Source organism: Curcuma longa, chromosome 4 (genome assembly GCF_044706935.1).
Source record: "Curcuma longa cultivar G26 ecotype Majalengka, Jawa Barat chromosome 4, ITB_CL_G26_1.1, whole genome shotgun sequence".
Taxonomy (NCBI): Eukaryota; Viridiplantae; Streptophyta; class Magnoliopsida; order Zingiberales; family Zingiberaceae; genus Curcuma; species Curcuma longa.
In genome coordinates this window covers 18,418,690-18,559,312 of record NC_133864.1, presented here as the reverse complement: position 1 = coordinate 18,559,312, position 140,623 = coordinate 18,418,690, and the positions used below count along the sequence as shown (strand labels likewise).

Sequence of the window (140,623 nt, the reverse complement as noted above, 5' to 3'; positions counted from 1 at the left end):
TCAAAATTACAAACACCCAGGAGTAATCTAAAATAAATAAATGTATATTCTTGGAAGTGACATCGTTAAGATATGCGTCACTTGTTCACGTATGTTGCAATACTCTACTTCAATTTCTTTATCTACAACTAAGTCTCGAATGAAGCACAAACAAATATCAATATGTTTAGTCCTCGCCTAGAAGGCTGAATTTTTTGTCATTGCAATTATTGTCTTGTTATCACAAAAAATATTAGTTGCTTCTTTTTGTTGTTGATGAAGATCTGCAAGTACTCCTCTAACCCAAACTGCTTGACATGTCGCTAAAGTTGCTGCTACATATTTTGCTTCTAAAGAGGATAAGGTTGTAGTAGCTTGCTTCTTTGAACTCCATGAAATTGCTTCTGACCTAAGATTGAAAACACTAGCTAAGATGCTCTTTCGATCATCCACTGAACTTGCCCAATCACTATTAGTGAACCCGTAAATATCAAATTTTAAAACTTTAATATAATAAATCCCATAATTCACGGTTCTAGCAATATAATGCAAAGTCCTTTTAGCTGCTCCAAGATGATGCTTTATAGGATTTTGCATGAACATGAAAATTACATCAATAGAAAAATTAATATATGATCTAGTATGAGTTAAATAATAAAATAAATTAAACTTCCTACCAATCTTTTGAAATATTTGGCATTAGCTTTCTCTGAACCATCTTTTAGTTACAATTTCTCATTTATATTCATGAGTGTAGTAGCAGGATTACAATTAAGTAAGCTGAATCTTTTAAGAAGATCTGTTACATATTTTCTTTGTGAAATAAAAATTTTATCAACTCCTTATTTCACTTCAAGACCAAGAAAATAATGCAATAATCTCATATATGACATCTCAAATTTTTTGTATCATATTAGACTTAAATTCAATCATAAGTGAATCAGACAAACTCATATATATTATGTCATCAACATAAAAATAAACAATAATATAATCATCATAACTTGCTTCTTCACATAAAGGGTGGACTCATTTTCACTTCTTGTGAAATTATTTTATGAAAGTAGATCAATCTTGCTATACTATGCCCTTAGGGCCTATTTTAACCTATAGAGTGTCTTTCTCAACTTGTACACCTTCACCTTTTTGCTTTCAATTATAAAACCTTCAGGTTGAACTATATAGACTTCTTCTTACAAGTCTCCATTCAAAAATGTACAGATTTAACATCAAATTGATAAATAGGCCAATGCAATTGTGCAACTAATGCTAAGATAATTCTCACAGTTTCAAATTTAACAATTTTTTTCTTCAAAATCAATACGTTATTGTTGCAAATACCCTTTTACAACAAATCTAGCCTTGTATTTTTTTAATGGTTCCATCGGCATGATATTTTATTTTAAATACTCATTTGAGACCAATTGCATTCTTACCTTCAGGTAGATCCACCATCTCCCATGTTTCATTTTTATTAATTACCAGTAGCTCTTCTTTCATTACATTTCACCATTATTCCTTTGTTACTACTTCTTTAAAAGTTGTAGGATCTGCAACAAATACAGTAAATTGAATTGATTCATAAATTTCTCTTAAGGATCTTACCTTTGTTAGAGGTGTTTCATCAAAAGATTCTTGTAGAGATGACCTACTTTGAATTTGATGGTGAGGAAGTTAGTGATCCCAAAGGAGATGATTCAACACCTTCAGTTGTTGAGTTCTATTCTCTATTGGGATATGAACTCCAGTCTTTCACCTTGTGTATTCCAATTCCAGCTTGAATCTTCATCAAAATTTACATCTCTTCTCATAATTAATTTGTCACTAAGAGAATTATATAACTGATATGCTTTGGATTGGTTGCAATATCAAAAAAATATATTTTTCATATTTCTTCTCATGTTTATGAGGAAATTTAGGATTTATCAAAGTATATGCAATACACCTAAAAATTCTTAAGTGATTTACCGATGGTTTTCTACCTCGTATGCTTCATATGGTGTTTGATTCAAGACAACCCTTGTTGGAGAAATATTCAACAAATAGATTGATGGGGCCACCACTTCAGCTTAGAAAAGGTTTGAAAGTCTTTTGATATTCGACAAACTTCTAGTCATTTCTACAACTGTTCGATTTTGTCGTTCGACTACACTATTTTTTTCGATGTATAAGGTATTGTCAACTCCCTATGGATATCATGTTCTTCACAAAAATTATTAAATCCTTTAGATAAAAACTCACCTCCTCGATTTGTACGAAGAGTCTTTATTAAAGAATACTTTTGATTTTCCACAATGCCTTAAATTTTTAAAATTCTCAAAAGTCTCTGACTTGCTTGCTAGAAAATAAACTCAACTCATTCGACTAAAATCATTAGTAAACATCAAAAAATATTTACTCCCACCAAGTGATGTAGTTTTCATAGGCCCATATAAATTAGCATGAATTAACTCAAGGCATTCAGAACATGATTACCTAATTGGAAAAGACTTCCTTATTTATTTTCCATAAACATATCCTTCACATAAACCAAGAGCACTAATTTATGGTAATCCAAAGACTATACCTTTTTGACTTAAAGCTGCATTCCTTTGATGTTGAGAAACACATATCTCAAGTGTTACATCTTGGATTTATTATCTTCACTAGCAATAAGAGTTTGGTTTTCCCCATTAGAGATTTTAGAAACATTTTATTTTTTATCATTTGCACATTAACAATAGACTGTCCTGAATCTTTATCAAATAATAATGCAAGTACCATTATTAAATAAAATTACATAGCCATCCCATCATCAATTGTCTAACACTTAATAAACTATATACCAAATTAAAACAAAATAAATATTTTAGAGTAATTTTACTTTATCATTGTTAGTCTTCATGACAATAATATCTTTGCCTTCAACTTATATTTGCTTATTATCTCCAAATTTTTACTAGCATCTTCTGTGATTCATCAAGCTTTTTAAATAATGACTTATTGCTAGTCATGTGGTTCGAACATCCACTATCCAAAAATCAAATATCATTTTGAACTTCATAGAATTAGAATGAATCATAAATAACTTACTTTCTTCGTTTTCTTCTTGCACATAATTTACTTGTGAGTCATTTCTACAATTTGCCTTTATATGCCAAAATCTTTTGCAATTATAACATTGAACAGAGTTTCTGTTCCATTTTTTATCCCTGTTGAATTATCTCTCTTGTCTATCAAAATGATTTCTTTCTCTATCACATCCTCTGCCACGAAAACCTCCTCTTCCACGACCTTTGCCAGCAAAGTCTTCTTTTTTCTATCTCCTCCTTCACTTGAGAAGTTTGAAATGTCTTTTCTTCATTCTTCTCAACTAATTTATTTCATCTTGCCTTATAAGCTTGCAAAGAACTCATTAGTTCATTAAAAGAGAAAATCGAAAGATTTTTAGTCTCCTCGATCGCAGTTACTATATAATCATATTTAGGAGTCAAACTTCACAAAACTTTTAAAACAATAATTGCATTAGTGATGTTTTTTCCAAAAGATCTTATTTGACTGATAATCGAAATTACTTTAAATAAAAAATCTTATAAAATTTTATTATCCTTCATAAGCAAGACCTCAAACTCACTTTTAAAAGTCTGGAATTTGATTACTATCACTCTAGAGGAGCTTTAAAATTCTTTCTCATGTTTTTTTTTGAAAATGAGATAGTCTAATTCTAGAGAAAATCGTCTGATGTATTGCTTGTTAAAGGATGAATAATACTTTTGAATTTTTCTTTCTGTTCTCCCTTAATCGATTGACTTTCATCGACATCCTTGTTATTAAAATCTTTCTCTACTAAATCTCAAAGATCTTAAGATCTAAATAGAGTTTTCATTTTGATACTCTAAAATTCATAGTACTCTCCTTTGAAAAAAGATAGAGATTGAGAAACTCCATTAATTATCATTGCAAGCAAACCACTATTGAATAATTAAGAAGGAAGATAATAAGAGGTTAAAAAAATAAATAAGAAAATTACATAATAATTTTTTTAATATATTGATCAACACGTCACATATGTATAAATTATTTATATAATTCAAATAAATCATTAATTCGACTAATATAAATATATTAAACATAGATATTTTTCTTTTAATCATTAAATATTATTATTATTACTAATTATTTCATCATTAATCCATTAACTTTATTATTAATGTTGAATCAATTATCAACCAATTATATATTCAAACGGGGAGGAACGCTCAATGCTTTGAGTATGATTGAATAGTTATCGTGGAATAAATTTATTAAAGTGGTATCCTACCGTGGGCCCATTGAGATACAGTTGTATCTTGGTTGGTCGCTGTGTGCGCTTCTCAATCATTTTTAAGGATTGAGTCAGTGGCCCATTGAGATACAGTTGTATCTTGATTGGTCGCTGCGTGTGCTTCTCAATCATTTTTAATGATGGAGTCAGTACGAATAACTGGGATTATATATATTTTTTAATTGAGATACAGATTGATCTTTTCTCAAAGAAGAAGACCGTTGGGGGCGGAAACACTCTGAGGTACAACGGTAATATGCTCAGTGTAGCATAGAACTATGGCGACATTTTTTTCACTGCGTCGTCATTTCGATGGGAGGCTTCGGTCGGTGCTCCCGCTCGCCGCTCTGCTGATCCCTAACGGCTGCTGAATCCCGTGAGTTTTTCTTCCCATTCTACCAGTTTCTTCTGGGGTCGGTCGCTTCTTTGGACTGTTCATGGTCGGATCTTGTCTCCCGGTGCTTTTTTGGTGATCTGAGGCAGGGGGCCATGATTTTCTTTTACTGGATTCTCGATTTGGATGACACTCAGGTATTTTTCGCTTAGGTTTCTGGAGTTGGCGTTTTGAAGCTCAAAATTGATTGTTTAGGTTCTTGTGTGGTTTCTAGGGTTTCGCGAGTTATGATCGAGATCCTATTGGTTGCGTTTATTGTAGGGGCTTTCGTGTTTGAACCTTACTATGCACATCCATTCATATGATGATTGTTTCTTTATGACAAATCATGGTGTTCTATTGATAGTGTAGGCAACAATCAACCTAGCTTCTCCTTAACATTCATAAGGAGATCTGTGATTTTCCCTTTTTTTTCCTGTTCTAGTTTAGGTTCAACAAACTTGAGCTATGGCCTCTTTAGAACCCTAGATATTTTGGTGCTTTTCATTTATTTTGGTTGTTTGGTTTTCACTACACTATAGAAATTCCTAATTGGACCATGGAAGATGACTGGTTGTTTGATAAATCTTCTTCCCATGTCAAGTCAAAAGAAACCAATGGGGTCAGACTCTACTTTCTCAATTTCCTATCATAATTTTTAATTTCAAGTTTCTGTCCATGGATTTTCAATCCAATGTTCTTCCATTCTTGCAGACCAGTAAGGGAGCTTGTTGAGTTGCTCTGGAGAAATGGGCATGTTGTCATGCATAGCCAAACACACCAAAGCCATAGGAGGAAGGCATGGGAGGTGGAAGATTCTATGTGCCAAAGTGAGGTAACTTATTAATAATAGAAATATATGCAACTCTTTTGAAAGATTTTTAGAGTTAAATGGAGTTGGATGTTGTTGAAGATTGTAAAATGTACAGGACACTAAGTATGAATCAATTGAGGAAAAAAGCCAACTCAAAGATCGACGGCTAAATGCAGAAGTCGTGCTATAGAAGTCCACAATCTCTCATAGAGGGTAATATGTTTTACTTGAGCATGTTGATTCATATTTCTGTCCTTTTAAAGTCGTTGAATTGTGTAGAGAAGAAGAAATAGAATTAACGAAAAATTAAAGGCCTTGTAGGAGTTCATACCTCATTGCAATAAGGCATATATGTAGTTCTCTATTCACTTTAAAGTTTTGAAGACGTATGCATAGTATTAACTAGTCTGAATTTATCTTTTCAACTGAATACCTAAAGTCACTTCAAATGCAAGTTCAGGTTTGTAATTTGATAACTTTTTGCATGCTTTGTTCCACATTATTACTTTTAAATTGGTGCAAATTTACCATTAATCATGTATCAAATGGTGTGGACGGGTATTGCTGTTTTAATTACTTTGTTATAATATGTTCCACGCGTCTATGAACTTGATGACCAAATGATAAACTTGATGACCAATTGAAAGTAAACTTTTTGCTTTATCGACCTTATTATCTTTTAGAGAGTTTGAGGATACACTTGGAGGAATGATAATTTGACCTTATCGTCTAGTATGTTTTTAATCTTTTAGTGAAATATTATTAATTTTTTATAGTTATCATGTTATTAAAATTTTAAATAAATATGAAATGTAAGGTTGCTGCCATGTGACCTAGAGGTCACGGGTTCAAATCCTGGAAACAGCCTCTTGCCAAAGGCAAGGTAAGGCTGCGTACAATGGATCCTTTCCCCGGACTCCGCATGGCGGGAGCTTACCGTGCACCGGGGCTCCTGCCCTTTTTTTATGAAATGTATTTGCAGTTGACAATAATCGAAGACTACTATTAGGTACATAATTTACAATACCTTTCAATAGTATAGTTAAGGTAACATTTTAAAATGACCTTATAAATTATCAATATATCAATATAAATTAATTTATGTGACATTTAAATTTGTCCTTATTATGATGATAATAAGGCATGTATAAATGTCTTTAAAACATTATTCTTTTCTAATATTTTAGATTGTCATTATATCTCCAAAATTAAGATATTTTTGAAGTCAGCATTGATATTTTATAATGACAACATACAAATGTCAAGAATACTAGAGGGTCTAATACGACATCATTTTATAAGGCATTTTTAGGCATTGTCATCATAATTTAATATCACTAAAAGTACATTATAAGGGCATTTATCTGTATCCTTAAAGAATATTATTCTTGTATGCATTCATAGTTTAAATTCTAATTACGATGCACTGTAGGATATTTTCTTTCAATGAGATCAAAAATCTAAGACGTTGACTATTAGACGAGGAGTTGCACGTGTTTTCGAATTTACTTAGTGTCCATCTCCAAGGTTACTAGGATCACAAGGCATCCTTATTATTACAAAGAGTGCAGACACAATATTTGAGGGGAAAAACATGTAAGGTGAGAACAAAAAATATTCGGGGGAAAACATATAAGGTGCAAGAAAGTCAATTATTCAATATTAATTTCAAAACATAATTATCAATCACTATCCAATCTTTCCTAAGATACCACTTGAACATGCCATTCTCAAAAGGATTCAAATCTAAATTTTGATATTAAAAAATGAATGTTCCATTTTGCCTTTGAAAAGGCATAGCCCACTTGTATCTTGGTTTATTCAAAGATAGAGAGAGCTGAGCTGCCAAAAGAAAAAAGGGTTTTGTCTTTAACTTCATTAATCATAGTTTGTTTGAGACCATTACTGAATAGAAACATTATTTATAATATTTACGTCAAACATCAACCAAAACAGCATCTAAAATCCTTCGATAAGAATACTATTACGTGGCACTTGCTTGCATTGGTATGCAGAAGACTTTTCAAATCACAAACTATTATTTGGTGAAGTGATAGCAATATATTAATTAATTAAATAATTAATTTCGATAAAAAAGAAATCTTTTTCCCCTACCAAAACTATGAATTCTCCCCTAAAAAAGTACACACTTGTGCATCTTCCAGCCTATCCTCACAAATTAAAAACCCTCAAATTCCAACACTTTTCCTCCTTGACTAGTTTATCATAACTCCATCTTATCTCCTCAATATATTTAATATTTTGGACAAAAATTGAAAAAGACATCCTAACTTTAAGGAATTATCAAATAGACACTTCTATTATAAAAATTATCAAATTGACGTCTTACAGAATAAGAACTACTCAAAATACTCAAAATTATCCTTGATTTAACTAGATAATGACAAGTTTTTAACCTAAGAGAGTGATAAGGCAGTATATTAGTTACAAGTTCGATCGGTTCTTTTTGTTTACTAAATGTTAAAATCAGGTAAGTCGACTGTGGTTTTAGATCCTAAATTTTATAAATTTAATCCCGAAATAAAGAATTTGCATCGATCGGTTAGACCATTTTGGTTCAAGTTATGATATATAACCAGGTAATCACATAACCAAAGTTATGGGGCATAAAACATAACCTAATGTTGTTTGGTTTATTTTATTTATTTGGAGAGAATAAAACATATCCAGTTTTATATTTACTATATTACTCTTCATTCAATTATATTTTAATATAATTCATTAAATTAATAAGTATAATTTGTGAATTTTATTTTAATAAAATAATTCATTAAAAATAATTATTTTAATAAAAAAAATTTATTAAAATAATAAATATAATTTGTTAATTTTATTTTTTAAATTTTAAAATAAATTTATATATATAGTAATAAAATAATTTATTAAAATAATTATTTTAATAAAATAATTCATTAAATTAATAAATATAATTCCTTAATTTTATATTTTTAAATTTAAAATAAATCCAAATACCCCCTTAAGGATATTTTAAATAATATGCTTTTATAAAAGAAACGCCGAAGATGTTGACAATTCGCTCCATTTATTTTTGTCCATATATTTTTACATATAATTAAAAAGATAATTTAGCTTTATATGCTACCTCTCGCCGTCAATCCAACCGAAGAATCCATCCATTTGTCAACTTCTTTCCAATTCATACTTTGTCGGCATTTAGATATTTATCACACAAAATAGATAAATGACAACTGCACAAATGGCATGAAGAAGAAGAAGAAACAAGAATTAAACTCTATAAAAGCGCAGGAGATAGAGAAAACGGAACCGTCTCGTTGAATTCGATGGAAAACCACGGCGCCGGCAGCTCGAAGCTACACGATCAGATTAAATTCACGAAGCTCTTCATTAATGGACAGTTCGTCGACTCCGTTTCAGGTAATCGATATGCGAGTGGTTGGAGTTCATTTATGAAAGGGATTTCTTTTTTGAGCTGTTCTTGTTGATCACTTGATCGATCGATTTGTTTTCTATGATTTTTGATTGATGGTTTTGGTGATCGCAGGTAAGACATTCAAGACATATGATCCGCGAACGGGGGAAGCCATCGCCGATGTGGCGGAGGGAGACGTCGCCGACGTCGACTTGGCCGTCAAGGCCGCCAGGGAAGCCTTCGACCATGGCAGATGGCCCCGAATCACCGCCCACGTATGTCTATATCCTTTCGTCGCCGTCAATCAAATCTGGAAATTTTTGGTTTCTTGAATCGATCTGGATGGAACAGGAACGCGGCAGGCTGATGAACAAGTTCGCGGACCTTGTGGAGCAGCACGCCGACGAGCTGGCGGTGCTCGACAGCCTCGACGCCGGGAAGCTGCTGAGCAGCGGCAAGGCCATCGACCTGCCCCACTGCATCCACATCCTCCGCTACTACGCCGGCGCCGCCGACAAGATTCACGGCGAGACGCTCAAGCTCGGCGGCGAGTACCAGGGGTACACGCTCCAGGAGCCCATCGGCGTCGTCGGCCACATCGTCCCATGGAACTTCCCTTCCACCATGTTCTTCCTCAAGGTCAGCCCGGCCCTCGCCGCCGGCTGCACCATGGTCGTCAAGCCGGCGGAGCAGACCCCCCTCTCCGCCCTCTATTACGCCCACTTGGCCAAGCAGGTTCGTAATCAAATTAGGAAAATAAAAAATCATGGAGATGAAAAATCTGATCTTTGCATTTTGCCGCAGGCTGGAATTCCAGATGGAGTGATCAACGTCGTGAACGGATTCGGTGCCACCGCCGGCGCAGCACTCAGTTCTCACATGGACGTCGACAAGATTAGCTTCACGGGTTCGACGGAGACCGGCCGGAAAGTGATGGAAGCCGCGGCGAAGAGCAACCTGAAGACGGTGTCCCTGGAACTGGGAGGCAAGTCGCCGCTCATCATCTTCGACGACGCCGACGTCGACATGGCCGTCGCCCTCGCCCGCGTCGCCTCCTTCTTCAACAAGGCAAGTAAATTGCTCCGAGCTCGATCGATCCAGAAACATGACCACTCATCTGGCGGAATTCTCAGGGAGAAATCTGCGTCGCCGGCTCGCGAGTTTACGTTCAAGAAGGCATTTACGATGAGTTCGTGGAGAAGGCCGCAGAGGCTGCCAAGAGCTGGAAAACAGGAGACCCTTTTGATCCCACCGTGCAACAAGGCCCACAGGTCTGTCTCTCCTTCGACTCAGTTTCAAATATTTGTCGATCATGGAAAATTCTCACCTTTTCTCACTGTGTGCCTGCAGATCGACGAGAGACAGTTTGAGAAAGTTCTCAGGTACATTGAGCTGGGGAAGCAAGAGGGTGCAACACTTGTAGCTGGAGGAAAACCCTGTGGTGAAAAGGGTTTTTATATCGAACCCACAATCTTCACTGATGTGAAGGTAAAACTCATGTATATATGCTTTCTTTCTCCCTTCTACTCTTGCATCAGCTGCATTTCACTCGCAGGAAGACATGAAGATTTTCCAAGATGAAATTTTTGGGCCAGTCATGTCCCTCATGAAGTTCAAGTAAGAGATTTAATTTTCAGCTCTTAGTCTTCAAATTCAAATTGGACTCAAGCCACTTTCATATATTCTGGTTGCAGGACCATTGAGGAAGTGATAGACAAGGCTAACGCAACCAAGTATGGTTTGGCCGCAGGGATCGTGACCAGGGACTTGAACATAGCCAACCGCGTCTCGAGGTCAGTTCGCGCTGGGACGATTTGGATCAACTGCTACTTCGCGTTCGACCCGGGCTGCCCGTTCGGTGGGTTCAAGATGAGTGGGTTCGGGCGGGACTTGGGCATTCATGCCGTGGAGAAGTACATGCAGGTGAAGTCTGTGGTGACTCCTCTTTACTCCTCGCCTTGGTTGTGAACAGTTTGCATAGTCTAACCATGTTGGAGGTGAGCTCCAAATCAATACAGTACTGTCTGCTAATAAAACAATTAAGTTTGATTTTGATAATTTGTAAGTGTTGATTAATTGTTGCCACAGTTTGTTTTGAACACATAATTCTCTTCTGAATCATGAATGTCTGTTTGTTTGGTTGTTTAGTAGCAAAATGCTAGCTAACCCCTCAAAACAGACCTCACAGAACAACATTGTTCTAAATTTGTGGAATAACACTACTTATACTAGCTAAAGGGCTTTTTCAGCAGCCCTGAGTCAAGGCTACGATTTGACAGTAGGATGTTTTCATAATTAATGAGATATTCATGAATGAATCGATTTTCATAATTAATCAGATATTTATGAATCAATTTTTAATTGCTACGGATTAATTTTCTTAAATGAAATGAAATAGAAAGATAATTCTTGAAAATTTGCCATAAATTGTAATGAAAATTAATGATGAATATTTTTTATTATAAATTGACGACGACATTTATGATGAAATATATTTTCATCGCTAAATTTATAATAAATTTTGCTATGAAAATTTTTTTATTGCGGAAATTACGATGTAATAATTTTCATCGTAAAAATCATCACAAAACTAATATTTATCGTAAAAATCATCGCTATTTGGTAACGATGAATTCTTTATTTGACGACGAACTAAGGATTTATCGCTAAATTAGCGACGAATCCATAATATAAATAACATAAAACAACATCACTTACAATATTAATGGAAGAACATGTTAGAAATTTGAATGGAAATAAAAGGTGGTGAAAGGAGGAAGCTCCTTTGTGAATGAGAATATAGTCCCACATTGGAAGTTTCAAGGCATAGTTGTTGGTTTATATTGTGTTACAAGCATTGATGTTGTGAACAAATGCATGGGGAGAGGTTTTCTCTCGCGCGTGGGTGTGTAAGAGGATGCAAATCCAGGATCCGGATTGCACTACTTGCAAGGTGACTCATGTATGAGCGCGACTTGCGCGCGTCGAATGCCAGATCGATCAAGGCAAAATCAAAATTTGTCTAAGTGAATAAATCAATATTTTGCCACTTGATAATGTTTTCTTTTTGCTCAAATGATAAGTATGCAACTAATGCATGCATAAATGCAATTTAGTGATGCATGAACGTATTGATGGATAATGGCATGAATGCAACGTATAGATAAAAAACTTTATATGAGACTCCAAGTCTTGAGCAAAGGTAACAATTCGAAAAAGTGCAAATCCACCTGCAACTCCATCTTTCTTTCTCTCTGTCAAGTTTTCTATCGGTTTGACATATTCCTGTGATAACATTCGGGTACTATCTCAGTTCGCTGCGATTTGCCTATGCTTGGTAGTCAGCGCAGTTCTATTATTGTATCCTAGGAAATAGACATCCGTCGTGACCTCTAAGTACCGTCGAAGGGGACGAATCTGTTTTAAGGAAACTGCATTGAACGCAGACCTCAACATCATCCATTTGGCCACTCGGCGTCTCGCCCACTCAGCGTCTCGGCCGCTCGGCGTCTCGGCCACTCGGCACGCGACATCTCGGCCACTCGGCCCTCAGCGTCTCGGCCACTCGGTACTCAACGTCTCAGCCACTCGACGTCTCAACCCTCGACACTCGGCATCTCGGGGACTCGGTACTCAACGTTTCAGCCACTCGGCGTCTCGACCCTCGACACTCAGCGTCTCGGGAACTCAACATTTCGGCCACTCGGCATCCTCGACACTCAGCGTCTTGGGAACTCGGCACTCAACGTCTCAGCCACTTGACACTCAACATCTCAGTCACTCGCGTCTCGACCCTCGGCACTCGGCATCTCGACCACTCGACATCTTGGCCCTCGACACTCGGCCGTTCGGTTGACTTAGCACCGATGATCGGGAAAACACTAGCCCCTGCTGGCAACTTGAAATTATCAGTTCAAACCATCTCTACAAGATAAGTTGAATTGTCTTGTAATTTAATTCAGCAAAGAATTAATCTCTCCGGCAAAAATTGTCTAACAGAACAAGCTCGAAGTCTCTGGAATGATGTCTCTCGGACAACTGCGAAAAAAGAAGTTGCATATTGAAACAAGCACAATTACACTATGTTTTAAAAACCCCTAAACTTTACAATCGTATCCAACAAGCACAAATGACATTCTCAGGTCAGGCTGGACTACGATGAGCTCGATCAGGTCTGACCCAATGCCACCGAGCTCGACTAGGCTTGTACAAACGCCAGCAAGCTCGGCCAAGCTGAGCTTGACACCGACGATCTCGATCATGCCTGAACAGACGCCAACGAGCTCGACCAAGTTGAGCCTCGACCCTGGCGAGCTTAGCCAGACCACGCCAACGAGCTCAGCCAAGTCTTACCGGCCCTTAACCCTAAACCTAATTTAAATAGGGGAGAGAGACTTATCGATCAGGAAGCGGCGAGAATAGGGAACGCCAGAGAGTCGAAAATCTCAGAGTTGGGAACGCGGGGAGTTAGGAATGTTAGAGTCGGGAGTCGGGAGCGGGATCGGAATCAACGTGTGCGAGGGGAAAAGAATCGGGTCGAAATCTTAAAAATCACAATTTTAACAATGAAAATTATTTTTCATCAATTAGCGATGAAGAAAAAAACTTTCGTAGTTGAATTAGCGACGGTAATTATTTTTTATCACTAAATTAGTGATGGAAAATAACTTTTATCACCATGAAAAATAAATTTTCATTGCTAATTAAGAATGAAAATTATTTTCCATCACTTAATTATAAAATAACGATGAAAGTTAAAATTCATACGGATATTAATATCCATCGTTAATTTAATATGGTAAATAAGTTTTATTGTTAATTCTGTAGCTATTTTCGTGTTTTATTGTGGTGTCCCCTCCGCCCTTAACTTCACCGATCTGGCCGCCACTTTCCGACGCTAGAACAGGACGGAATGTCGGTGGTGCCGCACAATTCCCCAGCCTGCGACTGGCTAGCTGATCGCTAATTTGCTTGCTCACCGTGGGGCAAGGTGAATATCACGCTGTGTTTTTTATTAATTACATTAACCAGACAGCTACGACGCGCATCTATGCACACACACACAATATGTTAGAAATTGAGGGTGATTTTGAAAGATTGGACCTCGGTAAATAAAAAATAATGCTTGTATTTATTTATTAAAAAAACTGATGAAATAAATATTCGCAAAAGTAGAAACGACCACAGTGGGAGTCGAACCCACGACCTTTTGATCCGAAGTCAAACGCGCTAATCCACTGCGCTATGCGGTCATTTGTCTTTACAGAACAAATTAAACATATATTAAAAATAAAAATCATCTCTCTGTTTGAATTGCATCTCTCAGGAACCACTTTCTACGGTTGACATTCGAAAGATCTGGTCTTTTGCTTGTTTGACCTCCAGATTTCTGGACTTGGCGGGGTCGATCTTGGCCTCGATCATCTTCGGGACCGACGCTCTAGCGGTATTGACGTCATTAATTCGAGACAGCAGGTTTGCAGATCCTGCCGTTTCCGACGATTGTCGGCCTGATGATCCGCGTCCCACAACCCCGTCTCCGACGACAACGCGAAGATCGCCGATCCTGACGGCGGCATCATGGCACAATGGCAGGATCCCTTCGCCTATGCCCAGCCAATGCCCCCATCTTGGCCTCGAGGTTGCACTCCAAGTCACTGCTCCATTTCATTTCAGATTTGATTGGTAAAATTTTTGACACAAAAAACACACATCTTTTCAGAAAATAAGCTGTCTCGAACCTTTTCCAAAGAAAGATTCAGTCAGCTTACATTACTAAAGAATTAAGCTGTCACTGAAGCTTTGATCTTTTCCAAAGAAACAGAAGCATTTAGAATGTGAGGGATCATAGTTTTCTACTCAACTCAATTCTCAGTAGAACAGTAGACAGTCCAGAAATGAACGTGAGATACTGCAGAAAAACTTAAATTATCATTATTTATTTTTTTTGCCACCTTTCCACAAACTACTCTAATGAAAGAAAACACGAAAAATTCATGATCTCACTGAACATTTCTGTTGGTTACTACTCGCTCGACCTCAGCAGCATCGCGTACAAGAGCTCGTTCCACGCATCAGGCACCCCAGGGAGGCACCAGTGGCTGCAGTCCTGCGCCTCGCCGGGCTTCCTCGCTGCCTCCGGCGATCTGTACACCGACGGGTGCGCGTCCTTCCGGTAGTCCGTCATCCTCGTAATGTTAAGATAGAGCAAAGGCGCGTTCATCTCCGCAATCTCCGACTCGAGCACCTCCGTCAGCTTGAGGTACCTCGCGAGGTGCTTCTCGTCGACGATCGGCTCGGTCTCCCCGTCGCAGTTGCCGCCGGAGTTCCACTGGCCGCCGCTGCAAATCCTGGCCTGTTAACCACCCGCCCACAGTTTTAAGCTAAAGCAGAGACTTACTTGAAGTGAGACCACGAGTATCCCCGGAAGAAGACCCGAGTCCGGCTGGGATCGATACGTGTCCGGACCCAATTGGCCCACGTCTTCAACGCCCGGCGGTAAGCTTCCTCGGCGCTCAGCTTCGGGAAGACGTGGTCGCCTTCCTGGTAAAAGTTCTCCCTGCTCCCCAATTAATCATTAATCAAAATCGAATATTTTGATGGTTTAATTGTAAAAATGGCTACCCTTTCGACGTCTTCGTGTGCGTCCACCAGTGGCCGGAGTTGAAAACCAGTACGTCGGCGTCGGCGTAGGCCTCGGCCGCCGCCTCCATCAAGTCCAGGCGAAGCGTCTCCGTGCTGTTCCCGCCGGCGCCGGGGCTCGAGCTTTCTCGCACCAGGAACGGCGCGCGGAAGAACTCGATCGAGCAATTGTAATCCTACGTGTCACAGATACATCCATTATTGTTAGATTCGTGCGGAATCTAGCAATTTATTGTTAGATTCGTGCAGGGAATGCGTACGGCGAATCTGACGGCGTAGGCGGTGTCGGAACGGAACTCGCTCCGGCCGGAGACCTCGAACACTCGGCTGCGCCGCCGCTCGTCGAGAGAGTTCGTTAGGATGCAGAGCAGAGATTCCCACATGTTGCGGTTCAAGGAATCGCCCACGAACGCTAATCGTTTCCCCCTCAACAGCTTCAGCATCTTCTCGCCACGAAGCCTGAACTTTGCAAACGATTCCAATTGAAATCTAAACTAAAAAAGAAATTTCCAATGAAATAAGGAACAGTGCAAGATCTCGACGGAGGGGAAAAGACCTGCTGTCGAATGTTTATCAGTTACCATTTTGCTACGTGCGAAATTAATGGCCTTTATTATGCAGAATCCCATAATGAAAGGGGAAATTTGTTTCTTTAAAATGCTTCTTTTGTTCAAAGAAGAAGGAAAAAAGGGGTGAAAATGGTAATGGAAATTGATAAAATAGGAAGGAGAAACAGGGGAAGGGGCGACTGAACCTGGGCAAGGTGCAGCCGTTCGGCTTCCACCGCATCTTGGTGTAGTTGAGATCCTTCCGGCCGTTGCCGAAGCAGTCGAAGGCGACGTCGACGAAGCGGCAGGAGCCCGGCGGGTAGCTCGGGCTCCCTTCGTCGCGCACCCACCTTCCGTCGAAAAGATCGCAGTGCTTCTTGGTCGTCGTCGTCGTAGTATTTCCTTTCTTGAACGAATCTTCTGCGTGCTCCGGAGGAGGAGGAGGAGGAGGAGGAGGCGAGGAGAAAGGCGGCGGCGCTGGGTCGGCGGAGGGAGCGGCGACGGTGCAGGGGCGGTTGAGGAGGAGGATCGGCGGCGGTTGAGGGTGCCGGAGGAGTAAAAGGAGGAAGAGAAGGAAGCCGGAGAAGGAGAAGAGGGCGGTGTAGAAGGAGGGGAAAGGGAAGCAGAGGAATTGCACCGGGGACTTCAACTTCAAGAAAAGCGTCGCCGGAAACTTGGAGGTCGCCATCGGATTAAAGAAAGAGCGATGCTGTCTCTGTGTGCGTGCGTGCGTGGATGGGTTGGATTTCTTTTAATATATTAACAAATCGACTCGGCTCGGCTCGGCTCGCCATGTTGGGCATATTTGCACTTCATTTGGGAGCTCCGAATATACTACTTTCCTCTTTTGGTAAAAATTAAAAATGATCTTGCCTTATAAAGAAATCACCATAAATACCTTTTTTTTACACCCTGAAAATTTGAACAGTTTAGGTGTAGCCATTTTGATTAAGATTGTTATATAAAAGAATTGTACATTTAATTCGTCAAAATTTGAATTCGATCCTTAGATGTAAAAAATTGAGAAGGTGTCCTGTTACACCATAGCTCTGAAATTTTGATCCATTTATTATGCTAGCCTAAAACTCATGTATTAAGAAATGATTTTCTTAGACATAATTGAGTTGGTTATGATAGAGCAGAATTGTTGAAGTGGACAAGGATTTGAATTTCGATGAAGCCAAAACAATACCCACCTCCGTCGTGGGCAACTGTAATTTTTGATTTACCTCTTTATAGATAGTCATAGGATTGACCATGTGAGATCGTTGGGATGATAGATTTTATCTTTTTGCTAAAAAAAAGAAACGATCACACTATTCCGATCCCTATAATTGATTGTGATGTACCATGTATTTTAGTATCCAATTTTATACTATTGAGACTTTCATAGTAATTTTAATTTAAAACTGTTATATCAAACTATATTAGTCTAGAACCCATATAGTAGTTATTATTGTTTAATTTTCTATGAAGATTCTAGTTTTGGTTAAACTAGATCATGATATCACTCGATTTGACCTTAATGATTCATATGCGATGAAGAAGAAATGCCTTACAAACTAGTAGAGGCCAATGAGTATGATTTTGAGACCGAGGTTGAGGATTTACATAGCGTAGCTATGGACGAAGATGAAGAGATGGACTATGAGGATTTTAAAGGTAGTCACTTAAACATCATGGATTGTTATGAAGCTGAGACAAAGGAATATAATTGTTGAGGCATTGTAACTTGTTCCTATTAGCTTTTTTTTCTTTTTGAATTTTTTTAAGAAGTGGAGAAATCTCTTATAGTATATTCGTGTTTGTTCCGGCTAGATATTATGGATGGTCAAGCTACCAGTCAACGAATAATCTGACGCAGGCGACCTTTGAGTTGGGCAAAGGAGCGGAAGCTGATCTGACTCGGAACACACTTCAAAGACGACGTTTGACTTGTCTGGAGTCCACAAGCCACTCCGATACTCAAGTTAGGGTTCTGTAAGGGATGATGAAGAAAACAGTGCTAGTAGGATTTTTCGGAAGTGAACCTCGAATGTAGTGATGGGCTAGTCCTTTTGTAACCTGTTCCGGGTCCCTCGGCGCATGGTAGGGTGACGCCTCTATAGCCGCCTGCAAAAGCGAGAGATCCTCTCCGACAATCAGTTCCCTTTTGGCCTTATGCACAGAAAAAAGGGTATCAGAGGGGATCAAGTCTGACAACCTTGTACTCCTTTTAGCCTTTTGCGAAGAAAAGAGAGGTATCGAGAGGAGATCAAATCTGACAACCTTGTATTCATTTTGGCCTTATGCGCAGAAAAGAAAGGTATCAGAGGGGACTAAGTCTAACAATCTTGTATTTCTTTTTGGCCTTATGCACAGAAAAGAGAGGTATCGGGGGGGGGGGGGGGGGGGGGGAGTTTGTAACTGCCGCTGGTACGTTCTCAGGCGGCTGCCTGCTCTATAAGAATATTCACCTTCTCCTCTAGCGAACTACATATCCTCCTCTGGCTGACTACGTAATATGTTGGTACGTTGAAGGCACGAGAGAAGGGAACCCCCGGATGAGGCGGAGCGAGGTGGAGTGATTGGGATGAGACGTCTGAGGTGGCCGAGACGAAGGCTGGCTGAGACGAGCCGACTGAAGTGGCCGAGACAAGACTGACCGAGACGAAACAACTGAAGTGGCCAACACGAGATTAACCAAGACGAGTCTAGCAAGACGAGACAACTGAAGTAGCCGAGACGAAAGCGACCGAGACGGGGCTAACCAAGACGAGAATCTGAAGTGGCCAAGATGAAACCGGCCGAGACAAGACGTCTGAAGTGGTCGAGACAAGACCCTCCGAGACCAGGCTGGCCGAGACGAGATGACTGGGGTGGCCGAGACGACTGGAGTGGCCGAGACAAGATCAGTCGGAACAAGACGACTGAAGTGGCTGAGATGAGATTAAGCCGATTAGAATGGCCGAGACAAGACCGGCCGAGGTGAGACGTCTGAAAGGGATCGAGACGAGGTGGGTCGAGATAGTTTTGGGGGCCTTCGCGTGGCTTCTAACGTCTATCGTGTTGTCACATTGGCCCGGATCTTGACATCCGTATGACTACTGACGTCCGTCATGAAACCTGCATCAGTGTCAATCAGTAGTTTTCCAAAAAACCGATCAATTGAATCCAAAGTTGAGTTACAAATTGGAAGGAAGCAAGAACAGATCAACAGAAGCTGGAGATAATTAAGGACCAACCATTCTTCCTTCATTTCTCAAGAAGCGTTAGAACCGATCGATTGCGCATGTTCTTATGGGATCAGCTTCAACGGTCGGATCATCACATTATCTTCGTGGTCCAGAATCTGCCAAGCACCAAATTAGTTGACCATAATCACGCTATAATCCTTCTTAATTAAACAAATAAATTTAAATAAGATCCAGAGGTAGCTTAATTACGTACATGGCAGTGGTAGAAGTAGCCAGGCTCCGCCGTCGCGTCGAACGGGAACGCTTGATCCGTCTCCGCGATCCTAAACTTGGCCACGATCGTCGTCATCGTCGACGGCGGCATCTTTGCCACGTTCTTCCACGTCCTCTCGTACTCCGGCGGGTACGTCACGCTGCCCACCGCGTGCGCCGCAATGTCGCACGCCGCCGGATCCGATAGCCTCTGCATGCACGCCGTGAAGTTGCCGACGTCCACCAGCTCTGTCGTCCTCACGGCTTGGAACGTCGCTACGTGGATGTGCAACGGGTGGTCGTCGCCGGTCAGGTTGATGACGTGCCACACCTCCGTGCTTCCTGTTTTCGGCGTCTCCGTCACCGGATCCGTCACGTTCTTCCCGTTGATCAGCAGGTGCGTGATGTGCCCCGATCGGAAGTACTCGTAAAAGGCGATGTACCGCGTCGTCGTTGCCTCGTCTTCGATTGCGGTCGCGTAGTCGATCAGGCTCGTCGGTAATATTGGTGCTCTGTTCGCCGGGATACGGGTTGGAGTTTGCCGGATCACGAACTTCATGACCCGACCCAGGTCGGTGCCCTCCACCGCCGTCCCCGTCGGCCGGTACGGATATGGTGCGTGGTTCAGCAGTTCGATCTCCGTCGCATTCGTCGCCGAGAAGTCCACGATCACGTCGAAAATCTCGGCGACGGATAGCAGAATGGATCGCGTGGCCACGGGCCGCGCGAGGTAGGATCCGTCGGAGCCGATCACGAAAAAGGGGAGGCGACCTCCGGATAGCGTCAGGTTGTAGTAGCGCGCGTTACTGACGTTCATGATGCGGAAACGGTACCTGCGCCGCCGGACTGTGAGGTACGGCCACGCCTTCCCGTTCACGGTGATGACTTGGCCGAAATACTCCGCCCGCCACTGCGGGTGCACCTCCGGCACCCTGCCGGTGGCGTTCATGTAGATGGAGCCGTCGGTGGCGAAGATCCGATCGGCGATGAGGAGCTCCAGGTCGAAGCTGCCGTTGGGGAGGTTGTACCGGCCCTCCCGGACCGGGTCTCGGATGATGTAAGCGCCGACGAGGCCGGCGAGGATGTTGACGCGGGTGAGCCCGAAGGTATGGTCGTGGTACATCAGGTTGCCGGCGCCCTGGACGTTGGGGTACAAGTAGTTGGGCTTGGTCCAGTTGGGGCCCGTGTCGGCGAAGCCGGAGGTGAACCAGGCATCGGCGTAGCCGTCGTCAGCGGGGGCAACGACGCCGCCATGGAGGTGGACGACGGTCGGGACACCGGCACCGTGGCGGGGTCTGGCGACATGGATGGTGGGATCCCAGGGGAGGATGTGGGTGGAGGGGAGGTGGTTCTCCCACGTCACCCAGAGCGGCACCGCGCGGAGCGCCTCGATGGTCGGCCCCGGAAACGAGGCGGCCGCCGCCGTGGTCCCGAAGGCGAAGACGGTCGTGTTCGGCATGTCACGGTGAAATTTCTAACAGTCAAGAAAACAAAAACCACCAAATTCATCACAAAAGATTATGAGGAAGATCTGGAGAGCGATCTTTTCACATACCCATGTGGTCTGATACATGCCGATGGTTAGATTTACGGGCGTCGGCCGAGAATCGAAGAGGGAGTAGCCATAGATTTTGGGGATCGACGGGAGCTCGTCGACATACAAAGTCAACGGCGCTTGCAACCTCTCCACCACTTGCTCGATGAGCTCCGGCAATGCCGGCGTCGAATCCTCTGCGAAGGCGCCACCGATGACAAGCAAAAGCAGGATCGAAGGGAGCAGATCCATGGCCCGAACACTCTGGCAACATCGTAGCAGAAGAGATGAGAAGAGAAAAGAAAAGATGAAGAAAAAGTATCCATGATATGAAGAATCTGTTTCCAAGGACATGAAGACACGGGGAAGAATACATTTTACTGAAACTAAAGCAAAAGACAGAAGTAGAGATGGTAAAATGAACCTGAAAGGGGGATATGCTCGCCTAGCTTGCGAGGAAGGATGCCATTGTGCAGTCAACGTGAGCTGCGTTGGGAAGAGATGGAATGGGAAGAGATGGAATATATTTTAAGGGTAGAGGGAAGTCACAAGTGTGTCGCAAAGTGGGCCTTAGGGTTTTGGGTAACGGCGGAAGCGCGCGGCACTACGGGACAGAGGAGAGCAGAGCAGAGGACGAGCTGCTCTTGTCTTGTCTTGTTCTGTCAACGGGGATTGGCAATGTTAGAATGGCATTTAGGACAAGAGCAACCAGGAAAATTTTGACCACAGTCATAAAGCATCAACCAGAATCTCATTCTATGTCCTAAATACTCTTTTGATAATACTTTTGATGTGGTAGAGATAAAAGTTCCAAGGGGTATGGTTTGGTATGTATGAGTCAACGCAGCGTAGCTCTCTTTGTATCTTAGTCAACGTAACCCTAGGTCTATCAGATTCGAGATGCGACTTGGCTCAAGTTAGCTGACTCATACATGAACTTGAGTCCACTCAATTGGCTCTTGATCGAGTCTAACTTGAGTTAATTTGAGTCACATCTAGATCAGTCACCTTTCTGAAGGATACAGCTGTTACAATAGACTGTCAATCACCTTCCTAAAAGGATGCAACCGTTACGGTAAGCTATTAGCTATCTTCCTAAAAGGATGCAACCATTACCGCTTTCTTAAAAGGACATAACCATTACAATACGTTGTCAGTTTCTTTCCTAAAATGACTCAATTGTTATAATAGATTGTCAGTCGCATTCCTAAAAGGACGTAACCATTATAGTAGACTGCCAACCTCCTTCATAAAAGTATGTAGTCGTTATAGTAGGATGTCAACTGCCTTCCTAAAAACGTGCAATCGTTATAGCAGGTTGTCAGCCACCTTCCTAAAAGGACTCAATCCTTACAACAAGCTGTCAACTGTCTTCTTAAAAGGATGCATCCATTATAGCATACTTGTCAACTACTTTCCTAAAAGGACGCAGCCGTTACAACATGCTACCAGCCAACTTCTTACCATCTTCCTAAAAGGACGCAATAGGAAGTCAGCAAAGTCATCTTTTCACCTGTATAAGGTAATGGTGATACCACCGGTGAGGTATGTATGATGCGCGAGACACTCAACTTTGTTATTTTCTCACTTCGTTATTCTCTTTTCCACTTCGTTTTCTTTCAAGATTGACTTGAGCATCAGAGGAACTACACCAAGATGCACCTTGCTGCTTCCTATTGATTTTTTTCAATAAAATAGGCTATCTAAGATCTTATCCGATAGAAGTTGACTAGTTAGGATTTGACCCAACAGAAGCAACTCCAATAAAGGTTGACCTAGTAGATAAAGGTTGACCTAGTAGAAACCAACTCGGCAGAAGACGATTGGCTAGAGCTTCATTGGGTAGAAACTAACTCGGCAGAAGCAGATTCGATATAAGATGATTTGTCAAAGCCTGATCCGATAGAAGATGACCCTCTAAAATTCTACTTGGCAGAAGTAGATCCGACAAAGGTTGACCCAGTACAAATTGACTCAGCAAAAACCAACTTAGCAAAAGTCAACTTGATAGAAGACGATGAGCTAGAGTTCAATCTAGTAGAAGATGATTCAACATCACTCAATCCATTTTTTTTATCTTGGACCGGATTAACCTTTCTTTTTACCTAGTATTAGATTTGCATATATATATATATATATATATATATATATATATATATAGGTTTAAGGTTGAGTGATCCAATTACCAATTGAGTTGAATGATCATGATAGTCTAAGTGAAGTGGATTCATCAGATTACATAGGGACAAATAGATTAATGTGAATGTCCAAGTGGTCTGGTATCCGAATGACCAAGTGATCAAGTGATAGATTTTATAATGCCCGAGTTCTTGAGCGCCCAATTATCATGGATTCCAACAATCTCAAGCACCAACGATCCAAATGTTCATATCCGAGTGTCGAGTGTCCGAGCGCTTGAGCACCAAAGATTTCATGACCCAAGCCCAATTGCATCAACTACAAAAGGGACACATCCTTTGATATAAGTGGGTCTTTTTTTTACCACTCTTCTCTCCCTCTATATAAGTTAATGATGTCAATATTGAGAGGTATGGTATTCTCCACTAATTCTTTTATTTTATTACTATATTTTCTTTGGAGTTTGACTTAAGCATGGAAAGAGTCTTGCTAAAGCAACTCCCCACATATCCTCTGGCGTGTTATTCTTGCACAGTTGATTAGTCACGAGAAGAAAACTCTATTTTTTTTCTTTTGTAAAAAGGTGGAATCTGTCACCTTAGCGGCCTCACACGATCGTTCCCACGACCATTTATGAAGAGGTAAATCAAAAATTACAATTGATCACGACGCAGGAGGGTATAAGAAAACTCTATCCTTGCCATGTGGTGCGGTGGTAGATTTCCGCCGCATCATAGGACTAATATCTTTGAGGTAGATTATACAATTTTAAAATTAGTCGGGTGAAATCTGGTAACAAAAACAGTATGCACAAGCAGCACAAACAATAAACCTTCTTCCACCAATCCAATCAATTGAATTACACAACCAAAATCAACTCAAAGCAATTCAAAAGCCGACTTTCCAATCAAATTCTCATGGAGGAAGATATCTCATGGCTTCCTGCAACACCCTCCTGAACCTCCTCACGTCCAGCGTTATGCTCTGCTTGTCGAGGAGCACCGCCCAGAGCGTGTCCCATCCCTGCCGATGCACCGATTCCGGATCCCTGAACACCGGGTGCTCCCTCGGATACTGCTTCACCAGCGAGCTCTCCTCCTTCCTCGCCTCGTACTCCAAGTACTTGACCCCCATCGCCGCCGCCGACTCGCCGTACTCATGGTTGCAGTCGTGCCGGAGGGCGCCCCAGGGAATGATCTGTACCAGCGTCGCGTTCGCCGGAAGGAAGATCATGTTTGTCAGCTCCGCCCCGTGGACCCCCACCATCACGTCGCAGGAGTTCACGACGCCGGCGAAGCGCGACAGGTTCTTGGTCTGCTCCGGCCCCATCGCCACCACCTTGAACCCCAGCCTCCGAGTCAACGCGACGACCTCCCTTTTGTTGGTCAGCTCTCGCGACCCCTTTCTGAGCATGAGCAGCAACCTCGGTTTAGAGTAATTCTTCCGCTCCCCGATCGATCTCCTCTTCAGCGACAAGCTCAATCGCAGGAGCTCCCTGAAGTCCGCCATGGAGTAGTTGCCCGGCGTCTTGGTCGGGTCGATGACCAGCTCGCCGTGGCTCATCAGCCCGACGTGGGCCTCGCCGGAGCAATGCACCCGCTCGTCGCCGTCCAAGTTGACGACCTCGTAGCGCGACATGTGGTTCAAGATCACGGCGTACTTGTTGACCCAGCGCTCGTTGAAGTTGGTAATCAGGAACCGGACGCGACCGCGGTAGTGGAACGAGGTGATGAAGAGGGGGATGAGGACGTCGGAGAAGTCGTGGAAGAAGTTCCTGCCGGCGAAGCCGCCTGTAGAAAAGACGACGACGGGGACGGCGTGGCGGACGCCGCATTCCCGGGCGGCGTGCGCAGCAGAGACGGAGATAGACAGTGGCCGGATTAGTTCCATGACCGGCGTTTCCCACTTGCGAGCGTAGGGGCGGAGGGAGTACGTGGTGTTTTCCGGCAGGCCGTCGCGAGGGGACATGGCGAGGACGACGGAGGAGGAGGAAGGCTGGATTCTGACGTCGCCCTGCAACACGCAGGTGTCCGTCCGGCGTTGAGAGAAATCGCAGGAAATTACAGCCTTAGAAATCGCATTTTCTGCATCATTCCGACAAAAAAGAAACGCATGATCTGATCTGCTCACAGATTCTCGCTCATCAAACGAGTAAAATCAGAACGATCACAATCTGACCTGCTACAGAATCGATGATCAGTTCAGTATCGTTGCTGCTCTGTTGCTGAATCAAAGGATTTAGTGTGTGCTCTTCGTCTGCATTATTTCCTACTGCCTTCTCCTCCCTCTCTGAGCTCAAAGCGATTGGTTTCACCATCATTTCGTCATCTGAGAGTTAAATGCATTTTTTGTGGGTTAAGATTCAGAATGAATAAACACAAACAGAAATCACACCCAAAGTTCATAATATTGACTACAATGAAACAAAGTGATCGAAATTGTTGCCTTATAACAAAGTTTGCAAAGAATTGGATGATCACATCTTAATAAAAAGTAAGTTTACAAAGAATCATGAAGACGCACCTTGTTCATCAGTGGTTCTTGTGTTCTCTTCAAGCACTTTGAACTTTATATTGACTAACGTAGATAGCTGCAAATTCACTGTACATATGGATAAATTTACTTAGACATGAAGCACACAGAGTGTCTAATCCAAAAGCAAATAGTTGACTCACAGAGGGAGCTGAGAGGATCCATCTGTGTCCTTAACCGAGTCAGGAAGAGGAAAGGAGGAACAATCAAGAAGGCCAGCAGCAGAAAGTGGATAACCTTCGCAGACGGAATCCGGCCGGCCATCGCCGTGAATAGTCAGTTGCGGCTGCAGCCACCACCAGCAGCTGGCTTATCTCCTCTAAACTGTCTCTCTCGTCTAGTAGGTGTGGCATGAAAGCAAGCAAGCAAGGAAGGAAGAATATCTTCCAGCCATGCCTCCAAAGGGGGATGTTGACATCCCAATTACCACCTATTCCTTCCACTCACACATTTCAAAACATATATACACAAATCTTTTTCTTTTTCTTTTTAAATTTTTTATTTCAATTGGTTGTTCCCTTTTGTAGGTTTAAATTGGAGTTAATCTGTCTTTGAGAATTCCATTGCTTTCAGCAACAATGCATATTTGTTTTTGGGGGTTGCTACCAAATGCATGGTGATCGAAGGGAATAGGACAATAGAAGACAGTTGCCAATATACCAAGTGGTTACATGTTTGTTTGCTAGCGTATTTCATGCTTTGGCCACTGCTTGAATGATTGGCATTGGTGTTATCCATATGTAAGTAGCTAGTGTTGGAAAATTAATTTTGAACTAATAAATTTTGAAAAATATAATTTAAGTGAGTTTTGTCCTATAAATTAAAAAATGATAAAAAAAATTAAAATCTATATTTTTGAGTAGATAAGTTTAAAATATTTAATTTTTCAAAATTAATTTTATTTTAGATGAATGAGAAGTTAATTATTAAAATAAACTTAAATAATAACCTATTATAGAAAGGAATATAAAATTGTCTTGCGTAAACTTTCCTTATATTATGGTTTGTGTTGTTAGAATTTAGTTGGTTCAACTCAACCCATGTCTGGATTCGATGGGGGAGGTGTGTACTATCGAACGAGCACATGCACGCGCATTGGGTGCTTTAGGGCTTAAGGAGCCTTTCTTTATGTATAATTGTGACTTGTGGCTCCGTGTAATTCGGTGATATGATAATCTCCAATCAATGTGCATTTGGCTATGCGTACGATGTAGATGGATTGGATTCACTCAAATGAAGGGTTAGTGTGATCCTTTAGGTGATACTGGATCTAAGCCGTTGAGTTCAAAATGAATGACTCATAATACATCTAGGTGAAGGGTCAAAGTACTCATTCAGATGAGACTCGTCTTAATAGTGCACTAGGAGCACTTAAAATCGTTAGAAGGAGATAACATGAATAGTGTACTTGCAATAAAAATCACTTTCTTTCTCTTGCTAATTACTTAGTAAAATCAAACACACTTATTAGGATAATTATAAAGACATACACAAGTAAAAATATAATATTTTACTTGGTTCACAATCCCCTAGGATTTGCTACTCCAAAGCCTATGCACGACGTCATACATTAGCTTTCTCCTCTTTGTTAAAAAGCCGAAGACGGAGAAACCTCTTATACAATATTGGAGCAATACGATAATAAAACGAGACTTTTGACAATGAAGTAAACAGTAGTTAGCACATGTATTTGAAGTGTGATTCTTTGTCTTCGAGCCTCAAACCTTCTTTTATAGCCTTTGGTCTCCAATAGTCAACATGTTGACGTGGCACTACTCCGATAGTCCAAGCCTTTCCGGTCGCCCACACCTTGTTGAGCCAACACCTCAACCTCATCCATGAATAGATCGCCCTTTATTTGATCTAGATGATGTGACGTCCTTTCAGTTGTCCAAATACTTAGTCAATCCAGAACCATCTGACTCGATCTTGTGCTTTGCATGTGCATGCTCCGCATGTGCATCTAGTCATCCAGGTCCTTCCACTGGCCCGAACCACCCGAATCACTTAGATCTCAAACTTGTTCAACGAGTAATCATTACAACACATAGGGTTGCCCGATCCCTTTTTGATCGGCTAACTCTGACTTGGCCCACTACGACTAAGTCTATCTAAGTTGAGTTTCTACTCTTATCCCAAGTACAATTCACTCAACTCAGCTCACAATTTACTTGAGCATTTTTCCTCTTGACTTCTCATTCCTTAGATGTACCAAGCCATCCCTCACTCCCCATGCGTCTTTCTCGTTTCACGAAAGTACTCTTTCACCAAACCTCTCGTCCCTTGGATGCAACGAGTATGCCGACTCATTTTCCACGTCATCTTTCTCGCATGCTTGCATCTTCTGTTCCAAGTTCAGCTGTCTCTGATACTACTTGTCCTTCTAATCCCTCGGGTGTTCCATACCATCCTTCTCTGTAGTCCATCGTGTTAGAACCAATGATGTTGCTAGAGAGCGGGGTTGAATAGTGATTCGCTTCATTTCTCGATCGTCGATCGTGTGTTCATCTACAAGATATCAATGTGCAATGGAAAATACAAATAACACATAAAATGAAACAAGCACAAAAAATACCTCAATTTTACATGGTTCGGAACTCCTAATTCCTACTCCATAATCTAGCATCTTAGTGGTAGCACCACTATACTTTCTCCTTTTAGAGACCTTCTAGAAACTATAATCCAAGTGAATCTTGCTTTATTAGCTTTTTTATTGCTTTGGATTGCTTCTTGAAAGTCTGGAATGCAATAACACTCACCCACAAACCCTCTAAGAATCGTCTAAGAATAGATACACGAAACCCTCTATGAAACCTTCGTTTATAGGCTTCAAGTCGAGGTTGAAAACTGTCTAATAGTCGATCGCTTTCTTCTATCAATTGATTGATCTAGTCAAGATCTGAACGTTGCTCTACTTTGTCGACCCAATGGTTCTATCCAGCTCAACAACAAGACTACTCCTCTCAATCAATCGATTGATGGTGATTAGTCGAGTTGCACATAGTACTGTAAATCCTAAAATCCTAAATAATGTTATTAGTTGAGTACACTACTTGATTGATGCACCATAAACCCCCTCAATAGTGACATTAGTCAAGTGTGCCACTTGATTGATGAAACATATTAGTCAATTGATCATACCACAAACCCCCTCAAACCTTGAATTCATAATTTAGGATTATCAATCGATTGCTATTCTCATAGCAGACGATTGATACATCTATTTCAACCTTATCGAGGCTAAAATCTCACTTTACATAGTATCCGATTGACCTTAATCTACTAGGACTTTACTTACATGTCTAACATTTGATCTTTCATGACCTGTTAGGACTTCCTTTATTGTCAAGTGTCTGGTCAATCGCGATCCACTTGGACTTCTCCCGTATCAACTCCCTATTGGACTTCCAACTGTTAAGTATTTAATCAATCGCAACCCACTTGAATTTTACCCTTGCGAACTCCTAAATGTCTGATCAAACATAACTCACTTAAACTTCTCCACAGTCAAGTATCTGATTAATCTTGACCTACTTGATCAACCATCAAAAATCAAATCAATCTTGGTCAACTTTGACTTGAGGTTGATTGCATCAATAATCTCCCCTTTTTACTTGACATTTCGCTCTCAACCATCAAACATATTGATTATCTGTCAAATATCTAGTCAATCTTAACTTATTTGACATCTCGCTCAACCATCAAATATATTGATCAAATATCAAAATTTAACTCAAGCCAACTCAAACTTGGTCAACCTTGACTAGAGGTTAATTGCATTAACATACTAAACCTTGAGTCATCAGGTAGTTCTGTGTGTTCTTTTAAGTCCTTATACACTTAGACACATATATCAAGCACAAAACAAGACCTAACTTAAACTCATTTGATCAAACATCAAAACCGTAGTCAACACCACTTAGATTCCAATGATCTCCCCCTCAATTGCTTAGGGTACTAACATACTTAAGTCATAGAATTCAAATGGATGAATTAGATACACCCAAGTGAAGGGACAATGTGTTCCTTTACATAGGATGTGATTTAGATCATTGAATTCAAAGTGGATAGATCATATCTAATTAAACCAAGAGGGCCCTCCAACTTTTCATAAAGTATAAATAGGGCTTCTCTCTTTGCAAATTCATTCATTCAATTCAAAGTACAAACATTCCATACTTGTAGTTTAGAGAATTCAAAAAATATCTTCATTCGAATCTCTTGTCATTTGTAATGCGGCTATCACAAGATAGAAGTCGTTGTATCTTGGAAGATGATTGTCATATTTTGTGAATACCGTGTATGGGGTATATTTGTCTTAAAGAGATAAAGTCTAACTCTAATCTCAATTTTGCCTAAATGGTGATATACTGTCATTCTGCTTGTGCTTAGATTGCACCACCATTATCAACTCCAACAATGTATGAAAAATGCTTGAATTCATTCATTCTATTGCAAATGGTATAAAGTAAATTTTCAATCTATTTCAATTTCAATGTGCTTAGCTCCTGCATGAAAACATCATTATGGGCTAATGATATTAGCAAGATTGTTAGAATTTCACTTAGTTAATGATATTGCTCCAACAAATTTAGGTGTAGTCGGTTAGCTCGTTTACAATTCAACAACTTAAACTAGTGGAGTGTCGGTATCACAACGTGGATTATGTCCTCTTTAAATTCTTAACACACTTCTTAGCTATCGTTACACTCCTTCTGGTGGTAGACATACCTTCTTCAACAATGTTGTCACTGACTTAATATTGTCAAATAATGACTTAATAATGTTGGTTGTTGAAGCATCTTTATGTATGTTGACACACTCTTTTGGGATGACTTATTCTTTCAAATAGTGTCATCTTTGATTACATCCAAAGCACACAATGGGCTCCTAGATCTTTACTTGAGTAGAGTTATTTGATCTTCCCTCCAAGTTCACATCTTCAATTTCTCTAGACTTATCTTCATCCCATTCCTTGAAAATTCAAGATGGATGGTTCCTTGCTTGACTCATCCAACAAAGAGGATCTAATATCCTCATTGACTTATTTAATAAGTGGACTTTGATATTTTTTTCTTGTCTTTCTCAACATGTGGAGTTTTCAAATTTTCTTCAATTCCCTCCACTTCTTAAAAATAATTTTACAGCAAATATGAATTCTAACTAGTCTTGCTAGTTTAGCAAAGTCATACAAAACATCAATTACTAGCACTAGATGTTTACATAGTTTGGAACCCTCAATTTTAGTCCATAGCCTATGACTCATCAATGGATCACTTTGAAAAACCACTATCTTTCACCTTAATAGTGAACTACCAGAGGTTGAGAAACCTACTGCACCATGTAATTACAAAAGAATTACAAGATGCAAGCTAAGAGAGTAAGGGATCCAATAGAATTCAACAACTCTATTTTCATTGACTCCACTTTGCTCCATATTTATAGCCTTCATCACCTCTTCATTCTTTACTTATTGTTACATGATCTATTGTCAATCAACTACCTTCTCTAATCACTTCAGTCTGAATTTGAACAACTATCATTAGATTCCAAAATCAATTAACTAGGGCACTATAACCCCTAGGTCATTCGATTGTTGTAACACAACTTTGTTAGATCAATGGTTCTTTCTCGCTTGTTGTAACATTAGTCTATTGGACCTTAGCATCAATTGACTAATTCCATCTCAATTGATTAACTAGTCCCTTAACTTTGAATAGAAATATTATGGTCATTGGTTGATTACTTGAGTTGATTGAAAGTGAGATTCATCTTAATGATTGAGCCTTGTCTAAGTTGAGATTCTATCCTCCCCCATGCATATAAGTTTTTCAACTCTCATAATTTGTTAGATCTTACCTTCACAACTTGACTTCATTGTAACTATGATCTTTCATCAAGTTATTGGTCCCTTGAATGCATTGAGCCCTCGATTTGCTCCCTTAAATTCATTGTAACTATGATCTTTCATCAAATTATTGGTCCCTTGAATGCATTGAGTCCTCGATTTGCTCCACGTGTGTGTTATTCTTCACTCTTCACTTACGTAATGCGCCTCCATCGACTATCTTTAATATTGCTCTCAATGCTCTTCGACTTATAATTTTTTAGATGTCTCATTCCATCCTTCTCTAATTTCTATGAATTGCGAATCATCCAGTCGCCAACATGATTGTGCCAAGTCAAACTTCAAAGCTGCTCCAATATTGTTTTAATAACTTTTTTTTTTCAAAATGTCCCTAAGTTTCATTAACGTTAAAACACCCTTAAATTAATTTTTTTTTCAACTTTCAAATGCCATAATTTTAATTATAAAATGAACACATTGGGAGATTTAACTTTATTAAAATATTAAGGGTATTTTTAAAAATCTATTAAATTTAAGGGCATTTTGACAATTCCCTTTTAAATTTCATCTTGGTTAGGTCTTATTATTATTATAAAAATTGAACCGGAAATCAAATTTTGGCCTTCGCTTTCGTCTTCGATGCGCCATGGCTCGGCGGCCCGAGCCACCTTCTCCATCCAAACCGCATCGCCGCCGGCCTCCGACCTCGCCCACCTCCTTCTGGCCGCCGCCCTCTCCAATTCCTTTGCACAGTCGCCCACTGCCACCCCTAGGATCGACGGTCCCCTCCCCGAAGCAGCCGCTCTCCACGTCCTCCGCCGCCCCTCCCTCCCTGCCGCAGCCAAGCTTTCCTTCTTTCGCTGGGCCATCTCCTCCGCCGGCTACACCCCGTCCCCTTCCGCATTCTCCGTTCTCCTCCGCTCTCTCTCCCACTCCCGACCGCCTCTCCTCGACTCGCTCCGTCCCCTCCTCCGGCAGGCCCTCTCTTGCTCCCCCATCGCCGTCGATCCCCCCACTTTCCGCTCCGTTCTCGACGCCTTCCTCCGCTCCGGCCGCTTCGACTCGGCTATTTCCGCCCTCGCCGATGCCGAGGAGCTCGTTGGCCCCAGTGCAGCCGTCGTGCTTCTCACTCCCAGCACATACACCTCCATCGTTCTCGCATTGCTTCAGAAGTCGCAGCTCTCGCTCGCCCTTGCCCTGCTCCGCAAGATCCTCCGCGCATCCATCCTCCCTGACGCCCTGCCCTGCAATCAGTTACTCGTCGCGCTGAGGAAGGCCGATAGGAGGGACGAGTTCCGCTCATTGTTCGACGAATTGTGCCAAAAGGGGTTTCTTTTTGATATTTGGACCTATAATATTTGCATCCATGCCTTTGGATCCTGGGGCGATTTGAATCTTGCTCTTGGCCTCTTCAAGGAGTTGAAGACGAAGGAACCCCGAGTGCTTCCCGATCTCTGTACCTACAATTCAATCTTAGGATCCCTCTGTTATGTGGGGAAGATTACTGATGCATTGCTCGTCTACCAGGAGATGAAGGAAGCTGGTCTTGGACCTGATAAGTTCACTTACCTGACACTGATTAATGGTTGCTGCAAAACCTACCGTCTTGATGAAGCTTGTCGAGTGTTCCATGAAATGGAGTACAATAATGTGCGTGCTGACACTGTCCTCTACAACACCCTTCTAGATGGTCTTCTGAAGGTCCGAAAGCTAAATGAGGCATGCCAATTGTTTGAAAAAATGGTCTCTGAGGGGATCCGGGCCTCATGCTATTCCTACAACATTTTGATTGATGGATTGTTTAAAAACGGGAGACAAGCTGCTGGCTTCACTTTGTTCATTGAATTGAAGAAAAAAGGTCAATTTGTGGATGCCATCACATACAGCATTGTTGTGCAACACCTGTGTAAGGAAGGCAAGGTGGAAGAAGCACTTGAATTGGTGAAGGAGATGGAAGAAAGAGGGTTGATGGTCGATCTGGTTACAATTACATCTCTACTTATTGCTTTGCACAAAAATGGGACATGGGACTCGCCAGAACAACTTATGAAGTATGTGAGGGACAGTGCCGTGTTGCCAAGTGTTCTCAGGTGGAAGGCTAGCATGGACTCCCTGATGAAAGGCCCACAGGACAAGAGCAAGGACTACACCTCAATGTTTCCTGTTGTTGCCAACCTTAGTGATATTATGAATTGGATCAACTCAGCACCTAGCATGAACACCGATGCTGCCACTTGCAATACCGAGTCAAAAGATGAGTGGTCTTTGACACACTACCTGGATAAACTTGCCGACAGATCTCATTCTTTTGAGAATAATTCTCAGAAATTAACTGACTTTAGAGGGTTGAGAGTAGAAGAGAAGCGAATTGATTCTTTTGATATTGATATGGTTAATACATACATGCCAATATTTTTAGCAAAAGGTAAGCTAAGCTTTGCTTGTAAGTTGTTTGAAATCTTTGCCTGGCTGGGAACGCAACCTGTGAGCTATACCTACAATTCTTTGTTAACTTCATTCATCAAGAAGGGATATTTGACTGAAGCATGGAAAATTCTTCAGGAGATGAAAGACAAATTGTGTCCTGCTGACATTGCAACCTATAATCTAATAATTCAAGGATTGGGGAAAATAGGAAAAGCAGAGCTTGCAAGTGCAGTTCTTGATCAGCTGTTGAAGAAGGGCGGGTATCTTGACATTGTGATGTACAATACTTTCATTCATGCATTGGGAAAGGCCAAAAGACTAGATGAAGCCAACCAACTTTTCAAGCAAATGGTTACTAGTGGTATCAATCCAGATGTTGTGACCTTTAATACCTTAATAGAGGTGCATGCTAAGGCTGGCAAAGTGAAGGAAGCCTATAACTTTTTGAGGAAAATGTTAGCTGCAGGATGCTCCCCAAACCACGTGACTGATACAATCTTGGATTTTCTTGAGAAGGAGATTGACAGGTTGAGATATCAAAAGGCTTCATTCAAGCGTGAAAAGGAAGAGGCTGATGGTGATTGAAAAAAGCAAAAGAAAAATCTGCATTTGCTTCTTAACACGAGAATTTGGAAATCACTGTGAGAGATATGATCCCTTGATAATGATAAATATAAGTAGAAATCACCAGATAGCCACAGGGGTAAACTAGAACTTTTCGGGAGACATGCCTCTGAAAAAGTTTCCTGATAAAACTATTTAACACTTCCTTACTCCTAAAAATCCTGTATGCCAATATATTGCAACAAAAACTGAACACCTAAGAAGATATGTGGATGTTGTCTCTGAATTTCATGTAGCAGATATCTTGAAATACAAGAAATTGCATGCACATGCAGCAGTTGCATGATGCACTTTGGAAAGTTTTGAGCCTAAGTTTCAGAATCAATGGGATATTGGCAACTACTCAACGATGTACCAGGAAGATGGCTCTTTAGTGTGGTGACAGAGATGGTTTTCAGAGATTGGAAGGGATGAAATTGCCCAGACTCCTTTGTGTACTGTAGAAATAGGAACCTTAGTGACTGCAGTATCCAAATGCATCAATAATTGTTCCCGTACAACTTATGCTTATGCTGAAGTGACTCAGGAGAACAATATCATTAGACATTGCTTCGTTTGGATGGGGGAGTTGATGGATGCTGAGGCGAGCTGGAGGACAAGACCTCTATTTGCGACTCATGAACTCAAATTTGGGTAAACTGTGAGAGTAATGTGCACTATTGTTGTAGATGATGTGGAGCATGAAACCAACTTTAGGAAATTGAACTTTCAAATGAAACAAATGGTTGGTTTCACCTAGCAAATTACTGTGAGAAATATATTTTTATACACATTTGACCTGCAAAAATGATGACAAGTTAGTTCCTTTTAATATAAAGATCATCAGGACCACCTTTTAGAACAAAAACTTCTTAGAAATTTATATTTGCGGTCCTTTTGGCAATCAGGCACATCAGGCAATAAGGAAAAGAATGATCATATTAATCTTTTGTTTGGTCTTTACATGATATTGTGGAAATCCTCTGAGCAAATAAAAGGTATATATGCATTCCAAATTGAGCATACATGTTTTGAAGATAGATCTGCTATGAAAAGTGATTTAAATAACTCAGCTTCCTACCAGACATATGTTCGGGTATAAATTCCAATTTCATTGCCTCTGATGAAAGTTTTGAAGGGGGGCCTGATGAAGGCCCAAAACTTCAACTTATTAATTTTGTTGCCATACTTTTGCCACACAATTCCTCTGATTCAAACAAGCTGGGGTAAGGAGGTTTTTGGCATAGTTTACACTTGCTACCCGTCTATTCCTCAACAAATGATTCTGTTTTATGCCCTAGCTCCACCATGTGACTTGGAGGAGAAGGTGACCTTGGGAAGGCAAAGCTGATCGCTTGATCTTGCAAGCAGGAGTATATCTGAAATTGTTCCGGCACTCCCCCAATTGCAAGGAACACCTCCATATCGCTGAGAGAAGGTGACTAGCGCCTTAACTGCTGTTTTGCAGTCCTGCATTCCCTCCAAACAGCAGCTTGCTGCACTATCTGCAGGTTTGCATCTTGGTTTCCACTGTATGTGTGTTTGAAATTTTGCACAAGATCTACTATTTGGAGCCTGTCTTTGAATTCAGATTTGAGGTTGAGGCATAGTATTTCACCATTTCATTTGAGTTTGGAGGGTGTCACAATCTTTATAGGTACCATATGCAATCTCTGGTCTCCCTTCATCAACCCTTCACAAGACATTGTTGTTATCCTAGTAGCTGCAACATTTTGTAAACATAATGGTTAATGTAGTTACTATATTTTTAGATATCTAACATCACCTATTGAAAATGTGGTTTCTAGATTTGTGCTAATAAACGGTTGAAATTTAAACTGTTTTAAGTTATAAAGCTCACTGTAACATTTTGATATTATGATCTGTGAGTTCCTATAAATACTGCGTTACGTGATGTAGAAATGTCATAGCATGAGGTTTGTTATTGTGGACAAGCATAAATGACCATGTATATTGCACATGCTATTGGTCAACTAGATCAAACCATTCACTTAGTAATGTGATCACCTTTTTCAGTGTGAAAGGAACCACTGGGTAGTAGTTGGTACATGCTAGTCATTGGGTATATGCCAATCTTTGCCCAACTGCTACATAATTATCTTTCCACTAGGACTGAGTTGAGCAGGATGAGTTTTAAACATGATTTTGACCTCTAAGTATATTTAAAATTAACTAGTTTGTTTCTTTGCTATAATATGGTTCTGTATAGAGTGATATAGTAGTTTTCATCAACTTGATCCTATTTGCAGCAAATTATATATTCTTTAACTATAATTACATTTTGATAATTACTCCTTTTTAGTCAGCTTCATTTAGATGCACTGATCAAAAGTCGTATGAGAATAACCTGCATAGAGAGAAAGGTGCATTTTATTCTGATAATAGTATATTTTTTCTCTGTCTTCTTAGATTGCTGATGCGTACATGTGTATGTAACTGATCAGGACTACCAGCACAGACTTTCCATAGGTATTTCAGATCAAATAACCAGTTTCTGGCCAAGTGGCTAACTTGTCTTGCTACCTCTGAAGGCCCATCATCCTCTACTGAGCTTGAGGTTAACAATATAGAGCTTGAGAAGTTTGACTTGGATAATCAAGTATGCTCCTCAAAAGCAGTTTGCCTGCTTTTTCTGGGAGGTATGATGGAAAACCTGGGTTTATATCATTCCATGGCTACCATTACTAAATAAATGAGGTTGAATCTATTTCAATGAAGGAAAGATGTATTATTTGGTTTGCTGCACCAACTGTATTGGTAGCCTTCTTGGTTTTCCCCTTTGTTTTACTTGTGAAAGATACTTGATATGTTTTTTAAGGACTCTCTGTTAACAGGTATACTATCTTGTATAATTGTGATATTAAATCATAGATTTTATGATATTTTATATTTATCTTCTAGAATTTAGATTAATTACTTTTTTCTCTGCACTATCTTCTGTTGGAAGATAGTGGGCTCTCAAAAACTTATTAGGAAGAGGAGGAATAATAGTGTAATGACTTGTATTGAAAAAGACTTATCTTACAAAAAATGATTTGTTATCAACTTCACATTACATGAGTATTTATACTACTCAATGGACATTTCTAAATCACATATTATTAATTAGATATATGAACTTATTCTATCTAGATACATGAGTTACAAGATTCATGTTTCACTTGGTTCATGTATTTCAAACATTTATTATGGATGTATTCAAGTTTAATTCAACTTCTAACACTTCTCCTTAAACTTGAATCTTCCTTACTCCAAGTATGAACCTCAATCTTTGAAAATCATCAAATTTGAGTGACTTTGTAAGAATATCAACAACTTGATCCATAGTCATCACATACTCAAGTTCAACTTCTTTCTTTGTAATGTATTCTCGAATAAAATGATATTTTGTGTCAATATGCTTGCTGTGTTCATGAAATACTAGATTCTTTGCTAAATTTTGAACTGACTTATTATCAATTATGATCTTCGTAGTATCTTCTTATTCGACATGAAGTTCCTTTAATAATCTTTTCAACCATATAGCATGACAAATACAAGAAGTAGTTGCAATATACTCAGTTTCATAATTGGACAATGTCATAATAACTTATTTTTTTTAAACTCCATGAAATTGTATTATTTCCCATAAAGAATATACAACCAGTTGTGCTTTTTCTATTATTAATATCTCTAACAAAATCACTATCACAATAACCCATTAACTTGTAGTTGTTAGAAGATGAATAAAGAATACCATAATCAAGAGTACCTTTAACATAACAAAGTATCCTCTTTGCTACTAACATGTGAGATTAAGTTGGATTATCCATAAATCAACTCACAACTCTAACTGCAAATAAGATATCAGGTCTTGTACAAGTCAAGTATCTTAAGAAGTTGGACTAATCTTTTCTTCTCCTTGCTTCACTTTGGATAGTTGTGCACCAAATTGCATAGGGATATTAATTGATTTGCAATTAAGCATGTTGAATTTCTTAAGAACCTCATTCACATATCTTTCTTGAGAAATAAAAGTTCCATCCTTGATTTGCTTAATTTGAATTCTCAAGAAATAAGTCATGAGTCCCATGTCAGACATCTCAAGTTCATGACTCATCGTTATTCTGAATTTTTCAATCATTTTTTGATTATTTCCTGTAAAAATAAGGTCATCCACATAAATGCAAATAAGTAAGAAATTCTGACCTTCTTCTTTCATATAGAGTGCATACTCATGGAGGTATTTTAAGAAAACATTTTCTTGTAAATAATTATTAAGTCGGTTTCAAACTCTTGGTGCCTGTTTAAACACATGAAGTGCTTTTTTTAGTTTCAAGACCTTGTCTTCATGCCCCTTAATCACATATCCAATAGGTTATTCAATGTAAACATCCTTATTAAGATAAATATTAAGAAAAGTAGATTTAACATCTAATTGATAAATTTTCCAATGATTTTGAATAGCAAGAGATATCAATAAGTGAATTGTTTCCAATTAAGCTACTGGAGCAAATGCTTCATTATAATCAATACCTTATTTTTGCTTATAGCTTTTAGCAACAAGTCTTGCTTTATACCTTTCTACTTCTCCATTGGCATTCCTCTTTGTTTTGTATATCCATTTGACTCCAATAGTCTTATGGTCTTTCGGAAGAAATACTAACTCCCAAGTATCAGTCTTCACAATGGCTTCAATTTTTTCATTCATGGCTTCTCTCCATTTCTCATCCTCTTTTGCTTTTTTAAAGCTCAAAGGTTCAACATCTGCAAGTAAACAAAATAAATTCATTTCATCAATAGCATGAGTCTCATTGTGGATATCATTAAGGCTTTGATATTTTGGAGTCTTTTCTCTTGAAGATGATCCTGATGTGATTGATAACTTAGGTGTATGTGGAGTTGTTAGTGGAGTAGATTCCTCTTGAGCTTCTTGTTCTACATCAAAGTAAGGAAAGAAATCATAAGACCCTTCTTCCTTGGCACTCCAATCAAATTCTACATCTCTGCTAATCACAAATTTACTTCTGTGTAGATTGTACTATCTGTATCCCTTGGAATTTTCATCATATTTGATGAAAATGAGTTTTTGACTCCAATCATCTAACTTAGATCTTTCTTGTTCATGGATGTGCAAATGCAATGGATCCAAATACTCGTAAATGTGATACAGTTGGCTTCCATCCACTCCATGCTTCTTGAGGTGTCACATTCTTCAAGCTCTTAGTTAGAGATCGATTTGAAAGATACATAGCACAAGCCACAGCTTCAATCCAAAACTCCTTAGGCATGTCTTTAGACTTTAGCATACTCCTCGCTATATTAAGTATTGTTCTGTTCTTCCTTTTAACAACTCCATTTTGCTGGGGTGATTTAGGAACTATTAAAAGACAATGAATTCTATGCAACTCACAAAAATTATTAAATTCATCAGATATAAATTCACCACCTCTATCAGTTCTTAATGCTTGAATTTGATATCTACTTTCTTTTTCAATCAGAGCTTTAAATCTTTTGAATGCATCAAATGCCTTAGATTTTTTTGCTTCAAAAAATAAACTCATATCTTCCTACTGAAATCATCAATAAAGAGAATAAAGTAATAATTTTTACCAAGAGATTCAAGTTTGATAAGATCACAAACATCAGCATGAACAAGTTAAAGTGGTTTGATTGCTTTGGAAATGGATTGCTTTGGAAAACTCTTTCCTGGATGCTTGCCAAGTAAACATGCTTCACATAATTGATCGGGGTGATCGATCTTTGGAATTCGTTTTATCATCTTATGATCTCTCAAAGTTTTGAGTCCTCCAAAATTCAAATGACCAAATCTCATATGCCAAATCAATGATGGATTTTGTATACAGGTCATATAGGTCTACAATTCTTCAAGTCCAATAAGAACTTTCTATTCTTAGATATAAACATTTTAATAATAGAGTTAGAATCTTGATCTCGTAACCAAAGCATATAATCTTCCATATGAATTTTGTAATTTTTTTTCTAAAAGTTGACCAATACTTAAGATATTGTTAGTCAATTTTGGAACATAATAAACATCATAGAATTTTATGGCCACCATTTGTTGTTTCAAGGAGAATTGTACCTTTGCTTTCAATTTTGACTTTTGTATTATCTTCAAAGCTTATAAAACCTTTTATGTTTGCATCAAGCTCCACAAATTTACTTTTATCACCCATCATATGGTTGTTGGCTCCATTATCAAAATACCATGTGCTTGTTTTTTCAGTAGAGTTCTCCTTGAGTGTAAGAAACAAAGATTGCTTAACATCATTTTCTTTATTTTCTATTGGATTTGCCTCTTCATCTTTCATGTTTGAATGACACTCCCAAGCATAATGTCCAAATTTATGATAAATCTGAAATTTATTTTTTCTATCATCATACCTCACATAATTACCTCTTCTTCTTGCTCTTCTATGACCTCTTGCAAATGTTTGATTTCTTTTATCAAACTGAGAAGGTTGTTCATCTCTCCCTTGACCATGATGGTCATATACTGAATCTTGGCCTCTACCTCATCCTTGGCCTCTACCTCATCCTTGGCCTCTACCTCATCCTTAGCCTTGACCTCTATTAAAAACCTCTTCTTTGATCTTCAAGTTAGTCTTTGCTTGTAACACATGTTCTGATTGTTCTTGCTTTCCACGGTTCATCATTTCTTGATGAGCCTGTAATGATCCGTTTAATTCATCAATGGTCATGGTCTCTAAATCTTTAGATTCTTCAATTGCAACAACAACGTGATTAAACTTTGTACTAAGAGAGTGTAGTATCTTTTTAATCACCCGAACGTCAGACATGGTTTCTCTAAGTCTCTTCATTTGATTGACAATAGCAAAAACTCTTGTAAAATAGTCGGAGATATGTTCACTCTCCTTCATAAATAGTTGCACCTTCACCTTGTCCACTCTCATAATAGAGTTGCGAAGCATCTCCCACACTTTCTTTGATGTTGTCTCATTGACTATCTTCTCGAACATGATCCAAACTTTGATGGATGATAGTGAGAGCATGTTGATCCTTCTTTCTTTCTTTCTCTAAAACATCCTTTTGGTTTTGAGGTAGAGTTGCCACATCTAAGGGCTTTTCAAAACCATGCTCAATAATATCTTATACTCCTTGGAATCCGAGTATAGCCTTCATTCTAAGTGATCAATTCCCATAATTGAGTTTGGTAAGTTGGGGGGTATTGGAAAGAAAAGGATTTTGATGTCATTGGCTTTGATACCACTTTGTTGGAAGATGTGAGCTCTCAAAAACTTACTAGGAAGAGAAGAGAAATAATAGTGTAATAACTTATATTGCAAAAGACTTATCTTATAAAAATTACTTGTTATCAACTTCACATTACATGAGTATTTATACTACTCAGTAGACATTTCTAGACCATATATCATTAATTAGATACATGAATTTATTCTTCTAGATACATGAATTACAAGATTCATGTTTCACTTGGTTCATGTATTTCAAACATTTTTTATGGATGTATTCAAATTTAATTCAACTTCTAATATTTTTAAGGACTCTTTGTTAACAGGTATACTATCTTGTATAATTGTGATATTAAATCATAGATTTTATGATATTTTATATTTATCTTCTGGAATTTAGATTAGTTACTTTTTTTCTCCGTAAAACAATCATTTTTCAGTTAATATTTTTTAAAAACTGCTTTCCTGTCATTTTTTTTTCTATTTATTCCATCTTTTACCCTTCTCCCTCCCCCTTCCCCTTTCTTCATCCCCTCATGCTTGTCATCATGAAGTTATGAAGGTACAGAACAACTTGAGAGAGTAAGCAGGAGAGAGAGAGAGAGAGAGAGGTATAAAATTAGAGAAACACACAAAAGGAAAGAAGGGAAAACGATTAGTTAATGTTGCCTCCAATATTTTATAAAGTTGACACCTATTTCAATCTGGATCAGTTGAGCCAACTTGGGATCAGATTAGTTGGTCTGAGATACACTGAGAAATCAGTTACTCCTCTTAAGGTATGTCAATGGATCTTCAGAAAAGGAAGCATAAGGTGGAGATTGGCAGAACTTGAGATGGGTTTTTGTTTGGCATAGGTAAGATATGTTGGGAGGTTTTGCAAGAATTTTTGTCGAGATGGGGACAATGGTTGGGTGGAGTTGAATGAAGGTTGAACTAAAGAGTCAGACATGCAACTCAATGGCTATACAAGTTTGCATGTCTCAGATCTCTTGAGAGGCTTGTCAAAGTTTATAGGCTGACTTCAATTACTGTAAACACAGTTATATATATACTGGATTTTATATTATATCTTACTAATTAGGCATTATATGTTATAATATTAGCTTAATAGTCAAATCCTTGACTATGTGAATCAAGAAGTTTAATTTAAGTATTAGTAGGGATAGCAATGGGTTGGATAATTGTGAAATTTCCACTAACAATATCTGTACCCATTAAGAACACCTGCACCCACCCTATACCCCTGTTGTTCTACCCATACTCATCACATATCATGAACATAAGTACTCATATGTATTGGCTACTCACAGGCACCCTTCAAAAACTCAACCTGATTTTTATATTCAACAAGGAAAAGAGAGAAATTAAGGATTTTTAATAATGTGTATTATATATCATTAGGAAATCAATGGAATTCCTTTGGTACTTGTTGCTTGAGCTTTTAAACTCTAATATATTGGGTCTTTGTTACTTTGCTCAACCCATTTATAGGAACCTAAAAGTGATTAAAAGGGTAGGTAGTCATGGGTACTCGAAGATACAATTCCCATTGTCATTCCTAGTTCCATAGTCATTAATCATTACTTTATTTGAAACCCAAAAAAACTTAATCTGTAATGATTAATAATCTAATATTAGTGATTCATATTTAATTGTCTTCTAATAATATAGTGTTTCTTTTTATTCTAAATTTGATATTAACATTGATCATATAACTAATTTATTAGTAATAGTGTTGATGATTGTATAATTTGATAATTTTTATAATCTAATAATATTTGTATTATATTATTAATGAAAGATATTTAAATTGAATATCATATTGTCAATGTAATGTTATTTATCAATAGGTGTGTAGTCATTATAAACTATTTATTAATTATAATAGACAATAGCATTAATACTTAATTGTTTGATACAATTTTTTTTCTTCTTTCTTTTTTGTGGTTTCTGGTTTTATTAAGCCAATAGGATTGACTCTGAGGTTTTTTGGTTTAGTGGATTCCAATACTTATTCATGAACTATGTTGTTCCCTACACATCAACAAAGTAACATTGCCATTTACTAGTGACAATCAAAGGCAATCAGAAGGAGAGACAGAAGACAGAAAGTGGAGACAGGAACAGGGATTAAGGGAGAAAAGAACTATCTGAAAAAAAAAATAAATTCAATTTTATTCCAATTGTGTGTTTCATTCAGTTTATTCATATGTCACATTTAATTGATGGATTTACTTTGATTTGTGCACTTAGGTAAGTTTATACAGGGATAAACTGAGAAAAGTTTTTTTGTGTACTTAAAATGGGATCTTAGTTTATGTATCTTTTATGGTCAGATTCTGTTCCTGATAATAATTGGTTCCATTTTCGACCTATATCATTTTTGCATACGTGGATAAAAGCCAGTGTTTAGGACCTCATTCAACCCTCTCATTTGGTCAAGCTGGCACTATAAGTGTCAGATACATTTCTCTTTTATGACCATATATGCATGTGAAACAAAAAATATTAACATATCCTGGATACTTCTACCTAGCTTATAGTAAGCATACTGAATGCATTTCTGCTGGAACAGATTCATGTTATTTTGGCCTCTTGATATTGGAACTTCATTTTGTATTTATTTATACATACTAAATACTCTGTGTCAGCACGTGATAAAACATTATTTTGAAATTCTTATGCAACCTAACTGCAAAAAATCTAATTTTTTTTTGCCTTTTCTTTACTCAGTTGCTCCTGAACATGAACATATGAGAGCAAAAACTGGAAGAGTTTCTGATTCTAGTCCTTGCTAATTACTGGAACATTATATTCCATTATATATCATTGCAACTACTCAGAATGGATTGGAAAGTTTAATACTAATGATTTTTTTAATGACTGATACTAAACCAAAATATTGTTTTTTATCATATCGGTAAAACTGACCGTTTGTAGTGAATCCTAGAGCTTGGAATTGTGGTGTACCAGTTTCTGTAAACATTCTTTCCCAAAGTGTATTTGTGGATTTGCTATTTATGTAAAGAAACAAGATTGCGCACTCTGCATTTTCAGTAAAGAAAATTTGTATTAAGTAGAGAGATCAATTATTTTATGTTTCACAACTTAATATTTAATAGTCATGACACCAAGAATTATGTGAGATACTGCTTTTTTTTTTTTACATTATGTAACCTCGATCTTTTCAATGCATTTCTGGCTCTCAGCATCTGGGTTTGATGCATGGTAAAATTTTGTATAATGGTTGCCAAATTTTGCTTTTATATTGGAGTAAAGTTGATATTTTGAAGTTTCATCATGGTAATAATTCTTTTTTCTGTATACAGATTTTCTCATACTATTCTTTACAGAAGCTCTTTCCTATAGTGGAGTTGCAACCTTTGTTCTGGTAGTTGATGTTCTACGGAGGTCTGTCCGAGCGAAAGAACCTAAGAAATCATACAGGTTGAAATTCAATGCGTCTTCGTTTAACTTCTGTAGTAACATCTGCTTTGGCACTAATAATACTTTCTTCTGACAATGGACTTTGGTTTGGCCATGGACTGGGCCATCAGCCTTTGCTATTCTTCTTCAACAAAAAGTGGAATCTACCACCCCAGTGGCCTTTCACGATCGGTCATATAACCATCTGTGAGGAAGTAAATCGGGAAACTGCAGTTGGCGACGCACGATGGAGAAGGACATTGTTTCAGCTTCGTCGAGATTCAGCCTTTGCTACTCTTGCACCATACTTGGTTGGCATCGTAGTACGGTTTTCTTTCGAGCAGCATGCTTCTCGTAAAAAATCACCTGTGTGGCCAGTCATTCCTATTATCTTCCAAGTGAGTATATAACCACAGGTGTTTTTTTTTCTGTTGCAATTTCCTTATCTGCTAATGGCATTGTCTGATTTGGTTGTAACATTGTAAGCTTTTTTCATGATTTCAGATATACAGACTGCATCAGTTGAATAGGGCAGCTCAGCTAGTGCCGGCACTATCTTTTTCAGCTAACATCTCCTAAGGGACTAATTGTTCTACAAATCCTTGGCATAATTTGCATTCGTCACTTTTTCAGCTCTGATGAGATTCCTTCCTCCTTCAGAACTAGCCAGCTTCCTGTAACAACTCGTCGATTTGTTACCATGGTTGACATTGAAAACTCCATGTCTAGCAGACTTGGTGTTCTACTCTTCCCTGATAAGTCTTTCATGGGGTCGATCACACACGTTAGGCACAGCATCTATCTTTCCTGAACTGTTGCTTGGTAGCTGTCCAAGGGATGCAGAATCATCGACCAAAAATCAACTGTTGATTCTAAAAGCTAAGCTTTTGTTTTTTTATAGACCGCAAATATTGTAATCAAGGTTTAAAATATTAAACCGTGTCAGAGTTTCGGTCTCAGATCAGAATGATACAGTTTTGATACCGTATTATATCATACCGATATAATTTTGATATTTTTAAAATATAAAATATATTAATTAAAATAAAAAATTTAAATTAAATATTTAAAAATTAAAATTTTTTATAATTTTATAGATTTTAATAATTCCTATTTAAATTATTTCGAATTATAGTTTGAATTATAATTAGTAATTGATTATTAAAATATAATTAAACTTTAAGTTTTAAAAATCTAAAAAAAGAAAAATTGTGGACCGTGCGTGATCGGTATGTGCGGTTTGCGTGCGGAGTGTCGCTAGGCTTCGATGGTGTCGTCGGTCTCGAGCAGGGCCTTCAGTGGCGTCATTGGACTTGGGCGGTGTCTCTAGCGGCGTCGTCAAGGCCTCGTGATGTCTCTGGAGACGTCGTTAAGGATGCGTGACGCTTTTGGAGGCGCAGTCGAGCTCGGGCGACTCCTTCAGAGGTGTTTCTCGATCGAAATTTCTATGTCGGTGCTATGTCAGTGCTTCGGCGGAATGAATTTTTTCGCTCGTATTGTCCGATACGATTTGAAATTTTAATCTTTGGTTGTAATTGTGTGAATATTGGACTTAGTTTAAGTGAATATGATTTGATTAATTTGAAGGTGATCGAGAAACATAGATGAATAATGATGCACTCGTTGGCCAAGAAGCTCATCCTATTTTTTACAGTCGGATCAGAATTTGGGGGCCATTTTGTATTACTGTTGCATTAAGTGTTTTTTTGTTTGATGATGTAGTATTGAATAACACGAGTCGATTCATTTTTAAATTAAAATGATATTATAAATTATGATCTCCCTTGCCACAATTATTATGAGTTTTAATTTAGTTTCAGAATATGGTTGAGTTGATTAATATCAATGATATGATTGTGTGTTTTAATCCATTGTAATTTTTTGATTTAATTTGGGATAAATCATGTGAAGTCGCGGACGATAGATTTTACCTTGTTCTAATCGACGACACTATTTGATTTTTCTGATTTCTGTTGCAGTGGATCGGGTGGAATCTGTACGGTTCTTGGCCCAGAAAGGCCCGGATTTAACGTGTTCGAGACGATTTAGCGTTGTCTACTTTGCATAAACGAGAAGGGGGCGCGGCGAAGAAGAGGCAGCCATGGCGACTCAAGATCCCGACAAGCTAATGGCCAAAGCAGACAATTTGTAATTACTTTTCCTCTTCTTCGTCACCCCTTCTCTTCCTTCGGATCTCTCCGCTTCATTCTATCTCGCTTTCTCCACTTGCCTTTTTTTTCCATAATTGCAGCGATTTCATTTTGATTAGCTCCTTGATATAGATTCTTCTTTTCCTGTAAGCGTTGTTCCGTGGTAGAAAAAAAAATTGTATTCTTGGATCCATTTATCACGTACCAGGATAGTCTCTTTGTAAATGTTCGTAGACTTTTATTTAGTCGACTTTGCGTGGATTTGATTGATGGATACTACTGATGATCATTGACATGGATGCATCTCAGATGAACAATGAACTTTATTTTAGCAAGCCCAGAATTTGGATGAGCTAGAATAATACTGTCATCTTCCAGAGCTCCAGCTGTTCGTCAATCTTGGAAAAGACAATATTTCGTTATTAACTGATTGTTAAAAAGAACTTGTTCTCTTATCTTCTGTAAGAACCCAATATCAAGTGCATTTAGATCAAAAGATAGTGAGAATTTTGGTTACGTTAGACACTATTTTTTTGTGTTCCCCTAGTAACTGTTGGACTATTAGTTCAGTAGAATAAAAGATGTAGCCGGTGAAGTGAAGGATTTCAATGTGTTAGTTCATGCTTTTGGAGTAGATCAGATGAAAGAACCCATTTGATTAAATCAGAGTTGTAAATTCCTAATCTTTTTATGTAGAATACCTCAGGAATGTGCCCACTAGGAATGTAAGAGGTTGAATATAACTGTGATGCTCTTACATTGGAGGTTCTACTGGAGGAGAGAATTTTACTGTTACCTCCGTGAGTCCTACTTGAAGTTGCTCTTACGTCAGAGAGTTTCCGACCCTCTTGAAGGTATTACTTAAAGAGTCTTACCTCAGAAGGACTTAGTAGACAGATAGAAAGAATGTGTCTTATTGTGGGATGTCTCACCTTGAGGAGCCTTACCTAAAACAGTCTTGCCTCATTTAGGTCTTATCTCGGAAGGTTTTATCAAAAGACTTTTACCTTAGAGAATTTTATCTAAAACTTTTTCCTCAAGGAGAACTAAACTTGAAGCTCTTACCTTGGGGAAATATTTTGTTGGAAAAGTGAATGAAAAATAGACTCCAATGTGATTGGTAAATTAGTCTCACATTGGAAGAAAACAATAGAGAAAATTGGCTCCAATATGAATGAGAGTTTAGTCTTACATTGGGAGTTTTAGGGCAACATAATTGGTTAATATACAACTGTAGATGTTGTGAATCTATATGGACGAAAGACTCTCTCTTACGCATGTGCCCATAGGATGTATGTGCAAATTCAAAGCTCAGACTGCACTAAATCTAGTTAATTCATGTGCGAGCACGACCTGCGCGCGTCGAATGTCAGACCGGTGAAAACAAAAATTGCCCTAGTAGCCTAACTAATGTTTTGCCACTCGGATTATTTTTCCTATCTGTCTCAAGTATGAAACAGATACTTTAATGGCCGACCTAGAATGGTCGGACGAACACATTAATGGCCAACTTGGAATAGCCGGACGAACACATTAGTCCTAGAATGGCCAGATGACCACATTAATGATCGACCTATTACGACCTAACCATTAATTGCCAGCTGTTGGTGTTTTGAGCTAGCTGACAGAGGCAGTAAATGGCTATTAAACACAAGATTAATGGCTGCCAAGATACCAAGCCTATAAAAGGAGACTCCTTCGTTAGACAAAAAAGAAGAGAAAGCAACTTCTCCTCCCATGTTCTCCACCTTTGCTCTTCCTTTGTCTTCTCGATTATAGCGTTCGGGTATTGTTCAGTTTGCCACAAGAAGTTGGTGTTTGATTGCTAACATGGTTGAGTCATTGTATCATAGGGAACAGATGTCTATTTGCACCTCTAAGCACCGCCCAAGAGGGGATGAATATGTTTTAAGGTTGCTCAAGCGCCCTGCCCAACAATATCCTGTCCAACATCTCCTTGCTCAGCAGCACCTTGTTCGGCAACTCCTTGCTTGGTAGTCCTGCCTCCCTATTCAATAGCCTTTTGCCTCCTTGCTCGGTAGTCTTTCCTCCCTGCTCGACAGCCTTGCTTTCCTATCCAATAGCCCTGCCTCCCTGCTAGGCATTCCTTGCACAACCTCTTGTCTCGATAACTACACATCCCTGCCCCAGTTTCCTATCTCGGCAGCTTAGCCTCCCTACCCGACCTCCTAACTTGGCTTCCTTGCCCTATCTCCCGGCTCGATAGCTCGACCTCCCTATTTCCCTGCCAACTCGACCTTCACTACTAGCTCGACAGCTTAACCTCCTGACTTGGCCTTCTCGAGCAGTTCGACCTTCCTAAGCAACTTGGTCTTCCTAGGCAGTTCGGCCTCCTTGCCATACTGCTTGGCCGTCCCTGCTCTACCTCCCAACTCGGCAACTCGGCCTCCCTACGTCCCTACCTCCCTGCTTGGTAGCTCGGCTTCCAACTTGACCTTCCCAGCTTGGCCTTCCTAACTCGACATTCCCGACTCAGCATCTCAAACCCTTCTTGGCAGACTAGATAAGTTTGAATTTTTAATTCAATAATTTTCATTTATCTCCAATAACAATCTTATAGTAGAGATAGTCCAACATCTTAAAATAGAGCCCAGAGCTCAAATCCTAGAGGAGGAACCCCGGATCTTCCAAAGGGGCAATCATGAGATTGTTGTTTGTATATTTTCCACCAGTTTCTTAGTTAGAACTCTTATCTTAAGAGCATAGTTATAAACAATTGAACATGAATTGAAATCCAATTTGGTTGGGTCACTTGTTCAATGGTCTAGACGATGGGTCAATTAGTCAAATTGCATGTGGATCTATATATAGCTAAAAAATGCAAAAAAAGTACTAGTACATATGGAACAATTATTTGATATAAAAATTAGAATAATCAATATATAGTTATAGTTTACATGGAGGATTTTTTTTAATATATTATAATTAGGATAATCAATAATATTAAAAAGATATTTTCTTATACTAAATTTAATTATTTGAAATTGTAGATGAATATTTTTGACATTTTGTGCCATATAATAAGTTGACTTTGATTGCATGAAGTTGGCAGGTTCAACCAACTTTTAACTTTTTCTTGCACCAACAAGCCACGAGCTAACCCAACCTAGAGAAGTATCAGGTTCTTTCTGGTTAAACTGGTGGTCTGGTCTTAATAACTATGAAGAAGAGAATTTTTCTTAGGGCTTTTACCTTGGAAGGTCTTAATGAGATGTTTGTACCTAGATAAGAGCTCTTACGTCGAAGGAGGGAGTCTTTGCCAGATCTCTTACCTTGGAAGTACTTTAGGGAGAGAGCTTTAATTGGGGTCTTACATTAGAAGCAAAGTCTGAATGCTTCAAAAGGTCTTATCAGGACTTTCTTACCTCTGAGAGTGTCTTACCCAGAACTCTTCAGAAGGGGAGAATCTCACCTAAAGCTCTTACCTTGCATGTAGAAAGTCTCACCTGGAGCTTTTACCATACAAAGTCATACTTTAGAGGGAGATGTTCTAATTAGCTGTTACCACCAAATGAGTGAGTCTTTCTTGAATTGAAGCTCTTACACTGAAAGGACTTACCTTTGAAAGAGTTTTATCTAGAACATTAATACTGGAAGGTCTTCCTGGGAGGTTCTTACATTAAAGAAAGAGTCTTAACCTAGAGTTATTATCGCAAAAGGAGAGTCTTATTTGAATCTATTACTGAGAAGCTCTAAACTTAGTTAGACCTTCTCCACACCATTGCTCCTTCCTCCCCCTTCAAATTATTCTTTCATATTTTAATATAGATGATGATATAGTAGGGGATTGAGTCTAATGGCGTAGGAGGATCTATATAGTTGATCCCACTAAGTAGGATAAAGGCTTGGTTATTATTGTTGGACAAGGTTCATTCCATTGTTGAACTAACATTTTGTCCTAGTCTATCTAGTGTTTATTAAATTATGAAAGCACTCCAATATATCATATACTCATCTCATAATAGAAATGGTTTTTGTTAAATCCATAGCAGTCTTTGTCAACCTTCCAATAAAAATGCCTAGCAGTCCTTTTGTGTCTTTGTACAATCTTCTTATTGAAGAAGACCAAAGAATTGTTTGGGCAGAATTGTATAAACATTCTTCAATGGGTTTCGTTTACTGCAGAACAAAACTCAGTTTTACAAGATGGAATGCAGACTGGAGGAATGCTACTGTGTTGTATGAGCAAGCTGGTTGGTTAATGTTACTTGGGCTTCTTATTGTTGTAATAATCTTTGGCTTGCTTATTAGTTCTTCAATGTTTTGAAGCTGTTGGCTACAGATTCAGGAAAGAAAATGAGAAAGCAAAAGAAGCTTTTGAGAAGGCTTCCAAGGGACAAGAAATGATTTCCTCGTATAGTTTTTTGCTTTCTCATTTGCTAAAATCGATATTTTTAAATTGTATTTTTCAATAGAGATGGAGAACTGTAATCTTGACAAGCTTTACAGACCTTGGGATGCTGCCAAACATATGGAGTCTGCTGCTGCTCTAGCAAAAGAGCTTGGTCACTGGAACGAAGTCTCAGACTTTTATAGAAAAGCATCTGAATTATACAGAGAATGTGGAAGATCACAACCAGCATCAGATGCTCTAGGAAAGGGTGCTAGGTGAGTGTACTTGGTGTGAACAATTTCATTTGTTGAATAGCACTTTTTACATTTTGGCTTTCCTGCAGTGCTTTGGAAGATACAAACCCTGATGAAGCTGTTCGGTTGTATATTGATGCTTGTGAAATTCTAGAGGAAGATGGGAAAGAGCAAATGACTTTCGATTTATATCGTGCCGTGACAAGCACTTACATTAAACTTGAGAGGTGAGAAGCTTCACATCATTCATCCCTTGAGTTATATTACAATATGCATCAATTTATATTTATGTTTACAATTAGATCCTTCCTATTTTCATGCGTTAAGCTACTCATGCATTGTCCTATGAAGTAACACTTATTAATTATTTACTTTTTTAGGAAAAAAACCCTACCTCTAATAGGGAAGCTACGAAGTTTTGCAGACTGTATATATTTTAGCTGAGGCTTAACTGATGAGTGAGACAACAATCAAACTTAAATGTTGTTGTTGATATCCATTTACTTACTGAGTTATCCTCTCCATGGAGTTTCAAAGTCCAATCGCATGCATGGTTACCAAATTATGGATATTATAACCTTGTAACTCCATGGAGTTTCTTATCCCATGAAGTATCACTTATTAATTACTCACTTATTTTAAAAAACGTCCTACCTCTAATAGGAAACTTATGAAGTTTTGCTGACTGTACATATTTAGCAAATGCTTTTGTTGGTTTTATGGAGGCTTAACTGATGAGTGAAACAACCATCAAACTCGCATGTTCTTGTTGATATCCATTTACCTACTGAGTTATCCTCCCCATGGAATTTCAGAGCCTAAACGCATGCATGGTTACCAAATTATGGATATTATAACCTTCTAATTCCATGGGTTGCTGAAAGTTATTGCTCTCAAGTCATCAAAAATGTCTAGTTCCATGTCCCTTATGAAACAGTTCAATTCTAAGCACATATTTTATTAATTCTGTTGTATATTATTCTGAGATGGTCTTGAATGTTTGGTAGGAATCATATTGGGTCAAATTTTCGCTGGTACTGAACCTACCCAACCCACTTTAACTGGTTTTGAGATCCCATCAATTCATCAAAGCCTGTCAGGCAGTGAAGTTAATAAGTTAATATTTGAGTTGGTTTTGGGTGGAGGGCCTGTGGCATAAGTGAAGTTTGCAGGTCCTGATCATTATCTTTCCTACTCTGGCTACTGATGATTCTTTATCTAAGTTTTTGGCAAAAAATAGCACATGAATCAAATCTGAGTTGGCTTCCATGTTTGGGTACACGGTGGGGTCCAGATAGAAATATGGGGCCGCGAACTTGTTGACTTTCCTTGTTAGTGGGTCAGTAATTTTACACGAGGAACATTATCTTTTGATTCTTTGCTTTTGTATATTATTAAGCTTATTGATTTTAAACTGAGTTGTTGCTTGTTTTGTTCCCTAAGCATGACACAAGTTGATGACCAGCTCCTTTCATCAAGTGAATTGCAATATATTTCTCAATATTCTCATGTCAGTGATAACATTTGGATCATAAACCCAATATCCCCAGAACTCAAGTTGTTAACTGTCAGTTTTAAATTTATAGTTTAACATCCTCCAATGTCAAGTCGAAAAAGGTTAGACCACAGATCCGATTTCATACAAATGAAAAGATAAAGAGCCAAGGTATTTGTGCTGCCACGATGGGCAGTTAAGCACACATTAAAGAACAATGACACGGGCGCAAGCTTAGATTTGAACTCATAAGCTGAGTACTGATAAATTGATAAGTTTCTAAAACCAAGAATTATCTAAGTGTGAACTTACATTTCTTATATGTCTGCTATATTTATGGTTTAACAGTCTGTTATCTTGTTTCAATTAAGAACTTTTGTTGAGGATTCTATTATCTAAATGGATGCATAATCCACCACAAATACCATCTGAAGCATGCACTGTAGTTTTGTTGAGTTTTTTTAAATTGTTCTGCTTGAGCAAAATTTGCATACAATTTGTGTAGGAATTCCCAAAATTAGATACCATAACTTCTTTGATTCATAACCTTCTTTGGTAGATATACTGATGCCACAACGTTTCTTTTACGATGGGGTGTAGCAGCTGATAAATGCAACGCTGTTAACAGTCAATGCAAGGTTTCATTCTCAGCTTTTATTTGGTTGCAAATCCTTTATATTCAGTTTCTGTATACCAAATGATTTGGTCAATTAATTTTCACCAGTTTGTAACTTCCTAATTTATTGTACAACTACATACGACATATAGTTGTATTCATAAAGTATGAAGGTTCCTGATCAGCTCAGGCAAATGTTTGTGATATTAAAATTTTCTAGGGTAAAAACTTTGAAATGATACCAAGTTTAGTCATTTTGAAGTTTTTATGTCAAGCTTGAACTAGTTAATTACTTTTGCTTTCTGATTTCAGTTTAATGATTAATTCTACATATGAGTGCATCAGTTTTTGGCTTTATTTTTCATCACTTGGAATTTGCAACCTGCTATAGCAAAATGTCAATAGGAAGTGAATCTTTAGGAACATGATACCATGATGACCTTAATTTGTGGTGTTAGTCTCAACTATTTGAGGCAGGCTACATGGAACATATTCCTAAATTTAATTCTCTAATGAACTTTTTACTCTAATTATGAAGGCCTAGCAACTCTTGACTTATTTTTTTATTTGGGTTTTGGACTCATATACTCTTATTTAACATCAAAATAATTGACTAGAAATGTAATATCAAATGAAAAGTTAATATGGAAAATTGAATTTGAATACTACTAAGAAATAAAATAAAAGGAACTAAATAAGTGAACGCCCAAATTTACTGATAATTGGAAGGAACTAGGAAAATGAATACCTCTAATAGCACATGAACTTCCTAACGGTTGCAATTTTCAGTCTACAAGACTTGGATTTTGAAATTAGTGTTCTAGTGGCAACTTTAGGCAATTCAACACAAAAGCTATCAGACACTGGGATTTAGGGGAAGATGAAGAGGAAATGCTTCTAATTTAAGGTTTAAGATACCAATTTGGTGCCAATTCTGGTGGCTAGCTAGAAGTTGTAATGTTTGGAGCTGACCGCCGTACTGTGTTGGTACAAGTTAGCATCATCCAGAACTGGTTGAAGGAGCAGAAGAGGAAAAGGAAGAAGAGGACGCCAACAAGAAAAAGGGCTCCCTATCATCTGCTACTGCTTTGACCTAGGTTTTCCACTATTTATCTGTGAATTATCCGTGCACAACTTTCTCAGCCATTGAGCTAACAAGTCATAAGCTTCCTCGATGCTCTTTAGCCATGATCCCTGCCCATGGACACTCTCAAACCTACTGTTGACAATGTATTGAGATGAAGCTGGCATTTTATCACTTTTCCGTCTCACCCACATGAAATAGAACTATGTTCAATCCATGCTTCTAAGGTAGCTTAAGAGAAATGGCAAAGTGGTCAAATTGACTTTCTAAAGCAATGGGGTTATCTTATTAGACTACAATCAACCTAGAATCGACAAGTGTGTTCAGCTAGAATCTGCTATGGACTTCTTTTTAATCCCTCAGAGCTCTATATGGAACTCAACTCATTGTTCATTCACATCTCTTTTTATTGTGTTTCCTTGGTCCAAATCTATACAGCATCATTTTTTTCTTATTTGTAGTTTCCTTTCGTTATTATATTTATATGACCCAAGTGTTTTCTTTTGTTCAGGCTTATCTGAGTGCAATCATCGTTTACCTCTATATGCATGATTTCCAGCAAGCTCAGAAATGCTACAATGATTGCTCTCAGTGAGTTCCCTGATTATGGTTCTTATGTTCTCATCCAAGACTTCACACATTTCACCTGCATCTATTCTCCTGATATTGATTAACTAATTCTGTTCTGATATTTTTTTTCAGAGTTGGTGCATTTTTAAGTAGTGACCAAGGTCGTTGTGCAAGAAAGTTGTTGTCTGCATATGAAGAAGGTGACATTGAAGTGATTAAGCACCTTGCTCAATCAAGTCCAATTACACATCTTGATCATGTGGTAATTCGTAATACTTGTGGTTTTAGATCACTACATTTTATCTAATTGTCAACATGCAAGATCATCAAGTGAATGCTTTTGAAACTTCATATGGAGGATTTTGTAATCTGCAATTCTGAAACGCCTTTGGATCTTTGCTATGTCTCTTTGCGTAATACGCAGAGACGGTCTGTTTTCAATTTTCTACGGAGAGTCGATTGATTCTATTGAACTGGTGTGCAGATCATCAGGATCGCGAGGAAATTGCCTACTGGGGATCTGAAAGAGCTCAAGAAAGAAGAGGATAAGGCAGACGAGGAAACTTTGGATGAAAATGATCTCACATGAACAAGTTTCAACTGGGCCACTGGGAATTCATTCTGAAGTGCATGATGTCGTATCAACAGTGATGTCATAAGGCTTATACACAAACTCAAACCACATTTGATGTGTTCTTGTTTCTCTGATTCATCTTTGGTGGCTGTATATTTTCTTTAGATTGCGTGTTCATCATAGTTATTGATGTACAAATAATATCGGTTTATTGCTGTTGATCTAAGTTAATCAGAGTATACAAGAAATATTAGATTTACATTTCTGATCTATTTAAATATATATTTCTATTTTTGAATTACATTGGATAAATTTGAGTTCACCTACAGGTTCTATTAAGATAGATAGACCAAAATAATTTAAAAATAAAAATTAATATCATATTAATTTGAAATAATTTGAGTTCACCTACTGTTTTGTTGTTGTGACATAATGATGCATAGAAGAAAACATGCTACAGCAGTTAAACCTGCAAATTCTTGATTGAAACTGTTCGTTAAGACAAGTAATCAAGGCAAAATAAAAAAACATAGTTCCAAGAATAAATTTAATTAGGTTACATCCCTCTAACATTAAATCAATTAATTAGAGTTGAAGATTTCATGCTCCCAAAGCATAGTTAAGTTAGTTACAATAGGATAAATTTGTTAAAGTGAACAAGAATCGAATCTTGACGAAGTCAAGATAATGTCTTTCCTCGTCATAGTCAACTGCAGTTTCTCGATTTACCTTCTCACATATAGTCGTGGGACCGATCGTGTGGGACCGCTGGAATGACGGATTCCACAATAGTTGAAGATTTCAAGAATGAGAAGAGGTGAAAGAATACAAACAGCACAGAATTCATGTAGCCGGCTTCAAATAGCTGCGGAGGGTTATAGTTTAGATGTTTGTTTGTTCTTGTTGTTTCCTGCACAACAGTTGATGGATTGATAAGTTTTGAATTTTGTCCTCCAGCATTGGTTAAAGGCATATGAAATTGGAATTGGTTGCTTACAGTTTAGAAAATCGAGATCGACCGGATTGAAGTCAAAACCTGATCATGGACAAGGATTCTGATATCTTCGATGAACTTCATTAATTTCTGCAGTTATTTCGGCAGAAAGACGAATCTTGGAAGCGTTATGGACTTCCCTAAGCTGCCACAATTTTGTTGCCCCAAAGACGGCACTCGCAACAAGTGGGTGATTCAGCACAAATGCTGCAAAGACAAGGGCACGTCGATTATGAAGAAAGAATATAATGTACTAATCAACAGACTAGGAGCACACTTATAATTTAGTGATATAGAAAAGAAAGTAGGACAAATGTCTCATTATCCACAAAACAGTACACAAAAAATCCAAGAAAGCACAAAAGGTGCAACATGTTTAAAACTAAAATATCACAAATTCTGGAAAATACTTGTTAATCACCAAAGGCTAGCTTCTCAAGTAGGCAGACGCTGTGATAGTATATGGAATAAACAAACTACAGCTAAACAGCATTTATAACCCATACCAATTGCAAGACATGCAGGAGAGACACCATTTTTTCTGGCAATACTTGTGTATTCCTGCATATTTATACCAGTAAATGTTAAAGGAAGATCAAGTTAAATAGAGTAAAAATTGCAGAATAATCTTATATTCTACAACTAGATGTATACGAGCTGTTTCAAGCAAGGAACAAAATATAAGGATGATAGGGAACACAATCTCTTTGATTGCAACAATAGTGCTACTTCACCATAGCTTTGCTTTTATGTTATTTTACTATTTTAGCTTCTTATTCCTCACTAAAATGAATCACTCATTCATTCAACCTTTTAGTTGTATAAAGTACTTGGAAACCAATCTATGTGCAAACACATTTTGGTTCATGAATCAAACTCTGTTTTTCCTTCTATCACTATTGTTTTTGTAATCTTTTTTTATCACTAATAAAGGAGGTTCTTTAGTGGATTAATAAGTTGCAACCTACCTAAAAAGCATCCTAACAAACATGTTTTAGTTAACATATTTATACATTTCATCTATACTGTATTCAGCATGAATAAGGATGAACAGAAACCTGCGTACCGCAACAGCTGCTCTCAAGGTGGCATTTGAAAGATTGTATCTGGATTCACCTTCACTATATCTTCCTAGGAAGAATAATAGAAGAAAAAAAATCAAGGAGGGAAAAAGTAGATGCAGACTAAGAATGTCTTTAGGATGTAACCTCGAAAAAGATTCATTCTTGCATCTGAAGGTCCTCCATCAGGAGAAAAATATTTCCCAGAAAGGATGCCCATTGCCATTGGACTGTAGGCTAACAAGCTTATACTAAAGAAAGGTTTCCATCAATATATATATAATCCCGATGCTTGATTTAATGTTGACAAAGTAATCACCTCTCATGGTGGCAGCACTCAGCTAATCCACAATCAAAGTTTCGACAGAGTAAGTTGCATGAGTTCTGACAAAAAAAAGTTGGTTATTATGATACATCACCAAGGAAAACATGTTTAATAACTTGGACTCAAAATTCTTACCTGCACAGAAACTATTTTTGGACTGGAGAACATATGATCAGAAGTTTGGAGGAACTTCATCACACCATATGGTGTTTCATTACTAAGCCCAATGTACCGAATCTACAAGCAGGAGACTTAGTCAAGGTGCCAACTGTTACAAAAGTATATAAAACATTGCTGGAGAATGATGTAAAAAGACTACCTTGCCTGAAGTAACAGCATTTCCAAGAGCATCAAGCTGTTCCTCGATAGCCACAGACCCATACTGTCGGCCTGGATCATACTCAGTTTCTCCAAACATTGGAACATAACTGAAAAATGGCTTGAAAAAAGAATAGATAGACAAAAGAAGCTTGGTTAATTATGAAAGAACAAGAATTCATTTAGGGGCTAGCTATTATATTGAGAAATATACCGATCAGGCCAATGTATTTGGTAAAGGTCAATATAATCTGTGCCCAACCGAGTTAAGCTGTAAAAAGAAAAAAAAAATCAATAACAATTAGCTGCTATGCCTTGAAAAAAATATTTAGTATAACCGATTGCTAGAAGAAAAATTAAAATAAGTGCATGCTACTTTCTCATGGTACAGATCATTAAACATCGTGAACTACTGATGATTATTTTCACCAAAATAATGTTTTTATATGCAACAAGACTATTAACAAGCTTGCTCTGTAAAGGCATCAGCATAAGCAAAATGGACTGATTGGAGATATCAGCTAAATTTTCATTTTCTCTTACACTGCTGCTTACCAGGCCAACATCGTAAAATAAAAAGGGAAACTGACCCATTCATTCAAACAGTTAGTTGAATTCTGAAATCACCAAGGAAAGACCCACTTAATCCTATATTTGTACTATTTGTTTACAGTGAAAAGCAATTAGTTAATGTATCAGTTTCTAAGTGATTATTAGTTGCTTTCATGTGCTCTCTACAAACCTTTAATCATGAAAGCTCTATTATTTGATAAGAGTTCATTTTACAAAAAAAAAAAAAAAAAGAGAATCTCAAGTGATAATGATCCAACTAAGTTTCGAAATTCAGCAATAGTTTTAAGTGAAAGAAGTGATATAGGGAACCTGTTATCAATAGCCTCTGAAATATTTTTAGCATCTAAGGATTTAGGGCCCCCGCGTATCCAAGTCATCTGACCAGAAGGCCCAGCTACCTGCAAGTTGAAGAGTTGGAATTGGCTAAACAATCCAAAGAGGAAAACGCACAGGCAGAAAGATGTCAGTTAACTAAGAATCAACTTTTTGACTTCAATGTATCAGCTGGTTCGTTGAGAAAAAAATGTAGTTTGAAAACCGCAGGTTTAGTAAACAATATGAAAAAACACTGCGATGATAACCAAGACAAAGCAGGAGATCAACCTTGGTGGCAAGAACAATGCGATCGCGTGGCACATTGCGTACCCTCATCCAGCGCCCGATGAACTCCTCGCTCCGGCCCTGAGTCTCTTTGCGCTGTGGCACAGGATACCTACTCTCCAAAAAATATCAGAATACCTTTTTGTTCTTAAGCAGATGGAGGGACAGAGGGAGGAGATTGCTTACATCTCGGCGGAGTCGAAAAAGTTGATACCAGCATCAACGGCGGCGTCAAGAAGGCGAAAAGACTGTGGCAGAGTGTTCTGCTCCCCAAATGTCATCGTTCCTGATGAACAAAGAATGAAGCAATTCGTATGGATTCATTCCGAACGAAGGGGAGGAGCAAGCGGTGAAAGACAGGAGGGGACCGAAACAGAGCCTGGAAACAATGAGATCAGGCGCAAGCTGGAACATGGAAACGCCCATTTCTCTATCCTCGTCTTCCTTCCTTTCTTGCCTTCGGAGCGCAGAAGAAACGTCAGCTGTGCTACAAAAGGCCTGGCTTTTAACCTAAAATTTTGGAAACTTTTCAACATGCCCCAAGTTTTATATGAATTTTTAGAATAATACCTTTTAAGTTTCAAAATCGTCGAAATGCCCTCTGAGTTTTGCAAATTGTCCATGTCCAAAATTATAAGACCGAAATGGATGGCTAAAAGTCTATTTTTTTTTAAATAAATTTTATAACTAAATTATATCGTGAGAGCATCCATTTCTTCAAAAAAAATAAAAAAAAGAATCCGTCATTCCAACAACTCTACACGATCGATTTATAATTATCTGTGAAAAGATAAATCGAAAAACTATAGTTGACTACGACAAAGAAAGACATTATTTCAACTATAATAAAAGCATCCATGAATTATGAATAACTTATCAAATAGAACGAGCTCCCACAATGGGAGGAAGCTCCGTTTATTAACGTTGGGAGTGGCTCTCCATTTCTTTTTATTTTTATTTTTTTAAAAAAATTAAAATTATTTTATAATTTGATAATAACTTTTTTTAAAAAAATAAAATCAATAAATATAAAAAAAAAATTTTATTCCTTTCATTATATTTATATTTTTGTTCGAGACGTGTGAAAATGTTAATATTTTTTATAAATCTTATGAAAAAGAAAACACATCTTCCCAAAATACTTGCATTCATCTAAATGTCCAATATTTTTAATTTTTCTCTCACACACAATATCCTCTAAATTTTTAAAATATTTCATATGTTCTACAATATCCTTTAAATTTTCAAAAAAAAAAAAATAACGAATCCAAATAACGCCACCCCAGCTCTGTTTTATATGTATCAACTCCAAGATAGGTCAGCCATGGGTAGTCAATTTGGGATGTCAGCTCTGTCGTACGTATTTTCTCCTCCTCAACCATAAGTCATGCTTTCAAACGAATCAAGAAGGGTTAGTGTCAATGCATCTGTTAGTGACAAAGAATCCGTAATGTCATCATCTATTTCAAGAATTTAGTGGTCACCACACTCATCACACATAGAGCATGAATATGAACCGAAGACAAATGACTCGAAATGAATAGTTTGGTCTCTAAATGAAGATGTAGTCCTTGTGAAGTCATGGATCACCATCAGCACCACCACAGTCATTAGTAATGACCAAAAAGATAAAACTTTTTGGAAGCATGGACCCATTGGAACTATTTTGAGAATTTGGAAGCGGCTAAAATCACATTACTATACGTTCACGTTGATGGTGAATGAATTTTCTATAAACTATAATAATTTTATACTCATCATTAAAGCAGTTGGAGTGATGAGAATGTGTTAGAGAATACTCTGAATATGTGGAAAGTCAATAATAATATTGACTTTAAGTATATGTATGTGTAGAGGGTTCTCAAAGAATATGAGAACAATTGATTAGTCATCACTCTAACAAGAAGATAAGGACATCTAAATCAAGGACACACTTCCATATCAAATCCAGATATGAGTGTTAATGTAGATGAAATCTGTATTTGTCCAACAAGGCAAAAGGAGGAGAAGAGGAAGGGCAAATCCAAAAATCGAGAGAGTGACAAAATGAAACAAAGCATCATACGGATTAATAAAATATTAAAGAATATCAAATGTAAAAAATAATTTTGCGGGAAGCCGAGGTCCTTCATAAGAATTATGAAATTCTTATGAAGGATACTAATGAGATGACACTGGGATAACTTCATATACATGAAGAAATAGTTGAAAGAATTAAATAGAGATATGATCTAATATAGATGTGTTTAAGTTGATCTTTATGAAGGATAAAAAGCAGTTGTTACAAAATAACCATTACAAACTAGCTTATATATACAAGGAAACTAGAATCTTCTATTCTATAAGCATTGTTTTCTCAACCACACAAATATCTTCATTTATTCTAAATGTCTGAAAATCTAGACCGATCTAAAAGATCCATGATCCGTAAGTTTTGGAGAAATGAATTGGTAAAAGATACAGAGGATATAGATGAACAAATAATGCTCCGGTTATCTGAGCAGCGATAAATGCTACGTCAAAGAGCTCAAAGTTCTTCTAACAGGACACAGAAGAGAAGGTATTTGAACTGGGATCGTGAAGTCGGACACTCTCGTCTTTTTAATAATTACTTCTCTGATAAGTCAGTATATTCTAACGTCGATTTCGAATGCAAAGAGGGTTATTCCTTCGTATAGTCGATGTTTTAGAAAATCATTCTAAATATTTTCAATGGAGGGTCGATGCCAAGGGAAAAAAAGTTTGTTGCCACTTCAAAAATGCACGATGGTTATCCATCAATTGGCGTACAGAGTCCCTGCCAACTATTACAATAAGCACCTACAGGTTGTTGAAACAACTGTCATTGAATATTTGTTCAACTTTTGCTAATATGTGATTTAAGTGTTTAGGCACAATTTTTGAGAAAACCCAACGTTGCCAACATCCAACACTTGCTTGAAATGCATGGATAGAGACAAGACTTTTTTGGCATGTTGGGTAGTCTTAATTATATGCATTGATAATAGAAAAATTGTCACGTTGCTTGGAAAGACCAATTTAGTTGGGGCAATAATTATGCTTGAAGGCCCATCAGTGGACTTATGGATCTAGCACGATTTTTTTGGTATTGCAGGGTAGTGTAATAAATTAATGTGCTTAACAAATCACATTTATTCAACATCTTACAATAAAATGCATCAAAGATTAATTTTACCATTAACAATACACAATATGCAAAAGGATATTATCTAACTGATGAGATTTATCCAAAATGAGCTACTTTCATTAAGAGCTTTTCATGCTCTCAGGATCCCAAGAGAATGATGTTTAAGGAACAATAGGAGGTTGCAAGAAAAGATGTTGAGCGAGTATTTGAGGTGCTCCAATTTCGATAGACAATGATTAGAGGTCCAGGACGATTTTGTTATAATGATAACTTGAAGGACATCATATATATATATATTATTTTGAACAATATCATTATTCATATTAAGGATGAGGGAATGCAATAGTCAATAATGAAAGAAATCCTTCATCACAAATATTTTAGGGTTCCATCTAAAAATTTCAAGAGTACCTCTTGAGAAATTATAAGCTATATGAAAGTCAATTGCATCATCATCTTCTAGCCAACTTAGTTTAGCATATCGAGACACACTACAATCGCGATGAGTGAAAAAATAATTTATTAATTAAATATATTTAATTATCTTATAGTCTATTTCATGAATTATTTTTTAAAAATTCATTGTTTAATATTATACATTCTTTTTAAATTTTATAAAATTTTGATTATATTTTATCAATTATTATTTATAAAAAAATTATATATAAATCTAAAAAATAATATATTAAATACATATTCTACATAAAATATAAATAAAATATAAAATACATTATCTATATATAATGTAAGATATAAATAAAGAATGAGACCCATAAACAAGGTTGAGAGATTTTTTTTTTTTTGATAGTGGAGTGATGAATAAGATTTTTTATTTTTAATATGGTATTGTAGGGCCAAAAAAACCTTACAACAATTTCTACCACCAAAGATATTCTTAGTAATAAAAGTTTTTTTTATTTTTAATGTGGTATTGTAGGGCTAAAAAAACCCTACAATAATTTCTACCACTGAAGATGCTTGCTAAAGCATATGTGTGTAACAAAATAAAATTGTATGATACTCTGAAGTATTTTTTTTTTGTAAAACTGAAAGGAGAAAAATAATACAATGATATTTGAAGACTTAACCTACCCCATGACTTTTGTAGCTTTTGTGTGAATATCTAAAAATAAAAATATATTATAAGGTAAATTCAATCACGGTTCAAAATTAACGATTCACAAAATCTCAACCCTTAACTTTAATTTTCAAAGGCGGTTATAATTTACCGTTTGAAATCGTCGATTACGATTAGTTCATAGCGTGATAGTTCAAAATTATTATTTATATTTTATTTTTTAAAAAAATATTTAAAAATTTATAAATATACAAAATAAAAATTTTAAAAAATAGTATATTTATTTAAGTTATATATCTATTCACTTAGAATATAAGAGTGAAAACTATATTTCTTTTAATATTTTTCTAACTTTCATCCGATCATAGGAAAACACATTTTTTTAATTATTTTTATAACTTTCATTCTAAGCTTAAAAAAAATCAAAATCAAAATAGATCAAGAATAATATTATGCTAAGTTCTAAAGTATTTTTTTTAAGTCAATGATATTTTAATATGATTAATTATATATCATATAAATTATATCATTTGATTAATTTTATATATTGGGTGATAATTTTCATTATATAGATAATTTTACTATTGAATAAATCATCACTTAATAAATTTATTATTAGATATATTATGTAAGTCAAATAATATATGATAAAATAATAAAATAAGATTAAAAAGTAACCTATTAAGAGAGTTACATCAATAAATTTAATGGGTTAAAGATATAATAGTTTGAATTAGAAGATTCAAAATAAATAAGTTTAAAAATTAACTCAACATTGAAAAATTTTAAGCAAACAAATTAAGTGATATTGAACTAATAATATCATGAATCATACAAATAGGAACATCTGTCATCAATTCCCAATGAAGGCATTTATCTAGCATAATTGATTCTCAAAAAATTCAACTATAAATATCAAATCATTTTATATATTTTTTAATTTATTCTGATAATCAATGAAAAACTTCTATAAAATCAGACCGATTCCTTCCAAAATTAATCGGTTCAAAAAATTCACCCTTAAATTACTAAAAAAAACAATATTAATATCACTAAAATATTGTTAAATAATTTATAAATATAAAATAAATTTAAAAAAATAATAAACAAAAAAGTGATTACGAGTTCGTACCCATTGATCCGATTCCGATTCTAAGTCAGGTCCAATTCTGATCTGACCTATGGACAAATCTACTACAAAGAGTACAACTAAGGTGCTCTTACAAAAGTTTTAGCAAATTTAGAATCCTAAATACGTTAAGCACAGGATTATCCCTAGAAACTTTAGAGATTTATGCTTTTCTTTGAAAAGAAATTAAACATACAAGGAAAGCAATGCAAACTCCATCTCAAAGACAACCAAGAGAAGTTTTTGATTGAGAAAGTCTTTAGATTGCAAGAGAATATTGTAGAAAAGTGTAATGAATGACGAATCGCACTACAATCGATGAGCAAAATCCTCTAAAACTACCAGTAATACAATTGTTCCACATGTAATTTTTTTTTCCAAAAGTGGAAATGCATGTTGAACAACTTATAAATTTGGCCGACACTTCAAAAAAATAATTGTTGCGAAGCTTAACATTCAAAATTTGATAGCTCTAGAAATGTCAAAATTTTACCTTAGCCTACACAATAGCTTCTATTTAAATGTGTGTCGGCCGACATGCCCCGGAATATGATTGAATTGATTACTTTAGAACAGACTTGTTAAAGTGGACAAGAGTCGAATCTCGACAAAGCCGAAGCAATATCCTCTTTCGTAATGTCCACTCTTTTATAGTGGTCAACTGCAATTTCCCGATTTACCTTCTCATAGATAGTCATAAAACCGATCATATGGAGACCGCTAGAGTGACAGATTTCATTTTTTGCTAAAATGTGTTGGCCGACATAACACTTCGATCCACAATATGAAGCCAATATTCCGTCGTGAGTCGACCAACATATATCATAATCAACACACTTGTTGGAGACATGAAAATCAAGTTTGTTTTAACATTTTCAAGGATCAACTATGCTAATGCATTTTTGAAGCTTCAAAAACTATAACAATGTCACTTAACTATAACATCTACTATCATTAGACTAGAGGTGAGATGAATATAAAGACACACCTAAATTCAATTCCTTGCACAAAACACAAACAAAATAAAGAATTAATAGTGCAAATGCTCATGTTATTAATTCAATTGATCATGTCTAGAGTATATGACAATGAAAATAAAATAAACACAAGAAGTGCACAATGCTAGTTCGAGATACAACATAGTTCCAAGGCCCTACTCTATTCTATAGCTCAAAGTATCTAGAACATTAGTCCCGAATAGTTTCCATTAAATCACTCATTCACAAGATGTAATAGGATAAATCTCTACAAAAAAAAAAAAAAAAGATAACACTTTGGCCCAAACTTTGGAATTTAATAAGTTATCATAAGGTTGACCCGTGGTTTCGCTCAAACAAAGTATTACCTTCTCCAGAAGATGAAAAATGAAAAACTAAGGAGTTAATTTATCAAGAACTTGATGATTCAAGTTTAATCCACAGACCCAGCCTAATCCAATTATAACACAACTAATTCTTGCATAAGTATTGCAATCTTTGCCAGAATCAGGTGAGTAAACCTACACAGTATCAGAATCATCATAGACATCAGATTCTTAATCTAGTTATATATACAGGTTCCAGATATTACAGGAAGACTTAGCGATGGTGAAGGTTTGTCGCCATCATTTAGGACAAATGATAAAATAACAGGAAAAGAAAGGAAATCCGATGTCAATCTAATACTTGGTCAAAATTTCTGCACCCGTCTTAGTGATCAGTATGGAATGCTCAAATTGAGCAGCCATGCTGCCATCAGGTGTGAGTGTAGTCCAACCATCGTCCCATGTAACGCATTCAATGCTTCCCGTTGTAAGAATGGGCTCTGTGGAGATGATGATCAAGAATAAACAATCGAGGTCAAGGAGCAAATATTTAGCTAATTATTTGTGAGGTTTCTCCGAACATTATATCTTTTGAGAGCATCCACAAGGCTCTCTCGTTAATAACCCTGAATATTTCATGTGAGTTTCAGTCAAAAGACACGTTCAACATTATATCTTTTGACAGAAGAAATGTTTTAGGTAAGGTTAGGAACCAGGCTTGATCCAGAAAAAATAAGCTAAATGTTATAGGTAAAATTCTTGGCATGCTACAATAGGCACGAAATTAATAACTAGTATAATGGGTTTAGTATGATGCACCAACATGATTTTGTCATGAGCATCAAGCATGGTTTAGTTGAAAAAAAACCTGCCTATTATTGGAAGAAACCATATAACAATGCAAGATCCAAAAGCAGGATTAGTCTTTAGGTTTATATCAGAGAGGAGGAATAAGAAACATACCGATGGTGAATGTTTCACCTTCGACCATACAACCAGGATAATTATTACCTGTCAAAGTTTGGAGATCAGAACTTTGAGGAGCATATCTTAAGTAGTTAATAAGTTATTAAAGAGATCCAATATATGAATGGCCTAGCCACACAAGTATGTGCAAGCATGTAATACCTGCGCATAACCTTATCGCAATTACATGTATGCATACGCAAGAGTTGTAATTTCAACCTCTCAGACAATAGTATAGTATTACTAAATGCTCTTATTTAATTAGATGGCACTCCCCTACGAAGTGAAAGAACAAAGTGGAAAGCTCTTGGTGCAAGCAGTGGATGTGCTCTTTTTAGTGAACATCTGATCTGCTATCCATAAAGGAACCATGGTTTTACAAATATATGTATTGACTTAGACCTTCAAAATCAGAATAACTGTCCCTTATAAACTAATAACATATCAATAGCATAGACCAATCTAACAGTTGATTAAATGAAGATAATGATCAGATGTTGAAAAGTAAAACTATCTTGGATTAAGTAAAAACTATGATTAAAGTGTATCTTTGATGAACAAAAAAATGACTCAAGATTCTTCCAGAAGCTCAAGCTCTCAATCAAAGATAATTAGACATATATTGAGATAAGGTACTCACGATGATGCAAAATTATTGGCTCAGAGTGAAATACTTGACCCACACCATGTCCAACAAATCTTTCCACCACGCTGAATCCATATCTTTCTGCAAGCTCACTAAAATTATGAAATATGTGAGAGTCAATGCAGCTCAATAAGCAAGTACTAATAACAGAGAATTCAACAACTTATCTAAGATATTATATGCCAACAATAACAATCAAGTATTTATCCCACTAAGTGGGGTCGGCTATATAGATCCTCCTATGTTATTGGACTCGATACCCTACTATATCATCATCTATATTTAAATGAGTTTTATCATATTTTATTGTTCCTAAATAGTTTTATTTGGTCTTCATCTTCCTTTATTAATGTGCATATTAAGTAGGTCTACAACTTATCTAATATGTTATATGCCAACTTATACAAAATATATTAGTTTCACTATCTCTGCTATATGCGAGTGACAAATAAAACCTTGATTGATTATACAATGCCATTTTTTTTCAAAAGTTATCCTCTAAGTAAATGCACACTCTGGCTGAAGGTATATGCTCCTCCAAGTAAATGCACACTAAGTGGGATAGACTATATGGATTCTCTTATGTCATTGAACTCGATCCCCTACTATATCATTATCTATATTTAAATAAATTTTATCCTATTTTATCGTTCCTAAATAGTTTTATTTGATCTTCCTCTTCCTTTATTAATGTGCATATTAAGTGGGTCTACAACTTATCTAACATGTTATATGCCAACTTATACAAAATATATTGGTTTTAGTATCCTGCTACATGCGAGTGACAAAAAAATCTTGATTGATTATACAATGTCCTTTTTTTCAAAAGTTATCCTCCAAGTAAATGCACACTCTGGCTGGAGGTATACAGACTATGTGTGAGAATCAAGAAGCCTATTCACTGGAGTAATTCTTATGCATAATATCTACTTAAAGGATGCTTCATTAAACAATCAAATGATTTAACTAGCATATTAAAGTTTTTTCATAATCAATTAGTGTTGAAAGTGAAAATGGTAGGAAACATAAAAAATCTAATTAATATAGTTAAGTGATTTAAGAAATATGTGGATTACTAATAATATAACCTCCAATATCAAAGTTTTGATCAACCAACTATATAGTGCATATGCTGGTTGGCATAAGTTGTCATTATTGAAAATTATGTATGTTGATAAAAATATCTAACAATTTAGAATAACTTGTATATATGTGTGAGCATATTCTCAATATATAGTGTTAACACTTGCAAATAAGTGCTTAAGCTAAAAGTTACAAAATACTAGATCGAAGACTTTGTTTATTTAAGTAAGCCCCTTTTGATGCATCACACACACTCTCTTCACTCTCCATTTGAGTTAATTTCTACTTGTCAAGTCTCCAATTGTTAAGAGCCCCTCCTTGCTTGAGAGTGCTCATTAACTCTCAAGGGACTTAAACTTGAGTTTTTCAAACACCATATTTCCATCCAAAAGTGTTTTGATTCTCAAAAGCTCTTTAAGAAAGTATTCCCAGAACCTTCCACATAAGAAAGACCACATATGCTATATCAATGTTGTAGGATCAGTGCGCGCTAGAGGGGGAGGAGGGGGGAGGGTGAATAGTGAGCGTTCGTTCGTTCTTTCTATCAAAAATACTAGCAGCGGATATTAAATACCAACACATAGACTCGCGGATTTTATTTAGTTCCTAACCTCCCAGAGTTAGCACGTCCAAGGCATATGTATGGAAAAACGTCCATCCACTAATGATCTCCTTTCCGAAACTCTTTCCGAAGAGGAAAAACTCGTCTTACAGTCCAAATAATAATATAAAGGAAAGACAATAAGACTTAATTAAAATAAAGAGAATGCCCGTGTAGCCGATCTAGAAGTCCTTGAGCGCGGCGCACCCTTCCTAGAGCTTCCTCAGTTGCACGAGCTAGGCTTCATTAGTGTTCAACAGCACCACAGAATGAAGAAATAGTAGTGTAGTTGTTGTACTTTAGTGCTGGGTGTAGAGGTCATATAAAGACGCTTTTGGGCGCTCGGATCTCTTTTCGGGCTCCCTGGACCGATCTGATCCGATTCCATCAGTCTTTATCGAGGCCAATTCCACCATCCCTAGGCGCTTGGACGCTCCGAGCGCCCGGATCCACTGAACTTAGGTTTGACTTAAGTTGATTCCGGACTTAGTTAAGCTGCTTCTGTTTGCTCTTCTTATGCTTCCTCAGTCTTGCTTCCAGCTCCTGATTCTTGCAAGTTCAACATACAACAAACAAGTAACATAAACCTACCTGTAGTCTGTTTGGCCTACTAGACTTAAGTTTTATCTTATAGGACTAACCTACTTGGTTTACCCGTGCCAAACTTCCAGTTAGGACTAGTCACTAGGTAGACTTCCCACCTACCAAACATTTAATCACCCTCGACTTGCTTAAACTTTCCCTTGCCTAATCTCCAGTTAGGTCTAGTCACTTAGTAGACTTTACACCTAGCAAACATCCGATCACCCTTGACCTGTTTGAATTTTTTCTTGCCTAACCTCCAGTTAGGACTTCGTTGCCCAGCTTCACTCATTAGGACTTTCTACCCAACTTCACTCATCAAGACTTCCTCTGCCTAGTCTTCAACTAGGACTTCTCTTGCTTAGCCTCCAATTATGACTTCTCCTTCCTAACCTCTAACTAGGAGTTTTTATCCGGTCCAACTGACTAGAACTTCTTGCTAGTCATCTGGTCAACTCTGACTTGACTACTTCATTCACATCCAAACATTAGATCCTATTTAGATCAACCCTTGGTCAAACTGATAGACCTAGATATATTGTCAAACATCGAAACCCTGGAGGCAAACTAGTACTCCCTGCACTAACAAATACAACCCAAATGCCACATATAGTTGGGACTAACGACATATTTTTGTTATTGTATTTCCATAATTATTTATATATGTTGGAATCATGAGTTTATCAGTCTATTTGTAAGGAGGTTAAGCCACACTTTGTATCGAGTAAAAGGACAACACAAGGAAATACATTTAACTGTATAGAATAGCAACCATACAGAAAGAACAAACCAAAAATCTAGTTCCAAAAAATAATAAGAATTTCAAGAACATTTATACCTAATTTTTTTGCCGATCTTTTTAAAGCTAACACCATCTTTGCAGATTGAAATGGCTCTATATAAGCATTCTTCAGTCACCTAATACGGAACATATTTACTGATATCACGATCAATAATCAGTTGAAAAAGGGAATTGCAGGCTATATAACAACCACATGCATAAAGGAGAATGATTTTAACGTGCCATTCAAGATGTTGTCTAAATAAAATCATAAACATAAGGATTCCAATCTTTTAGTAGCAAATGATATAGCAGGCCTTAAATTACCTTAGGCAATAATAGGAGATATAATAATATTCTCACTTTAGGCCCTCACCAGCCTGGTCGTAAGAGCAATGGCTGTCACATCATCAAAGTTTGCAATCCACTTAACACAAATTCAGATGAAAAATATGTCTAATGGCACCAATAATTTTCTAAAAAATTATTGTTCTCACTTCAGAATTTTCTAAAAATTAGTTTGGATTAAACACGGGAAATTGGCATGTTAATAACATTTAAAGCATAGAATTACTACACAAACATTGATAATATAACTTATTTATGCAATAGACCAAAACAAAACCTTGACTAGTCTTTTTGTGCGTTCGTCAACATTTCCACATAAAAATGTTTTTGAAGTGTCTCCATGGTAGCCCTGAAACGCAAACAAAACAGATGTTACATATAAAACTCACAAGGAAAAAATTAATGTGCTAATTCCAATTTTCTGCCAATATACATATATATAGTTAAAATATGTTTTCTTGACTCAATTACAATACAAACCTAAGAAGACATCATTGCATCCGAAATATAACATTTTATTTTGCAAAAAACTCTGTGCTTCCCATGTCCATTCAATTCTAAGAACACCCATAAACATTTGTCAAGTACAATCACATGACCTTAAAATCCTATATTTACTTGGATGTATCATGTCAAACTCAATGAACAAAGGGCAGCCTAGTGCATAAAGCTCCCGCCAATACGAGGTCCCGAGGAAGGGTACATTGTAAGCAACTTTACCTTGTATTGCAAGAGGTTGTATCACATACAATTTTTCTTTGCATTTTGTTCTCTATTATCCTAAGTATGGCTGTAAGACTTGATTTAAACAAACAAATATAAATAAATTGGCATCTGAACCATGTATTTTCCTGATACATCTCAGCCCCTAAACATTATACCATTAACTACTTATAACCATTTAGGTTATTTCAGGGTAACTATTGAACATGAAACACTAAACTCAAGGTTTACACGCAGTCACATTGCAAAAATTGGTGATCTGACTTCTGATGGTGTTTTGGCCATGGCTGGTCAGAAGGGTACATGGCACATCGGAACAATATTTAATCTTGAGTAAACTTCATATTATCTTCACTTTCCTAGTTTTCAAATATTTTTAACTCCCATTCTGTTCATCTACTCTTTCACTTGTTAAGTGAGCAGTCTTGTGTTTGACAAATTAAATTGAGCACGGAGGATGACACATCTCAAGCTTGGATGGATTTATTGGATCAGATGTGAAACCGTGGAAATCTTCAACCTCAAAAAGATGTCATCAAGGTTAAAGATGAACTTGAATAACAGAAGACATAAGACACATTATGTATTTTAGGCAGATTGTATTAAATGTTTTTCTTGTATGTGGGTAGGTTGTAGTTACCTAGAGACAGCATTTTATGAAGTCATGTCACACCTGACATTGGCTTTGAATCAGAGCCTCGAATTTTAGACTAAACTATCAAGGACTACTTACGGTCGATGTAGGGAGTTCTAGAGTAATGCTTGGACTTGATCAAAAGCAATGCCAACTTCATAAGTGAAATTGAAATATCTTAGGAACTTAAAGAATGCCCAAGAATTCATTGCAAAGCCTAGCATTGATTCTCGGCTTTTGGAGGATAGACAAAAAAGTTGAGATGAACTTCGAATTTCACCCTTATGTCAACATCTTTTGCATTTTGTTAGCAAGTGTGTCAATTAAGCTTCAAGTCAGTTGGCAGATGCCTAAACAAAAGGCAAAGTGTGTTAACCAACCTTGAAAGTTGGTTGACACACATTCTTCAAGAGACCTATTTTTTAACATTGGGCTTTTCAATTGCTATTTTTACACAGCGCATCAACTAAGTTTGTAAGCTGGTTGACACAAGTGTTGTGGACCACTTAGATAAGTATTTGTTGGAGCTCTTATTTAAAAGGGCCTTTAGAGGGGTTTTACTCATTATGTTTTAAGCTTTCACTATTCATTCACATTGATTGAGCTAACAACTCTCTCTAAGAGCTTCTTGTGTATTAAAGGCTTCAATTGCACTTCAAGCACTCTCATAGGGTAGCTACTTCACAACTAGTACAATCTTTGCAGTCTCTATGGTGGGATAAAGGCTTTAAATTTTCTATTTTGTGCTTAATATATATCTTTTAAAGAGAGTGTGAGTTTTAAAGAGAGTACGAGTCTCCAAGGATTCTACAAACATTTCTGTATGATCAAATCTAAGGTTCTAGATATGTCAAAACCATTGTGAGAGCACCTTATCTCTTTGTCAATTTCTTTGGAACATTGCATCGGATGCAACCAGGGATGTGGAGTAGGAGGGTGTTTTAAACCATGTTAAATTTCTTGTTGGCATTTTTTTTTTACATTTCTATTTATATATCATTGCATATTTCACACATTTATATAGCACACACAAATTTGGCATCGTCTATTCACCCCACACCCCCTCAAACCTCCTCTAGCTAGGTCGTTCGATCCTACAATATCATGCTTGTTTCATTTGGTATGAGTGTGGATTCTAGTTTTTATTTTCCTGTTGTATCCTCCTTATTTACTAGTTAACCTTTATTTGTCTTTGAGCATATCAGAGACATCCTCTTGTACTAAAAATCTCAGAGGTATGCTCATAATTATCTAATAATATACGTATCTAGTTCTATATCATTCAACTTAAGAGTTTTTCCTTTTTCTTTTTATTCTCTTGTTAATCAACTAGAAAAAGATTAACTAAGTCCATCATAAATGTCAATAATGTAGAAGATAAATATTTAGGAAAATATTGGATGAAATTATAGCAATTGAAGGATGATAAGATATCAAGAAAACATAGAACAGGTGTTAAGTGTAAAGAAAACGAGTTCAAGTGGAAGTATGTTAGAATTCCTCATTATGACCTCAACATTTTGAAAATAGAGATGTAAATATCCTTGATTGCAGAAATTTAAACATTTAGCATTATCAGACATTACATATTCAGGAAGCAAGCTAATATTTTATTTCTTTATTAAGAATTAGCACAGACAAATATTTATATAATACAAAATTCTTAAAATACTATTAGTAAGTAGTAACACTCTCTGGTCACCCCCTCAATAAGCCCCCTAGATTGAGCTCATACAAGAACATCATGTGAAACATCCCATCAAAACTCCAAATATTGAAGAGATAAGAGGATAAGGATTTCCATAATTTCCTTCTATATCTGAACCGCTGTCCCACCAGGCCATTCACAATAACTACCCCCCCCCCCCCCCCCCCCCCCCCCCCCCCCCACCAGCCCTACCCACCCACCCGAAGCATTGGAAAACTGCAACAACACCTAGGAGATCAAATTGGGCAATAAATGTTCCAAAGCAATTGGTTGATAATCAAATGGCTTGGATGCTCCCTCCATCTTCTGTGTTTAGCCATTTAGTTAAAAATGGGTCATCAAGGAGTTGTTACTTGTTAGTTGTCACTCCTTGATAGTTCAACTTAAAAATGGTTTTTTTTCAGCCCATAAAATTTGAACACTCCATTTTAGACTCCAAGAAAGCTTTGTGGCATGATTTTCCAACCAAAATGACTTGAATTGAGCCAATAACTTGCACCATTTCAACTCATAAAATAGCTTTTTTCAACTAAAAAATAATTGCACACACTAAATTAGACTCCAAAAAAGCATTTGGTGTGTGTAAACCAAAAGGATTTTTTTTGCCATCAAGATGATGAATCATTTTCAATTCAAAAAGAATTTTTTTCAACTTATCTTTTGACCTGAGATTCTTAAGAATCCTTTGGCATGTTTCCATAGTCAAAATATCATGTTTTGGAACATAAAGAGGGTTTCCACAAAAACTCCTTGATGAAGCATTTCATCTCAAATGCTTGAACACTCGACCTAGGGCTCCTATGAAGAATCCAATATGTTATTTTAACCAAAATGATATGTTATGAACCATTAAAGAATTTTTCAGCTTAAAAATACATAAAGACTCTACTTAGACTCTGAGAAAGCTTCTAGTATTATTAAGATAATTTGGATCATTAATGAGTTTTTGATGAGAAGTGGTTGACAATCCACTTTCAACTTCAAAAAGAAATTGAATAATTCTCACTCAAAATTTCACTAGTATAATGTTTTCTTGAAAATGAGAATGCTTGAATTATTAAAATAATTGAAACATAAAAAAAGAATTTAGTTCATCAAACTAAGGTGATCTGGATATGTAGAAAGAGAATGTGCATTTTGTGAAAACTCAAAAGTCAAAAGTAGGTTCGTCATCTTGGATATAAGCCAAAGTGATTTCACTTTTGATCTTGGTTTTTTTTTTAATAGAAATTCAACCATTAAGGACTAGATATCCTTTTGATTGCAATGGACATGATAAATGTCCTTTTAATGGCAATGCATGTCATAAAGAGTCAATTGATTGCAAAACAACTGGAAATTATCAATGGCAGACCCAATAATGTTGATTCGATGCACAAGCTAATATTTTGCTTCTATTACCAATTAGGGTGGTAAATATTAATGTGATATACAACTTCTAAGGTGATCCTATGCACCCATACAGGTAAACCTAAGCTACTTTACCTATAGATACATATAAGAGGAAAATAATCTCTTTTGATTCTTTTAGCTCAACCTTTCAGGCCTGAAAGTTAATCCAATGCAACCAAGGAATTGCCTAATGTTAATGAACTAATAATCCAAAAACAAAAAAAAAAACTTAGAAACAAAAAATTTGCATAAAATGAGAAGACAAACAAGGACAATATTTACTAAGAAATTGAATTGAATGGTCGGCTGCAGCTTCAAGATGAAACATTTATATCTTTAAAACAAAATGGTTCTATAAAATGAGAACCGAGTAAAGAACATACGCTCAGGTAAACTGTCACATCTATGTTTATTATGTCGCCATCCTACAAAAGAGGGATAATCTCAGAATATATGAATAAGAAAATCTTATTTAGAGAATGGAAATACTAAGAAAATCTCTTTTGTAACCTCTAACTGTCGAGAATCAGGTATTCCATGACACATACATTCATTAACTGATGTACAAACACTTTTTGGGAATCCCCCATATCCAAGAGGAGAAGGATAAGCACCAGCTTCAATTATCATCTTATGCACTGCTTTATCAATCTCATCTGTAGTTACTGATGGCTGGCAGGAAGCAAAATATTACATTAAAAGGATATAATAATAGGGGAAAACAATTTGGAAAAGACAACATATTATAATGGATTGCCTGAACCAGATTATCTCAATCAGTAAAAGATAGTTGATGAGGCTACGACAATAACATCCAAAGCAGTTGTAGACAGACAGATTGCATCTTGAATCACCTTGTAAGTTGGATGAGATTTCTAAAGTCTAGAAACAGAAAGAAGTGAGGTATAAGTCGGGCATTGTTGCAATGAATATATGGCTTTTGTTGGAGTGACTATGAGGGTGCCATAAAAAGTATAAAACATTAAGAGTTTAAGTGGCCAATTTTGGTCCGCCTTTGTGGAGTGGTGAAACAAATGCTGATGACCTTTGTATTAATTAGTGAGCTTGTAAACCCACGAAGCATGGATGCTAGGGTTCATGTGGATATGCAAATTATAAAGTAGTGGACTATGTCCGTTCCTCTTGTATTGGAGGTACTGCCATTCCCTGAATAAAATTAGAAACTTGGTAGGATATGTATATCCATCCTACTATACTTGTAGTTGAAGATATGTCAATTGCATAATGATTATAGTGCCAAAGCCAGTCAACTCTAATTTCACATAGACAAGTACACACATGAACTGTTGATGAGCTTCAGGGCTAGAACAGTGAAGACACAACAAAATTCATTAAAAAATTCAGAGTAATTGAAAACAGTTAAAAATTAGCTTCTCAAAAGATGGTGTACTGGAAATTCATAGAATAAATGAAAATGATTAGGCCCTTTGCTTAAATAATGGCTAATATCTAAATTTGTGAAGCAACTAAGAGACATGATAATAACAAATTAGAATGACAAAACAATATTAACAAATTAGGATTTTTGGAGATATGCAAATATATTTTTTTTTGTAATGCAATCAGAAATAGACATTATATTCCTTTGGTTGCAACCTTAAATGAGCCCATAAATTGCAAACTTCAAACTTACTCTTACTAATGTCCCTGCAAAGTCTAATACACGTGCAGCAAGCTCACCAGCAGCCTTCATGCAAGCAATGCCCTCCTCATCATGTATTTGGTGTTCTTTAGAAATTTCAGGTAGTAGTCTTGTGGTTACATATGGCGGCCTAAGAATGTGCTCTGGTACAGGAAGTGTTCCTGACAGTTTACCACGTCTAAGTGGAGGCCTTTTTCTTGCTTTATTTAAACTCTCAGCCTCTCTAGCCCTGGGGGAAGCAGAATATTTAACAATAATCAAATTCACGCTTAACCTGTCAATATGCATACATGAGGTAGGGAAAGGCAAAGACAGAAAAAAGTATATGCCAATATGTAAATATTGGAGTTCATATATTATTAGTAAACTTTTGTACATTCCAAATTCTTCAAAACCTCTAGGGTGTCGAAGTGTGTGTGGATATGGAACTCCATTTGTAACAAACTTAGGTTAGAACTATATCACACTAAGAAACTTCATTGAAAATGAAATATCTAACAACAAAGTAACTTCGCAGACTTACCTCCTAATTCGCATGGCTTCTTCAAGTCCTGATAACCTTCTTGATAAAATTGAAAATTTCTTTTGAATAAGTATAGTTTCTGAAGAATAAAGAAGTCACAAAATCAATAAGTGAGGAAATTACTCGGTATACAAACAACAATAACAATCTAACCGATGGAAAATATCAGTTATTATCATCTAATACAATTGAACAATTGAATAATAAATACGATAGACTATTTTTCTCATCCGGGGGCAAGTTATGATCACCTACTTGCGCAAAATAGAAAACGAGAAAGCACAGTAGAAAATTAATCAAGTAAAGCAACCACAGTGGCATCATCACTGACATTGTTCAACCCAAACATTGAGTTTCATTCCTTAAAAAAACCATCGATCTGATTCCAGAACAACTGAGCGATCCTATCAAGATCCACGACGAAGACAAACCCTAAGTAAAGTTAAAGCAGCCAGCCCAGAGAGGCAAGCGCATCGAAGTCCACACCTCTTCCTCCGACAGCGGAAAACGAGGACCGAAGGAGGGGTCGGCCTGTAAGGAAAAAGGAAGAAGACGACGCGAGGCTCGATCCTGCAACGGAGGAGGAGCCCAACTGCGCCATCCCTCTTCGACAGCCTCGCGCGGCGCCGTGCAAAGTATTGTGGCTCTCGCGGAGACAAGGTGGACTATAAACGGATAGGAGCTTCAGAAGAAATAAAAAAAAACCTTAAATAATTATAATACCATTTTACGCTTCAAAAGCAACACCTCATTTCTAAAAAAAATATTTAATTAATAATAAATACTTAAATAGCATACGAATTTACAAAATATCGAAGATTTTTGGCTCAAAAATATAAAAATGGAAACATTTTCATAAAAAAAATATATATAATCCACGGAGCAAGACCACCCAACTGTGGGCGACCTACCGAAGCTCGTCTTGGCCGGCTCGTAGAGGGAGGCATGGGATCTGGTCGTGCGGCGCCGCGGGTGAGGCGGTGGACGGCGATGCTAGCGCTGGTCCTGACGTCGTTTTGGAGGTCGATTCCCTCGGCGCTCGGGGAAGCGGCGGATGGGGAAGGAGGAGACCTTGGCGCCTCCGCCGGAGGTGCGGGGGGAGGCCGGTTGCTGCTCAGCTTCCAAGAAGTAAAGGGGAACGCCTCCTTCCGATGCTCTCCTTCTGGGCCTTGTCTCCCCTGTCAGTATTCCGAGAAGGTAACCCTCACTCTTTTCCTACTTTTGTGTTACCTTGTCCTTTCCCTTGTTCTAAGTTGATTATTATTTGAAAGGGACGAAATAAGATACTCTATAACTATTTCTAGCCAAATTCTCGTCAAGGTTTAACAGCAGAATTCTCCTTGTGTCATGCAATACGCTTACTAAGCTGATGCTTTAAAAAACTCTATTATAAATATATATTAAAATTGAATTTAAGTAGAAACTGATTATTTTCCCAATATGAAGATTGAAGAAAAAGAACTAAAACTATTGCTCATAATTATTTCATACTCAAAGTCTTACTGCAAGATCACATAGTGGATCCCTTCCTTTTTGATCTTGGGACTGCCAGATTGCCATTTCATATATGCATTTTTTTTTTCTCTTTAGATGGTTCGTTTCTTTTCTTTTTTCAAAAGAATCAATTTCTTTGTTTATTTTTAATATTTAACTTATCATTTTTATACTGAGTCCAAATTGGTTTAGTGTAGAATGATGATAAATATCGATGCAGTGAAACTGGCTTTCGGGTGCCATTGAAATGCATACAAGTAAACGATAGCACTGACGAGGCAAAAAAGATCAAAGCCCGAAGAAAGCTCCTCTCCCTTGAAAACCAAGCATATCTTGCGCAAAAACAGCTGTTCACTACATTAACAAACTATAAATGGAGAAAATTATTGGCTGCTTCATCAAAATCAGAGAACAAAGAAGAAACTTATATTACATATAGGAGCTGTGAGCCAGTTGATCGGGAGGAGAAGATATCTCTCCTTGGGTTTGAGGTATGAAAGTTGTAATGCTGCTTTAGAATCATTCTTGCATTCTTTTTGACTTCCTTAGGATCCCTATTCTTGATCTTGAATAACATTGTCTGCTACCTTACTGTTTGCTTTTTGAGTTGAGAATCATGTTTTGAAAAAAGTAACATTGAGTCAATTTCATAATTAGAGTCTAATAGTAGTATTAAAGTAAAGAGATAACCAGGTAGTTGGTGCTTTTATGGTCATTTGGTGAAGCTAGTACAAGTGATGATAATTTGATAGAAGATGATAGGCGCATCAATGATTATACATTTCTTAAGTCAGATCGATATGTTGTAGGACTTATATTTATGATCACCGTGGTTTTTATGATCAAGAACTTTTGTTGTTAATTCTGTACCCACTTCAGAACTCTTCAAAATTTATCTTCTTTGGAATTTCTTTGGTAAATTTAAAGCAACTGCTCATCTACTCATTTGAATTTCAACCATTTTGATACTTTGTTAACTTAGGTAGCTGCGCTCTGAACTTGGAATGGAAACACTTCTTTGTTCTACTCTCAAATTAGAAGTCTCACAGGTGAGTCTCAGGATTGTGAAAGAGTAGAAGCCCAATGATGCTTCCACGCATGATCAAGCCCATGGCTCCCTCCTGTAGTACACGGCTATAGCTGCCCTTTCCATACAAGGAAGGAACTCCTGCACCATTCCAGTTCAAGATTCCCTCATCCAAATTTACTTCTTCACCATGGATTGGATCCTAGTTCTAACTTTGTTCTTGGTCAAAGATAGTTGAGCAATTATTCTAGTTGATGATGTCCATCATGTTAGATTTGGTCCGGTGCATTACGCGTGTTTACATGTTTCACAAACGTACACAGTGGAAGAAATATAAATAATTACAACTAAATATTACAACACTCGCAACACACATATGCAAGATACAACAGATACATAGCATAATTGAAAATTAAAATTTTACAGAATAACAATTATTCTAGGTATACCTGACAGATGACGTTAAGCGGGAATGGGATTGGCATCAGTCGAGCGGCTCTATTAAAGCTCTGCCTCTATCGGTGATCCACGTCAAGTTCTCGTCTGGAATATTTCCAAAGTCACGAGTCGTATCATCGTCTTCGGTACTAACCGATGATCGGCAACGATCGATATAAGAGAAAACCCTAATATTGGAAACACGCAACAACACTTGTCACGATTGTTTTCCGGAGCTTTCTAACTATCGTCGGCAATCGTTTTTCTAGCGTAGTTTTCGGTGGTCAACCTTTGACCGCCAGTTTGGGGCAAACAGCTGGAATCCTTTCCGGCAAAGATGGAAAAAACTCAGATCGCTACATAAGCTCCCGCCAACCGCACACATACGAAAGACAAGCTCCGGCAGTGGCTGATGGTTTCCCCGGCAGCAACTTCACAAGTCGCCCGAGTTGTGAAGCCGCTAGTCGTGGCAAGCAAGCTCCGGCAGCAGCAAACAAGTTGCCGACCGTGAACAACAAACTCCGGTGACTTCACAAGCCTCTAGTAGCGGTTCAAGCTCGACCACGCACAAGAGAAGCCAATCTACCAGCGTCCAACGCCGATCGGTGTTTGGGAAGGATGCGGCTTCAAATGTCACTCGGGATCTTTCTGTTTGGGAGAAACAGAAGGAGGCCGAGATTGGGAAGGAAGAAGGTAGGAGGCCCTCGCGTTTCTCTTTTTCAGCGATCGGCTGCCTTCGCTTCCGCAAAACGAAGACGATCATGAAGAGGGGCAACACGCGATTCTGCTTGGGAGAAATCACGATCTCTCGTCTTCCCTCACGCGGTCAGTGACGCCAAGCTATCGCGCAATCAAAAAGGCGGTCGCATTCGGGAGGGAAGGGCAGCACTCGAGAATGGTTGCCAGGCTTGGGAGAAAACCGAACCAACCGGGTTCACTGTGCGAACCGAACCAACACTGTAGCAAACCGGACCGGATACTATAGCAAATCGGATTTAAGAGAGGTAAGGTTTAAATGGTTGTGATTTATACTAACCTTTAGGATTTAATACCAACCGTTCATTCCTATTCGATATTATATCTCATACAACATTTTATTTGGTTTTGGATCCAATCCAAAACCCTATCTCTTAACTCAATATCCGAAACTCATATGCCGATTAACTTAAGTTTAGTTCAAAACTAAACCAAGTTGGTCCAATTTGGTTTATAACCAAATCGTTCGGTTCAATAACCAAAACATCTCCAATCTGAACCAAATCAGTTTTGTTCATTTCGTCTTCATAAGACGAAGTATATCATCGCTTCCGATCTGCCAAAATATCTTCCATCAAAATCAAACCAATTTGGTTCATTTCGTCTTCATAAGATGAAGTCCATCATTTTTGTCTTTTGTCCAGTCCAACCAGATTTTATTTCTCTCAATCTGAGAATTCAATTCTCAAACTCATTTTAAGTTCTTCGGAGAAACTTATAGTGCGTGTGATCCAATAGGTTTCTGGCTATGTTGGTTGTCCATAATTAAACATTAATTACGGAACAATCATGAGTGACACCTAGTAGTACATCATGACCCCTAATTTATCGAAAAATCAATGATTGATTCCAGAACTATTTCTGAACCCTTCAGCAATTACAATAAAATATGGCTCGTTCCTTGCACCATCTTATATCCACTTAGTTCAAGACATGGTTATATGTGTCAGTCCCCACTGAGCTAACTATATCACACCTAACCCAAGCTTATTTTTTTTCCTGTGGATTCAAGTTACTTATACATGTGTCCAAGAATACCATACTTTTGACATGTCAATACTTTAGCCAAAGACTTCAATTAACAATCCTGACAAACGGTCGCAGGGTATACATCTCCTTTTTTAAGGAGCGGTGAATCCTCTGTGGGTTATTCAAATACCTTCAGACACTTTGACTTACACTCAATCATTCCGGGTCCACATCTCCTTGGAGATGTTTGCTTAAGATGTCAAAGTATAAGCCTCCATGATCAAGATGACTTGAATACCACAAGTCAAAGGAAACTCGCACTTAAGTTGTATTGAGATTTTCATTGACATATCTCTATATGCATAGAACCATATGAAGTCTCATGGTAAGTCATTCCAATGAACTAGTTACTTTTAATTAGTATCCACATTTAACTCTCAACATCCAATGTCTACAGTCAGTGGGAACAGCTTGGCAACCAAGTTGGTAAACCAAGGAGTTTAAAATGTGCTAATCTCAACAGAAATCGATGACATCTATATTCATCAATTTATCGACTAAGGATAATTTCAATGCATTCATAATTACATATGTAGAAATGCTCACTAGTTGTGATCCAATCACAAATTCTCTCATGCTATGAATCGTATTGCGGACATTCAATAAATGAGTTTAAGATTCAATCAAACACATCAAGGATGTGCACTCAATTAGTGAATCGCTATTTATCCAATAAATAATAGTACCATAAGGCGATTGCCTTAGGACACTTCTTAAATATAACACATCAGATCATTTACAATTAGAGTTGACTCAAAAGAAATTATTCCCTTGAATAACCTTATAACAAATACACAAATGACATATTTTAACCAATTATGGTCCCAAAGGTCATTCCATATAGAAATACCTTACCGGCAACAACAAAACAACTAGTCTCATAGAGCTCAATGAATAGAAGATCAATAACAGCAAAATCATTACTTAGAATTGCTAGCACTCTCTCCATTATTAGTATAATTTTTGTAAGGTACAATCTAATAAATTTCACTATCATATACAAACTTACAAACGGATATAGAAAATTTGCAATAGTAACCAAAGTACCATACCCATATGTCTGCTATTGGGATCAACTTACTCTAATCGAACTAGAATGGACATTGATGTTGAAATATAGCATTGGAAAGGGTCTTATCTTGTCCAATTTTTTATGACACTGGAAAACAAGTTTGTGTTAGTTTGTGCCTCTATTTGTAGGATGCAACTTTACAAACCGCTAACATTGTTCTTGATGAAATGAAAGTTGTATAAATAAGAAAATTCTTCCTTTGCTTTGATTCAAGACACTTATATTTTGGCTATTACCTTCATACCATGTGATTATTCATAGATCTAGTGTAAAAAAAAAAAAAAAAATCTAGACATCTGACCAAGCTCCACAAGTTTCATATGCACTATCCAAGTCTCTAGACACTTGATGCACATATCAAAACACTATAAACACTTAATTTAAATTGTTAGTTGTGGCCCAACCACACAGTAGGAGTCATCTGACACAAAATTGCTTTGTTGAATCTTACACGTATCATCATCATTGATCTGTATTTGTCCCAACTATTTGAGGTTGGCTATATAATCTTATCTCACTATTGAACTTGTGCAAGGCAATATCACATCCATAAATAAAATAATGCAATTAGTTGAGTTAGCTTACGTGTTAGGCTTGGGCCCGATGTATTCTAGCCAATTTGCTGTCATATCTTTCCTAATAACTCACCTCTTAGGTTAAGTGGTTACCTAGTTATTTCTTTATGTTTCTTCATTTATGCATAAGGTAGAGTCAGTTGCACAAGTGCATGTTAAAGTGAATCTACCCGTGGGATTATCATTTGTAGTTTAGTTATATGCATAATTTTGAGGAGCAAGCAAAATAAAATGACAGTTGACAGAGTCCAGTTTATTACCATAAGCTATTATTCAGTTTGAAATTTGGCCAGACAGGATTTACTGTTGAATACTGAGTCAATTAGTCTCTTGATTTTAATGTATATCCACTTTGAGCAATGATACACTACATGAAAAATGTAGCATGAAATTCAACATGACACACTCCATGCAGTGGATCTCACATCCATGTAGTGAGGCCCACATCCATACAGTTGAGTGTGTTATGTTGAGTTTCATGTTACATTTTTCATGTAGCCACATCCACTTTAGATGAATCAAAGATCTATAAACACTTAAGGAATGCAAATTTGTTGAATGGAATTAACAAATGAAAAGAAGTATTTCTTTTTGAAGGATAACAATTGCCAAACTTATCTCAGTATGATAATCCATTCATCTCCATTCTCATAGAACATTAGCCAATCTGGTCTGTCCCATATTCTTGCATAATTCTGAATATTACCATAGTGATTCTTTTTGTTTGTTTGATGGAATCACATATGCATGTCATAGCTGACATGACCAGCTAGTAATTGATTCTTTTACTCAATTTAATGGATCAAGTTTCTATTCTTTCATGGCTCGATAAAGAAGCATGATCATTTTGCCTGAATCTTGCCCCAAAATATACATTCAATGGAGAAACACTGCTGAAACCTTCAAGTACTACCCAGGGATCATTTGCACAAGGGGTACTAATCTTGTTGCTGATAGATTTTCTAAGTTTCTTAAGATTAAACTAAGTGTAATTGGAACCTGAAATTGATTTCAATTGGTATCAAAATAAATTTTAACTTTTTTCTCCTATCATAGATGCACTTGTACCTCAAACGTTGTAGACAAGCAATGAGTATATCTAGGATTAGTAGCAATCTAGATCATTTATATGTTGGATAGCACTAGGCTATTGTTCATTTAACTATAGTTCATTACTCGAAACAATTTAAACTCTTTTCCACACCATAATTCCTCCAGCACACGACAAGCTTTGATTGATTCTGGGTATTGCTGAACATAGATTTCTTTGATTGATTCTGGAGGTCCAAGATTCCGTGATACAATTTGTCGACTAACCATCCCACTGGCTGTCTCCAGAAACTGATGTGCACTGTATCATCGTCTTTTGCCTTCCACTTGTTGAATCATCTGATCTCCTTCATTTCATGCTCAATAGGTGATCATGGCGGGCTTGCTACTGATAAGTGGATCGGTTGTTTACTTGCGGCAAAAGCGTACTGCATTAATGCCAGGGGTCGTTGCACCAGTGAGGATCCCCTCAAACTCTCCTAGGTTTTCGTATTGAGGACAGCTAGGATGTCTGGAATCTCCCTCTTACATATATGCTGTGATTTAAGAAATCTCAATTTGACACACTATCAGGTAAAACAATTTCCACTATGTGTGTCTCAAGGATGTGTTTGGAATAGTGATAGCTTTTATGGGGGATTAATCTTGCATTCGAGCGGTGTTATTATCCACTCATTCTAGGTTTGTCCCCTGGTTTCTGCATATTTTGCTAAGCTATTTCGACTTTGGGTTTCTGTTGTGGCTCTTGTTGAGCCTAGTGTATGATGGCGATGACTTCTTTAATAAAATCGCTGTGTTTTTGTTTTTTGTTTATCAATCTGACTGAGATATGAGCTCCCAGTAGAAAACAAATCTTGGATGAAGCCCTATGGAAAAGGAAAAGAAGAAGTGAATGAATGAATGATGAAGGTGATAATGGTGATTGAAAGTAGGTCAAACACCTTGACACATCTTTAACTTTAGATCTTCACAATCCAACAAACAAGGCAAAACAAGAAACAAGAGAACAGAGGGGCACTGCAGCAGCAGATTGCAAGTTAGGAATACTGAACCTACTTCTAAATTTACTCCCACTCGTACTGATCAAACTGCCAACTTCGGTGTTCTTTGTTATTGGAATCCAAAGGAGAAAGGAAGGAAACAAAGTCTAGTTTGTTGCTTTGTGTTCCCTTAACCTCATTACAGATTATTGGTATTCTCATTGTTAGTGGAAAAGCATTCCACTCTCCCCTGCAAAGGAAAGTATAGAATCTATTCGACATCGTTCTTCAAGGAAAACAAAGAAAGGAAGGAATTCTACGTAAATAAAGCCATTGTCTTTCAACCGTCCATATTGGTTTTGAGAATAAAATAAAGTTCCGGGGGCATGATTGAGTTCGTTAATACGGAGCAAATTTGATGAAGTTACAGTCAAATCTCGAGGAAGTCGAGATAATATCCTTCTCTATAATGGTCAACTGTAATTTTTCAATTTACCTTTTAGGGTCATAGAGTCGACCTTGTGAGACCGTTAGAATGACGAATTTTATTTTTTATTGAAGAGAATAAAATAAAACTTTAATGTTCCTTATATTTCTCTTGATATAAAAAAAAATATATAAATAAATAAAAAAAGAGAGTCATAAGGCTAGATTAAATGGACAGTAGTGTAAATTGAATAATTTCACTTCATTTCGAAAGGGTAAAAATAGCTTTAAAAAAACCCTCCACTCTATTTTTTTTAAAAAATATATATTATTATGAAATTAATTTTAATCAAAATTATTATACATGACATTAAAAACAATAAAATAAAATGTCATTTTAATATAGGATTTTTTTATTAATAACTAAAATTAAAAAAACTTTGTTTTGGGATCACTATAAAATAAGTTGCTCGTCTCGTCGTCTTTGCAACGACGGAATTTTTTAATAATAAAAAAAAAAATTGAACAAATTTGAAAAATGATCCTTCGCATTCGCAGCCGCGACGGCCTAGAACGGGTCACCGTCGCCGACCCCTCCGCGGCCACCGTCGCCACCCTCCGCTCCCTCGTCGACGTTCACCTCGGCGTCCCAGCCGCCTCACAGACCCTCTCACTCGACCCCAACATCCTCCTTCCCTCTTCCTCCGCTTCCGCCGCCCCCCTCCCCGCCTCCGCTCGCCTGTCTTCCCTCCCCCTCTCCCACGGTTCCCTCGTCTACCTCTCCTACCCTCCATCCCTCCGCCGCCGCGCACTCCCGCCGCCGCCCTACCGCCACCGCACGCCGATGACCATCGCCGACCTCCTCTCCCGCCAGGTCTGCGTCGCGCGCCAGGAGGCCCCCCATTGCGCCGCCTCATCCTTCGATCGGGACGCCGCCCACGCCTTCCAGATATACGCGGCCGACGCGCTCGCCTTCTCCGTCAAGCGCGCCGGCTTCCTCTACGGCCGCGTCCACCCTGCCAACCGCTCCGTGACCGTAGACTTCATCTACGAACCGCCCCAGCAGAGCTCCGAGGACGCTGCGGCCCTCTTCCGCGACGCCGACGAGGAGGCCCTAGTCGAGGCCATCGCGGCCGGTCTCGACATGCGCCGCGTCGGATTCATCTTCACGCAGGCCGTCGGCCGCAAGGCCGGCACCGCCAGGTACACGATGTCCGGCCGCGAGGTCCTGCAAGCCGCCGAGATGCAGGCCGAGGGTGGGATCCAAGAATGGGTCGCCGCCATAGTTAAGCTCGGAGGCGGAGACCACGGGGCGGCGGCCGTGCACTTCGAGGCGTTCCAGATGAGCGACACCTGCGTGCGCCTCTTCAAGGAGGGTTGGTTCACGCCACCCCAGTTGCGCAACGAGGGCGACCCCGGAGTGTCGAGGATGAAGAAGGACGTTCTGGTTGGCCGGAAGGAGACGAGGGAGGTCGACAACGACCTCTTCTTGGTGCCCGTCAAAGATCTCCGACCATCAGGTTAGGTTTAGTCGATCATTCAATTTCTGAGATGCAATTTTCATCCTACTCTTCTTCTGATTGAACTGCTTCTTACTCCAACACTACTCCAGTTGATTTCTTCTGAAGCAAGAGTGGATCGAGCAGTAAGAATCAGTAACAGATTGGTATCATAAGTTCAAAAACTTGATTTTGTTATTAGTTTGCATCAGTTTTGCTATCCTGCGGTCCTTATCCTGCGGTCCTACCTCGTACGCTCCTGTGCGCTCCCATCCGACCCAGCCCTACTCCAGCTAATGCCGCATCGCCGTCCGGCCACCACCAGCGGCCGCATCATGCCCGATGGACGCGCAACTCGCCGGCGCACAGTCCGGCGCCAGATTCCGACCGGAAAGAGGCAGGAATCCGACGAATTCGGTCGGAATCTGCCGCTCGGCACTGGCAGCCGATTCCGGCCAAATCGCAGTTGGAATTTGGCCGGAAATCGGCCGCGATTCGGCCGGAATCGGCCGCCAGTGCCGAGTGGCCGATTCCAGCCAAATCACGGCCGGAATCCGACCAAATCCCGGCCGGAGACCGGTCGAGGAAGGACCGCCGACCGCATTGGCGGCCGATTCCGGCCGAATCGCGGCCAGTTTCCGGCCAAATTCCAGTCGGAGACCGGCCGAGGAAGGACCGCCGACGATTCCTCGGCCGGTCTCCAGCCGGAATTTGGTCGGATTCCGACCACAATTTGGCCAGAATCGGCCGCTCGGCACTGGCAGCCGATTTCCGATTGAATTCGCCGGATTCTAGCTACTATCCGACCGGAATCTGGTGCGGGAATGTGCGCCGGCGAATTGCGCGTTCATCGGGTGTGACTCGGCGGCCGGCTGTGGCCGAACGGCGAAGCGACAGCGGCGAGGGGTAGGGTTGTCGCAAACGAGGAGCACGGGGTAAGGAGCACAACATAGAAAAATTACAGTTTGCATATTATAAGATTAGATCTACATGAAAATGGTTGGATTCAGCACAGCTTTTGAGTTTCAAAGATTGGGATCCTGATAAAAATTTTTTTAAAAAAAATTGACTAATGAACTCTATCTGAGGATCAAGTTGCATAGATATGGAACAAGCTGGAGTCTTGGGGATGAACAAAGAATTTCATCATAGAGAACCTTTTAGTTTTTAGATAATCCTCAAACGAAGATTGGTAGCAGTAGTAGCATGCACACCTGCTATTTGCAAGTGTATGATAGACCTTGATAAGTAACATTGTTATTCTCTTGAAATAATGCTCATCTCTTTCTTTCTTTCTTTCTTTGGGAAGATGATGCTATGAGCTACCATTTGTAAAGGTGTTTATTTATCAACAGAATGTCCTTCAGTAGAAAACTCCGTCGTAGTCAATTATAACTTTCCGATTTACTACTCATAGATGGTCGTGGAACCGATCGCGTCTCGATTCACTAGGATGGCATTTTACTGAAGTTTATTTACCATCAGATATTTTTTGAGTGAAGTGAAATACAAGAAGGCTATGTGGAAGGTTTTTCTTTTTTTTTTTTTCCTTTGATTCACTCATTTGGTTCCTTGCTGCTCACCCTTTATCACTAGATTAATTCAACCAAAGTGCAATTATTGAAATGTTGATTCATCTTCATCATCAGCTGAATCCCTTGAGTATTTTGTGTGTTGTTATGACATGCAGGGGCTGTTATCTTCAAAATTTCCTATAGAAAACCGGATCAAGGCTACAACACTGAAGGATCTAAAGACCCATTTGGATCGAACAAAGTCTCTTCCGTTCATAAAACGCATATCTGATTTCCATCTGCTTCTCTTCTTGGCAAGGTATTTGGATGCAGACATCGATGTGCCTATTCTCACTGACTGCATAAAGAGGCAAGCCTCAGTTCCAGAAGGTTATCAACTTCTGATAGAATACCTGGCTACTGCTGCTGCCTCTTGAGCTATTTAATCATCTTCTGCTACGAATCAGATAGATCTACAGGCGACGGGCAGAATTGTTCTACTGGGGCAGTATGATAAAAATGGATGGAGCATAATATCCTTAAAAAAATGTTCTTGTTTTATATATCTTGTGTCGATATTTCTGTCCTGATATATCTCAGTCTAATAATGGAAGTAATGTCATTGAAATGATTGGATACAATCAGAATTTCACTTGGATCACCTGTATTTGTGTTGTCGGCTTAGATGGTGTGTTTGTTTACATATTAAGTGTGATAGGATGGCTATTTTTTTATTAATTGATGATAATAATAATTACTTAAATTGGTTAAGCCGATAAAAATATTATGGAATCCATTGAAATAAAATTTGAATGTTGTTGTTTGTCATTGAAGAGTTACATTTGAGCATTGTATCCAATATTAGTGACCAGTATAGCCGTCAATTTGGAGTCGTCGGGTTGGCCCGCCCAGCCAAATAATTCAGACAGATTGGGTTGAAATTTTATCAACCCATTTTAAAATAAATTTAGATAGATTGGCCCACCTAGACTCGCGACCCATATGGATTGTCCCACGACGGATTTGGGTTGACCTACGGGTTGAGAAAGTATATTTACTTATTTTCAATTTTAAAATTAAAGTAGAAAACTTAATAAATTAGTGGGTTTGATCTGTCTAAATTATAATTCAAATTTAAAAATTTCAACTTGATCAATTTAAATCGTAATCCAAACTTAAAATTTTTAATATTTTTTTATTTTTTTGATAGACCCGTGAGTTGATCCGCCTAATCCACAATCCGTCTTGAGTTGAATTGGATTAAAGATTTCTCAACCCGCATCAAGTTGATGGGTCGGCCCACCCTGCCCCGTCATCGTCATATAACGTTTTTAGTAAGTTGGCCCGTTCCCCATAGGATTGACCCATTTGACAGCTCTAATCACCAACTAATTTTTGTTGATTGCACCAATCTAATATTAGTGACCAGCTAATTTTTGTTGATTGCACCAATCTAGTTAGGCTTTGGCAAAGTTACACTATTTTTATCAACCTACCAAGATTGAAGATCAATGAAGGGAGCGTGGGAGTGATACTAACGTGACAAAGGTCAGGTAGACGATGAGAGGATGAAATTGTAGGAGAGAAGATGAAGAGGGAAGCAAAGGGACTGAAAGGAGGGGGAAGGACAGTAACAACACAATGAAATTCGGAGGGAGAGCAAGAATCATCAGTCAAAAGGAGGCTAGGAATGTTAGGGAGCCGAAGTCACAATGTGGTGAGGCCAACGAAAGAAGGGGAATATGATTGATTCAAACAAAGAACACACTAGATGTCATCTATGTAGTAATTTGACTAAAAAGAACTAATTATTTATGCTTTTAAGTTGCAAGCAACCAAACAAAGGGGTCATGAATTTAAATCTTACAGAGACTACTCTACTACCTTACAAAAGTAGATCAGAGACATACAATACCTCAAATGTCGATCAGTAACCAAGACCAAAGATCAATGATCGTAACTCTGAATTCATAGAATTGAACACCATAGATGAGGGGAAAAAACGATAGATAGGTTATGAAAACAGTACCTTGCTCAGGATAGAATGATCTGTCTCATCCTTCAGATTAACCAAGGGCGATAGGATATGTTAAAAGTAGCTTGGGACTAAAACCATTTACTGAGGCCTACAGCCAACATTAAATATATGCAGTCAAACTACAGTGCGAGTTTTGAGGATCACCAAGTACAGACAAAAAGGAAGGCAAATTCAACTTGCAATACTGGCAGCTGGTATCATCAGAAGACCAAAACTACTGAAAAACATGTGGCTTTGCTTTTACACATGAAAGCCGTTGTGAATATAGACTTGATGCATGCTCAAGTGGATGGGGATCCTCATGCTGCCATTTTCAAAGAAATCTGTGAAGGTACCGGTATCAGATAAAGGTCAAAATAACCAGGTCCCAACAATGCCTGCATTGGAAGACTCTAAGCGAACTAGGAAGAGTTATGTCAACATCTCTAGTATTCTGCACTTTTTGGTATCAAAAGAATTTCGGGTACAGATGCAGTATCCAGCTCCCAACAACCTTGAAGTTTCCCTCCTCTCTCATTTGTCAGTCTGAATGAAGGTATCCTATGAGAGAATCTAACATATTCACAAGCAGGTATGTCCATGGTCCCAGCCGTTGTTTCCGCATCTTGTTTGAAAACAGCTCTGTAACCATCTACCTTGGCTAAAGTTCTGGCTTTAATGGCCGCATCACTACATTGACAAATCTCTACCACATCATATTCACAGTTCTCCCAATCTGATTGTCTCCATCCAGCATCCCAATTCTTATATACAGCCCAAATCTCACCATGGCTAGGAAGAATATCATACCTGCCCTTTTTAGCATTTGGTTTGGCCTGTACAAGATGAGAAAAAGCACTCATGTTATCAAATTCCACAATATGACGATGCTCCACTTTAAAGGTTCCACAGGAGATTGGCATTGCCTCACTCATCAAACTTTTCTGCTGTGCTGACATAGGACAAGGTTCGAGCCATGCAACATGCACTTTATGATTTAACTCAACTTTCTTTACCAAGCCATAGTAGTTGGGATGCCCATCAATCTCACTAAATAATGCCCAAATCTGACCACATTGAACATTTCCAAGTGTCCTTACATCATCAAAATTATGGAATTCAGCTTCAGGATGTTCAAAGGTTGAGGGGTTTGAAGATGAAATAGGAGCCAAATTTTCATTTTCAGAAGAGACGTGCTCAGTATCCAACTCATCTTTCTCAGTTGTATCTATTTTAGGTGGTTTTGCATCATTTTTGGCATGCCTCCAATCTGCCTCACCCTTTACATTGTTCTGGGACAAGTTTTGACTTGTGCTGTTCTTAGGTCCCTGGAGTCCACTAGTTCCAGGCTTCTCCACATAAGATTTGATGCCTGAACCACTAGGCTCATTCAAATTCTCAGTTCTGCTTGTAACACTGCAGAGATTTATAGAAGGAAATGACTCAGAAAAGTTGATAGGAAGAGATGCAGGATCAAGTTCCAGACACCCTTGAGGAATACCTTCTCTTTCGGTCCCAGTCAACCTGTAAGAAGGAACATTATGAGAAAATCTCAGTATCTCATCTGGTGGGATCACATGTGAAGCCATAACCTTTTCTTCCGATCGCATGAACAGGCTTACAAAACCAGTTATTTTTACTAAAGGTGTCACTTGAACTCCAGTTCCTTCAGCAAAGTCTGAGAGAACTTCTACAACTTCATATTCATAGAGCCTATGATTGTCGGCATCCAAGCTCCATTGAATATTCCAATTCTTGAAGAGAGTCCAGACCTCACCCTTTCTTGGATATATATTATATGAGTTCCTCTTTTTCCCTTTCCCTTTTTCCCAAGACATGACATGAGAAAACATCAACTGGTCTTCAGAGGACTCTGGGGAACCAAGTATGTAATTCCCGCAAGCAATTGGCAATTCCGCATCACACCAAGTATCCACAACATCATTCATGACATTACACTCAAGCCAAGTGAACTGTATCTTGAAAGGTGTGCTACAAACTTGACGAATTCGTGCATAAAATCGAGGCATCCCATCAACATCATCATAAAGAGCCCATATCTGATCAACCGCAAACTCACTTATGTGCCTAAGCTTATCGAAGTCAAAAAATTCTGGATCAGGATACGAGAATGTATCCTGCTCAGGAGCAGCCATAGTGCTAGGAGCATTAGAAGTCACTCTTTCACACACTGACTTCCCTCTAATGTCTATATTGGCCTGTTTACTTCCATTTGCCTGTTCCTTGAAGGATTCATCTTTGAGGTTATTCTTGAAATTTCCCTCAGTGGAACCACTGATGTTGCTTCCAAGAACAACTTCATCAGAAGTTCCTGACGATAGATGTCTTGGCTTCTTACAACTTGGAGAATCAGAAAAGTCTTCAGCATCAGCATCAGCATTACTTCCAACTTCACTATAGTTGACATTCTGCTTGTGCCTGGTCGACCTTCGAGTTGGTGCAGATGACGAAGAAACATACTGTGTTTGAGGGTCATTTACCTGAGTAGCCTCATCTTCACTATCACCAGTGGTGTCTGAATCACTAGACTCTATAACATGCTTTCTGCTTCTCTTCTGATTAACTTTAGCAGTTGGAGGTTTGGCACCCCTCTTTGCGCCACCAGTATGATCCACCTTATTTCTTTCCACATTGGGTTGACCCTCAGTAAAAGAGGCATTTCCAGATTGACTTGGCTGGTTAATATTATTTACCTGTTGATGCACATGGGGATTAAAGGTGTTCCATGATTGGCTAGGGTGTCCTCCAGTGGCTGCAACTTTTGCACTTATATCATATGCAATGAAAGCTTTCAGACAGTTTTGACAGCGGATGGACTTGTTCATTATGCTCTTGTAGTACTGGTATCTTATGCCACAAACAGGGCAAATCGTCCAAAAAGTCTGATTAGTGGCAAATGCTGAAGGTTGTTTCTGCTGATTATTAAAGCCATTAAGGTTCACAGCACTAAAATTATCACTAGCATAAGTTTTCTTCCTCATCTGTGGAGCAGGTTGGCAGGATGGGTCAACTCTTGGGGATACCTTCCTTTTCATGTCATAAAGATGTCGTTTTATCTTATCAGACAGAACAACATTTGCTTCTCCAATTAATTTGAAGGCAGCCTCAGCACCTGCAAATTTGTTCTTGTCAGGATGAAGTAGAAGCGCAAGTTTTCTGAACTGTTTCTTGATAGATGAGTCATCTACTGCTGGCTCTAGTTGCAGAACTCCATACCAATCCATCTCTCCACCAACTTTAACATCAGCAGAGCAATGAACTTCACAAACAGTAAGCATCTGAGAGAGATGCTCAAGCTCTGGGAAGAGATTCTGAGCCTTTTGAACAATCTTCAGTGCCCCAGCAAAATCTTTATTTTGCATCTTCTTTTCGGCAATATCCCTGGCTCTGAGAGCCTCTTCCTTGTTACACTCCATTAGATATTACTATGATCAAATATCCTTGTAGAAGCAGAAGATAATTCTCTTCACTTTAAGTATTAGCAACAAAAGAATCCTGCTTCCTATTGAACTCATTTTACATAGCGATATCATTGAAAATGAATAAACATCCTATGCTGAATCCTTTCATCACTAACTGATTCTTTAAATGATCATACGGCCCATAGAACAATTTTCACTGCTTCTTACCTGCATATCAACATAGATTTATAAATCTTTTCAAATTTAAGTAGCAATGTGACATTAGGCTTCCTGAAATAACAGATAATCAGTTGAAATTTTGAAAACAAACTTTGAAGTTATTTAGCTGTGGCATTGTTATTTTACCATCAAATAAGAATTTTCATTTGAAAACTTCTAACCAAAATATCCAAGAATGTTCTTACATTTATATGACACAGAAAAACAGAAGCACTTTGAATGCTGATCCACTTTGCTTTGTCATTTTCTAAATACATTTGACGATCCCACATCCATTAACCCTTCAACAACTTTAACTTAAAAAAAAATACTTTGATCGTCAATAGACTTTGTTTTATCATTTTATAAATACATTTGACAACTTTACACCCATTAACCCTTCAACAACTTTATGAACCTTTTTTCATGAGTGTGATCGTCATTTAAACATTTTTTTAGTGTAAACTCCATTTAAACATTGTATTAATATTTAATACGATTTTAGATCAATCAGCCCTTTTGTTAATTTGATGAATCTTTTTTGTTGCTTACATCTCACCATTTTGACTCCATCAATTCCATGATATGGTAGTCAGGTATTTAAATATTACTAGCATATTATGCTAACTGAAGAGGAGCCTTCACGCAATAGTAAAATTGTTGTCATGTGACATGTTGTGTATAATAGACTCTTCCCAAGACCCCGCATTGGCTGGAGCTTCGTACACCGGGCTGCTCTTTTTTTTTAAGTATATTATGCTAACTAATCCAAAGTTTACATGCCACCCACTTAAACATGCCCATACTTGATATTGTTGGTCAAATGATAGCATTCTTATAAAAAGAATCCACACACTATCGATAGTCAAGCAAAGTAGAATTTGTTGGCATTTGACTGATTAACATAGCTATGGTCTTAACTTAGTACGATGCTTGTTTCTGCAGCCAAAAGAAATAAAAAATCAGTTGGATAATCAAGTGTCACAATAACTCAGTTTACTAAAAAAAAGAGCAGCTGGGTGAACGAATCTCTCATTAATAAGGGACCGGAGAAGGATCGGACTATATTGGATCTATTGTATGCAGTCTTACCCTATATTGCAAGAGGATATTTCCACGACTCGAACTAACGACCACAAGGTCACATGATACCAACTTTATCGTTAAGTCAAGACTCCCCCTTCAATAACTCAGTTTACTAGAGAAGAATTAATTAAAAGTAATGATATTGGAAATTTAAAAAGAATTTTTGGAGTTCTCGGTAATGGATTTTATTAAACCAAACTTTATTTTCTTGAATGCCAAGTGATTTAACAAGACTTTTATGTGCATCAAACTGATCAGCCCTACTGCCAAATCATGTGTATGGCAGATGTCATGACGCAACGTTACACACTACAAAAACTAAATGACTTCAGCATAGGGATCAACCTTGCTGAGCTATATTCCTTGCAGCGGCTTCCAAAGCATCCTCCTGACTTTGGGATCCTTTTTCCATGTCTTATATTTCTCCTAGATTTGCAAGGAATTTAGCATTAAATAGGTAAGTATTTCAAGAAAATTCTCACCGTCTACTTCCTGAGTAAAGTAAATGGTGCCCTTAACACCCTCACTGCTAGTCTGCTACCCAGAAGCCAGAACAGCAACAACCTTCACCATTTTCATAAGTTTTCTACGCATCAGGCATCAAGCACAAAGAAAGATATGAACATCGCGGTCAAAGACATCAGCTAAACGTCTTAAAGGTAAGTAGAAAATGCTAAAATAATATTTACCCACTCAACGACCATTCAAATGGTTTAAGCAATCAATGTTTTCTTCCAAATACAAGGAGGAAACAAATCAACAAAAGCTTCAGTCGGAAGAAGGAAACAAATCAACAAAAGCTTCAGTCGGAATAAACTATAAAGAAATATAATCAAACACAAGAGTACCACAGATCATATGAGAGAGAAGCTTAAGCTATCAAATCTAAGGAAACCCATTTTGTCTTTATAATACCAAATTGAAGCAGCTAGAAAAGTCAAACAAAAACAGAAGTAACAAAACCTAGCAATAAAAAATAAACCAACTACATCACGGGACACAAAAATTTCTAGAACCTCACATTAGATGTGTAATAGATGGGAAAGTTTACCTTAGATAAATGGATTAAATTCTAAGAAAATAGTAACGGGATCTATGAGATATCAGATTTACCCAGATAGCCCTTATTTTTTTTCCTGAAAGATTCAAAGGTGAGGAGGACAGAAGACTGGCAAAGTAGTGTGTGAATTGGCTAGTGGAAACCAGTAACCATTAAATAGAGAAAAAAGTGAACAAACAGTCCAACTCAAGGACCAGCGACCACGAGAGCAAGCTTAAGTCTAGTGGAGCTATGTAACCAGTCAGTAAGACTGCAAAGGAGCAAATGAACTATTATATATACATATACATAATGTTTTTTATTTATAGCTCTATTTAATATTATTTCAAACAGGAACCCATGGTCTTTTTCTTTGCCCTTGCACAGGAGGTCACAATATGGTCAGTTTACCACAATGAATTTCTTAGAGAAGGAGAAGAGAGCTCAACTTTTAAGTAGCTTTCATTAGTTTATCTCGATGGAAAGAATTGACAAAAGGAGTCCAAATCTCACCATTTTGATTCCATTAATTCCATGATCATGTAATCAGGATCTAAATATTACTAGCATATTATGCTTATTAGTCCAAAGTTTCAGAATGAAGACATGCCGCCCACTTAAACATGTCCTTGTTAGTCATTTTGAAGTAGCATTTTGATAAAAGAATCCACACACTATCTATAGTCAAGCAAGTAGAATTTGCCAACATTTGACTCATTAACCTAGTTGTGGTAGCTTAACTTTGTATGTTTCTTGTTTCTGCAAAGAAAAAAGAAAATCCAAGTAGATAATCAAGTGTCACAATATCATGGTTTATTAGAGGAGCATTAATAGAAAGTAATCAGTATGAGATGATATTGGAAATATAAAAAAATATCTATTTAGAATTCTCAATAATGGATTTTATTAAACCAAAATTTATATTCTTGAATGCCTAGTAATTTTAAAAAGAATTATGTGAATCAAACATGTTAATCCTACGACCAAATCATATGTATGTCACGATGCAACCTTACACAATGCACAGAATAAATGATTTCAGCATCAATTACCAAACCTTCCAAATGCCTATTTAGTTGTTTTGACAACCTTTAGTTGATGAGAACAAAAACAGGTCCATTTACCCATTTACTCTCAAGGATCATTGAAACACTAATATCAGCTAAGATATAGAAAGTTACATGATGTATTGTGGAACTACGAAAGCAAATCACTCAAAAATTACAAAGAAAATAATTCATAGCTACTGAAAATACTAAGAGTTCAAACGAGTAAACTAATGACTTATGCAACAAAATGTCAGCATCTAAAGAATGGTAGGCTACCATCTTCACCTTCTAGCAAGTATTGAGTCCAAAGATGCAGGTGAAGACAATCCTGCTGAACTTTCTTAAGAAAATCTGCACAGAAACCAAGGATGATTCAATTAGACTCTAATGAAGAGATGATATCATTCCTTGTGAAAAGGTAACGAAAATAAGCACACAGAAAGGTTTGCTGAAACAGAAAGTATATATAGAGTACCGTTACTCCGATGCTAAACTATACATCCAAGTGTAATTTAGAAATGTAGAAAATTATAAGCAAGCTCCTTTCATTCTATAATATTAAATAAATTTAAAAAATGGATTAGCGTATAAGATTATCATTCAAGGTCGTCCAGGATTAACAAGCACATGTGACTGGCCGCTGATAAACCGGCGCAAACCGCAAGTCAATAGTTTGCTAGCAAAAAAAGATATTCGTATAAGAATGCGCCAATCTCCGTGTTATTCACACTTAACCCCTAACTAATTCAGGACATGGACGACCGAGCCTGCAAAACGGAACGAATCTACCAAGGTAAAGCAAAACGAAGAAACCAAAACCACAACAAACTACGAATAACACTGTTCTAGTTACATCAGAACCCTAAAAAGAGTATAGCAGCCACGAAGAAACCAAAACCCCAAATCCCACAGACTTCAGACGAACACTAAAGCCCAAAACAACAAACTACGCCTCTTAATCGCCAGCGGAGCACAGGAAGAGAGGATGTACCCGGGATGCCCTACGCCGGGTGATCAGCGAGGGCGAGGGCGGGGAATCCGAGGTCCCCGATATGGGGAGAGAAAAAAAAGTCTGAAGAGGAGGGAGTTAGAAGCCTGCCAATGCGACGCCCGCCGGAACCCTAACTCAGTGGCGGACGACTGATTTCGCTCAGCGTCGTCGACGATGGAGGCAGAAGCGAAGGGGCGGAGGCCTTCGCCGACTTCCCAAACTTAAAATGTGGAAGAAGAGAGTAGACCCGTTGACGAATAAGTAGACCCCACCAGCAGTTTTCCCATTAACAATGAGTGTGCGCATTCGGGGTTAGTTTGTCGAGTCGCTTTAGAAAAACGAGTGCGTTGCACATGAATTAGCGACCCAACAGGAAGCTGAGTGTGTCGAAAAAGAGAAGGAGGGACCCGCACTTCCAACCAATAATGAGAGGGGTAGCCGTTGCGGTACGTGATGTCTTGGCACTGGAAGGCAAATCTTGGCCACATGAAATTCCCTCCGAATTTGAGATCCTTCCTTCCAATGTCAAGCTGTGTGTTTACTACGAGGGATCAGCCTTTCTAGCACAAGGAAACCCCTAGTGGCTCACTCGATTACCTAGTTTTTCGATTAATTCGAACACTAAGGGGGCATTTGATTGAGAGTTGTTGTTGATACTCTTAGTAGATTATCAATAAAAATTTTATTTGATTTAGGTAATCAATGATTCCCGATAATGTAACATCTTCATCGCGTCAACAATTGAGGTAATAGCATAGCTAGGATCTTTAATTGTCTTGGACTAAATTATAAAAAAAAATAATACATACATGTATAATAAATATTTACAAACATATAATATTTAGATATCAATATCCTTTTACAAAGTTTAAATTTCATATAAAATACTTCAATATCTACTTAAGTTGTGCTCGACGAGATTTTAGAGTATAAAACTCGTCTATTATTGATTCCAAATCTATTTTCTAAGACAATTATCGTTCTATGTAGAGAATCATGCAATCAGAAAGTAAATCATCATCCATCTTATTGCGACGTATCATTTTGAGAAATTTCATGGCTGAAAAGGCTCTTTGCCGTTGCAGTTGATATAGGAAGAGTCAATACAAGACGAATTAATCTCTGAATCATAACATAACTTTCAGCCTTTTTGGTCACAACCATTTCTCTATATAATACAGAAAGAGTAGATATTTATTGAAACTCAAAATCACAAACTATGTCAAATTGATAGTGTTCTAATTCAGCTTTCAAAGCATGAATTTCTTGTTGAGTGAAATCAATAGGATAAAATTTGATGCAAGCTTGTAAATATCGTCCACATTAAATTTTTTAAATGGATCAATAGAATCTAAAGCTGAACAAAGAGCAAGAAGTTCCATTGTTGCTGGATCGAATGCACGGATGAATCACGTGTTTTTTTCAAAAAAAAAATCGTTCGTTTAAAACCAGAGTTAGAAAATAAGCTTTGAAAAGCGTGCAGTAGAAAATAAGAAATACGAAGCAGGAGAACACAGAATGATTTTACTTCATTCAGAGCCTTCGGCGACTCCTACTCAACGGCTTAGGTTCCTCAAACCTTTGCTTTGGCCAATCCACTATAATCCTCGACCGGGGAAAACCCCGGTTATTTGAATACAAAGGATAGGAAGTATGTCACACTTCCTATTTATAAATTAAGTACAAGCAGTAAGAATAATGTTACCAAACACTTTTGTAGATTGTCAATTAGCTCCGTGTGTTGGAGTTGTCTTCCGACAGCAAGTGGACGTTGTCGTATTGTAGCTTGGGCCGCCACAGAAGAAGGGCGTTGGTCGAAGCTATATAATTCATGCACTGACCAAAGTTTTATATAGGCACTATTGAGTTTATCTAGATCTGTAAATGTTTTTAAAAAAATGTAAAACTTGATCCACGCCTTGCAGTTTATCTTATCCAGGATCAAAGAATAATTCAAATAATATATATATATATATATAATTTTTATAGAAAATTTTATCCTCCTTAAATATTTATTATAGGAATAATTTTATCATTTAATAAAATTTCAGATTAGCAAAATGAATAATAATGAAGATTAATTTTACAGAGTTCACATGCAAAATTAACTTTGCCCATATACCAAATAAACCCTATAAAATAGAGTTAGTATAATAATAAGATATACTAAAATATAGAATATTCAAAATTAATTAGATCATGTCAATCCAGACCAGGATCTAACCAGGCCTCAACTTAGATCACTCAAATGGGTCTAAGTTGGACCGCGCCTAAAGTTTCAAAATGGAACTCGTCCTCACTGGTTCGCTCCTCCAGTGACTTACCTTACTTACCTTAGCGCAGCTTTATTAGACTTCTCTAACCCACCAGATCTTTTGCCAAGGCTCAACCACCATGGTCTTCCTGCCAAGTCTCCACCAACTTGGTCTTCAGGCAATTGTCCCAATTGGACTTCCTGCCAGGACTCAACCATCATGGTCTTCAGCCTGGTGTCTGGTTCTAAGTCTTTCAACCTTGTACACTTAGTAAGAAGGTTAAACCCATAATAAATCTAACTTTAACCTATTTGTCATTCATCAAAACTTGAGTTAGACAGTTAGTGCAAACTGCACCAACAGTTGCCTCACTAAATCTATAATTTAATTTCATCATTTGAAAATCTATTACAGCATTAAAAATATCATAGTGATAATGATGCTCAACTGTGACATGATCCCGTTGTTGATAATAACAACTAACTTTATAACCACCACTCATATTAGGCATCTCAATATTATGTCGTTCACAAAAAGCCTTTACTTTCTCAAAAAATTCATCTCATTCATCTTCTCTAAATTTTAGAAAGATGGCTATTGTGGTTGAGATAAATTTTAAAGCATTCACAATGTCTTGTGATTTATTTTGTAGAGCTTGACAAAGAATGTTAATGGTTTCTAAGATCTTTTCCATAAAAACAACACAAACAAAATTCAAAACTAATAATTATGTTGCATAAACCACTAGCATCTCCACGTATTGCACTATTTAGCCCATTTTCACTAAGATTTCCAAGGATCTTACAAGTTGCTACATACATGTCTATCAAGTTTCTAACAAAATCATAATGAGAACTCCAACGAGTAGCACCAGATCTATGCAATGTACCAACTTGATTAGCCCCTGTACCAGACTTACGCTCACCAATAGCCAATATATATGCAATCTCTTCTTGTTGAGCAGATTGTAAATCACTAAGACGTTTAAGAGACGAAGTGACGAAGTTTACAATGGAAGTCAAATAAGAAAAGAATTGCCAAATAGAAGGCACATCCTTAGCAGCTGCAACCAATGTTAACTATAACGATGTCCAAAACAATATACATCATAGGCATATGGGCAATCTCTAAGAAATAATGCTTGAAGCCCATTCCATTCACCATGCATTTTACTAGCACCATCATACTCTTGTCCCCTCATATTATGGATTTGAATATTGTGTTGAACAAAGATGTCAGAAATTGATTTCTTAAGGTTTGTCGATATTGTGTCCTCAACACTCAAAATCTCAAAGAAACGTTCCACTAAAAAATCAGAATTATTAACAAATCTTAAAATAAGGGTCATTTGCTCCTTTTTAGATTCATCGTGAGCTTCATCAACAAGAATACAAAACTTGGCATTTCCCAATTCATCTCGAATCATTATTCTCACTTTATTAGCAAGAAAATGCAATATTTCCTTTTGAATTTGCGGAGAAGTGTATTTAGCATTTTGCAGAGCATTATGTAACACAACTTTTGCAATTTTATCATTTAAATGTGTTTGAAATTTTAATTCAATCTGAGGAACTTCATCATCATGGCCTCTAAAAGGACATCCTTGAGTTGCAAGCCATAATAACCCTTCAATTGTTGCCTTTAGATGTAATCTATTCTTTACAATTTCTTTTTCAGATTGAGCATTCATCACTTTGTCAATATTTTGCTTTGGTTTCATTAAATCCTGAACACATTTCACACATATATTATGTGATAAAGACAATGAACCAACATGAATAAGAAATGCACATTTTTCTCCATCATTAACTCTCTTCCAACTGTTAAATCCTTCAAAAACAAGTGCAGAATGAGCCAATGAATTACTTGCATTCTCAAAAAGAAAGCATGGAAAACGATATGCTTTGTCCTTTGAAGGTGAATATTCTAGCCAAGGAAATTATTTGAACCAAGCATATTGAAATCGACAATTTTGCTTTCCAATTTTTGTTCTTGGATACTCAGCAAGTTTGGGTTGATAAGGCCCTGCTTTGATATATGCTCTTCTAATCTCATCCCGCTCATTAACAGGGTATTCACAAATCAATTTTTGTAATCTTGGATCTCGTTCAATAAAAGAAATATCAAATTCTTCCTCTTTTTGTTCTATTGGCCTAGATACAGAAAGAGGTTGTAAATCGGAAGTAGAGGATCCAACTATTGGTCTCAGAGGTATATCACATTGCAATTGATTATCAAATTCAAATTGATCATCTCTCTCTGTAAAAAATGACAGTAATATTTTTAACTTTTTATTTGAAGGTTGGTGTTCCATTTATAACCTAAGGACAAAAAAAACAACTAAAAATTAATTATTTATAACCTAAGAATAAAAAATGACTACCAATCAATTATAACAAACTCAAACACAATAATAAATCAATTTAATTCATAACATTCTCAAATATTAGAGTCATAATTTTTAGATAATTAAAAATAAATAAATAATTTTAAATAAAATCTCAACTAAAAATTTAAAATTACTTGTAATTTACCACTTCAAGATAAGAGAAGTTGATTGTCTACCTGTAAAATTTAGTACAGTGCTGAAACTTGAAATGCCTAGAATTAAAAGAAAAGACTTTAAAAGGGAACAAATATGCAAATTGAAAATGTAATTATAATTGGCAATGTTAATTTGTCTGCCTGCCTACACCTACCTATTTATATTTTCTTTTTAATATAAATTTTGAATAAGGGAATAATATAATATTTATCTTTAATAGAGCTAATGGCTAAGGGAACAATATAAATTGAAAGAAAAAATAATAGCAAGCTTTAAAATTTGTTGCGGCGGCTATAACTAAGAAAATGGTTATAAAATAAAACTCAATTTCTAAACTGGAAAAAGAAACAAAGAGGAAAGGAGATGATCTCGGACCTATGACATTGAACGGCTTGAAAAATGGATCCCAACTGAGCGGCCTCTATTGTCGTTATGAGACTGAGCGGCTCCTTGATGCGTCGAACGACAAATAAAAGAAAACTCTTTTTTTTCTTCCATTAAACCATGTAAGTAGGGTTTTTATTACACTCCTCTAAGTATTTGGCAAAAGGCCCTGGACGTTGTTCACCTGAACCGTCGTACCGACCGTAGTATTCACCACCACGATCAGACTTTACTTTCTTTATCTTTCTGTTAAGTTGATTTTCAACTTCAGCCTTAAATGACTTGAACACGTCCAATGTTTGAGCCTTTTCCTAAATAAGAAAAATGTATACATATCTAGAGAAATCGTCTATGAATGATACGAAATAGCGTTGACCATTCCAAGAAGGAATTGGAAATGGTCCACATACATCCGTATGTATCAACTCAAGGACTTCCGTAGCTCTATATGCATTCAATTTTCTATCTTTGGTTTGTTTTCCTTTAATGCATTCAACACAGACATTAAAGTCCGTGAAATCAATGGAATTCAGGATCTCATCTGACACAAGACGTTCAACTCTATTTCTAGAGATGTGACCTAGACGTTTGTGTCATAATGCACCCGAAGTATTATCATTTAGTTTTCGTTTAGTACCTCTTGATTCAATGTTTAGGGTTTCATTATATGAAGCATTTGTATCAAGTAAATATAGATTGTCATATTGCATTAATGAACCGGTTCCAACAACTGAATTACCAATAGATAACTTAAACTGATTGTTTCCAAATGAACAAGAGTAACCAGATTTGTCCAAATAACAAACAGAAATTAAATTCCGTCTAAAAGACGGTACCACAAAAGTATCTATTAAATCCAAATAGTGACCAGTACTGAGTAACAATCTAAAGTGCCCTATTGCTTCAACTTCTACCGATTTTCCATCGCCCACAAAAATGCGTCTTTCAGCATCACTTGGCTTTCGGTAGTTCAGGCAACCCTGCATTGAAATACTGATGTTAGTAGTAGCACCGGAGTCTAACCACCAAGTATTTCCAGGTACTGAAGCTAAATTTACTTCAGAACAAACCAAATTAAGAAACATACCCTTTCTCTCGCGTCATGCACGATATTTGGTACATTCCTTCATTATGTGTCCAGCCTTATTGCAAAAGAAACAATCTCCTTTGTTTTGTTTCTTTGCACTTGGACCTGCAGCATCCACATTCTTCCTTTTCTTGCCCTTATCCTTAGAGGTGCTTGCTAGATGAGCACTTTCAGTCTTTTCTTGCTTCAATCTCTCTTCCTCTTGAACACAATGAGAGATCAGTTCATTCAAATTACACGTTTCCTTTTGACAGTTAAAACTGACCTTAAAGTGGTTGAATTGAACTGGAAGAGAAATCAGAATGAGATGCACAAGTAACTCCTCATGCAAATCAAGCTTTAATGCCTTAAGTTTTGAAGCAAGACTGGACATCTCCATGATGTACTCCCATATATTACCATTGCCCTTATACTTCATTGAAATCAAGCTCTTAAGAATAATGCTTGTTTCAGCCTTATCGCTTTTGGCAAAGCACTTTTCAAGTTCTGCAAGGTAATCTTTAGCATTGGTGGTGTCCTTAGACACAGCACACCTGAACACCTCCGGAATTACACGCTTAATGATCATTAGATTCATGCGGTTAGAGCGTTCCCACTTCTCAAATTTAGCTTTCTCTTCAAGAGAGCTAGCTACCGTAGGAGTAGGGGGTTGCTCCGTCCGTATCGCAAGGTCCATGTCCATGCATCCGAGAACTATCTGAATGTTCTCCTTCCAGTCCTTAAAGTTTGAACCATTAAGGACCGGTATTGAATTTAAGTTGGCAGAGATATTTGCAATATTAACTGAAAAGAGAACAGAAAATAAACTGTAAATAACATGCTCACTACTTTAATTTTTTTTTTCAATCTAGTTCAAAATAATTAGCAAACCCATCCAAGATATCTGGTGCACCATTAATTTCAAGTCTTTGGACAGTAAAATTAATTGCTAGTAATATTCTTGTTGTAATAATCAAACACTAACAATAAAGCACGACAAATAACAAACCCCTCTTTGGATTGATTTGCTATTTTCATGTGAAATCTTTATAATTGTTACATGTTTACTATCACAGGTAATTTATGTATTCCGGTCAACCATTGACCGTCCTTTGGGCTGATCAAATGATCACATGGAAATACACAATTACAAGCATTCAAAATTCAAAATTAAATAAACCAAATAGAGAGGTCACTTTGGCAACATCATAATTCAACTTATTTAATTTGAATAAAGAACTATGCTAATTAAAGAACCAGATTAAAAATGAAGGTTAATCTTTAAATGAACTCATGGTCATGTAATTAAATTAACTCTTTCCTTTAATTAATTAACTGACGGCCATATAATTAACTGTAAAATTTAATTAACTCACAGCCATGTAAAATTAGATTAACTGTAATTATTTAATCTAATTTCATATTGGTGGTGTTAAGTCAAATTCATTACTTTCTGTTCATTTAATACAAATGAACACATTACTGTTCATCTAATTTCATGCTGGAAGTCTTATGTCATTAAATGGTGTTATGTCATTAAATGAATACGCTACTGTTCATTTAATGGACACGCCTAAAAAAAAAAACCGATGCCACGTTTTGGTGGTGGTTATTTTTTTTTAATTAACTTTTAAAAAAAAACAACCACGTTGCCAATGCAACGTTTCATTTTTTTTAATTAACTTTAATAAAAAAAAACAAAACAACCACGTTGCAAAAAAAAACCGACGCAACGTTTCATGTTTGTTTTTTTTTAATTAACTTGATTAATTTACGTTCTCTGCTTGAGAAACGAGTGTTCTCCGGCCGCCCACCGCCTGCACTGGCCTTGCCGGCGCCTGGACGAGGCCGCCCTTTTCTTGCCAAATCGCCGACGCCACGAGACGCGGACAGTGCTGCCGTGTTCGTCGTCGGCCAAACTCGCAGAGAAATCGCGAAAAATAGAACAACAATGTGTTCAGGATGGAAAAATTAGAAAAACACAATAGAATTTCTTAAGAACTGAGATAACTTGGCTCTGATACCAATTGTTGATATTTTTCTTAATGTTGAGAAATCTCAACGCATGTATCGTCTATCCAATTCTTAAGAAACAACAAGAAGTAAATTCGGAAGTGTACCGGAATCCATCGCTAGCAGCCGAGGATGATCTTCCAAAAGGTGCAGAGTTCCTTAGGTTTCCGTAGTTTCTCTGACGATGGGGATTCAGAAAAATAATTCTGTCGCTCTGCCTTTTGGGGACCATAACCCCTTATAAAGATTGACATAATTCTAATTTAGTCCCTCATCAAATTAGAATTACAAAATGTTATCCACATTTATAATTCATAACAATTATGCCCTTAAATCAAATTCCGAATAAAATTAGATCACATATTGACTTAATTATTTGATGACCATATATATTCATTTAATTATATAATTGTCCCATTAGATGCTAACAATTTGCAGTGGACAAACTTTGACATATAAGAACATGTTAATGTTAGAGAGGGGTTGAATAACGTTTAATATTTTTAAGAGGTGATAGTAAATTTCTAAACTAACAAAGTACGTAGTAGAAATAAATAAACCAATAATCTAACTTAACCTATCAGAATAAGCATGCACAATAAAGCTTAAACTCTAATATATCAAGGATAGTAAAACACAATACTTAATGGCAAATTAAGAATATTCACTAAGTTAGATCGATTATGGCAAGTTTAAGAAGATGCAATAATTAAGATCTATTATGATAAGATTAAGAGGATGCGATAGTTAAAATAAAATGAATTCTTATTAAAACTTTTTTTTCAAAAAGTTTCTCGAGGCGGAGAAATATTTCTAACAAGAATCAAAAATTAAGCACAAATAAAAAAAATATAAGGCAACTTGAATAAAAGATTACAAGCTCAAGTTATCGTTGATCTTTAAGTGCACATACATCACGTCGGCACAAGGAAGCAGAAGCACAACAAACAAAATGTTGAGGGTGAGAATTGTTGTTCCAAAGCATGCCTCGAGCTTCCTTTTACAAAAATATCGATGCTAACATAATATTATTCTGGTCGATTAAAAGTTCCTCAGGTCTCCAGAGTATGCTGACATTATTGTAAATTTTATATTCAAATTTTAAATCTGTCGATAATGTTTCAGCAAACTTCGGTAGCCTAAACTCTTTTCGAGGGCTTGGAGCATAGTCAAATAATTATCTTAACAGACTCCTTTGAATAGCTAGATAACGTTATCGTCGATCACTTGGAAGCTACTCTGGTTGCCTGGACCACGAAGGTCGCCTGCACCTCCCTTCAGTCACTTGGAAGTTTTCAACTCCGTCAATCAAAACTTATTCTTAGCCGATCGTCAGGATCTCATTCAGTCGCTTGGAACCGTCAAGTGGCTTCCTACATCGTAAAGTTAATGAGAAATAGTAGTAGTATTCTAAGTAGGTTTCGAACAACTCCTATTGCTCGAAACCTTACTTATCTTTGTCTGATACCTCCAAGACTTTGCTAGATTTTTAATTCCCAACTGACTCATCTAAACTTTGACTGTCAAGTCTTTAGCTCCCAGCTAACTTCCTTGGATTTCCTTCACGTAGTTCCCAACTAGGTCTGTCTTGCCTAATTCTTAGCCAGATATTTTTGCCTAGTCCCACTAGGTAATTTTGCTATCTGGTTCCCAATTAAAATTTTGTCATTGCTTAATCTCATTAGGTCTTTAGTCATTATCTGGTTCTCAATCAGAACTTTATCTCATATCAAGTTAATTGCATCTACACACTTGACAAAATCATCTGATCACAATCATACCTAACTTTAAACTTGATCATACATCATAACATAGGTTTGATGTGGTGCTCCCAACACCAACAAACAGTTTACTCGATTCATAACCTCCCAAGATTACTATGTCCAAAGCTAAATCTAGCATTCTACCACCTTTAATAATCTTTCTCCTTCTCAGACCAAATCTGGAGGTTAAGAAATCTCTTACAATAGTATTTTACAAATTTCAATAGAATGAAATAGTAAGAGAGAAGAGACAAGAATGAAGCACAAGAACTCTTCGCTTGCACAATGTTAAGAATGAAAGCTTGAGCACTTGAATCGAATAGGAAAATGAGAGCCAAGCATTTTTCCATAATCCAACCAAACCTTCTTTTAAAGAGCATTCAATTGAGCTGATTACTACACATGTTTTTGCCGTCAGTTGATTGCTCTTACCTATCAATCAACTGTTGTTGAAGTTTGACTGTTGACTTGATCATTGAATGGTTACTGACTTCTAATCAGTAGTTGATATCATCTTGATTTTAAATAATAGACGATTGCTAAAAGTCATCAATCGACTGCTAGCCATTAATCAAATTGATCAGTTGAGTTGTGAACATCATGTTCGCTCAAAATGGTTCATCAATTGATTCTTTAATAACAACAATCGTCTGATGCCACTTTAGTCAAACTAAGTAGTTAAGTTAAAAATATTTTGTTCGCTCAAAATACTTAAGCAGTCGATTGCTCCATGATAGCAATCCACTGCTAAGGTTATTGTGCAAACCCCGACTCAGAGTTTGCTCAATAGTCAATTGTTCATCCATAGCAATCGACTGTTATCTAAACCATTACCCTAGTTTAGGGTTTGGCTCCGCAATTGATTGTACATCCATAGCAATCGCATGCTATAAGGCTAACTTCGAATTTTGCACATTTAAACCTTCAATCGTAAAACTCCTTCCAGTTTACAATGTATCAATCGCTACCATATATTACTGATTGACTGATACACTATTTTCAATCATTCTAATGAACGAAATACGTCTAACTTCAATATCCTCATCCCATAAGTATTGAATCTCCTATCTCTAGACTTTAGTGCTTGGAGCTTCCTCATCTCCGTATCTTTATCCACCATTACATCTGATCTCTTGATCTATTTGGATTTTTTCCTTTACCGAGAATTTGACATTCAACCTTCTTGAACTTTCATGTTTTGCATCCGATCTTTCGACCTACGAGAACTTCGCCTTATCAAGAATCCAATCTCTAACTTTTTTGGACTTATCCTACCTTACATATGATGTCCAAACATACAAGGACTTTTCATGTACACTAATCATACAAGTAAGCTCCATAATTTACCTAAATTTAAATAATATCGAACATTGCTTCATATGAAAGTATGGATTGCACCAACACTAATTTCATCTATTTTTTCTCTAATTTTTTTATTCACTCTCCAACATATTTTATAGTAAGTAAAAAGTTTGTTAATATTATGTAAAAATGTGTAGTTTTAATGTACATTGTAATTTTCAAATGCAATTGTAAATTCAATATAAAGAAGGAAAGTTTTTAGAAACCAATCTTCGTGAAATTTAAAGTTCAAAACGGATCGACCCAAAATAACTCATTTCAATTTTCTCTCAATTCAATTGTATCTTTATTTATCAAAACTGATGCAATTTCTACCCTAAAAAACACTAAAACTTAACTTTTACAAAGTTAGGAGCATTTTAAAAATATATACAAGAAAAAATGTCGATTTGGATCTATTCTGTGATAAAAAGTAAAATTTGCATACGCCGTTTGAAATTTTGCTTCTCAAAAATTTTTCTTCTGAAAAATCCTTGTTGAGTGACATTATTTTGTTCTCCTAACATATAATTAAAAATATGAGTTGTGCAACGATAAAATTGTGCCCCCGAGACATAGTTAAATTGGTTACAACAGAACAGAATTGTAGAAGAGGACAAGGATTCGAATTTCGACGAAATTGAAACAGTACCTTCCTCCATCATGATACTATAGCTTCTCGATTTACCTCCTCACAGATAATCGTAGGACCGACACTTCTCGATTACCTTTTCATAGATAGTCGTAAGATCAACCGTGTAGATCCACTTTTGATACTTCGGGGGAGTCAAGTACTATATCCCCAGACTAACTGGAACATAAAAATAAAGCAGTCCTACCGTTTGACAGATTGCTGGAATATAGAACTCAGCCCTGAAGTCCAATGACACCCGAGGAAGATTCAATAGGAAAACAAGTGCATTGTTTTGTTAGTTTCGATAGAGGGAAAGCTTGGACTATAAGTTGAGAAAAGGAATGGATGCGAAGAGCGATATCAGCTAATTAAAATGGGAGAAACCAGCCCACCGCAAGCAACTCTTCCTCCAGCATTCCCAGTGGTTTTGCTCAGCTCATGCCCACCTAAAAAGGTCAGAAGTTCGTTAGAGCAGATTTCCCCAGATAAAGAGTAATGTGAGAAGGAATTAACATGGTTTCACTGTCACATCGATTGAACAAACTAGAATTGAGAATAAATTCCAAGTGTTGTTATCCCAAAAGCATAACAGACCAGAACAACGATGTACTTGATGGTAGCTACGAATCAAGAGAGAATCATTCTTTTAGTTACATACATTGTAAAGTAGATTGACATTGTAAAGTAGGCATAACTATCCTGAAGGTGACAAGATAAGCACAGTAATGCTGTGTGCAAAATATAGATTCAATAGCAAACCTAAGGCAGTCATACAACAGGAAATGATTTCCAAAATAGCATAGATGAGGGTTACACAAAATCTGTTTGTTTGGTTTTTTTTTTTTTAGGTTGAGATATAGTCACTATTGTTGGCTGGGTACAAGTGGATAATCCTGTATTTATCTCTAGATAAGCTACTTCATTTGCTGCTCTTTGACATCATTGCTACTGAAGTTAAAGTTTTTGAACAATTTCTGAAGCTTTTCACCATTATTTTCTAAACAATGATTATGTGACTTATTGTATTGCTTTGAGATGGTAAAACATAATTTAATGTGTTTTAGTTATCCTTCTTTACAATACATTATTCCTTTTTTTTTATTCCCTGTGTACACAAACCAAGCTTGGATTCATTAAGTTTGTTGTCACAACCTTTGTTTGGCACAACACAGATGGAATCGTCATGCCGTGAATGTTACTAGCCACAATGAATGGCTCACTTGGAGTGCTATTGTTTTTCTTAAGTCTCTTACTCTGTCACCCCTTATATCTTCCACTATAATCGATTCAACTATTCTAACAATAAAATTTAGTAATCTTTTTGAACATGTATATGTCATTTCAACAATTTAGCCTCATTTTATTATCTATGGAGTTTAATCAAACTGGGCTCAACTATTACCAATTTTTATATTTTGTATTTAGTAATCTCGCACATCTATCTCTCATAACTCGTAACACTCTCATTTCTCCTTCTTCTTCTTCTTCTTCTTCTTCTTATACATGTGTGTGTGTGACAACCAAACACTATGATTAACCGAGTATAGATGCTCATATAGTCATATGTTCTTATAAACGAAAGGTAGGGATTTGGTCTAACCGTGAAGGTAAACTCACAATTATTTTATAAAATAATCATTTGTCACACTTGAATAGCTCTAAAATGAGAAATTACATTATTGTATCAATCTTTTATCACATTAATATAGTTATTAGGTAATACTTTCTTCCATAAAACTAACCATAATGGTTCTCTATACTAGGGATAAAAGTGCAATGACATTATTTTAGTATGTAGCAACCTTTTCATTTGAGATGCTTAAGATCAACAAGGAAACAAGAAAGAGTGATACACTATATGATTCTAGTGCAATCCACAGGTAACCCAGCAAGAACAAATATCATTGTGATTTGTGAACAAACAATGCGGGAAATATCATAAATACAATGGTTAACATTTAAGGAAAATGCAATAAAAAAACCCTAAATCTTATCCTTCCGAAGAGAATCTCTCTTAGGACACTCAAATTATCTGAAGAGGTTCAGCTATTAGTTGATTGGCCAACAACTAGGACTGAAAATGAAGTATAATGAAAGGGGAGTTATGGGAAACATAACATTATTGTGGATTCAAAGGAAACTATTTTTTTATTTTCCAAATAGAAGTTGACAATTTGCACAACTACATAAGATAACAAATAATTAACAAGCACATAGTAATGTTTGTGAAAATTAAGGTTCAAAACAAGCAAGAAAAAGAAATGCTCCATGTGTTTGTAATCCAGCACACAGAACTAGCAGAACAGTTTATTAAAATAGTCAGTTTTCAAAGTGGAAATAATCTCGGGTGATGGTGGACAAAGATAATGAACTAATAGAACAAGCAGTTAGCACAAATTTTAGGGAAGTAAACATTACCCTTGCCCAGATCATCAGGATCTGCATGGACAATTACAGCTCTCCCAACAATAGAATTTGGTCCAGAGAGGGGAATCTGTTTGCACCAATAAATAGAACAATCTGAGTATCTCACACAATTTGGACCACAATAGTGGTTTAATCTATTTGCAAACAATCAACAACTGAGAGGGTAACAGTACCTGAAACATCAAATGGTAATAAATCAAACACTAGGAATAAAAATTGGTATTTGAGCCTGTTGCCTGTTTGGAGTAAAACATTATGGTGAATAACATGTCAAAATAGACAACGAAGTAAGATCTTAGTTACCACCCTCTCCAGCAGTGACATTGCCTAGATCACCAGCATGACGACATGCATCTTCAGGGGCTCCGTGTTCCTTTCCAGCAGGATTAAAATGAGGTCCTACAGTATGAAAGAGCATCAACACACAATCCCTACATTAAATCATTTCAATCTAGAACTTGTCAACTATGTAGATCTTCAAAAACGAAAAGGAAAAAGTTTACCGGTTGACAAGCATCCATTGGTGGTGTCTCCAAGAGCATGAACATGGAAACCATGAAGTCCAGGCTTGAGGCCAGAGATTGATCCAGTGACAGTGGTTGGACCTATCACAGAAGTTCAGCTCTAAGAAAACATATCGGATTACAAAAATCACAAAACAGCATCAAAATGGCTGTGACCCTAAATTTGCATGGAATTTAGCATTCAGTAGGCAAGGATATCAAGAGATTTCTCACCATCTCTTTCCTGAGTGAAGTAAATGGTGCCCTTAACACCCTCACTGCTACCCAGAACAGCAACAGCCTTCACCATTTTTGTAAGCGTTCTACGCATCAGACATCAAGCACAAGGAAAGGAAAGACATGAACAGCACACAGTTAAAGATTTCAGCTAAATGTCCTAAGAGTAAGTAGCAAATGATAAAATAATGTTTCCATTTGAACCCGTGACCTCTAGGTCACATAGATGTTTTGACCCATTCTAAAAACGTGTAATAAGCAATGACAATGCAATTTCCAAATTCAAGGAGGAAACAAATCAACAAAAGTTTCAGTTGGAATAAACCCCAAGGAAATACAATCAAACTCAAGAGATAAGCCCAAATCTCACTCCCTCATAGACGGACAATACCACAAATCAAATGAGAGAGAAGCCATCAAATCTTGGGAAAATCCCACTTTCTCTTCATAAAATCAAATTGATGAGCCAAATAAGGTGAAATCAAGGAAAAAGAGAAGCAATTAAACATGGCAATCACAAACAAACCAACTATAAAACGGATCACAAAAATTTCTCAACCTTCACATTGTATGTGTAATAGATGGGAAACTATACTTGGATAAATGGATCAAATTATAAGAAAATAGAAACAGAATCTACAAGATCTAAGATTTACCTAAGGCAACCTCTATTTTTTTCTAAAAGATTGAAAGGTGAGGAGGACAGAGGGAAGTAGTGTGTGGATTGGCTAGTGGAAACCAATTGCCATTAAATAGAGAAAAAAAAATGAACCAGAAGGGAAACACGTGATCTTTTCCTTTCCCCTTGCACAGGGGTCACAGTAAGGTCAGTCTACCACAATGGATTTCTTAGAGAAGGAGAAGATAGCTCAAGTTTTGAGTAACATTTGTTAATTTATCTCAATGGAGAATTGAAAAGGGAGTCCAAATCTCACCGTTTGACTCCGTTAACTCCATGATCTTGTAGTTAGGTATTTAAATATTACTAAAATATTATGCTTATAAGTGCCGAATGATTTGTATGCTAGATGTCATGATGCAACCTTACACGCTGCACAGACTAAATGACTTCAGCATCGATAACCAAATCTTCCAAATGCCTATTTAGTGGTTTTGATAAACCTTCGCTGATTAGAAAGAAATTTACATGACAAATTGCGAACCTAAGAAAACAAATCACTCAAAAATTACAAAGAAAATAATACATAGCTGCCTAAAATTACTAAGAAACTAAACCAGTAAACCAAAGACTAATGCAACAAAATGTCAATATGAAACGATTGATAGATCATCATCTTCACCTTCTTGCAAGTATTAACTACAAAGATTCAGGTGAAAACAATCCTGCTGAACTTTTTTATGAAAATCTGCAATCAGACTCTAATTTAGAGATCATATCATTCCTTAAGGAAAGCATATATACAATAACATTACTCTGATGTTAACTAACGGACCAAGTGCAATCTATGCATGTAGGAAATCCAAGGCAGACTCCTCGGTTTAATTTATAATAATAAATGAAAAAGAAGCTATTTTTATAAGAACGTGTCATTCCCCATCTCATTCACACTGAAAAATGATTGACCAAAAGAGCCCAACAACCAAATAAACACAATCCCGAACTAATTCAGGACATAGACGACCAAGTCTGCAAAACGAAGCCACATCAAGGAGAAATTGTCGAAAAAAACACTGTTCTAGTTGCATCATAACCCCGAAAAGGGTATAGCAGCCACGAAGAAATCAACGCCTCAAATCCCACAGACGAAGACAAAAGCCCAAACAAGAAGCAACGCCTCTGGATGGCGATCGGGTGAGCAGCGTATTTTGCACGGCATCGTCGACAAACGGCGACTTTTGCGGGACTTGCTAAATGTGGAATAAATGAGCACAATAACCATGACTGTCAGCACCCAAATAAGTAACTGAAGGGTGAGTCTACTCTTCTGCAGGTTAGTTTCTCTTCTGCAAGAAACCGCAGAATGAGTGGGGACCACCATTTTTTTTTAAGGTAATTTCTCAAACAGCATCCAAACCGCATAACTAAATTTGAGATTATCCAAAATGATGTAGCCTTCCGTGCATTTATTTTTTATTTTACTTTTTTTTTTTAAATTAAATTACTCATATATTTTCTTGTAAAAAAATCTTGATGTCGTCTTGCCCCTGCTTCATCGGTGAAATTGTAAACCTTATTTTTCAACGATAAAATCGACCTAAATCTTTTACTTTTACTTTATCGATTCTCCTCCATTTAGTATTCACCAACGTTTTCACTAGGGTTGCTCATGCCTCATTGATGAAATCGAGAACGATAGCTCTCGATGCTTCATGGGCGACCATGTGATCTCCCTCTTGTATAATACTTTCATATAGTGACTCTAAGACGGTAGAATCATTAATATTCGGAATGTCAAAAAATTCATCATCTTTTCAATTTAATTATATATTTTTAAAATTGTAAACAAAATATGTATACTTAATTTAGCTTAGTTTCATAAAAATTATGTGATTGACTTAGCTTAGACAATATCATATAGGTATGTCATCGAGCTTAGTGAAAAAAATACATTATCTCAGTATCATCATTAACTAGAAATAATATTTATAAATAGTTTGATTTGTATAATCAATTACTAGGACTATTGATTGTCATATTTAGTTTGTATTAAGTTTGCTAATTATATCTAGATAAATTGATTAAAAATTATAATTTATTTTAATTTTTGTATCATACTTTTTACCATTAAAGAATTGTCTAACAAAGTGTGCTAATCTTTTAAATAGTTTTGTTAAATCAGAAGTACAGTGGAATATGTATATTTAAAAATCATGGATCTTCGTGGTACATATAGTTTTAAATAAATGACATAAAATGAAGAACATACTTCGTACTTCTTGATGATCATGAATGATATCACAAATAAGTGAGAGCCCCAAGTGTGACTCCTCTAATGATATATACGTGCACTAGATCACGAACTAGACACGATCAGCTAGGTGCTAGTCTCTTGGATCGGTAAAACCTTTTGGAAGCACTATAAATCTCTTTCGATGGAAGAAAAAGAAGTGAAGAGAGAGCTCTATATATAGGGATGGCAACGGGTTCGGGGGTTCGCGGGGAAGCCTTCTCCATCCCCGTCCCCGAAACCCAAACCCATATACCATCCCCGTCCCCATCCCCGTCGGGTATCATAATTTAAATACCATCCCCATCCCCGTCGGGTTTCGGGTATCCAGCGGATTTCGGGGATCCCAGCGGGTTTCGGGATTGGTTTTTCCCGCGAATATTTTCATGGGTATCCCCATACCCATACCCATCCCCATCCCCATCCCCGTCTTATTTTTTTAAATATTAATATATATATATATATATATATTATAAAATCCTTACAAAATAACATTATAAAACCAAATATTAAACTCTAAAACAAAACATTATCTCTAAAACAACATCCAACTAATGCATAATCGATACAATAAGTTTGAAGTTCTTCCATTCTTCAATTTTTCAAAATTTTGACACCACTTATCTTACAAAAGAAACAAAATAAAAAGAGTTAACTATAAGATGGGTCGGATTCGGGGATGGAGACGGGGAATATTTGGAATACCATCCCCGACCCATCCCCGTTTTCGGAGATTCGGGGATTCCTCATCCCCATCTCCGCTTTCTTGGATTCGGGGATTCCCCGGTCAAAATGGGTTCGGGGAACGGATTCTCCATCGGGTCCGGGTCTAATTGCCATCCCTATCTATATACTTGTTCATCTTCTTCTCTTTCAAGAGTAGCTATTTATAGCTTTCAAGAGAATGATGAAAAGTCTTCATTAATACAAGGAAGATGAAGAGTCTTCATTAATATAAGAAAGATGAAGAGTCTCCATTAATACAAAAAAGATGAAGAGTTTTTGGGCTTCAATAATTCTCCAAGAAGATGAAGAGTTACGACTCTTCATTAATTCTTCAAGAATCATCACGATTGTGGCTATCCAAATTTTCTCTTCTTTGGATAAAATCATATTTGATCTTGATCCATTTGATCTTGATCTGTTCTAGCTTCCAATATTTCAGAATTAATTAATAATTTAATTAATTCTTATTTAGAAATAATAAATTGATTAATTTTAGTATTTACTAAAATAATCAATTATAAATATTGTTCATGTCTATGTGTTATGGGACCCTCTAGGTTTTATATACGAAGGCAGTGTAAATCTATACACAGACTAAGGTAACCGTCTAGCAAAAGTTTTTAGTTACCCAATGTGATAAAATATTAGTCATAAACTATAAACCACCATGAATCGATTACTGTGTAATTCAATCTCTTCATCTAGACTACATCCCAATTAATTCAGTGCACTATGCATCATCACCAATTAATTATTTTACTTGATTTCTAAGATATAATAGACTGTTGAATGATAAATCATTCCCCCATGGCCATGGATTTCGAGTCACTAATATCTCTATCAAGCGGTCAGGATGTTAACTCCCTAATCTAAGAGAGCGATGAATCCTATATTTACTCAACATTATTCTTTCTACGCTTTGTCATACACCCAACAACTGTATAAATGATAATCCAATTAAAGACTATTTTTAACGACATTAAAGTATATAACTCTACACATCAAATAAATAAAGATCTCAAATCAAAAGATCAGACAGAATGATTAATAATGTTTAATATGTGATATTCTCTCAAGCAGATCGTGTTCAGTGTACCTCTAAACTTGAGGTGCCCTAAGTATAACTTGGATATCCATCCCTCGGTCTATTTCGACCTAGTCATACTCAGCGTTGATCTAGATATCTATGCCCCTCTAGATATTTATCCGATCAATGACTGTTTGCAGATTTATATAACCATTAATCTGTGGGACTTTATCATTAATCATATATGTATACAAAAGTAAATGATTAATGATAAATACTTACCTTTATGAAATAATTATCCACAAATACATAAGAGTGTCTTGGCATATAGGTGCACACACTAACAAGTTTAACTTAGTTTGATGAAAATCATGCTATTTGATTGATTTTCTATGTTTTATTTGTATATTATAGGAAATGTAAACATTTACATCAATAGTTGAAAACAAACTAAAGAATGATTTATCATATATGAAGTAGAAGTTACATTAGATGAGTAAATTAGATCATTTTATAAAATTTTGTTGACAAACTTTCCCAAAGGATAAGGGCAAAGGAAAGGGACGTTTAGGAGTGAATCGCCATGAAAAAACATATTAGCATTATAAGCAGTAGTCCCTTTGTGTCTTTCTTTTGAGAACTAGGATTCAAAAGACAAATTTTTTAAATTTTGCAATGTGGTTGTGGCCTTCACAATCAAAGACGTAGCATTATTGCTTAGAATCTCAGATAACAACATGCATGTAAAAATGTATTCCAATGTTGCTTTTGGAGAATTATATAAAAGATATTTTATAAGAAAAAACTAAATCGATTTATATTGAAACACTTAATGAAGAAATATTATCTTTGTGTGGAATCAGATGAAGATTATTTCGACTTGATGCCGACGACAGTTAAAACATCAATCAATAAAATGTCACGTCAATCTTCGTCAACCCGCCGATGAGAAGAACATGAGGAAGAGAGAAAAGAACGAACGAATTAGCTGGACGCCGGGGATTTCCGACGAGGCTACTCCGACGCTCAAGTCAGAAGAGAGCAAATAGAAGTGGTGGTATGCGTAGAGAATTTTAGATGCATTTCCTTCATACATGTAGGGTTTATATAGATGTAGCGAGGACGTGATCGTCGGATCTCCTCGCTTGTGATAGGTTATGACGACGCCATTAACAGATAGTTTTATGACAGTTTCCAAACATCTGATGGCTCAGCGATGTGGATTATCTTTATTCGACGGCTAGGATGATTGGGGACCAAATTTGAGCACTCGGTCTATATCTTTATCCTTTTGGATGAGTTGATAATTCTGACAAAGGAGTAGGCCTAATTGTTCGTTGATGGCTGACCTGATGCCTGAGGTCGAAAGATGTGTGACCGATCTGTATGAGTGGCCGGACTGTGCGAGTATTGTCCGAGCTTATATGAATCGCCAAACTAAACTAAGTATGCGTTTGATCTTTCCTGTGTATGCCTTGTTGGATCTCTTAGACACCGGCTAGAGAGGGGGGTGTGAATAGCCGTCCACACTTTTCGCCTTTTCTTCCTTAGTCTTCGTTGGCACAGCGGAATGAACAATCAGAGAGCACGAAGACTGAATCAGCACGCTAACACGATTATTTACGAGGTTCGGAGATGATGCTCCTACTCCTCGGCGTGTCCGTAAGGTGGACGATCCGTCGATCTTTCGGCATATCAGACCCCGATAAATACCGGCTATAATCTTCTCCTTCTCGGTGGAGGAACCTCTCCACAGAATATCTCAAAGATACAAGGATAAGCACAAGACAAGGAGAATACAGTGAATCAAAGATCGGACAACAGAGACAACAAGAACCGCTTGCTGCTCAGCCTGTTCCTCCAAACACAGGACGTTGCTCTAGACAGAGCCAACAAGAACAGCTAGCAGCACAAGTTTGTTCCTCTAAACACAGGACGTTGCTCTTGCTTCCTCTTCTTTGATTCACGATCAAGCTCTCGTAGAATTGACGATGGCGCTTCTGAGCTCTCAAGGATGATCAACAGTGAAGACGTGAGTTCTTCCCTCAGCATTGCTTCTCGCTTCTCTTAAAGCCTCTGCTTGGTTCTTTGTGCCCAACGGATCCCTGCACTGTTCTGACATCAGCTGTCGTCCGTTGTCACAGAACTCCCTGCAGAAGAGACAGCTCAAAAGCCCGCATTGGAACTCTCACCATCTATTTGAATTTTCCTCCATAACCTGTCCTGTATATCTGCACACTCAAAAGATGCATTAAAAACATTCTATAACAAGGACATAGTATAAGGATGGATAAAACATTAAAGTCCAGGTCACGAGCAAAGCTACCAAAGCTTTCTCGGACCAAACAGGAGACCGGGCCACCAAGGCCCTCCTCCTAGAATCAAGAGACCGAGCCACCAAGGCCCTCCTCTTGAGATCGAGCTACCAAAGCTCACGGTCCCGAGCCGAGTTACCAAAGCTCTCTCGGACCATCCCGGCCATTCGCACCAAGCTCCCGGCCACTCAGGTTCTGAGCCACCAAGGCTCCCTGAAATCGAGCTACCAAAGCTCACGGTCCCGAGACAAGCTACCAAAGCTCTCTCGGACCATCCCGGCCATTCGCACCAAGCTCCCGGCCATTCAGGTTCTGAGCCACCAAGGCTCCCTAAAATCGAGCTACCAAAGCTCACGGTCCCGAGCCGAGCTACCAAAGCTCTCTCGGACCATTTCGGTCATTCGCATCAAGCTCCCGGCCATTCAGGTTCTGAGCCATCAAGACTCCCTGAAATCGAGCTACCAAAGCTCATGGTCCCGAGCCGAGCTACCAAAGCTCTCTCGAACCATCCCGGCCATTCGCACCAAGCTCCCGGCCACTCAGGTTCTGAGCCACCAAGGCTCCCTGAAATCGAGCTACCAAAGCTCACGGTCCCGAGCCGAGCTACCAAAGCTCTCTCGGACCATCTCGGCCATTCGCACCAAGCTCCCGGCCACTCAGGTTCTGAGCCATCAAGGCTCCCTGAAGATCGAGCTACCAAAGCTCACTCTCTCCATGGTAAACTTCTAAACTTTGCTCGGCTTCCCGTGTAAGGATAACCCTCTTTCTAGGTCAGAGTAATCTTCATGTTTCCCGGCTTCATGTTTCCCGGCCAAGGCCATACCTTCCCGGGCAACCTTCTCTGGTCCCGGGACTAGATTTACATTGATCAGTTTAAACATGACCAGGCTAGGATAACCATCTCCCGACCAGGTCAGGGTAGCTTACTCTCTGCTACATGTCTCCCGGCCACAACTCTTCTCCAAACAAAAGTCCCTGTCCAGGCACAGCCTATCTCGGCATTCTCCCGGATAACCTTCTCTTGGTTTTACTTCTCCCAGCCAACCTTCTATCGACTAAGGTAATCCCGTTGCCGGGCAAGATATTACTTCTCCCGGAAGAAGATATTTTCCCGGGCATGAACCGGCCAAGATACCAACTGTCCAGGCATTCTCCAGTATACTCTTCTCTTCTTTCCGGCTTCACTTCTCTTCTTCCCGGCTTCACTTTTCCCGATCAAGACAACCTTCTTCCCGGGTAAGATAATATTTTTCCCGCGCGGAAACTTATTTTCCGGCACAGTCACTAAGTACCTGATCGACCCCATGGTCGATCAAAGCAAGCTGGTCGATCAGCTGATCGACCAAAGCAAGCTGGTCGATCAGCTGATCGACCAGAGTAGGCTGGTCGATCAACTGATCGACCAGAGAAGGTTGGTCGATCAGCGGATCGACCAGAGCAGGCTGGTCGACAGCTGATCGATCAAGTGATCGACCAGAGCCAGCTGGTCGATCAAGTGATCGACCAGGGCAATCACCGTTGCAAATCCATGCATGCATGCTTTTGAATTTATAACATGGTTTGTTTGATTAATTGAGAACGTATTTTCAATTAATTAGGAATGTGTTTTGTTTAATTAATTAAACTAATTGAAAACGTGTTTTGTCTAAATAACTAAACACTTAATTAGTTTTGTTTAATTAATTAAACTAATTGAAAACGTGTTTTGTCTAAATAACTAAACACTTAATTAGTTTTGTTTAATTAATTAACATGTTTAATTAATTAGAGAAAAGAGCTCACCCAAATACTTTACTCGGATATCTCGGTTAACTCGGCTCATCTAAACTTAAATCTCTTCCCATTTAGTCGGACTTAAATCATTGTTAAACAACAAAACAGACTCAGGTCTGACTCGGGTCAGATCCAGATCTGACTAGGGTCAGACTGCATCAATTAACATGCCTGAGCTGACTTGAGTGAGCGACCGAGCTCACCTATACATATAGCCAAGCTAAACTAAGCGTATAACCGAGCTTTCATAGTTGTAGCTGAGCAGTCCAGAGCATTTGATTTGATTGAGCTCATTAGGTGATACTAAGACCAAGTCATGAGGTCAACTTTTGAGACCGGGACCATGTCATGAGGTAGACTTTTGAGCTTGAGACCATGTCATGAGGTTGGCTCTTGAGCCTGGAACCATGTCATGAGGTCGGCTTTTGAGGCGGGACCATGTCATGAGGTTGGCTCTTGAGGCGAGACCATGCCATGAGGTCGGCTCTTGAGCCTGGGACCATGTTATGAGGTCGGCTCGTGAGGCGGGACCAAGCCATGAGGTCGGTTGTTGAGACTGGGACCAAATCATGAGGTCCATGAGGTCAGTATGTGATGCAAGTACTTTACTGATATTATATGAGTTTAGTGTGCACTGCCTGAGTCTAGGAAGAGCTTGGTACACGTGCTAGGGAACGTGCCGCCTTCCACATGAGGTCAACATCTGATTAATAATGGATGTATGAGCTAGAAGCAGAGAGGCTGGAGTTTTCTGAATGGGTAGTGTACCCATTTTTTCCCTATCTCCTTTGTTATCCGTTATCCACATCATCATTACATATTTTTGATAAAGTTTAAATAACTTTAACTAAGTTCATAAAAAATATTTTAATATAATAATATTTAAAATTTAGAATTTAACTATGACTATGTAACAACTATCGATAGCTATTATAACATATAGCTTTTATAATATAAAAAATCAATTATTACTTTAATTAAAATTACTATATATAAATCACTATTATATCAAAATTTTCTTTATCAACTTATTAATTATTTAAATTTTATCAAAATTAATTTAAATTAATTAAAATTATTTTAAAATAATCATAATCAAATTCTAAATTTTATATTCTAAAACTACTTAAAAATAATTATAATAACTATTAAATAATTTTTATACACGATAATAATTACCTTTTAATTTTTATATGTTAGAGTAGTTATCCATGATTATTGCTAATTTTATTTTATTTTACAAAGAGACTTTTTTTTAAAATTATTTATGTGTCTTTTTAAATTATTTAAGTGATTTAGCATGATCTTTTTAGTTTTATTTATGTTTTGATTTTTTAATTTTTTTATAAAAAAGTAGAATTTATCATTATTAGTTTCATGACTATACGTGAAAAAGTAAATTAAAAGATATAATTAATCATGATAAAAAAATATTATTTAATTTTAAAATTTAAATTTTTTTCTTTTATAAATTTATTTTATTATAATCAATTGTTTCGAGATTGATTTTTTTTGACTTCTTAAATCGGTCTTGTGGCATTGATACGATGTGAAACAAGTAAAATAATCATCTGCTATGGGAGATCTAATGGGCGAGAGAACAGCATAAGATAGCGGTGAAGATATGGAACCGTGACCGGATTTATTATGCCCCTTTTAGTTGGCTTCCGTTCGCGAAACAACATACCGATTGGTATCCGCTCACCGTCTCCGCGAACTTTGGTTCCTTTTATTATTGCTCTCTATAGTTTTATTCCCACCGCCTTCTCGACTCCCAATCACAAGTGGCAGACTGGCAGTAGCAGAGAGAAGTGTGGAGCTCCAAACCTAACACCAAGCCCTACCGGATTCTCTCGCCGGAGCTCCGATCCGCTCGCCGCCCCTCCCCTCAGGAGGCGGTAGGGACGATGAGCTGAGCCATGGGTTGTCTCCTCACCAAAGAAGCTACCTCTCCGCCGCCCCCCTCCGCCCTCGGCAGACGCCGCCGTCGCGGTAAGGAGATTCCTGCAGCGCCAGTCGCCTCTGGAGGCAAGTCCCAGGCCGCCCTGTCCAGGATCGACACCGTCGACGCCGCCTCCGAGGCCGATGACCACGTCCGGAAGGAAGACGCGGAGCGACCGGATGGACACCGACTGACACGGCGCAGACGAAAGAAGCTCGATCCCAGGTTGAGTAACCTCCCTGGTAATGCACAGGGCGAGCAAGTGGCCGCCGGGTGGCCCTCCTGGTTGTCGAATGTTGCTGGGGAGGCCATTAAGGGGTGGACGCCCCGCCGCGCTGACACCTTCGAGAAAATTGACAAGGCAAGATTCCATTTTTTTTTACGTCCTTAGTATCTTGATTCTTAAGTTTGACCGCTGAAAGTGGTGCAGTTATTATTTATTTATTATGGTATAGATTGGCCAAGGAACATACAGTAATGTCTACAAGGCCAGGGACTTACTGACGGGAAAAGTCGTGGCTTTGAAGAAGGTTAGGTTTGATAACATGGAGCCAGAGAGTGTGAAATTTATGGCGAGAGAGATCCTTATCTTAAGGCGGCTGGATCATCCTAATGTAGTGAGACTGGAAGGATTGGTGACATCCAGGATGTCTTGTAGTTTGTATTTAGTGTTCGAGTATATGGAGCACGATCTTGCTGGACTTGCTGCGAGTCCTACCATCAAGTTCACTGAGCCCCAGGTTAGATTATCAGCATGACATGCCTTTCTCGAGATATCAATCTGACATTGTTTTTGAGCAGGTGAAATGTTATATGCGGCAGTTATTGTCAGGATTAGAACATTGTCACAGTAATGGTGTGCTGCACCGAGACATTAAAGGTTCTAATCTCCTTATAGATAATGATGGGATATTGAAGATTGCTGACTTTGGCTTGGCTACATTCTACGATCCAAACCATAAGCATCCCATGACCAGCCGGGTGGTAACTCTTTGGTATCGCGCACCAGAGCTTCTCTTGGGAGCTACTGACTACAATGTGGGTATAGACCTGTGGAGTGCTGGCTGCATTTTGGCGGAGTTGTTAGCTGGAAAACCTATTATGCCTGGTAGAACTGAGGTACCATGTTGATTCATGATGAGAAGTGTTAACTATTACTCCTTTTTTTATGATATGTAGCTACCTTTCTTTGTAGGTTGTACCATTTTTGATACTGAAGGATGACAATAAAATGCATGCATGTTACCCAGGAATTTTAGGGTATCTATACCCACAAAACATCCTTGTATTGTCCAGTCTCTGTCATGCTAAAGAACACATACTGTTCCCATTGAAAGCCTGATCAACATAATCAACCTATTCTCCTAAAACTGTATAAATGATTGTACTTGATCATAAGATGCTTATCATTTATTCTGACCTGTAGATAACTCTACTGTCTCTCTCTTGTTTCTGGGTATCATATTTATAAATCAATCAAATAATTGGTTAGCCTACTGCTTGTTACATATTGGACGCAACCAGGCATCACACCATACTTCAGGTTATCAAAGCCTACACTACTCATGTACTACTGCTAATATGCCAGTGACATATAGTTCAATGTTTATGTTGGGTCTTACAGGTGTCTATTTTCACTAATTCTATGTCTTTATGGTTTTTGTACCTTCATCAGGTTGAACAGCTGCATAAGATTTTTAAGCTTTGTGGTTCCCCTTCAGAGGAGTATTGGAAGAAGTCAAAGTTGCCACATGCTACTATTTTTAAACCCCAACAACCATACAAACGTTGCATAAAGGACACATTTAAAGATTATCCACCATCATCATTCCCATTAGTTGAAACTCTTCTTGCCATTGATCCAGCTGAGCGATTAACAGCCACTGATGCTCTAAATAGCGAAGTAAGTTTCATGTAACATTAACCCTGTATAATGCTTTTGTATATGGTTGATGATCTAGTTGTTTTCCTCTGGTCCAAAGCGTTTCACATACAGCAATAATAACGGTTGTTAATTCATCAGAAAAAGTTCGCCCATTAAGTACCTTCCCATGCCATAGTATGAATTAGATGTTTTTGTGGAAAACTTTACAAATGGGGATATTCTTGTCTATTTGATATCTTTATTGCTATAAATGTCATTATGATTTTTTTTCATGAATGTCCTCTTGAGCTTTAATGCTCAGTTTGATCTAAGTTTTATGGTTCACACTTTAGTCACTTGGACATATGCCATTCTTTTCAAAGTAAAATTAGTGAAGCATACTAGTTTTCTTCATGATATCTTTTGTTTAGATGCATTTTTAATCGTTATCCTATTTTCAACTAGAGAACTGCAACTTGTAAGGTAGAATGAGGCAATTACTTGTAGGAAAAGACTCTTTTGTTTGATTTTAGTTGCAAGCTGGGTATGGTCAATATCTATGCTCTAGCTTGAGGGGGAGTGCTAAAAATTATATAAATAAAAAAAAGGAAATATAGGGATATGGTTTGCCTTGATTCTAGGGATATAATTTATTTTGATTGTAGGGATTTGATTAAGTTTAGGTACTCTCTCTATATATGTATGAGATTGATGAATAAAATTAATAACATGTTTTTTAATTCCTCTAATTTTTTTTAACGGTAATAATTCCTTTGAATTATTTTTCTATATCTATTTACCTGTTCATTTTTCAAATTCATGAGCTAACTTTGTTGGAGTTATTAAATATCATTCTAATCCTGACAACTGCAAGAATATTTTGCTATGATCATCAAGAGGATGCTTATTAGAAATAGTTACCATATTGTTTGACACATTAAGCTAGTGGTGAAGCATTTGGTGGCAAATGAGCGGTATATGAGAATCCAGAAGCAGTATATTTATACAAAGGACCAATAAGGACACAATCACAAAGAAGTGATATTGATAAGGAAAAGTCGATCTGACAAATGCTATATACATTCATTCATGCAGTAATTTAAATAAAAAGAAACCACATGCTATATTGGAATCACTATGAACTTGCAGATAATTTTTTTTTATCATAATACACTGCTTCACTTTATGCTAAATATGCATAGAAAGGGGGGCAAAACTTGATGAAATACTTGAAATGATTGGGAAAACGAATCTGAACTCAGTAGAACAACACTGTTTTCAAGTTTTATCTCTTTTCAATTTCAGGCTTTGGGGCAAAAACCTGTCCTACCTGGTGCAGTCTGAGATTTAGAGATAAATTTAAATTTCCTTCAAAATTTTGAATTTTAAATTTCTGCAACTTTATGATTTTTAATAGTTGTTTTAAATGGTTAAACTTGTTCAGCTTTTTAGAGAAGTCTATTTGAGGGTTTTCTTTGGGATAAATTAGGTAATTATTTTACAAAAAAAATGGTTGTATAGCTGATTTATAAAAAAGGTTTGGATCTTATGTAATTGATCATCTTTTAGTTCGATAATAATTTTTTTCCAGTGAGCTAAGAAGTTGATCTTTCTTGTGGTATGATTTTTCATGTTTCATCAATTTGTATCAAAGCTCAGTGTTGGTGCGAGTATTGCCTTCGGTTTGTTCAGTTCTTGTATTCATCAAGAATGATTTGGAAGGGCTCTTTGGATGAGTTCTAGTTCTGTTTGTTTACATGACCTCCCTTCTCTTCTTTGCCCAAGCTGACTTCCACCATCACACTTCTCCCATTTTCTATCTATGCACTCGACAACTCTTGCCACAGTTATGGCCTTTGCTCACACCACTGTCGTCCTCACCCTCTCATTCACGATAGCCTCCTCATCCCCATTGTCTACCTCTGATTTGCAACAAGAAGGAAACAACAAGCAGCCCACAACCTCATCTGATGATCAAACATCTCAATTTGTCACTACTTTCGTGTCTGTTGTCTTCGCCTCATTTCTGCCAACCACAACAAACAAACTTGCACCTCCAGGCTGTGTGTTGTGCACACCTTCATACCTGCCAGTGAACTTATCTATGTGCTGCATCAATTGGTGACATTGTGAACCCTTCCCGCCATCTCTGCCCTCTCACATTGCTTGAGCGGAATCCTCCACAATTGCCTGCTTGCTTGATCTTGATCTCACCATGACCCAACTACACCCAACTCCTGCACCATCTGCTGCCTTCTCCAACACTACAGAAGATTTCCGATTGTTCATGAGCATCCTGTTCATCAGGGGAAAATTGGATTCAAACTGTGATCCAATTTGATTTAGCCAAAAAAAAAGAAAGAGAGAGAGAGACAAGAATCAGTGATTAAACAAAAGGAAAATGAAATAAAGGAGAGCATGGTTATTGAACTCCTAATTTATGTAAATATTAGTTAAAATTTCAAATTAGAGAGTGTGCTAAATTATTGAGTGGCATTTGAGTCTCCATCTTTGTATGCTTTCTTTGTTTGTCAAAGGAGAGTTACACAGCAGCAGGACAGGGGTCAATGTAAATAACATTAGATTGGGTGCTGTCATCAGAAAGACCTCGAGATTCATTGGGCATTTCCACATTTGGATGCTTGGCTGGAAGTAAAAGAAAGAGAAATACAGTTGAAAAGCACACCTTGCTACATTCACCTTCATGAAATTGGTCTATGTCCTGAGCGAGATTACGCCCTTTCTGAGCCCTTTTGAAGCTCAAGTGGAAATGCCAAAGCGAGTGCCTCGTCATAATGAAAGTCAGTTAGGACCTCTTACAAAGATTATTCCATCTCTAGATAAAAAAGCAAAGATGAATATTCATTAATTTCTCGCATATTAGAGAGGCTACCCAAGAAAGGAAAAGAAAGAAATCAAGCCTAGCGAATTTTATAAGGCGATCATTACTTATGCTTGAAAGGATGACCAAGGAACTGTTAACACTTGCTTGGTGTCAAGTTCTGATTGGTTGTGGAATGGCATAATCTGAGATATAGAGATAAACATAGAATTCCCTTAAAATTTTGAATTTTTAATTCCTGTAATTTTATTATTTGTAATAGTTGTTTAAAAATTTTAAAGTTGTTTATATTTTTAGAAAAGTTTGGTAGAGTTTTTCTTGGAATAAGTTAGGCTGAGATTTTACAAAAAATGGTCTCATGTAATTGATCATATTTCAGTTTTTTAATATTTTTCCTATTCGATGAGTCAACAATTTAAGCTTTTCTGTGGTAAGATTTTTTGTGCTGCATCACCTACTCAACACCTCCAAAATACCATACCGAATTTACTCAATTAGTATGATTTTCAAGTTTTCTATTTGTTGCTCGGATTTTGCATTTTTGTAAATTCTGATCCTTAACCTTTGTTTACAATATATCAAATATATATCATATTACAAAAATGATATGGTACTGGTACAAAAAAATCCAAAGAAAACTCAAAATCTGGACCAAACTGAAAAAATCCATTCGGCCTTTTTCTAAGTTAGATTAGTTATCAGGTTCCAATCTTTTTAAATCCAAATCAGTTCTGACTGGTAACACAAACTGATGTCAACTCTATTTAAAGTGTTTGTGCACATATTATGACTAGTTTTTTTTGGGGGAATATGCTGAAATCCTTACCTGCATGAATATTGTAGTTCTTCAATACTCCACCATATGCGTGTGAACCATCAAGCCTGCCAAAATATCCACCAAGCAAGGAGATGGATGCTAAACTGAGGGATGAAGAAGCAAGGAGGTATTATCATTAAGTTCTGTTGATTTCTTTAGTCCCGTTGAATCAGAGAAACAAAGATCAGGCACTAATCTGCTTTCCAAAAGCTTCTTGTGTTCTTATTCATTAAATGATTAAAATGTAACTTCAAGGAGATTTCCTATATACCCTCACCTACAACTTGAATATTTGCTGCCGCTAAACTGTTAGGAATAGTTTGTAATATATGAATGCTGAAGATATAAATGGACTGTCAATGACTTGGTAACCAATCTTGTCAATTTTGTGCAGATTGAAAGCTGCTGGTGGAAAAGCCAATGTTAATGGAGTAAAGAAGACACGCATGCGGAATCGAGCTGTGAAAGCAATTCCTGCCCCTGAGGCTAATGCTGAACTCCAAGTCAACATGGATGTGAGACAAACTGTTACCCTTTACTGCATCTTATTACAGAAAGTAAATGAAAATTGATCTGCACTAAGCATGGCAGATTACTATCTTTAAACTTATCATCTCTCCAGTCAAATGATATCACATTCCATAACTAGGAATTTTTACCTAGGCAGAACATATAACATGAAGTCATGTTTATTCCAACTATATAAGGGCTGCTTACATAGATCACATCCTACCATTGAACATTTAAACTTTATGTGGCTATATCACTAATTTATTCATCAACTAGAATTTGCTGATCTTCATTTATTCATCACATCAGCAACTATAATTGATTCAACTTATCTACTATAAAATCTATTATTTGCCTTTGTGCATGTGAATATAATTAATCTATTTCCTTTTATTTTTTTTATCATTTTCAAAGCTTCATGTAGTCGCCTTTGATTATAGTTTTTTTCCCTGATAATTGCTTTTCTTTTAGCCTCAAAGGACTCAAAAGTTTCTTTCAATTTCAATAATTCATTCATCACAAAGGAAATTGACTTCTTCCCCAAAGTTTACCAAAATCCAATTCCCCACATATAGTTCAGGAAAAAAAGGTCAATGATCTATGCAGGTAAATTAATGTATTTTTTAAACTATGGGAGGTGAACTTAGGGGGACAAAGTGCAAACATATCTTCTTTATATTTTTCATCCATATCATTAATATCTTCTTCTTGAATAAAAAAATCAAGATATTTAAAATTCCCATAGAAATGCCTTATCCATTCATTTTAATTATTCCCCATGCATTTATATATCATTGAAATTGTAGTTTATGAGTTCAATTTAGTTCCAATTAATCTAAACCTTTAGATTTTGAAGTTTGCAATTACCAAGATAGAGATGGAGTCCATAAATGGTTGTTGTTCTTGTATCTGCAAGCAAGACAGGATCTGACTAGCATCTGCTTCTAGTAGTATATGGTTTTCGCTGAATATGAGGTTAACTTAATCAGTTATGGAATTGTTTTATGCTGAACATGAGTATTATGGCATGTGAAAATATTTTATTGTAATTAGAGGGTGATATATACAACATTTGTATAGATTCAGTTAGTTCAGATGGAATGTGAGTATTTTGCTCCTAGGTTTTAAATATCTGAGATGAACCATTCTGTGGAGAGCTGACACCACTATTTCAAAACCTCATCACAAGCAGATGATAATTTGAGGAAGTTTTAACAGTTGAATAAATAGAGAGATGGGCGATGAAGTTCTGACAGGAATGTTGGATTAGTGAAATCCTAGGCTTAGGCTTAGATGAAGAGATACAAGAACCAAGAGTCTCAAGCGGTGTTCCCTTTCCGTTCCTCCTCTCTTCTTCGTTGTCCTCTTCTTCTTCTTGCTTCTCTCTTCCTCCTATTCTTCTTCCACTTTCTAACGGTTGCCTACTGCCACCGTCTCATAACAAATACTCGTTAGGCTAGTTTGTTATTCTACCAAGCTACTGAAATTGGCATCAATATTTAAACCTTACCAATTGATCTGGATTCTAGTTAATCTTTGTTTCTTAGTGTGTGATTAGTGCGGCATCAAATAGATGCTTGTTCGTACTATTGATATACAATATTAGAATGATACATCAGCATAAAATAGTAACTAAAAAATATTATTACTGAACCTTAATACAAAATTTTAGAAATGCAACCTTTAAATCACCCAGACGTTTATTCTGCCTTGTTATTTTTTCTTCTTGATCTTACCCATATATGTAAATTATACTATTCTTAATTATTCTCTCTATTTATAATAACTAAAGTTAATCCATGTTGATCTTGCTGGAGAAGTATCTAATTGAGTTTCTTTCATTAGAGTTGAATATGAACCAATTTGTATTACCCTGACAACTAAAAAGCACCCATCTATAAATTTTTCTTTAAAGTAACCAACGAACAAGTTACGCGATTCTGCAGAACAAGGGCTGAGCCAGGTTTGACATTACCAGGGCTATAGCCCAGGGGTTTGACGGCAACGAGAAGAAAAAAAAATGGATTTAACGATGAGAGAAAAAAATTTAAGAGATAGCCCAGGGATATACCGTCGGCGTAGTCTAAGAGTTCGGATCAGCCCGGGTAAATCACCCGGACTGGCTCCGCCATTGCTGCAGAATATCTAGGATATTCTCAGAAAATTTTGGCAGCAGTTCACATGACAAACATAGTGCATCTTTGTTGTTGTTTTGTAACTATTTCCTATAAGCAGACTTGTTCTCTTGCTTACTAATTTTATTTCATGTCAAGTATACTGTTCTAACTTCTCTTTGGCACAAGGCCATCAAGATTTTGTGAAACAATCTTGTGGCCTTGTGAGTTGGTAAATTATAATTGGAGGAAACTCAAAGCGTTAAATGAGGTTCTGTTTCAAATAGAATCAGTCTTGCCAGCTTCTGAATCTCTTAGGATTTTTTTTTTTTTTTTTTGTTCTCTGACACTTGTGTCTGTATTTAAGTTAAATAGTAATTATTCTATAGTGGTTGATGGCCTTCACATTATATTGTGAAGGGCAGCTTACTTTTTTAATGAAGCTGTCTGTTTGTATACTCTATCATTAGTGCTATTGACATGCAACTTTCATTGAGAGTTAAACTGTAGACGTTTATTTCACCCTCTATTGATGCTAGCAGAGGTGGCGTATGATTACACGTTCAAATGCAAAGAGTAAGAGTGAGAAGTTCCCACCACCACATCAGGATGGAGCACTTGGTTATCCTTTAGAGTCATCGCATCATATGGACCCTTCATTCGACCCCCCAGAAGCTTCATTCAGCACAGTATTTCCCTTTCAGAAAAGTGAAGTTGCAACATGGTCTGGACCCTTGGTTGACCCAGTAGCTGTAGGTCATCCCAGACGAAAGAAAAAAACTGCAGTGAGTCACATGCCAGCTAACTTAAAACAGCTTTCTGCTGCTGATCCTACCAAGGATACACAAAAAGACTTGGACATCACTCAAATTAGATGAGACGCAGGCCATCTGAGCTGGTAAGTTGTTAATTACTTGAGCATTTTTTAATGTTGGTGCAGTTAAGAACTCCACTTAATTAGTTGCAGACTTAAAAGTAGCATCCTTCACCTTATTCGGTCTCTCCAATGGCCCTGTTGTCTTTGTGGATGGTTAGCGACCATCCTTGGGATAGAACACCTGAGAAGAGTCTGTTGGCACTATGTATATTGTTGTTCTTTTCTTCTTTTTTCCCCCCATTTTGATTCCCTTATTAGAACCGGACTCTGGCATTCAATATCGAGTTAATTGTCTGGAATCCTGTAAGTGTATTTATGTGCTCCTGTCTATGTTCTCTTACCCAGGCTGTTTTAGATTTATGTTTTAGTGCTGTTAGCGAATATGTAATAAACCCTATTCATATGCTGGCATAGCATCTTAGTGTTATCTTTTTTATTTGTAATTTTTTTAGAGAATGAATCAAATTGGAAGGTGTATGGCATTTAAGTTCTTCAGTCCTGTTCATTTAATTAATTTCTGTATATTATGTTTTCCAACATTTGAGTTCTATTTCCATTTTGTATTTGTTTTTGACATTCTAATTGCGAAGATGGTATTTGATTCAACAGTTATATAATATAGTCTACTTCGTTTGCAAAATTTCAGTTCTGTTCATTTCTTAGTTATTAGGGACTCAAAACAATTGCCACAGGATTATTATCTATTTTTTGTATCCTGAACTTAAATCGATGGTGTTCTATTTTTTGTTAGGCTGTGCAAATGATGATCTATTTGCAGCCATTTAATGGATGCCAAAGGTCAATACATCACCTACTAAATATCCATTCCGTATTATATTCCACATGTACAGATCATGCATGTATATCTATGATTATTCTTTTTAGAATTTGTCTGAGCACAAAGAACCATCCCTGCATTTCAGATTTAGTAGATTGTGTTCTTGAGCTAAAAGGGAAATGCAATCTATTTCTCAAATAGATACTTAACCTGAGTTTAAGCAATAATGATGGTATTAAAAAAATTATATCGAGTATTCGACAGACAACCTGTTGTTCCTGCACGGAATCGTATTCCCTGCATTAGTCAAGCTTGAATTGGATTGAAAGTGATCCTCCAAAAGCAATGAGGAAGAGAATCAGTTCATCAATCTCCTTTGTTGAAAAATTCCAGAGTTTAAATCACTATGTGAAAAGAACGGTTTACAAGCATATTGGTAATCCTATTATTTTGGCCGGTAATATGGATTACCGGCCAAATAATTTATCTCTGACTTAGACTGGTAATTTATGGTCGGTAAATTTTACTTTTTATATTTATTTTTTAAAAATATTACCGATAAAATAAATTACTAGTAGATTTTTTAAAAATAACAATTAAATATATATTTTGATCGGGTAATTTTTTTAAATAAATGATTGGTAAATTTTTAAAAACACCGATCAAATATTTTGGTCAGTATTTTTACTTGTATTACCAACCAAAATATATTCAGCTACTATTTTTTTTTTAAAAAAATAATAAATTATTTTTATTAATTTATCAATCATTTTTTAAAATAATAATCAATAAATTTAAAAAAATTAGTTAAATAATTGATTAAAAAATTAAATATTATATAGAGTAGTAAATTATTCAAAAATGATAACAAAAAGTAAATGTCAAATAATTAGTATAAGAGTGCTACAATAAAATATCCAAATAGATTCTACAATTGACGAAAAATTTTGAGGGTTAAGATTAAAGTTAAGTAAAAAGTCTAAATAAGTTGAGTGGATCAAAATTTGACACTAAGTAAACTCTCTTGAATGTAGTAAGGATGCGCTCTCAGAAAGAGAGTTGTAGGCATCAGTCCAATTGAAGGTTTCATGGGAAATCAAAAATTAAGATCGGATAGCTGAAAAGCTGTGAATAATAGTTATAATTAGTGCTAACACTGTTATGCAGGGAATGCAATTTGGAAGTTGATAGAATTAAGGATTTTAAGCTCTCAGATTAGTCCAGGTGCCTAGATGCAGGGTCTAAGCGCTTGGAGATAGATAAGTTGTAGTCGGATAAAGTTTTGTCCAGTGGTGGAAATGCCAGCAGTCTAGGTGCCCGGAAGGGTTCCAGCGTCCGGGGTGGCTAACTCATCGTTGAGGTTGGATCAGATATGCTTCAGTAGAGGTGCTCGGAAGTGGATCTAGGCGCCCAGAGTCATCTATAAAAGAAGCTATCGACTAGAACCTCAAATAGAGATTTAAAATACTTGATTCCAAAGTTCTCCATGCTTCCCAAGCTTCGAAACGTTGCATGCAAGCTTTAACGACGTTGTTACGGCCGTGAGGAGTCGATCGAGTTGGAGACTTAGGATTCGGCATACCAGGTCCGACCCTCGTGTCAGCCCTGAGCAGCCGACTCGACGGGTCACCTGAATCAGTCCTCAGGCCGCGACTTTAACTTTGAATCCTCAAACTCGGTTTAACTTGGAGGAGCCGAGCCGAATCCTCGTGGAGATAGAATCCTAAATTCGAGCCGAGTCGAATCCTCGTGAAGACAGGCTCTTAGACCCAAACCAACTCCTCATGAAACCCCGATTCCTCCCAGTTCAGTTGCACCGACCCTCCGCGGACTCGGCTCAGACTCAGTTCAAACAACCTTCACCTCTTGGTGCCCTGTTCCATTAAATCTTACTTTTTCCCTCATGCAGAACCCCATGAGTACCTATCATTCCTCTTGACATACCTCTGCTACCAATTATTGTCCCTACTCTGACAAAGCACGTGCGAAATGACCCTTCAATTGCATGTCAATGATGGGACTCCCACTCTGACCGCTCCATTCCTTTTGACAACATAATTGCTGGTGATGGAATATTCTCATTAATTATGATGGGATGTGACATCCCTCTCACATATATAGGGAAGTTCTCCCTTCAAAGTGAGGTATGCATACACAAGTCATTTCTGTTCTTCTTCTTCTTCCTCACTCGCTGACTTAAGCATCGGAATGGTCGCGCCAGGGCACCCCTGACATTCCTTCTCACGATTGCGGTGTTTGCAGGCTGATTAAGCTTCGCGGTCCTTCCCTTACTCGATTTCATTCTATCTTGGTGCTGAGAAGCCAGTGACGCTTCCAGAAGTAGATCTCAACAGGAACAGACGCAATAATGTCACGATGCCGCTACGAGCTCAAACGAGTCTAACATTTGGTAATGTTTAATTAGTTGTATTGATTTTTGTACTCATTGCTGTTTGTGCTTTAATATTCTAAGGATTGGTAAGGTTGTTATCAAACTATATCTTTGTAAAGAAACGAACCTTCTTCTCTTTGAGAAGAAAGCTAATAGGGATGACTCAACGAAAGCATTCAACGTGACTACGGGCCTTGGAGTAGTAGTCACGAGGCTGTGAACCAAGTATTAAAAAACGAACTGCATCTCTTTCTTTACTTTTCGTTGCACAAGTTTTAAATTGAACGATTTTGGAACGCGTACGAAGCATAATATTCAACCCCCCTTCTATCACATGTATCGATCCTACCATTGGTAATAGAGCGGAGTGCTCGAAATTAATGTAACTATCAATCAAGCTTGTTTTTTAATTTTTAAACTCGTAGTTAAAATTGCTAAATCACCTCTTTCAATAAATTTTTTCATAATTACTTGAAATTAGTGCATACACCACTAGAGTAGTTTTTTTTAGTTTTAAAATTGGTTCCACACTAAAGTCTTAAAAATATTTCTTTTTTTATTTATTTGTGTGCAAGATTAAATGATACACCAAGAGGGCTATAGTACAACTCAATCCCTACTCTTCACCGGAGATGACTTTGGCTGCTGGAAAAGTCATAGGAAATTCCATCCTAAAAAATCAAATAGAAATGTGGATCTCTCTCCAAATTGGATTCACTCTACCTACCAAATTAAATTAAAGTCCAATGGATTGCGAGGACTAAAATCCATTATCAAGAAACAAGTAGAAGTCGACGCTAAAGTGACTCAGACTCTTTAATATGACTTGACCAAGGAGTAACTCAGTCAGATCGTCCCCTTCATCAGTGCACAAGATCTACGAAAAAAGTTGATTAAATTTCACAAAGGGACGCCCGACACCATGATAAGCAAGAGAGATTTATTGTTAAATAATTTATACAATACAATCATACAGGAAGGTAAAACTGCTAGTGAACTCCACGCCTAACTGTAAAATATCCTCAACGGACTACATACAATCAGATAGACGGTAGAGAATCGGGACGTAATAAGGTACACTCTTAGAGCATCTTAAACTTGTGTTTTGTGTTTTATCAGTTTGTGTATTATTCTTTTGATAAGTAATTTTAACTTTATGTTATTTATTTTAACGTTAGCTTCGTATATGAGCAGGATTCTTTGGAAGTAAAAAAATATAGTGAATGTTGAACTATATCATCTTTTTTTTTATGAAAGTGATGATTATATTATTTCTGAAATATGTACTTATTATTAAATATCATTTTGTTGTTAAATATATCTTGATTTGAATATTATTTTGTTGATAAATGAGGCTTTGTTGTTGAATATATCGTCCTTTGTGATTATTAAATGTATCGTAGATATAATTTATAATATATTATTTTTTCACATCCTACTACATAGAATAAAATATTATTATATTAAAATATTCTTTATTAATTTAATAAAATTTAATTAAAATCACTTAAATTTAATTAAAATCGAATCCATGCTACTGTATCCATTTTTGTTCATAGTTACTACAATTATTTCATAATTATTAACTATTGATAAACAATTATAGTAATTGTAATAGTTATGACATACCTACTAAATCAGACTGTTATAACATTATTAAAATGATTTTAATTAAGTTGAAATAATTATAATTAATTTAAATAAATTTAATCAAATAATATTTTGATATAATAATCTTCTATGTGTAATATCTTAACACATTGTAATAATTATGCTATAGCTCTGCACGAAACACATTGTATCAGCTTACAACAACATTAGAATAATTAGAATAACAGTAAAAACATTAGAATAATTAGAATACCATATTTTATATAAGAGACGTGTGATCAATTGATGGCAAGTGATACGACTCGCCCATGATCCATCGATCTATCGACAATCCACGAATTCAGTGGCACCAACAAGAGTATTTCCCCATTCCAATATCTCTAACAAAATAATCTTTTATTTCACATAACTCCCAAAGAACATTCAAACTTGGAGAGCAGCCTTTAGCAGAGATCTGAAGAGATAAATTGTTCGTGGAATTTTAATCAGTGCGAATTAGATGACTTTGCTGACTCATGCAATGCTTCTCCCTGTGGCTGCACAGTACGTGAGAGATATCGACATGATTCATAAGAGAGATTTGGATGGGATTCCGCACTGCTGCAAATTGGTGTTGGTGAATCTTTGCAAGTAGTTGACAACAGCGAGAATCTGAAATGTTAATGCAAAACCAGACAGTAAAAGATAATGACTGATTCACCTACTCAAAAAGAGGGGCACTTACTTGAGAGATGCGGCTTGCTTTGATCA

General features: G+C 37.3%; 13 protein-coding genes, 1 non-coding gene and 4 pseudogenes across 21 annotated transcripts in view; 9 read left to right on the top strand and 9 right to left on the bottom strand.

The window, feature by feature from the left end:
* Positions 1 to 8,686: 8,686 nt before the first annotated feature.
* Positions 8,687 to 11,002, top strand: LOC141827510 (aldehyde dehydrogenase family 2 member C4-like). Its single transcript, XM_074714774.1, has 8 exons — positions 8,687 to 8,886; positions 9,014 to 9,156; positions 9,233 to 9,616; positions 9,686 to 9,949; positions 10,015 to 10,152; positions 10,232 to 10,369; positions 10,437 to 10,498; positions 10,576 to 11,002. Exons 1-8 carry the CDS (start codon positions 8,793 to 8,795, stop codon positions 10,847 to 10,849), a joined length of 1,497 nt encoding a protein of 498 aa, XP_074570875.1. The 5' UTR covers positions 8,687 to 8,792; the 3' UTR covers positions 10,850 to 11,002.
* Positions 11,003 to 14,059: 3,057 nt separating this feature from the next.
* On the bottom strand, positions 14,060 to 14,133 carry TRNAR-UCG (transfer RNA arginine (anticodon UCG)). Its single transcript has one exon. It is a non-coding gene; the product is annotated as a tRNA-Arg (tRNA).
* Positions 14,134 to 14,906: 773 nt separating this feature from the next.
* Positions 14,907 to 16,759, bottom strand: LOC141827220 (protein trichome birefringence-like 1). The gene is made up of 5 exons (XM_074714453.1): positions 16,278 to 16,759; positions 15,784 to 15,982; positions 15,506 to 15,699; positions 15,282 to 15,440; positions 14,907 to 15,222 (listed from the first exon to the last, which is right to left on the bottom strand). The coding sequence occupies exons 1-5, from the start codon at positions 16,757 to 16,759 to the stop codon at positions 14,907 to 14,909; spliced, it is 1,350 nt and encodes a 449-aa protein (XP_074570554.1).
* Positions 16,760 to 19,239: 2,480 nt separating this feature from the next.
* Positions 19,240 to 21,527, bottom strand: LOC141828278 (multicopper oxidase LPR1 homolog 1-like). Its single transcript, XM_074715675.1, has 4 exons — positions 21,458 to 21,527; positions 21,055 to 21,297; positions 19,501 to 20,973; positions 19,240 to 19,402 (listed from the first exon to the last, which is right to left on the bottom strand). The coding sequence occupies exons 2-4, from the start codon at positions 21,283 to 21,285 to the stop codon at positions 19,349 to 19,351; spliced, it is 1,758 nt and encodes a 585-aa protein (XP_074571776.1). The 5' UTR covers positions 21,286 to 21,297; positions 21,458 to 21,527; the 3' UTR covers positions 19,240 to 19,348.
* A 2,430-nt stretch (positions 21,528 to 23,957) lies between these two features.
* Positions 23,958 to 26,034, bottom strand: LOC141828078 (alpha-1,3-arabinosyltransferase XAT3-like). 2 transcript variants are annotated; one of them, XM_074715436.1, is made up of 4 exons: positions 25,942 to 26,023; positions 25,696 to 25,773; positions 25,351 to 25,500; positions 23,958 to 25,256 (listed from the first exon to the last, which is right to left on the bottom strand). In XM_074715436.1, exons 3-4 carry the CDS (start codon positions 25,490 to 25,492, stop codon positions 24,088 to 24,090), a joined length of 1,311 nt encoding a protein of 436 aa, XP_074571537.1. In that variant the 5' UTR covers positions 25,493 to 25,500; positions 25,696 to 25,773; positions 25,942 to 26,023; the 3' UTR covers positions 23,958 to 24,087. The 2 variants fall into 2 exon arrangements, with proteins under 2 accessions (XP_074571537.1, XP_074571536.1); XM_074715435.1 differs by having other exon boundaries at positions 23,959 to 25,256; positions 25,848 to 26,034.
* A 6,157-nt stretch (positions 26,035 to 32,191) lies between these two features.
* On the top strand, positions 32,192 to 35,490 carry LOC141828485 (pentatricopeptide repeat-containing protein At4g01570). Its single transcript, XM_074715928.1, has one exon. It carries the CDS (start codon positions 32,192 to 32,194, stop codon positions 34,562 to 34,564), a length of 2,373 nt encoding a protein of 790 aa, XP_074572029.1. The 3' UTR covers positions 34,565 to 35,490.
* Positions 34,928 to 46,065, top strand: LOC141827218 (uncharacterized; annotated as a pseudogene).
* A 1,084-nt stretch (positions 46,066 to 47,149) lies between these two features.
* LOC141827698 (gamma-soluble NSF attachment protein-like) lies at positions 47,150 to 56,577 on the top strand. The gene is made up of 9 exons (XM_074715013.1): positions 47,150 to 47,397; positions 51,546 to 51,613; positions 51,690 to 51,774; positions 51,870 to 52,028; positions 52,097 to 52,234; positions 54,062 to 54,140; positions 55,714 to 55,793; positions 55,905 to 56,034; positions 56,257 to 56,577. Exons 1-9 carry the CDS (start codon positions 47,351 to 47,353, stop codon positions 56,359 to 56,361), a joined length of 891 nt encoding a protein of 296 aa, XP_074571114.1. The 5' UTR covers positions 47,150 to 47,350; the 3' UTR covers positions 56,362 to 56,577.
* A 545-nt stretch (positions 56,578 to 57,122) lies between these two features.
* LOC141828442 (uncharacterized) lies at positions 57,123 to 60,475 on the bottom strand. Its single transcript, XM_074715872.1, has 12 exons — positions 60,404 to 60,475; positions 60,221 to 60,329; positions 59,927 to 60,015; positions 59,259 to 59,315; positions 59,046 to 59,154; positions 58,862 to 58,963; positions 58,721 to 58,785; positions 58,549 to 58,652; positions 58,407 to 58,471; positions 57,847 to 57,901; positions 57,383 to 57,547; positions 57,123 to 57,256 (listed from the first exon to the last, which is right to left on the bottom strand). Coding segments are annotated over exons 1-11 (918 nt in total). The 5' UTR covers positions 60,406 to 60,475; the 3' UTR covers positions 57,123 to 57,256; positions 57,383 to 57,386.
* Positions 60,476 to 61,541: 1,066 nt separating this feature from the next.
* On the top strand, positions 61,542 to 62,457 carry LOC141827217 (uncharacterized; annotated as a pseudogene).
* A 147-nt stretch (positions 62,458 to 62,604) lies between these two features.
* On the top strand, positions 62,605 to 63,540 carry LOC141827216 (uncharacterized; annotated as a pseudogene).
* Positions 63,541 to 67,080: 3,540 nt separating this feature from the next.
* On the bottom strand, positions 67,081 to 79,192 carry LOC141826836 (methionine aminopeptidase 1B, chloroplastic-like). The gene is made up of 10 exons (XM_074714146.1): positions 79,012 to 79,192; positions 78,526 to 78,604; positions 77,994 to 78,231; positions 76,850 to 77,011; positions 76,723 to 76,764; positions 72,160 to 72,231; positions 71,592 to 71,671; positions 68,482 to 68,579; positions 67,839 to 67,886; positions 67,081 to 67,375 (listed from the first exon to the last, which is right to left on the bottom strand). Exons 1-10 carry the CDS (start codon positions 79,124 to 79,126, stop codon positions 67,230 to 67,232), a joined length of 1,080 nt encoding a protein of 359 aa, XP_074570247.1. The 5' UTR covers positions 79,127 to 79,192; the 3' UTR covers positions 67,081 to 67,229.
* Positions 79,193 to 79,412: 220 nt separating this feature from the next.
* LOC141827923 (uncharacterized) lies at positions 79,413 to 86,779 on the top strand. The gene is made up of 3 exons (XM_074715265.1): positions 79,413 to 79,722; positions 80,217 to 80,510; positions 86,334 to 86,779. Exons 1-3 carry the CDS (start codon positions 79,471 to 79,473, stop codon positions 86,460 to 86,462), a joined length of 675 nt encoding a protein of 224 aa, XP_074571366.1. The 5' UTR covers positions 79,413 to 79,470; the 3' UTR covers positions 86,463 to 86,779.
* Positions 86,780 to 87,910: 1,131 nt separating this feature from the next.
* LOC141828645 (NPL4-like protein) lies at positions 87,911 to 90,992 on the top strand (annotated as a pseudogene).
* Positions 90,993 to 92,474: 1,482 nt separating this feature from the next.
* LOC141828312 (uncharacterized) lies at positions 92,475 to 100,380 on the bottom strand. Of its 5 annotated transcripts, none has more exons than XM_074715717.1 (4): positions 100,209 to 100,380; positions 99,494 to 99,568; positions 97,612 to 97,693; positions 92,475 to 96,052 (listed from the first exon to the last, which is right to left on the bottom strand). In XM_074715717.1, the coding sequence occupies exon 4, from the start codon at positions 95,837 to 95,839 to the stop codon at positions 92,849 to 92,851; it is 2,991 nt and encodes a 996-aa protein (XP_074571818.1). In that variant the 5' UTR covers positions 95,840 to 96,052; positions 97,612 to 97,693; positions 99,494 to 99,568; positions 100,209 to 100,380; the 3' UTR covers positions 92,475 to 92,848. The 5 variants fall into 5 exon arrangements, with proteins under 5 accessions (XP_074571818.1, XP_074571817.1, XP_074571819.1 ...); XM_074715716.1 differs by having other exon boundaries at positions 99,503 to 99,568; XM_074715718.1 differs by lacking the exon at positions 97,612 to 97,693.
* An 11,982-nt stretch (positions 100,381 to 112,362) lies between these two features.
* On the bottom strand, positions 112,363 to 115,560 carry LOC141827215 (superoxide dismutase [Cu-Zn]-like). Its single transcript, XM_074714452.1, has 5 exons — positions 115,374 to 115,560; positions 115,140 to 115,241; positions 114,940 to 115,035; positions 114,628 to 114,783; positions 112,363 to 112,655 (listed from the first exon to the last, which is right to left on the bottom strand). The coding sequence occupies exons 1-5, from the start codon at positions 115,468 to 115,470 to the stop codon at positions 112,570 to 112,572; spliced, it is 537 nt and encodes a 178-aa protein (XP_074570553.1). The 5' UTR covers positions 115,471 to 115,560; the 3' UTR covers positions 112,363 to 112,569.
* Positions 115,561 to 125,908: 10,348 nt separating this feature from the next.
* Positions 125,909 to 135,557, top strand: LOC141826129 (putative serine/threonine-protein kinase At1g54610). Of its 3 annotated transcripts, none has more exons than XM_074713379.1 (8): positions 125,909 to 126,429; positions 126,524 to 126,808; positions 126,870 to 127,187; positions 127,744 to 127,971; positions 131,618 to 131,718; positions 131,986 to 132,106; positions 134,758 to 135,113; positions 135,183 to 135,557. In XM_074713379.1, exons 1-7 carry the CDS (start codon positions 126,046 to 126,048, stop codon positions 135,091 to 135,093), a joined length of 1,773 nt encoding a protein of 590 aa, XP_074569480.1. In that variant the 5' UTR covers positions 125,909 to 126,045; the 3' UTR covers positions 135,094 to 135,113; positions 135,183 to 135,557. The 3 variants fall into 3 exon arrangements, with proteins under 3 accessions (XP_074569480.1, XP_074569479.1, XP_074569478.1); XM_074713378.1 differs by having other exon boundaries at positions 135,177 to 135,557; XM_074713377.1 differs by having other exon boundaries at positions 134,758 to 135,557.
* A 5,022-nt stretch (positions 135,558 to 140,579) lies between these two features.
* Positions 140,580 to 140,623, bottom strand: part of LOC141828249 (uncharacterized) — a 13,029-nt gene continuing 12,985 nt past the window's right edge. Inside the window, exon 5 of the mRNA XM_074715648.1 lies at positions 140,580 to 140,623. This exon is cut by the window's right edge and continues 1,663 nt beyond it. The gene's annotated coding sequence lies outside the window, so the exon portion shown is untranslated.

Coding starts and splice junctions, on each gene's coding strand:
- LOC141827510 (XM_074714774.1), top strand. CDS start 8,793: ATGGAAAACCACGGCGCCGGCAGCTCGAAGCTACACGATCAGATTAAA. Junction 9,157..9,232: donor GGCCCCGAATCACCGCCCAC/GTATGTCTATAT, acceptor TGGATGGAACAG/GAACGCGGCAGGCTGATGAA. Junction 10,153..10,231: donor CCGTGCAACAAGGCCCACAG/GTCTGTCTCTCC, acceptor GTGTGCCTGCAG/ATCGACGAGAGACAGTTTGA.
- LOC141827220 (XM_074714453.1), bottom strand. CDS start 16,759: ATGGCGACCTCCAAGTTTCCGGCGACGCTTTTCTTGAAGTTGAAGTCC. Junction 15,983..16,277: donor AACGGCTGCACCTTGCCCAG/GTTCAGTCGCCC, acceptor TGCAAAGTTCAG/GCTTCGTGGCGAGAAGATGC. Junction 15,441..15,505: donor CACACGAAGACGTCGAAAGG/GTAGCCATTTTT, acceptor ATTGGGGAGCAG/GGAGAACTTTTACCAGGAAG.
- LOC141828278 (XM_074715675.1), bottom strand. CDS start 21,285: ATGGATCTGCTCCCTTCGATCCTGCTTTTGCTTGTCATCGGTGGCGCC. Junction 20,974..21,054: donor GCATGTATCAGACCACATGG/GTATGTGAAAAG, acceptor CTTGACTGTTAG/AAATTTCACCGTGACATGCC. Junction 19,403..19,500: donor GCTACTTCTACCACTGCCAT/GTACGTAATTAA, acceptor GGTGCTTGGCAG/ATTCTGGACCACGAAGATAA.
- LOC141828078 (XM_074715435.1), bottom strand. CDS start 25,968: ATGGCCGGCCGGATTCCGTCTGCGAAGGTTATCCACTTTCTGCTGCTG. Junction 25,774..25,847: donor GGATCCTCTCAGCTCCCTCT/GTGAGTCAACTA, acceptor CCATATGTACAG/TGAATTTGCAGCTATCTACG. Junction 25,501..25,695: donor AAGAACCACTGATGAACAAG/GTGCGTCTTCAT, acceptor TTTAACTCTCAG/ATGACGAAATGATGGTGAAA.
- LOC141828485 (XM_074715928.1), top strand. CDS start 32,192: ATGCGCCATGGCTCGGCGGCCCGAGCCACCTTCTCCATCCAAACCGCA.
- LOC141827698 (XM_074715013.1), top strand. CDS start 47,351: ATGGCGACTCAAGATCCCGACAAGCTAATGGCCAAAGCAGACAATTT. Junction 52,235..54,061: donor ACTTACATTAAACTTGAGAG/GTGAGAAGCTTC, acceptor CTTCTTTGGTAG/ATATACTGATGCCACAACGT. Junction 56,035..56,256: donor TTACACATCTTGATCATGTG/GTAATTCGTAAT, acceptor ACTGGTGTGCAG/ATCATCAGGATCGCGAGGAA.
- LOC141828442 (XM_074715872.1), bottom strand. Junction 59,316..59,926: donor TCAGAGGCTATTGATAACAG/GTTCCCTATATC, acceptor TTCTTTTTACAG/CTTAACTCGGTTGGGCACAG. Junction 57,902..58,406: donor CCTTGAGAGCAGCTGTTGCG/GTACGCAGGTTT, acceptor ATAAATATGCAG/GAATACACAAGTATTGCCAG.
- LOC141826836 (XM_074714146.1), bottom strand. CDS start 79,126: ATGGCGCAGTTGGGCTCCTCCTCCGTTGCAGGATCGAGCCTCGCGTCG. Junction 71,672..72,159: donor GCACAAAAAGACTAGTCAAG/GTTTTGTTTTGG, acceptor GTTCCGTATTAG/GTGACTGAAGAATGCTTATA. Junction 67,376..67,838: donor AGGTGAAACATTCACCATCG/GTATGTTTCTTA, acceptor TCATCTCCACAG/AGCCCATTCTTACAACGGGA.
- LOC141827923 (XM_074715265.1), top strand. CDS start 79,471: ATGGGATCTGGTCGTGCGGCGCCGCGGGTGAGGCGGTGGACGGCGATG. Junction 79,723..80,216: donor CCTGTCAGTATTCCGAGAAG/GTAACCCTCACT, acceptor GGTTTAGTGTAG/AATGATGATAAATATCGATG. Junction 80,511..86,333: donor TATCTCTCCTTGGGTTTGAG/GTATGAAAGTTG, acceptor CATGCTCAATAG/GTGATCATGGCGGGCTTGCT.
- LOC141828312 (XM_074715717.1), bottom strand. CDS start 95,839: ATGGAGTGTAACAAGGAAGAGGCTCTCAGAGCCAGGGATATTGCCGAA.
- LOC141827215 (XM_074714452.1), bottom strand. CDS start 115,470: ATGCGTAGAACGCTTACAAAAATGGTGAAGGCTGTTGCTGTTCTGGGT. Junction 115,242..115,373: donor CTTCACTCAGGAAAGAGATG/GTGAGAAATCTC, acceptor CTTCTGTGATAG/GTCCAACCACTGTCACTGGA. Junction 112,656..114,627: donor TCCTGATGATCTGGGCAAGG/GTAATGTTTACT, acceptor TGACCTTTTTAG/GTGGGCATGAGCTGAGCAAA.
- LOC141826129 (XM_074713379.1), top strand. CDS start 126,046: ATGGGTTGTCTCCTCACCAAAGAAGCTACCTCTCCGCCGCCCCCCTCC. Junction 127,188..127,743: donor TTATGCCTGGTAGAACTGAG/GTACCATGTTGA, acceptor TACCTTCATCAG/GTTGAACAGCTGCATAAGAT. Junction 127,972..131,617: donor CTGATGCTCTAAATAGCGAA/GTAAGTTTCATG, acceptor TGAATATTGTAG/TTCTTCAATACTCCACCATA.